The 121,896-nt window shown below is 37.6% G+C and overlaps 1 protein-coding gene and 1 long non-coding RNA gene across 5 annotated transcripts; one reads left to right on the forward strand and one right to left on the reverse strand.

Moving 5' to 3' along the window:
• Nucleotides 1-31,377: 31,377 nt before the first annotated feature.
• On the reverse strand, nucleotides 31,378-98,676 carry TMEM65 (transmembrane protein 65). Of its 3 annotated transcripts, none has more exons than XM_057497764.1 (8): nucleotides 97,866-98,676; nucleotides 60,577-60,672; nucleotides 59,110-59,154; nucleotides 50,094-50,161; nucleotides 46,133-46,187; nucleotides 45,225-45,267; nucleotides 43,296-43,401; nucleotides 31,378-38,167 (listed from the first exon to the last, which is right to left on the reverse strand). In XM_057497764.1, exons 1-8 carry the CDS (start codon nucleotides 98,158-98,160, stop codon nucleotides 38,057-38,059), a joined length of 819 nt encoding a protein of 272 aa, XP_057353747.1. In that variant the 5' UTR covers nucleotides 98,161-98,676; the 3' UTR covers nucleotides 31,378-38,056. The 3 variants fall into 3 exon arrangements, with proteins under 3 accessions (XP_057353747.1, XP_036738800.2, XP_057353748.1); XM_036882905.2 differs by lacking the exon at nucleotides 60,577-60,672 and adding an exon at nucleotides 76,980-77,060; XM_057497765.1 differs by lacking the exon at nucleotides 60,577-60,672.
• Nucleotides 98,677-98,766: 90 nt separating this feature from the next.
• On the forward strand, nucleotides 98,767-121,532 carry LOC118911182 (uncharacterized). Of its 2 annotated transcripts, XR_005024361.2 has the most exons (4): nucleotides 98,767-99,367; nucleotides 102,781-102,837; nucleotides 107,143-107,362; nucleotides 119,223-121,532. It is a non-coding gene; the product is annotated as an uncharacterized LOC118911182 (long non-coding RNA). The 2 variants fall into 2 exon arrangements; XR_005024360.2 differs by lacking the exon at nucleotides 119,223-121,532 and having other exon boundaries at nucleotides 107,143-107,398.
• The last annotated feature ends 364 nt before the right edge of the window (nucleotides 121,533-121,896 follow it).

Consider the following 121,896-nt stretch of genomic DNA (forward strand, 5'->3'; position numbering starts at 1 on the left):
GATCCCATCAGTGCCTGGATCACATTCATCTGCACGACCACACTGCTGGCAAAACATTAGCTGATGATAGATTTGAATATCAGAAATTACTAGACATTTTCCAGAACCAAAATTCAGAAAATAAAGACATCAAAGACATGGAGCAAATCCACGTCTTTGGATTTGATCAAAGAGTGAAGCAATGATTAAATAATCTTAGGAGTTTGTGAGAGTTGTTTTTTAATCAATATAGTTCTGAGTCAATTCTGAAAGGATTCCCACTGAGTCTTAAACAATGACAACATCACTAAAACAGGGGCTTCATTCTCAAATAGACTTATTTGAAGAGGGAAATAGTCACTTGGATTGATAAATTCTGGCATGTTTATTTAAAAAAATTAAAACATGCTATTTTATTACTGAATCAGGATTAATTTTTAACTGCAATACATAAGAAGCTGTACAAAACCGGCTAGATGTGTTTGGAATGTATTATTTTTGGAAAAGAAAAGAGATTGTTAATACCCAATAAGACAGAGATGCACACAGACACTGGTCAAATTGTGCTCCTCAAAGTCAGGGAACTTTTTCTGGGTGTGGCAAAGATTTCCTCTCCCTTCTGGCTTGTAGGAACTCCAGCTTCCATGTTGGTAGACAGCTTCGGGGACTGGATAAGGTTTATTTGTGTGTGTGTGTGTTTGTTTAAAAAAGAGTGCATTCTGCAGGCCTAAAGCTCAGGGGCAAATGTGTGCCTGCCCACGTGTCTAACTGCCTCCGAACCCTCATTCATGACACAGTTCCTTGACATAGGCTGCGCTTGAAATCATCTTAAGAACTTTCAAAACTCCCAGTGCCCAGCCCACACTCACTGCAACTACATCAGACTCTCTCGGGAGGGACCCAGGCATAAGCATTTCTTAAAGTTCCCCAGGCAGTCCCAGGGGCAACCCAGTTTGAGGCCACTGCAATGACAACTGTCTCTCTGGTGCCCAGATCATACTAGGATGTTGGGCTATCAAAACTCAGCAGCAGCCAGCATCCACCACAGCCTGGGGGAGGTATCCAGGCTCTGCCGCCAGCCCCCGTGATCTGCCTCCATTACAATTCTAGACAACTACTGAAGGAACCAGAGGCAAGGGCAGAATGATGAATATTTCTGTGCCCCCATTCCCTCACCTGTAAAATGGGGATTAAACCATATTGGGGGTCATTGTGAGAGCTAAACAAGGCAATGTGTATAAGGCACATCGGGTACTGTCTGGCACATAGCAAGTGCTCCCAAGTCATTCTGAAACCTCAGTATTCCACCCTGAGTTAAGAGAAGAGATCATGGGATGAACTGCGCTTGGTGATAAGAAAGGAATTAGCTATAAGTTCCCTTTCTTCTTTCTTCTCTCCAATACGCTTCACCCCAGGGTTTGGGGTGGGGCACAAAAAAACCTATATACCCTGTTCTTGCTGCAAATCAGCTTCTAAAGATTGCCCTTGAGCACAGAGGGCAGCATCTCTAGGTGGTGAAGAGGCAGCTGCCTCTGGGAGATGTGCCCTGAGCTCTGGACGTCTCAGGAGCTTTTTCAGTCTCTAGGGGAGGGCCTGCAGGGCTGTGAGGACAGGGAGGACCTCTCTGCCTTCTCGTCCTTACATGTGCAAAAGTGACCGCGAGCAGAGTTCAGACAACAGGAAGAAAATGCTCATGACACCAGCTTCCCTTTTTCTGAGAACCATAGATTCTGAATCACAATAAAAGCGCTGTGATTCAGATTTTATACTGAGATAAGGTCACTTAAACATTAATCTTTAAGTATTAACAGAAGTCACTTCACTTCTTTCTGAACACATACTTTAACTCTAGCTATTGGCTAACAAACTGTAGTCCACCAAAAAGTGGTTCTATTGAAAAGCGGTTCTATTAACAAAAGATCAATTCTGCATCCCTGCTGTCTGCCAGGTGCTTAGTGTGCATTATCTCAGGTTAGACTGAGGCTCCTGGAAGCACAGTAACCTGCATGGGACCACTCGGCTGGCAAGGGCTGGATTCCAGAGCCCAGGGCTTCCCAGGGCTCTCAAACCTAAAGACACATCAGGATCATGCAGAGGGCTTATTATACAGATGATTGGGCCCTATTTGCAGACTTTCAGGAAATCTGGGACAGGGCCTAAGAATTTGCATTTCTAACAAGTTCTTGCTGCTTGTGGTTTGGGGACCACAGTTTGAGAACACCTGCTTTATGGCTACCATGTCAATTACATAAACCTCAGTTGTGATGAAAAGGTTAAAAGTAAAGGTTAAAGAGGTTGATTCCCCACTCACCCATACACACACACCTTTGCCAGCACCATTATTGGCCGAGCACATGCCTTCTTCAGAGAGCGCAGGTTTCTGCTTGGTCCAGATTCAATCATTCCTTCCATAGCGTCTGAGGACAGGGGACCGAGGCTTCACTAGCCTCCCAAAGTAGGTGACTTGGTTCCCTGAGGGTCTTGCCTTGGGCCTGGGAAGGAAAAGCGCAGGAAAAGGAAGATAAACTGGCCCCACAGTGCAACTAGATGTTCACGACCTCTGCAGCAGACCCTGGCAGCCACTGAAGCTTGATTGCAGTTTGTGGCCATTAACACATCCTGGGCCTCAAGTGCCTCAGAAAGCCCTTTCTCTCCTGGTTTCCTAGCAACCTAAACATTAAGGAACAGAGGCGAAAACAGAAGGTTCTAGGAGATCATCCCCTGCGGGCTTCCCCCACCAGGTACTGGAAGGGATTTCTGCAGAACTGGAAGAGTTTGGCTGCCAGCGCGAGTGAGGTCTGTGATCCCAATGCACAGGCTGAACATGAAACCACAAGCTGATGACTGCAGTGCCCCTTCACAATAAAAGCCAGACCGAGGCACAGCTGCAAACGTTGCAGCATAACTGTGAGCTGCTGGCAGGAAGACCAGCTCCAGGTGCAATAACCCCAAATAAAACCAGTGTTTTGAGCCTTAAGGCTTTGAGAAGTATACGCTGGGGCATTTTTTTAGAAGGGAGTGTTTTGAAGTGAATGCCACCTACTCAATAGCAAGAAATGCCATCCCAGTGAAATTTCTAGTCTGTTAGATGATGTTGGAAGATGCGATGTTTGGAGAGAAAGAGAGAGTGTGGGCTCTGGAGTCAGCGCTGAGTTCAAGCTCCAGATCTGCTATTTATCAGCAAAGTGACCTTGGGCATATCACCTAATTCTCACATGCAAATCACCAGCAAGCCTTTTAGACTGCTACCAAAAAAATGTCCTAAATCTGTCCACTTCTCTCATCCCCATTGCTACCCACCACATGCAAGCTACCATTACCTCTCGTCTGGATTCCTGCAGTGACCTGCCAACCAGTCCCCTTGCTCCCATAGCTGCCACCCAACAGTCCACTGCCTGCTCAACAGCTAGAATGAGCTCTCTTGTTCCTTCAATTATGGTAAAACAAGCATAACATTAAATTTTCCATCTTAAACATTTTTAAGTAGCATTGAGTACATTACATTATTGTGCAACTAATATCTAGAACTTTTTCATCTTACAAAACTAGAACTCTATGCCCACTAAACAACTCCCCATTTTCCACTCTCCCCAACCCCTGGCAACCACCATTCTATTTTCTGTTTCTGTGAGTTTGGCTACTTTAGATACCTCACATGAATGGTATCATAAAACATTTGTCTTTCTGTGACTGACTTATTTCACTTTGTAAAATGTCCTCAAGGTCCATCCATGTTGTAGCAGGTGTCAGAATGTCCTTCCTTTTTAAGGCTGAATAATATCCCATTGCATGTACGTACCGCATTTTGCTTATCCATTTATCTGTCAATGGACATTTGTGTTGTTCCCACCTCTTGGCTCTCATGAATAATGCTGCTGTGAACATGAGCATGCAAATATCTCTTCAAGACCCTGCTTTTAGTTCCTTTGGGTATGTATCCAGAAGTGGGATCACGAGGTAGTTCTGTTTTTAATTTTCTGAGGAACTAACATACTGTTTTCCATGGTGACTGTACCATCTTACATTCTCACCAAAAGTGCAGAGTGATATTTTAAGTCCTCATCAGTGTTGACATTTTGGTTTGGATATCTATTTGTTGTGCGTGTATGTGGAGAGGAGAGGGGGCAGTCTTTTATAATGGGATGTGTTTAGCAGTATCTCTGGCCTCTTCTCACTGGAAGCCAGTAGCACCTGTTCCCACAATTGTGACCATCAAAAATGTCCCAGACATTGCCAAATGCCCCTTGAAGGACAGGTCACCCCTGGTTGAGGACCACTAATTTGATCATGTCTCTTTGCAGCTAAAACCTGACTAAAGTCTTTCCACTGCACTTAGTGGATAAAATTCAAATTTTAAAATAAAAGTCAGTGGATTTTATTCAGATAAAATCCAAATCCTCCCATGGCCATCAAAGCCCTCAAGACCTACCCTGCCCACCTATTAGACCTTATCTCCTCCCACCTCTCAGGTGCTTACTGGGCCTGCTCACAGTGACTATCCTTGGTCCCTCAGACACAGCACGATTATTCCTGCCCCAGGACCTCTGCACTTACTGTCCCCATTGTCTGGTAACCCAGGTCTCTGCCTCTCACATGTCAACTCCTATGTCACCTCCACAGGGAGGCATCCTGGACCACCCAATCCAAGCAGCCACTTTCCCAAACAACCACAGTATTTAGAAGCTTAAGACTTTGAAAAAGCTGTATCTACAAGTTTTGGCATTTTTTTAAAAAGATAATGTCACGGTTGTTTTCTTCATTGCCTTTACCACCACCTGCAACGATTTTGTTCATTTTTTTTAATTTGGTTTATTATCTATGTAATAAAAACACAATTCATCTACCAAATCAGGACATTTTGAGAATGAAGGCCATGCTAAAAATAATGAACAGGTGTTAATGCTCCCAGACAAACCAGGGACTTCTTGTAGCCCTGGTTATCTGTGTCCTAGACGAGGACTGGAGCTCTGTGAGAGCAGGAACTTGGTCTGTTTGGTTCACTGTTGTGTTTCCAGCACCTACAACAATATCTGACACACAGTAGATGTTCAGTAAATATTGCTGAATGAATGTCAAAACTTTCTGACCTCGAATACTTCAACTATGATAATGGGTGTGAAAACTATGACTATGACAGCTCAGGGACTATTGTGAAGAATAAATGATAACAAATGTGCCATCAGATCCTCAATAAAATGCATATTTTCTTCTGTGTGATTTCACAGAAAAGTAAAGTTTTAGAGCTGAAGAGACCTTAATCCCTGGAAGTGGAATCCCAGGACTGAGGTGAGGATCCTGTTTCCCAATCCTGGCCGAGTAGGAGAATCCCCTGGGGCCTGGTCATAAAACAGCCAGTGCCCAAGCCCCCTCCAAGACAAGTGAGATGAAAGCTCTGGAGCTAAGGCTCAGGCGGATGAATGGTTTTTAAAGTTTCTTGAGAAATTCTGATGCACAGAGAGGGCTGAGGCCCTGTTTCAGGTTAAACCCACTTGTTTCAGAGGCGGAATCAGGCTCAGACAGGAAACCTGCTCACTTAGTTACACAGAACAATGAAAATTAAAACCAGCCCTGTTCTCCGTTCTCTATTTCTGCTGTTCTTGTTAATCACACCTTTCTTCTCTGGTGCAGGACCAACCTGTTTTACTTGTCCTACTCTGTTTACTTTATAAACAGCATCCAGAGCTTTTGACCATGTCCTGTGGGGCTTTCGAAAGGGTTCCTGTACTTAGGGAAATGCTCTTCCCACCACTCAGAATGTGATCTCCCAGGGGTAGTGAACTGGAGCCGGACTCCAAGAAAAAGCGATGTGTTCCCAGGTTCCCAAGCTGGCCAACAGCCTGGGGTAGCCCTGAGTATGGTGGTCCCTGCTCAGAAGTGCTTGGAGCCTCAGACAACCCACGTGGAATTCTTCTCTGACCTGCAGTCCACTCTGTAACTTTGATATCTACATGCTCCCAGTCTGACCTGAACAGGAGAATTTAAGGAGGCCACAGCCATTAGTGGAGTTAAGAAATGAACTGGCTGGGCTGCTCTGGGGTCAATTCACTCCTGTGTGTTGTTGGGTCACAAAATCTCTTCATGCCTCACTTTCCTCATGTATAATATTGGAATAATGGTCGTGTTGACTGTGAAGACCAGTGACAGAGAGTGAACCCTGACTTGGGCTTCCGACCCTGAGGGGACCGTGAAGAAGGAGGGAGACTTGTGAGGACCAGCAATAATGAATGTCAATTCCTGGTACATAATAGATGATCAACAAATAGTAGTTATTATTACTCCTTAAGCTTTTGTGCGTGTTCAGTGTTATAATCTGTAAAAATAACTAGTTCATGTTAGACACATAGCAGAGGCTCAATAAATAATACAATGTATTTGAAAGCAGGTTTCTGAGTATCTATGAAGCAATCTCAGAGGTAACACTCTGTGGGGAGCATGACGTGGATCACGCTGCGCCTCTGCTGCCTTTGGACCGCGTCCTCTGGGGTCACCTTCCGCTCATCAGAAAGAACAGCTGGGCCTCCAACAGACCGAGCTTAAGGGTGATGACAGTAAGACCTGCCATGAAAGCTAAGTTTTTTATTAGTTATAGAAAGTGTGAAACTTCAGACACTTTTCAAGCCTTGCCCTAAGTTCCAAATCAGTCGAAAATTGGAGCGCAAAGTTGGAAGCAGAGTTGTGTAGCCTTGACTTGTAGATGGTCTTTCTTTTGTGGGATGGTGCTTTCTAGAACACTGAGCTGGGAGGCAAGATGCTGGGGGCCCTCGTCCTGGTGCTATGTTAACTGGTTGTGTGACCTAGGGGCCCTGGTTTTTCACCCGCCAAGTGGGGGGATTGGGCTTGAGTGTAAGTTTATGACTTCCACTTTCACAGACTTCCACGTGGTTGGGCACAGGAGTGCTCTGACTGAAGATGAAGTCTGGAGTAAGTGAGGTGGGATGGAGGTTGACACTCCCCTCACCCCCCTCCTCATAGAGCCAGAGGAGGGAGCTGCTGCCTGCTGAAAGGTCTTCCCAAGTAAGGATCCTGGAAAACTGAGGGTGGGCTGGTAGTGTGTTGAGTGTTGAGGAGGTATGAGGTTGTTGTGGCAGCAATTGGCTTCAAGGGACCCCCTAGGGCAAATGCTGAAGACAGAGGTCAGTAAGAGGAGCACAGACGGGCAATAATCTACTGATGTAGGGTCTTGGGTGATCTAATAAGAAGCTGCTGGTGAAGGAGTGGGGATAAAAGCCTGACTGAAAGGGTCTCAAATGAGGCTGGAAGGAGAGGAATTATAGACAGTTAGACACACTTAGGAGGAGTTTTACTGTAGATCTAGAAAAACATTGGTAGGAGTAAAAGAAATAAGATGAGAACATTGACCGTCATACTGTAGTGCTAAAACACGTTAGCCAATATCACGATCCCCTATTTTCTCACCTGATCATCTTCACTTTCCTGAGAGGCCCAGAGATCATGCTTTATCCACGTGTAGCATGAGAAAATCAAAGCTGATAAATACGGTGCCTTATTCGAGGGTTGCGTCTAATTCATTGGTTTATCCATTCAACTTGCACCTGTCTGTTGAGCGCCTGCTGTATACTAGGATAAGCAGATCACCAAAGAGTGGAGCCAGAAGGCAGGTCTCTTGGTTGGCAGATCCATACTCTTTCCAGCACGGTAAGGGGCAGTCTTAAAATGTTTAAACTGACTTTTGCTGCCAAATGTGTGACTTACAATCATCAGGGCAGCTAGATTCCCTGCCTCTTCAAAGAGTTGTCAATCTAGTGGCTGGATACATTTATTTGATCTTCTCCATTTCTTTAAATGTATAAATGGGATCTTCCATAAGAGGTCAGAAATTACCCTTCATACTATATTCCCAAGCTTCTGTGAATTAGGAATCAGTCATAAAACAGACCAATCTCCTTTCTCATGGACAACCACCACCAGCATCTCCAAACTTTGCTTTTTACAAGCTCTAGAAACCCATAAAAATTGACCTCTTGGCAGAGACCCAGAGAAAGAGGTTAATTAGTGATCATTCTTGTGTTTGTTTAGACCACACACACTGGTGAATCCATCTCTTTGAACTTTATTACCAATGTTCCTTTTCTCAACATTTTAAGTAATCTATTTGACCAAGGAAAACTAAATGAAGAATCAGAGAAGAAGCACCAATGAACCCCCAAATCCTCCACTATCTCCATGATGCTGCCTGCAAGCATAGATACACTTAAACTGTTGCAAATGAAATCCTTGCTTACTGAGTCTAGGGAACATTCCAGCCTTTCCGGGGACTCATGTCCAGTGGCCATTTCTCTGACCTGAAGGGAACAGCTAGAGATAAGGATGGCCTGTTACTGGCAAAGCTGAGATACCAGCTTATAGGCCTTGCTTTCCAGAGCTTTCTGCACTAGACAGTAGTCCAGTGGTTATATGTGTGGGTTATGGAGTGGGGCAGGCTAGAGTTCAAATTCCAGAGCTGATGTCTTCTTTTGGTTTGACTTTGAATCCTGGGTCTCAATGAAAACCCACCTCAAAGGATTGTACAGATTCCAGTTAATGTGTGGTATATAATCCCTCACTGTATTTCCAGTTACTCAATAAATAGTGTAATAATTATTTATTATCGTTGCTTTTACACACATAAGAAGGACCATATAGAAGGAGAATTAATAGCACAAAGATGATTTAAAGATTTATCACTGGTTAAACATAAGTCACTTCAATTTAACTCTGCACACCACTAGAGATGATGCGTGCTTGTGTGGATACTGCCATGTGTGTGTGTCCTCTGTGGCTGGTGCTGCCTTACAAGGGCAGCTCTCTGGAGCCAGAGGCCCTGCAAATTCAATATGCAGTCCCTCATTCAGTGAAACAGTCTGTTCCCTTGCCCTTTTCCATCTGTTCATCTTGGTTTGATGGGCTTCAGGTGGATGCATCCTTCTGCCCTGCTATGGTATTGGCAAATTCCTCAGACTCCTCTCCCATCACATCCCCACAGACGTGTTTGGCTCAGCGACAAGGGTACAGACTGGGGGACTGGGTGTCGTATTTCCTGGAGAGCCTCTGATGCATCTCTGCGTAGATTTCTGTCTGGCATGTTATGATCCACCTTCTGGCAGCCATTCTCTCCTCCCTTAGTGTACAATCTCCCTTTACCCAACAATGCTTCAGGTGTTCTTTATAATGGGCAGAATTGTGTCCCTTCCAAATGTATATGTTGAAACCCTAAACCCCAGTACCTCAAAGTGTGGCTGTATTTGGAGAGAGAGCAATTAAAGAGGTAATTACGTTAAAATGAGGCCATTACGGTGTGCCCTAATCCAGTCTGACTGGTGTCCATCAGGAGGAGATCAGGATGCAGAGAGACACTGGGAATGCACGCAGAGAAGAGGCATGCGAAGACACAGGAGAGCACAGACATCTGTGAGCTGAGGACAGAGCTTTGGAACACATGAACCCCAGGGACACCTTGATCTCAGCTCCCGGCCTCTAGAACTGTGAGAAAAGTAATTTCTGCTGTTTAAGACACTCAGTGTTTAGGACTTTGTAATGGCAGCCCAAGCTGACTAATACAGTCTGTTTGTGTTTCCCAACATTCAGATGCTTGTATGACATCAACTGACGAGTTAAGATACACGCTGCTGACTCACTACTATGATGGCTTTGGGACATTCTGTTTCCAGCCAATTATATTTAAGGTGTTACTTGATGGCAGCAGGGAGGGACGCGGACCACGACACTTGAGAGCTCACTTTTCTTCAAGCTTTTCATTCCTCCTGAAGAGACTCTGTCGTTCCCAAATGTGAGGCTGGGGCAGAGAACTACTTCTTACTCACATCCAGCTTCTTCCTGTGGCTAGGGTTCTTCCATATATTCATTTCTAGTCACTTCATGGGGATGTTTCTCCCATGAATAAGGCGCCAAACCAAACCACTCACAGAAGGAATTCACGGTTTGCGGTCCCAGTTTCTACTTGTAGCCAGCGTGTCGCGTCTGAGGCACTCTGGGGAGCTCCATGGTGTATCTGTAACCTTCAAGCCCACACTATGTTACAGGCTCCCTAGGTGAGCCAGGGCCCCCCACATGCCCATATTGCACTGAATGACCTGGAGCGAGGGGGACAATTACACAATCTACAGGGCCAATAGCACACTCCCTCCCAGCCTCATGCTGTGTGACTAAAATGCCCTTTATAAGTATCACTCATTTGCTGCCATTTCTAAGATGAAGTATTTTCTTCCAAAAAGAAAATTCACCAAGGAAAGCAAAAGGCCCTGGTGGATATTAGATAAGTATTGCCAGTCCCTGGATCATAGTGTTTCTGCTCTGGCCATTGGGAATTACCCAGGAGGGATAAAATGACTGATACGCACAGTCATCCCTGGGAAAAGTAGAGATTCGGTACTATGTGAAGGTTCTGACGTCCCTCCTTCAGTCCACATGTTTGAGGATCACCTTGCAATCCCCTCAGCCCTTTCATTTTTTACAGTTAACAATCACTTGGTTCTCCTCAGATTGCTATTTTCATTAGGAACCAGTAAGTCCATCCACATTTACTAATTGATTCACAAAGGATGACTGTCTGGTTCCTTGGAGCTTGTGTGGATGAGCCAGTACAAGAATGTGCGGCAGAGGGCTCAGATCAGGTGGCGTCTCGGAAGCAGCACCTACCTAGGGGTTTACAAGGCGTGCACCACTTCTTGGAGATGAGACATTAATCAGAATGCTTGTCTGTTAGATTAAGAGGAGCAGCACATCTGTCAGTCAAGCCCAGGTGCTCAATGTAGCACTTCTCAACCGCCTTTCCCTGTATACCAAATACCTGGACATCAACACTGCAATCAGAAGTTTGCTTGATGAGTGGGGGTGCCAAGTTGGGGTGTGTGGGGATCGATACATATAGGGTACATCTACTCCCAAATAGGCATAGCTATGCCATGAGGCAGCAGACCCTCTCTACTGCACAGTGCTGGGAAGGCTCAGCCCACGCCTGACTCTTTGAGGTTTTCTTTAGTCTGTGCTTTGTCCTCATTCTCACTTTTGATTCCCACAGTCTTTCACCAAACCAACTACAAGGAAACAGGTTTCTGCTAAGCAGATTCCAAACTCTTGCTTGGCCTCCTTAAGATCCAGTCACCTTGATTACAGTTTCCTACAATCCCAGACTCCTCAGTGTCTCGTCAACAGATACTTGCTTGGTTTACTCCCAGCCTCCATGTGAGGGTTGTCCTGACTTAACTCCCAAACAGAAACGTCATGAGTCCCCAGCCCTCTTTCAAGCTCACTGGCCCCTTTCAGCCTCTTTTCTGCTTTTAAAGAGCTGCTGAGAGATTGAATGAGGCCATGCATATGACATTCTGACCCTGGTGCTGGCACGGTGGAGCGCTCAGTAAGCCTGGTTTCCTTTCACGGGGGCAGTGCAGCATGCTCTGGAGCTCTGCACGCCCAGGCAGACTGTCTCAGGGGGACGTCCGCATGAGACCTAACTCAATCCCAAGACCCAGACAGATTCAAAGTGTGGGAACACCTTGAGGGAGACAGGAGGAGGGGCAGGCCTGCTGTGGACGTGGATCCTCAGAGGAGGGTAGCACTGGCACCTTGTGGCCAGACCGGTGCCCACCTGCTGATGGGGACAGTGACGGACTCTCCCAGCTGATGACGAAGTGCTGACGAGATTGATCTCTAAGCAAAACTCAAACTCAGAGTTGCAGAGATAGTCAAGGACCCAACAGAAGCTCAGCTTTGATGTGAAGCTTGCTCCAAGATTGTGAACACGGTTGCCTGTCTCTGCCTCCTGACTTCCTCAGCAATGATAAGGCCCAGTGTCCACTGCCCTGAGATGGAGGAGAGAATGTAAGAAGGAAATAGAATGGTTGGCTTTTACTTTCCAGTGAGAAAAGTAAGGCACACCTCTCAGGGGACATGTTCCCCATAGTGTCCAGGGCCTGATGAGAAGGGTGCCAGCCCCATTCTGTGTCCTCACAACTACCAATCACTCACCACAAGCAAGAGGAGCAGCTGGAGAGCCAGGTTGATGCCCACAGTGCTACATATTCCATGTGCAGCCTGAAAACTTGAGAAGCGGTCTCAATGGAGACAGGGAGAGCCCTCATCTTTAGGACTGAAGACAGAGAGTCCAAGGGCCTCCAGCGCTTTGTGGAGCGCCTGCTGCCTCCTGGGCTGTGTATATGTAATCTCATCTATCTCTAGGTTTACTGTGCCCATTTTCCAGAGGGAATACTGAAGCTCAACCAGGGAAAGTAGTTATCTCAAGGTCAACAAGTGGCTAGACCAGGATTTGAACCCAGATCCAATGACCACTTTCCACTTGACTACACTGTGAGCACCTTGCAGGGAAAGTCCGTGATGGCATGAACTGTGTAAGGTTTCCTAAACTTTGTAACTTTCCTATGCTTGGTATTTTGGTCTCTCTGCTGTCTGTGTCCCCAGTGTGATAAGTTGAGAATAAAAGTCCCTCAAACAAGAGAAGCCCATCTGCTTGTCTTTAGAGGCAATGAGAAGAGAACTCTCTCGTGATCAGTTGGGCCATAGTGGGGGAGGGTAACATCTAAGGCATGAAATTCTAGAGCCTTTGGAAAGACAGAAAGGGAGAGTCTAGGAATCAGGATGGAGGAAGCTGCACCCCAGGGGCTCAATGGTAGAAAGACTCAGGCCAGCTCACAATGTGTTCCCAAGCCCATAAATAAATAAAAACATCTTCATGTAGAGGAAAGAGGGCCAAGGGTACAGTGATAACTGAGGATGTTGCCATTTCACGGATATTAGCATGACACACACGCAAAGAGTTTCTGTCCTTTTTCAGAAAAAATGATACTCTGAGTTTTGACAATAGCATTTTTTTAAGTCCATGTGATTATTTTTATCCTGAAAACACCTGATCTGAGGCTGGGCCAAGGGGAAGCACACTTGGGTGAGCCTGATCCTCAGGGCACTGAGCTAGCCTCCTCACTCAGGATCACTTGATCTCATATGACCCCAGAAGATTTGCACAGGCAGGTTTGGCTCCTAATAGTGTATCTATTCCACAGAATATTTCGCTGTAGCCACCTCAGCCCCTAGGTTAATCTCTGGTGTTACTGGTGTATGGAGGACCCGGCCCTATTAACAGGTCTGTTTCAATGGAATGTGTTCACACCAGGGAAGAGCTCCTCTCCATGCTGTCTCCAGGCTGGGCCCGTTATTCAGGGGCAGCCAGCATCTGGTCTCCAGGAACACACAGCTTTCAAGATGCAGGGCCTTTCCTACAAGTTTAAGGAGCCTTCCCTGCCTGTCACCATCCAAAATGGGCTGCCTTTCTCCCACTGCCAGCCTCCCTCTCTTTCAGTCCGTGTCTAAAGGTTAAGCATGCAATTGTTCCTGATTGTCTCAGAGGTATATGCTTGACTTCAACTGTAAATTCCTCGAGCTTTAAGAGGTGGAGGGGATTGGGGACTGTCTTGTGGACGGTTATATTCCCCACAGGCCTCGCCCAGGGTCCAGATCACATTCACCAAATCTTAGCAGACTCACTGGAATTTCTCTTTGTCCTCAACACTTCTTTCTGAATAGTCCTAGCTGCAGTATGGCCTGCTCCTGGAATTCTTTTTTGTGACTTCAGTTTTCATCTAGAGGATATGGCCTCAGAAAAACAAAGAGAGAGCAGCGCAAAGACAAAGGAAAAGGAACAAACCAGGGGAACTAATCTTGGAATTAAAAGTGGTTCCTTAGGAACACTCCTCTCTGGAATGTAATAATCCCATTTTGATGAACACAGCCGTGTTAGGGGCACAGGTACAGTGGGAATGCAGTAATGGGGAGATCAAATTTGAAACAGTCACTAAGCTGTCAAGACTCTTTAAAATATGGCTCCAACTTTCACTTCTGTCTGCACTTCCACTCCTCCACTTGCCTCTGGGTTCTGAGCCAAGACTGAACGGCACAGGAGAGGCAACTTGTGGGATGGGAAGAGAACGGGCTTTGGGGACAGGAATGGGTCTGAATCCCACCTCCACGTCTTAGGAATTATGAGGTTCCTTGCAGGGCTTCTGCCATGATTCAAAGAGCTAGTATATGTACATGTGCCAGTACATATAATAGGAGATCAATACATGCATATGTTTTGTTTCATATCACATGAATCCTGAATATACCTTGCTATCACAGCTGCTTCTCCCCTGGGTAAAGAGTCATCTCTGCTGGTTGATATCCTATGTCATCCTTTCAGTTCTAGGTTAACTGACACCTCTTACAGGAAGCAATCCCTGATTTCCAAGTCAAATAAGATACCACACATGGAAATATGATCCTGTTGTTCCTGTACTCAAAACCATTTGGTGATTCTTCATTGCCTAGAGAACAAAATATAATCTCTTTAGGGAGAACATCAAGGCCCTTCATGATTTAACCTTCGTCCCCAATCCTTCCCCAAACTCCACCCTCTTTTTACATTCCAACCATATGCATCTACTCTGGTTCCCTGAGTACAGCAAGCTCCCTCACACTGCCCCACGGCCGGGGGTTACACCATCAAAAACAGGTAGCTGAATCAGCTTGCACTTGCATTTCTGGGACACAAAGCATACAGAAGGAGGGCCTGGTTGAGAAAGGACTCTATGAGAGGCTCTGTCTTTGGAGCACACCAAGAATCATGCCCAAGGTCCTTGCAGATCTTTGCACCTACATCTTGCAAACAGAGCACCCCTCAAGTTCATCTGAAGACACCATCACGATGACCGTGGAAGATGTGCTCTTGTCCCCATTCCCAAAATCAGCCTGTCCTGTCTGCCCGCCCATCAGCAACCTGAGTTCAGGGGAAAAGGCATCCCTCCCAGGGGTGGATGGAATTCAGGGCTCTGCCATTGTTCTGTGCAGGATACTGGGTGAGAGAGTGTGGCCCCCGGGTAGAACCTGCCCTGGCCCAACCCTGCCTTATTACTTATAAGCTACGGGGACCTTGGCCATGTCTCTAAACCCCCATTTCTTCATTTGGAGGAGCAGAGTGGTATGTTATGAGGAGAAGCTCCTGGGCATATAGCAGGTGTTCAATCAATGTTTACTATTATTAGAATTTCTGGAAATAGGCATTGGACCATAGCAAGCATTTCTGGCCTCGGTTTATGCACTGCCGGAAGAAATTGATCTAACTACGTTGGATATACCTGTAACTCAACAGTAAAAGGTCAAGGTTATGTCTCCTTCTCTCATTCTTCCCCTCCAGACATCTCCCCGTGTAAATTACAGAGTCTGGCAAGACACTGCCCTGGAGGGAAGCACCTGTGTGTGCCACAGCGACCAAGTGCAAGAATTCAACCTCTGTGATTCTGACTCTGCAGGATGTGTTCTACAATGTGGGTCATGATATGGAGAGATCCAAGAACTCAGAGGCTGAGAACATGGGTTCCAGTCCTGCCCCAGCTGCTTACAAACTGAGCCCTGTGATCTTGCTGTAGTCTCCCTGAGTGTCAGATTACTCAGCTGTAAAACAGGGGTGTCTGCCTCACAAATAAGATAACGAGAGAGAAAGTGTTTTGTAAACAACAAAGCATGGTTCAGGCCTAAGGTTCTTGGATTCGCCTCTTTTTCCTCCTGGCTTATATTCCTAGAAGTTAAAAACCTCTCGTCTATAATTCACAAATGAAAGAATATCTGAAAAAAATACTGTTTTGCAACTCTTTTAGCTGCAATATGTGACCTGTATTGATGTGAGTCAATTTTCAGACTTTATGTACCCCAGTTAAGGTGTATATTCATGTTTTGCTGCAGAAAGAATGTGTTTGACCCAAGAATGCCATTTCAGTTATCTCTAAGGGTGTCAAGAAATAAATTGTGATATATTCTGAATTGCAAAACATATCTGGCCCCAAGAGTTTGACTTAAGGAGTTATGAACTTTTTATTCTAGGACTAGATCCTAAGCAGTAGTCATTGATGTGCCACTTTCATTTTTGTCATATCCTTATATCACCTGTATTAGTATTTGCTTCAAAGATTTTAATTGACTCAATTTTAACTTATTTTTTAAACGAATCTCTTTAAAAACTATGTTGTCAAATAAATACCTAATAATACATTAAACATATTGTCTGTATGATACCCCCAATCATCCTGCATATCACAGTGAACACACCCCACGCTCCAGGCAACAATGATCTCAAACTGGGACAACACATTAGCTCTTAAATCAACAGAATACAAGGGATAAGGGTGACATCTGTGTAGTTCAGACTTATCTTTGAGGCTCTCAATTATACATATTCGACAGTCAGTTCCAAGTGCTGGCTGCTCTCCCGCTCGTGAAGTGACCTCCATTACATCAGCTGTGAAGTTCAGTTGACACGCCAGGACTCTGGTCAGCAGAGCTGGAAGCTGGCAGGTGAATCTCAACTTCCTCACAGCATGGTCAAGTCTTTCACTGACATTCTTACTAGAATCTCACCTTCACCAAAAGCACAGGTAATGTCAATATAATTCAAAAGAAAAACCAGGCCCACACAGGTTGAGAGCTTTGCCTAAGATCTCACAAGTCACAGGCAGAGCTGAGAGTAAGTTCAGGTGCCTGCCGCCACCTCGGGGTTCTCCGTCATGTCGTGGGGTCCTGGTCACATCAGGAGACAGTCCTATCTGCTCGTGGTAGCGCTCAGGCCGCTTTCTGCCTCTGGTTTATATGTTCCTTTTCACAAAAGCTGCTGGGCTTTCATAACCAGCCTGCTCTTTAAATAGCCCTTCATGGCTTAGCTATTGTCCGTTGCCAGACCTCCTTCAAAAGGCTCCACGACGGCTGAACGAGTCTAACAGGGCTTTTCGAGGTTTTGAGAATCTTCAGGATGGACCAAGAATTACGGGACTGTCTTAGCATTTCCCAAACATCTAGGGGAATAGCAGTTTTTGGACACAGGACAGATAATTTGTTTCAAGGCCAAATACAACAGCATAATTTAGCCTTTTGGTAACTATTTTTTTAAAACTACAATTTCTGGAGGAATCAAGAACTTCCTCAAAGTATCTGAACAAGTAAAGGAAAATCAGAGGTCTCTCTCTCTCTTTTCTTTCTTTTTACCAGAATTAATCACAAATGGTCCCTGCTTTCCTCCTGTTTCCAATGTGTAAGGTCATGGAAAGGAGGTTATGCTGAGGTCAGGGGCCTGGGTCCTGAGTTCTGCCTCATACTAACTAGCCCGGCGGCCTGGGCTTCAGCCTGCCATCTGCAGACTGCGGAGGTGTTCTCTAAGGGGCTGGCTGTCGTGTGACATGGTAATCTAGGTGCTGGGGTCAAAAAGACATATGTTCTCCTCCTAGCTCTGCTTCTTAGACAAGTTACTTAAATTTCTCTGAGCTCCTCTTTCCTCATCTGTAAGACTTATCTCAAGGATTAACTAATAAAATGGATGTAAAACACTGAGCACAACCTTGGAATAAAATAAAAGGTAACTAAATAGTAGCTGTTATTGTTACTGTTAATTTGGATAATCTTGACCTTCTAACTGAACTATAAGAACATATAGTGAACAGCTCTTGCTTTCAATGATTATGGATTTATTGCCCAGAAGAGAATGATTGAGGAAACATCATGCAGCTGACAGACAAGCTAAACACAATTCAATCTTCAAACACATAAATATTTTTTCATATAGCTTTGAGGAGCTATTGACAGTGCCTTGAAACCAATCAACCAGCACAGCTTTAAATATGTCACTGTCAGTAGAAAAAGAAGTCAGGGCAAATTGGAATAAATAACATCAACAGATAATTGCTATTTTTGTCTGTGCCTTTGACTTTCAGGACAGAACATCTCATGCAGGTGTGTCCTCCTGATACGAGTTTCAGAGGAATATGAGGAACCCAGCCTAGTATTTTGTAAGACTGAGTTACCTGACCAACTGCAGGTGTTAAAATGCAGATCCCCTAGCTCCAAATGAATGAGACTATCTGGAGTTGGGGGTTGAAAATATGCATCCTTAAGGATCTGATGCAACCAAAATTCTGAAACCATTGATCTTAGGTCATGTTATAATCATGCAAAAAATTCCATGTATTATTCATGAGTAATTCTCCCTTTCTCCATTGGAAATTCAGTCTAGAAGGAGCAAAAGACAAGCAAACAAGTCGTCCTGGGAATTGTACAGCCAAATAAGAAAGATGAAAACACAGAATAATGGTGTCCCAAGGCAGGGGGTCAGCCAGCCTGGGGACACAGAAGGTCTTCCCCATGGGAAGCCACAGTGGCACATTGTCCAGGTGGGCAAAGCAGGTGGAGTATGGAGATTAATAGTGGATGGGGACACCACACACACAGCAGAAGGAAGCACATGAACAGAGGAGAGCTGAGACAGCCTGGCATGTCTGAGGAGCCTCAATGATTCTTTGTGGGACTGGAAGGCAGGGAGTGAGATTTGGAGGGACAGTGGATGAGATTTGGAGGGATAGTGGAAACATGTCTTCTCAACTGGGAAAAACTACAAATTATACTTTCCTTCCTCAGAGAAGGAAAGCCACCTCAACTTTCTGGCATTAAAAAACATATACAAATTTCTTGGCTGTACCGTGACTTCCTCCTGATTTTAAAATGTACTGGTGTCCTACACCAAATCCCAAGTAGACGCTAAATATAGCAGGCTCTACTGATAGTCGGTTTCGCGTCTTACGCTCTCAGCTGAAGCGCTCTGACCCAGTGTGAGCACAGGCTCCTTAGGCGATGCTATCAAGTCTTACCCCTTAGGAGCCCGCAGTGCAACACTGCGCCCTCTTCACTTCCCCTGAAGCTCTAAGCTCCTCTCCTATTTACCCCCAACACACTGAGTCGCTCTCATTTGACCTCACTTCCATTTTAGGTCTAAATTCTTTCATTTCCTTAGACTGCAGAAAAAGGGGCTCCTTTCTTTTCTGGCTCCCAAATCCTCCCACACCCCACTTTATTTCAGGTCCAAACATGTGTTTCGGTTTGCATGCTGGCCATCTCTGCACACCAGGCGTCTGGCATCAGGCATCGGATCCTTTGCTCAGCCTGTCCTCACATCGTGGTTGTCATCTCCATTACTGGTTCTCCCCACTTCAGGGAATCGGTGAATTTTAGAGCTGAAAGGGATCTCCGAGCCATTCAGGATAACTTTCCTTGATTCACTTGTATTTTTTATTTAAGTTATTTCTTGAACACATACATTGCTACGTCTTTCATAATTCTGCCACCAGACAGATGAGGAAGGGATTATTATGCTTTCCTTACAGATTAGAAAGCCAAAGCTCAGAGAAGATAAGTAACTTACTTGCCCAATGGTACCTAAGGGATAGAGCCAAGATTCTAATTCAGCTCTGTTGGCCCCAAATCTAATGTTCTTTCCATTCTTCTATACTACCAGCTTTAGAACCTTCTCTGCCTGTCTAGTTTCTGCAGTGCCTTCCACTGGATCTATTTATCTATCCCCTCTTTCAACTAGTGTTCCGTAACACCCTTTATTTTTACTCTTTACAGCTTGACTCTCTACCATCATAAACCATCCCATTTGATTGAATCTGAACGTTTCCTCCCCTTACAAAGGTAGACTCAAAAATATTAATATGAAAAATAAGCCATGATCTTACTGGAAGGTCCTGTGTGCTAGTTTTATTAAAATATTAAAAATTTCCAAGACTACACTATATTCTGGACCTATGCCTACATTCCTAACAAAACTATTTAAAATCACCCATGACTTACTTTTGGAAGAGGAGAATATTTTTACTGCTTGTGACCTAGATGTCATTATTTTCTATGCTAATCTGTACAATGGGAGGGACAGCTTCTGCTCAACTACCTCCAGTGGGAGGGTTGTGAAACTAAATTTAGTTCCTTTGAGTGAAAGTACTTTGTGAACTGCATTGGACTTGATAAACTGAGATTATCACAGACATAATAATCCTGGTCCCTGGAAGCCCTGGAGTGCTGGAAGTGGCCTGACTGCCCTGCACACCCAGAACTTTCCCTGGGACTGAGCAATGGAAGCTGCAATCCAGATTTTGTTTCTAGCTTGCAACAATGTAACTTACCAGGGCAGAGCTACAATTTAAAAAGTAGTGTGTGTATACTCTTCCTTCTAATACCTGTTTCTTTTTGATGTTTCCACCTTTCCTTTGCTATCACTTCATCTTCCCTTTGGGATGTGAAAACAAAATTCCCATTTTTCCAGATCCATCCCAACCTAGTACTCTCTCATCTTTCACTTGCAGTACCACTTCTATAGCATCCAGATATTACCAATTTCAGTATCTATTCTTTTTCCTTCAGCTTCACTGCAAATTTTTTTAATCTACTGAAAAATTAACTGTAGAAGAGAGAGAGAGAGATGGGCTGTTTGCATTTAAAGCAAAATCCATCAATGGATCTGCTGTTTGGGGTAAAGACAAAGACTGTTGGAAAACAAGGTGTTCAAGTATTCCCATAGCAACAAGGGAATCGGGCATTTCCCTGTGACCCAACAGATGTTTGTGGAACTACCAACCCCTAGGAAAGGGTTGTAAAGCAAATAGCATAGGCTTTAGAGACCACGGGTCAGGTATCAGAGACTACCTCTGTCATTCATTGTATGCAACCTTAACATTTTCAGAATTCAAGTTTCTTGCCTATGAAATAGGGTAAGGGATACCTTGTCCTTCAAGGTGGTTGTATTTGTCAAATGAGATAACATGAAATTAACTTGTCAATTAGAGAGCTCTACACAACTTATGATCAATTTTTTGAGCAGAAAATACTAAGGATTAGTGGTGACAGCAACCAAAGATGAAAGACCAAGCAAGGTACACACACACACACACACACACACCAGGCTTTCTGAAAGACGCAAAGACTTAGGGGTCACTTCACAGACACAAAAACCATAGTAGGTGTGTGAGTCTCTGTTTCTCACTGCACCCCAGTTTCCCACAGCATGCAAGGATCTAGCAGGGCCAGACTTCAGGCTGTGGAAGAGAAACTTCAGTCTTCATGTTGGGGGGTTTGAAGTTACATGACTGAAAGAATCCGAGCACCTTGCATGGTGCGATCAGGGGCTGGAGCCCAAACCTTGTGGTCCCGGCAATGAGGTGGCAGAACCTCATCTCCACCCTTATGTCATCCCCTCAGCACTCTTCGGTTGGCAAAATTAAGAGGCTGGAGTCAAACCTGGGACTGCTGCGGAGTGTTATGACAGAACCTTGGCATGCAGGTCTGCTGCCTCAGCACTCCTGGCTGAGGGAGCAGCGGTCCAACTAAACTGCCACCTCAGATTTCTACCATGCGCTGGTTTGCTCGTCTGAAGCTCTCAGCCATGTCTGGTTTCTACGAAGTCTTTCAGAGGCCAGCCTGCGAGGAATCAGTCTTTGTAAGTTAACCCTTACTTTTCAGTGGCATAATAAAGAATACTTCTCATCCGAGTTCTGAACTTTTTAAGAATCGAATAAGCCAGGCAGTGGAAGATAAAAATTAAAAATAGCAGTCTCATTGCTGATAAGGGCTAGGGTGGAAACATGGGTTAGGTGTGCAGCAACAATGGGCTTCCTAATTCTGCATTCCAGAGTAAGCAGACCAGCTATCAAGTCACAGGTGTCTTTTATAAACCATGGGCCTCTCCAGGCAAGAGTCAAATAAATGTTTTCTAATTATCAAGTCACCAGTTTCTTTGCAGAAAAGCAGATCCCAAAGGGAGTTCCTCCCAACTCTATCATCATAGGCAAAATACGGTAGATACCTACAACCCTGGGGAGGGTAGGAGTCAGGCTAGTGGTTGAGAGAGACTAAAACTTAAAATGGACAGCCCAAGAAGAAGTAAGTGCTGGGAGACTGTATCTCCTCTTCACCGAGTCAGAAGAACCCAGGGAACTGCAGTCAGTCTGTCGCACATGAAAAAGGAGGGGTGTCTGACATTTTCCATTAAACTGAAGTTCCCGTTTCATTCCCACGGATGGTTAGTATAATTTAACAGCCATCCCAGGGACAAAACCATTTCCCACACAATGCCTCATTCAATCTTAAAACAAACCTGTGAGATAATATTAAGTGCCTAGTGCAGATGAGCTAAAAGACTTGCCTAGTATCAAATAGCTAGTAAACAGAAGACCTGGGATTTAGATTTAAATATTATTTCAGTGAAACTATAGAAGTTTCATAGGACTTAATCAGCTTTTTACAATACTCAAGAAAAATAGTGGGAAGCTCCAAATCATTGCATTTCAGGGCAGTTGTTTTAGGGGCAGCAGTAGAATAAATCACTTCAAACCATGTGTTTGTTTTGATCTGGATTATCTTTTGGTTACTTAACTTTCATCAAAGATACATCTGACAGACTGAGATGTCAATACTTAAAGTCACACTTTAAATGCCCAACGAGAGAGGAAGTGGAATGTTTTCACTTTCCTATTATTCCCCAGCTCAAAAACATTCAACAGCTTCCATTTTTTTCTCCCCAAATATTTAACTACCAAATTGAAGACAAGAGAGAGTCCTAAAAACTATGTTCACTACAACAATTTACTGAGCACCTTATATGCTGAGCATTTCACCATGTAGTCCTAATTCCCCAGGAATTAGATATATATAATCTCAATTCTCATAACCCCAAAGAGAAATACTGTCTCATTTTATAAATGGAGACACTCTGAAAGTTCAGAGAGGTTGGACCTTGTGTGTAAATTCCCACAGCTAGGAACTGATTGGCTTAGAACTCTTGGGTTGCAAATAAGAAATACTATTAACATGGCTTCAGAAAAGCAAAGCACTTCAGCTGTGACAGATCTTCCTATACAATCAACTGCCAGGTCTATCAGCAGCAGTAATTCTCAGAGGCTCAGAGACTGAAGGCTTAAAAGGAGCATTGCAAACAGGAGAGCAGTTGTAAATCGAGAGCAGTTTACAACTCTCTCATCAGGCCTTCAGAAGTTCAAAATTGATAGTGATGCTAATTTTAAAAAAGCCAGATATAAAGAGGGCTAACCTATGACGTGGTATTGTGATAAATTTCAAGGAAGCAACAGTGAGTTAGATACAGCCTTTGCCTCTGATGAGGCACCACACAACACATGTGAATAATGTGCTAATGGTATCCATGGGATACCAATGGCAGCCATGGGAACACGGAGAACTTAACTCACTCATGTAGACTGAAGTGATGTCCTGCCCTCTAAGATTGCCATACTTCACTTACACTTTTCCTGAATTGGGATAATGCAATGTTTTTATTTAGAGGTTACTTACTTATATTAAATCTAACTGCAGAGTAAAAATTAACCAATAAAATAGTGCAAAACAACTTACTTTATTGCCCAATATGTTGAATTTAATAAAAACAAAAAACTATAATATGATGCATTACAGAACTAAACAGCAACATTGTGAACCATGTGGGTGATTCTCACTGAGAATCAGAATTCTAGAGCTTGCAGAGTACCCAAAGATTGTCTGTCTGATACCGTAAGATCCTCAAGGGAAGGGATTGATCTTATGATTCTGTTGACTGACATCCCTCATAATATGCTTCACTACTGGGCACCAAACACATAATAGTAGGAGTGAGTGCAGAAAATATTTTTACCTAAATTGCATTTTGAACTTCTATAGTTTTCAGAGACAAAGAGAAAGGCTGAATCTTAAATTAGTTAGTTAAACTATTTATTAGCCATCTGAGTGGGAAGAATATTGCAGGAAGATATAATTATAAAACCTGATTGCACCCAGGATCTAGACTAGCGTTTTCAGCCTGTTTATAAAACATGCCAAATATCAGATGGCATACAAAGGGTAATGTGTTAATCGCAGACAGGCAAAACACTGGCTGCAATTTCTAGGAACGACTAAAGAATTTGGACTAAGCTTTTGGCAGAGCTAATGTACAATGCACTTTTTCTCTCAAAATCTAACAGCTCAGAAATAGAAATGACTTGAAATAAATGAGGAAAGTTTATTTTAAGCACTTTAAGCATTGTTCTTCTAAAATCTTTCCTTTTCCACACAGGGAAATACAAATATGAAAAGCATGGTACCAGCCACCAGAATGTACATTTAAAACCCCTAAGTTATCCAACCTTCTCTCCAATTGGCTGCCCTAATATAATCCTATAATATTTGAAGAAAAAAAAAGAGCCTAGAATTTGGAATCAGAAGAGTTGTATTTAATTAAAGATCTAACAACTTAAACAGCTTTGCAACTCATCTATACAACTGGGGATTGCATTGTCCTTACTTGTTATCTATAAAAATGCTATGATTATTGAGATACTCTGACGGCTTGTCAATAGTTGTTATTTGCCTTCACCTGCTCTGGAAATTATGATTTTAAATGGTTTGCAATGAATCTTTTATACTCTAGCACTACAATGCATTTTCAACATTAGTTTTTTCCTAACTTACCTTTTTACCTGTCTTATCATCAGAAAAAAACCCAACACTTATTATACAGTGTGCAAGGTCTGTGACAGTTGCAAAGGGAAATACAAAGATGAAGATCTGATTCCTCCCTTCAAGGAAATTATAACAGAAGGATCCAAGTACCCCCAAATGCCCATAAGGCATAACCTGAAAGAAGAGATCATTATAATAATGTCTCTGATGGCCTCCCCGTGTCCATGCCCCTTTGCAATATGACATGGCTGTTCTCCACTTCAGAAGGGTGGAGTCAAGTTTTCTAGCCCCTTGATTTTGGGCTGCTTTTGTAACTTGTCTTGACCAAGGGGAGGTGGCGGGAGTCACACGGCATAAGGTCTGGAGTGTAGGCATTATGAGACCTCGTGTTTTTCTTCTTTTACTTTCTTGGGACCCAGTTGTCATGTAAAGATTTAGCTAGACTACAAAATGAGAAATCATGTGGTGAGAGAGATCCCTATGCCAAAACTATCTTAAACTCTCCAGCTTCCGCCAACTCATGAGCTGGCTGCAGCCACATGACTGAATTCAGACAAGACTGGCAGAGAAATTGCCCAGTCAACCCACAGAAATGTAAGAAATAATAAATGTTTTCAGCCACTAAGTTTTGGAATAATAGAGAACTAAGACATCTGGTAAGTACTATAATGGAAATGGAAATTGATTTGGGAATAAAGAAGAGTAATATACCATCTACTGCTCAAAAGATGTGGGGTGCTGGTGGTAAGGAGAACTGATGCAGTAGCTTATAATAAATCAGTGTACCTATGGAGAGCAACTAGAAGAGCCAATTTTAGAAAATCTGTTTAAAGGCATTGGGAAGCCTCTAAGCAACTAGGATATGATGGGACAAAAACTAGCAAACTGAGAACTTCAGAGATATGAGACAACATTTTGTCTCATTTATTTCCTTAGAGCATTGCCTGTTCTGAGCGTAGGATAAAAGGCCAAGGATCTGCATGAAGGGCCAAGGCATATTACTGCTACTAAGAGGTTCAGGAATCAGGAAAAGCATTGAGAAGTTTCAGGGAGCTAGAGAGAAACAACAAAACAAGGGACCTGGAACATGGTGAGAAAGGAGAGGGGGAAACTGAGCCCACCACTCTTGGCTAGTTTTCCCCTCAGGAAATTTGCCCAATTCTGAAGCTGATTGGGAGAGGAGACTAAGAAGTCAGCACGAAAAAAGCCTGTGAAAAGCAGAGCAGAGTTCTGGGCATCTTATGGTACAAGACACAAAGATTGCTGTTCAGAATCAGCTGGGGAAGGGAGTCCAGCAAACAAACCCAGGCCCTCAGTTGGACCACCTGGAGAACTACCCAGACCAATATGAAGAATAAAAATAATACAAATAAACAACTATATACCAATAAACTTGAAAATTTTGATGAAATGGACAAATTTCTGGAAATGGAAAAACATGGATAATCACATATATATATATAATTAAAAATCTAAGATCTTCCCAAAAGGTAATTTCCAGGCCCAGAAGGCCACACTGGTAAATTCCTCCAAACATGTAAGGAAGAAATACCATCAATCTTATGAAAAAACTCTTCCAGAGAAAAGAAAAAAAGGGAACATTTTATTAGACCACCATACCTTGAAACCAAAACTTGGCAAGTATATTACAAGAAAGGAACAAGTACAGGCCAATCAGTCTCAGGAACACAGATGAAAAATCCTGGCAAAAATTTAGCAAATTGAATTCAGCAATAGATAAAAAGAATGATATATCACTACCAAGTAGGTATATAATTCACCACATAAACAAATAAAAGGAGAACTATTATTTGATTATCTGAGTAGATAAAAAGCACTTTATAAAATTCAATACCTATTCATGATTAAAAATAAACCCTTACCAACTAGGATAAGAAGGGAACTTCCTTAATCTTAATTAACATCCTTAATAGTAAGAGGCATTTATTAAAAAGACCTACAGCAAATATCAGTTAGTGGTGAAATATTGAAAACTTTCAGTTTTAGATTAACAAAAAAATGTCCATTACTAACATTGCACTAGTGATCCTAGCCAAAGTATAAAGTCAGGGAAAAGTAAATACAAGAGCTAAGGATCAGAAAAGATGAAATAAAACTATCACAATTAGAAGACTACACGATTATGTATCTGGAAAATATAAAAGAACGTACAGAGAAACTATGGTTCTTTGGGGTCAAGGAGAGGGCGAGGAGGGTGGACTGGGTTCAACAAGCTGATTTCAAATTTTATATAGAAATAGAAAAGGGCCAAGGCATTTTAGAAAACAGAAAATGAAGGACTTATACTACCAGATGTCAAACTACATTAAGACATTAAGTGATTATATTAATTGGTGCAAAATATATAGACAACTGACCAACAGAATAGAACAAAGAATCCAGAAGAAAAAAAATCCACCCATATATTGTATTTTCTATTGTTGCTATAACACAATTTTTACAAATTTGTCAGATTAAACACGGATTTGTTAACTCAAAGGCCTGTAGGTCAGAACTCTGGTGAGGTTGGCTTAGAGTCTTGGTTTCTCTGCTTAGAATCTCACAAAGCCAAAATCAAGGTGTCACCAGGGCTGTTACTTTCTGGAGGCTTTAGGGGAGAATCTATTTCTTTCCTCATTCAGGTTGTTAGAAGAATTCATTTCCTTGAGATTGAGTCCTTCAATTAAGGTTCCTATTTCCTTGTGGGCTATCAGCTGAAGCCTGTTCTCAGCTTCTAAAGGCTGCCATATACCTTGGCTCATGGTTCCCTACTTCCACCTTCAAAGCCAGTAACAGCAAATTGAGCCTTTCTCATGATTCAAATCTTTATCTGCTACATCTCTGTTGCTGAATGTTCTGCCTTCCTCCTTCACTTTAATCCAGGATAATATCTCTAAAGTCCACAACCTTAATTCCATCTACTAAGCCCCTTTGCCATGTTACATAAGCAGGGAATTAAGGCATGGATATCTTTTGGGGGGGGGTGCATTATTCTGCCTACCACACACAGATACTTGACTTACTACAAAATTGACACTGTACATTTATTGGGAAAGGATTATCTTCTCAATGAATAGTACTAAATCAGTATGAATAGCTTTACAGAAAAAATGTATTTTAACTTTTGCCCCAAGCCATCTATGAGAATCAATTCCAGATGAATTGTAGATCTAAATGAGAAAAGTAAAACAACAAAGCTTTTAGAAGACATTAGAGTACATCTTCATGTCCTTAGAGTTGGAAATGATCTCTTACATTAGGACATAAACACTACTTATCATAGAAAAATTGATAAATTGGACTTCCTTAAAATTAAGAATTTATGTTCATAAAAAGACAGCATTAAGAAAGTGAGAAGGCAAGCCAAAAATCCTGCTTTATCTGATACTGGTATAACATGTCCAGCTTTTATTTTGGTTAGTGTTTGAAGGCTGATGGCAATAAATTCCTTGCTGTTTGTCTGAAAACAGCTTCATTTCACCTAGATTTTTGAAGGTCATTTTTGCTGGGTATAGATTTGTAGACTGGCAATTATTTTCTGTAAGCACTTTAAAGGTATAATTCTATTGTCTTTGTTGGCTTTCATTGTTTCTGTGGGAGAAGGTAGCTTTTAGTCCTATTGCTGCTTCTTAGAAGATATCTTTCCCCACTGTGGTTGTCTTTAAGATGTTTGTTTACTTTACAGTTGGCATATTGTGATGTGTCAAGTATGATTTTATTTTTCTTTGTCCTGCTTTGGTTTCCTGAACTTGTTCAAATTCCCCATTCTCTCTTCTGAGACTCCAACTACATATTCTTGAAAGAATTTTCATGTGCTCACATACCTCCAAAGCTCTTATCTGTTCCATACTTTCTTCTCCCTATGATTCAATATGTAGTGTTTTCTATTGACCTATCTTGCAGTTCACTAATTCTATCTTTTGCTGTGCCAACCCACTATTATATCTACCTAATGTGTTCTTAGTTTCAGATATTATATATAGTTCTAGAATGTCCATTTTTTACAGAATAATTTTTTAATGAAAATCTTTACTTTTTGATTTTCTCCATAATTTGTCTCAAACAAAAATAATGGTCATTTTAGAGTTGTCAATTAACTCCATTATCTGGATTATACATGGTCTTTCCTGTGTCTTTCTCTTAGTTTTGGTCCTGTGGTCCTCTTTTGGCATATCTAGTAATCTTCAGTTAATTCCCATGTGTTATATATAAAAGGTTTCTAGTGGTATTTTCCTTCAGAGAGGAAGGACATCCTTCCCTGTGCTGGGACAATAGAGTGGTGACTTAATCCAACCAGGAATCATGACAAATCAAGGCAGACTAACTAATCTTCGTAAAAGGTTCATTCTATCTTGACTATCCCCTACATTCAGTTTCCTACTGATAACCTAGGATATTCCCTTGATCCCCTTTTTCTGGCAGTCCTGAATTTTAATCTCTATTTCATGTGGCTTTTGTTTAATTTTGTCTTCTGTCCTAAGGAGCTCCACAATTTTGCTAGTTTTTTCAAGGGAAATTGTACATGCTTGAGGCCCCTCCATATCTCTACCAAAAGTCTTCTGGGTTTCTGTCTCCTAGAAGCAAGCCTCAAAAAATTAAAACCCCAAATTATCAGCCCCTTGCCTACAACCAGAATTGACAAACGTTCCCAATCTGAAAGCAGTCTTAGAAGTCAGCTTACTTCTAAAATGTTCACTCCTCTTTGGAGTTATGCCTCGGCAGGTTTCCACTGCTTCAAATAGGTGAGCTAGGGAATGATGGTGGTAGAATAAATGATTCTTAGCAACAAGTGACAGGTGTGTTGCTTATTCATTTCTGAATAGAAATCATTACTGCATACTGGCTGTGTGTAGGGGCTTTTTTCATTTATAGGTTATCAGATACCAAAGAGCCAGTTCAAGACTTCAGAGTGAATGGTACATTCCAGAGTTGAGTGCCATCTCTGCCTGGAAACTTGAGCAAAATCCCTTCTGGATGGGTGTCTTCCATACTGGGAGAAAGGTAAGGCATGAATACTTGGTAGCCAAAGTAGTGGACTCTGATAGCTAATTTCCCCCAAAATATTCTCTTCTTCCAATTTTTGGCCATAGAGAATAGATTCACAAGTGTCTCTTTCAGCTCAGTGCATACATGTGATGGAGATCATATAGATATGTAGATGAATCACGTGGCAACTTGAAAGTTGGTTTAAGCCCTTTACTTTTTAGTTTCTTCCTCCTGGGTAGAGTGCAGATATGAGAGGTGGGGCTGAGGCAGCCATTTTAATCATGAAGTAACTTTGAGAACACAAGCTAAACATGATTAAGTAGGAAAATGGGAATGGGTCTCTAACTTTGTGGAGCATAACCCTAATACTAGCCCTGGATAACATGCCACAATAATTTTATATGAAAGAGAAATGAATTTCCATCTGGCTTCAGCTATGTTATTTGCGGGGGTGGGGGGGGTTGTTACTTACAGCTAAACCTAATCTAAACTAATTAGGAAAATTAAGGCAGAAGTTCCCAAAGTATGTAAGTGTGGCCTGCTGACTTCTGATTTTTTTTGAGTCTGTGAGGTCAAAAACATTTTCATAATATACTAAGACTTTATTTACCCTTTTCACTGCTTTCGTTTCCTGAACTTGTCCAAATTTCCCATTCTCTCTTATGAGACTCCAACTACATATTCTTAAAATAATTTTCATTGTGCTCACATACCTCCAAGTTAAACATGATGGTTCAAAAGCAACTATGGGTAAAAGTGCGAACATTTCAGAATGAACAAAAGCACTAGGAGTCACTGTATTCTTCACTGCCATGCACTTGCAGTTGGAAGAAGTTTCACTCAATGTCCTTGATAAAGCAGAGAATTACTTAAATCGTGACTTTTTAATATTCTATATTAAGATGTATGTATATATATGATGGTTGTCTTGAAGAAAAGCAACTGCAAGATTGTCCTGAATTGCGAGGTAAATTAGGTTATTCATAGTTGGGTATTTGGCAGCTATTCTCTCAAACAAAAACTGTTACTCTAAGGAGAACTAATGGTATGAATTCTCAATGATAAAATTTAAGATTTCCAGTGAAAATAAAAATTTTGGAAAATATGGGTCTGCCATAGGAACTTCATAGCTTAATACTTAATGACTTTTTTTTGAGACTGCTGTTCATACTAAACATGATTTTTAATTTTATATGGTGAAACATTAACATTTGGAAGACCTGCATAATTCAGTGAGCCACTAGTTTCCAAATATCAAAAGCATGATGTTATAAAAATCAGGCATGGGAAAAATATTCAGTCAAAATGCAAGGTAGACCAATGGGTTTTAATGTAACTCAGTGCAAAGTTTCATCATATGATGTTAGAGTCTACATTGCAACCAACTATTTAGAAATTACCCCTTGTTCAGTGTTGGTACAGTGTCCAAGAATAAATCTACAGTCACAAAAAAAAGGTTATTAAAACATTCCTCCCTTTTCCAATAATGTATCTGTGTGAGGCTAAATTTTCTTCATATACTTTAAACAACATAGCAAACAGAATGAATGCAGAAACAGATGTGAGAATTCGGCTGTATTCTATTAAGCCAGACATTAAAGAGTGTAAAACAATGTTATTCTTCTCATTAATTACTGTTTTGGAAAATAATTTTCATAAAATATGTACTATTTATGTTACCATGAAATTGGTTTATTGTTATTTTAAAACAAATTAGTAAATAAATATTTTGTAGTTTGTCAATTTCTAACATGGTAAATGTTTATATAACCCTCATAAACAAAAGCTCTTTGAGGAACTTCAATATTTTTTTTTCAAAGTTTAAAAATCTTTGGTTTATGATATTGAAAGAATTTAAGATACAATTACAAAGCTGTTTGTGAAAGCATGAGATCAGTAAAAGTACCACCCATTAAGCCCAGAGTTGGGTAAATAACGCCATGTTCAGAAAAGAGAGGGGGAGCAGAGAAGTTCTAAAAATTGTAGACTAGTATACTTGGTATTAATCCTCAGGGGGAAAAGTTAGAAGAGATTAAGTAGAAAAAAACGTGTAACCACTGGCTTCCAACACAAGTTCATAGGAATAAATCATGTCAAACCAAAGAATATTTATTTCTTTGATAATCAGTAGAACAGGGAATGTATATATGCTCTGTATTTACCATTAAGCATTCAACTGTGTATTATAAAACAATGACCTAGAGAACTGCCAATAGAAGATGAACCATGAACCAATCTACTTGAAACAAAAACATGATAAATTCAGAAGTGATATGGAATGTGATACAGGAAGTAATATAGTTTTTTTAGTACTGATACAGAATGGGCTGGGAGTCAAGCCAGAATTCAAGTACCTAGAGAGATCATAGTGATGTGGGTAGAAATGAGTCACTCATTAACAAATATCTACTATACATCTACTGTGTGTCAGGCACTGTATGGAGCATTAAGGATAGAGAAGTAAGACAGATGAGATCCTGTCCTTTGTGGTGCTGACATTTAAAGCACAGTAAGTTACATCTTTTTCTTCTTATGAAATGTGGGCTCTTTTCCTGAGTCAGTATGGCAAAAAGGACTGTCAAAGCTGCTAACAACAAGAGAATGAATGAAGAGGCACAAACTTCCAATTACAAAATAGTCACAGGAATAAAAGCATAGCACAGGAAACATAGTTGATAACATTGTAATATGTTTGTATGTTGACAGACAGCAGCTACACTTATTGTGGGAAGCATTTAGAAATGGATATAATTGTTGAATCACTATGTTATATACCTGAATATTGTAAATCAACTATATTTAATTTTTAAAAATTTGAAAATGGCTAAAAATACCCTCAATTTGGTGAAAGGCATACATTTTCAGATTCAATAATTTCAGACCACAAGCTGGATGAAATACAAATAAAACTATACCTAGGCATGCTAGTAAAACTTTTGAAAGTCAGATAAAAATCTTGAAAGCATGCAGAGAAAAACAAAATACAGAAGAGCAATAATTGAAATAAACAGACTTATCACCAGAAAGTATGAAGACCAAAAGACCATGGAACAGGATCTGTCTTGTTCCAACAAAACAAGAACAAAAATAACACTTAATAAAGTAAGTGCCCAGAAGAGGGAGAAAGTATCAAAACAGAATTTTATTATCAACCAAAAATATTCTTCCAAGAATGAAGGTAAAATCGAAACATTTTTTTAGGTCAATGAAAACTAAGGAACTTTTTTCACCAGCAGGTCTGCACTACAAAAAAGAGCCAAAGGAATTTCTTCAGTGTGATAGGAAATGAAACGGATTGAAACCTGGATATTTAGGAAATAATGAAGAACACGGATATTTACGAAATAATGAAGAACAATGGAAATGGTAAATATCTGGGTTATGGAAAGGAGTACTTTTCCCTCTTAATTTTATAGAAATAAGCAGGCTGTTTAATGCAAAAAAAAAAAAAAAAGACTAAATTAACCTAGATGTGTTCTCCTCTTCCCACGTGGGGGTGAGGAAAAAAAGAGAAAATGTTTGATTTACATGCTTTTAAAGTAACAGTATGGGACATAAAATACGTTGTAAAAACTGCACTTCCATCCCTCTGAGGTTGGGGGAAAGCAGAGAAAATAAAATAAAGAAGGGAACAAATGCACTTGAGACATAAGGGAAAGAGGTACAGAGGAATCACCAGGCCACAGAGTGGGAATGGTGATGGTGGGGCTGACACACAAGGAAAAAATCTTAATGTTAATTAAGGTACCTCAGTTTTCTTAGACTCAACTACCTCTCAAACCCCATTTACATCTAACATCTGCATAGCTATTTTAAACAATAAAGTGCTACACAAACGGGTAGTTTTCATAGTATTATCAAATGCCAAGTCTTTACTGAATTTCACAATTCTCACAGAAAATTCCTTTATTCTTCAATTTTTGAGGGGTCTCCCCATATCCCCCAAAGCAGTTCCTTTGAGTTTAATTCATCAGTCATCATTCTCACATTTCATTCTTAAATAAAAAGTGACTTGTAGTTGTAGAGGAATTAGATAATCTCTCAGATGCCTAACCTTTTTAATCTTTGTGCCAATAAAAAAATTGCTCAAATTTATTTCATTCATAATTTATCAAAGGCATTAACATATGTTTGATGTATAAAGTTTCATATAAAAACCAATACAAAAACCATGTGCTTCATAAGGCTGTCAGCATAAGATCAGTAGGCCCTGAAAGTCCTGGAAACTTCAGAATTAAAATATTATGTCTCTGCTTTAATGACTACTCCATTTCTAAAAGAAAAGAAAAAACTAATTTCAGTGTTACAACTCATATACCATACCATTAGCATTTATTGCTTTAGTAAAAACAAGTGATCTGTTAAAGTTTCATTATGAGCAAACAATAAACCCTAAATTAGTTGCTGATATATTATTCATTGACTTTCTGAGTTCTGGGGCAGCTTCCTCAGATTTCTGGGCCATTTCCCTCTGCTGATGCTGGTAAATACTCAGGGAGTATTAATTAATATTTAAATGTTAAAACTTAGACTTAATCCAAAAAATATTAATAATGCAAAACCAAAAAATCTTATAATGCATTCCAACGTGAAGTATATTTCATATGTCTGAGATTTCCTTAATACCAACTTTCTAGAACCTAGTGTGCTAACTTCTCCTTGTAGGTATCTGTATCATGTTCTTACTTCTCAGGTCTTCCCTGACCACCCTCTATAAAAATAACCCATGTGACTACTGGTACTTTCTATCCCTCTTATCTTGTTTCATTCATCTCTGTAGAACTTGTCACCCTCTGACATAAAAAGATATTTAAGTGTTTATTTGCTTTTCTGTGTTATCTTGCCCTACCGAGGCCCTCCAGAGAATAAGCTCCAAGAGTCTGGGATATTCTGGCTGTTTGCTCAGCACCTTAAACAGTTCCAAGCACACAGTATTAGTAATGTCCAAGTCCCAAAAATAGAACTTCTTAAATGAAATGTGAGAATATAAGTACAATTCCCTTAGGTTATAGATGAGAAAATAACTCCACAAATCTGGAGGTAAAAAGGAACCTAAGCAGAGAACAGATGTTACAAAGTCCATGCAACTGGTGTCCCTATTGAATAGTAGGTAAGAGCACAGACTTTACACTTGGACAGAGTCCAGCCCACTTATTAGTAGTGACATCAAGGGCAAATTAACCTCTCCATGTCCCCATATTATACCCAATATAAAACAGGGATAATAACAGCACCAACTTAATGTTGTTATTAAAGTTATTAATAATGTTATTGAATGTGATATGTGTAAAGTATTTACATAGCACCAAATAAGTGCTTGATAAAAGGGAGTTAACATTATATTTATTATCATCATCATCATCATTAGCACCATCATCATCTCACTCAGGTTCCATAACCTATATTCTAATATCTCCTAAATAATTTATGGTAACACTGGCCATATAGTTTCTGAGTCCATACAGCTGAGAAGCAGCAGGTTACAGAGATAAAGCAGTTGCCAGAGAGAGAGCAGTAAAAAAATGGGAGGAATATGAAAAACTATAAAAACCAGATTCCTAAGGTACTTCATTAAAGCACACTATTAATGTCCATGAGGATGATGCTTAGCCACTATTAAAAAGATTACATTTAATACATTCTTTTAATGTGGTAAGAAAATATAATTGTAAAATAAGGAAGACATGTTGACAGATAAAATAAGGAAGACATGTTGACTACACTAGTTGGGGTGAGCATTTAACAATGTAGATTAACTACTGAATCATTATGCTGTATACATGAAACCAATACAATATTGTAGATCAACTGTACTTCAATAAAAAAAATAAAATGAGGAAAATTTACTTCAAAATGGTTTACACAGACTTTTGATGAAAAGATAAATTTCCATTACCTTCAAAATTCACCTTCTTGAGAAAACGATAAAGTAAATGTAGTGTTAATATATGGAAGGCTTGGATGTCTCTGCTGTAAATACCCACCAGTGTGATTTGCGCTAATCCTTCCACCTAAAGCTTTTTTTGGACATCCTATTAGATGTCAATATGGGATCATTCTTCTCTCATAACCTGTAATGTATCTCAAGTGTGGATTTCAGGGAGGTGGTAAATAGTTCCATTTTACTCTTTCAACATTTGTTAATCTTATTTCCCTTAATGACAGAATAACTAGGGCCAGACTGAGATTAGACAGAAAATCAAAGTTCAAAGTCAAAACCACATTCCAAATTTCTTAGAAGACTTTTTTGCTCAATTCTTTTGTAAAAACATTGGTCACCATTTAACATACAGTGACAACAAAATGCACCCAATTTACATGCACCAACAAGTAAACAAATCATAACACACGGACAACATGAATTTCAAATGAACAATATAAAGTAGTGTATGTTGCATTTAACCATAATTATAATGCTCCCAATAGACATAACTAATATGAGAAATAAGAATTCCAGTTTCAACCTGAAATAAGGTTCTTTGTGACAATATGAAATAATGTTTATAGGAAGTCATTACCTTAAAGGGAACCATTTTTTAGAAATTGCTTTGTGCAATGCATACTAATGTATAATCAGATCCTGAAAAAATAAGTGCCTTAGGTTTTCTGACAAAAGGGCTCCATTTTTTGAAAATTAATTATCTCAATCATTCAAATTTTTATTTTGTCCATAAATTATATTTCAATATGAAGGTTATATATTTCATGTTTTAACATCTTCAATAATCCTGCAGACATTCAGCAAACTGAAAGCTTCTGTAGGACTGGATTATTTTTAAGGACCAAAAAAAGGAAACCAATAATCAAAAGCCCTTTCTAAACTCACAGGCAAGGTTTCTGATTATGGGATTTAATTAATAAAATGAAAATTTAACCACAATAAAATACTTTTTTAGAAAACAGAAAGAACTGGCAATATACAAGTTAGGGACAAAAGCACTTAAACATTTACAAAAAATTAAAAAAAAAAAAAGCACTGTAATCCTACCATCCAGAAAAAAATTACGTGTTTGTGTGTGTGTGTGAAGTATTATGTGGAAGACACAAACCACAATTCTACTTAAGAAGTCAAGTTCTATAATTCTAATTTGATCAAATGAGACTGTTATATTGTACACAATAAGAATGTTATATATTTATTTTTGTATTGTTTGATTTATTTTCTTCTTTACCCTAAAAAATCTATGATTAAAGGATAGCACTAAATTATTTTGAAGTACACAGAAGATAATTTATGACAAACACTTTTTGGGGGAAAAAACCCAGCTTCTTTGAAAATAAGACTTTAAAGTAAATATGTGCAAATAAAACCTTAAAGGTAGCTATACACATAGCCATCTTTTAAGTTTCCTTTCTTTTGCATCTTTTTAGCAACATAAATAATTTCAGTGGCCCAAATTATAATTTTAGTCCCACTTTTCTTTCATGATATGTTTAATTATTCTTAAGGAGAACATTTTAGCATGTGCAATAGACCACATGCTAACAAACTTAAGTGTTCATAAAATTAAAATTTATGCTTCATACATGGTTATACTTAAGTCAGATACAAAGGCCAGAAATAAGTAACTTCAATCTAGAATATGATTTAAATACCAGAAAAGAAGACAAAAAGACCAAAAAAGGGGGAAAGAAAGTAACTTTTGATTACTATTCTATATATAGCAAATAGGAAAACACAGAATAGTTTTCACCTCAAAATAAGTTACTCAGAAATAAAATTCACTGAACAGGATACAATGACATTAGGATTAAGAGTATGGAGTACTGAGACTCACTGAATTCAGACGGTAAGAAGACACTTTGTTGCGGGGGTGGGAATTCCTTCCTGAACAATATAACTGTACCTCATTAACCTTACAAACATCACTTCACCTTCACCACTTATGCCATAAACCTTATTCACAGTTCCCATTTTCTACTTCTCTAAAAAAACCATTTTTTTTAGCCTTTTCATTTCCAAGTGTCATGTCAAACTCCTTGGTACATCCACAATACCCATTAAAAAGACCCTAAAGTAATCATTTTCTTCCCTTTAAGCATCAAAAACCACTTTATTATTAAAAATTAAGAAATTGAGAGCAAAATCTACTCAAAATAATACACTTGTTAACATATATGGTTTTATGTAGTAGGGGGGCCATTCTGATTAACCTCTGGCTCTTGAGACAGGTCAGAAAATTTAAATGAGTAATGGACACTTAACCTACTTAGTCTGTGTCCATTTTGAATACATGTGAGAGTCTTTAAAAATGACTGGATTATATGATTGTAAATGTCTACTGTGAAACAGTACAGATTTGATGTTGCCAAAAAGAGTAAAAAAAATCTGTAACTGATATTAAACATCTTAGGTAATTCAGAAAAAAATCTTAAGGTTGAATTGTAAATACAGGGAACAACAAAAACAGAAAACGTTTTTGTGCATGTACACATTAAGGAACAATATGCAAACCCCAAGTCAGTACAGTATGTCAATGACTGATACTTAAATGATATTTTGATATATAAAGAAAGAGAACAAAGGTAAAATGTTGACTGCCATTGATGAAAAAGCATTTCAACAATTTACACATAATGATACTAAACAGTTTTTTTAAAAAGAAGTTCTAAGAAAATCAAGCCACAATAAGTTAGTGTTTTCCATAATACATGCTGAATTATTTGATCCCATTATCTATACACTGTTACTGTCTTAATTTCTAAGTGTTGTGACAGCATATTTAATAATTGAGGTAACATTAGTTTACATCTTTTTACAGGTACTCTAAGAGGGTTGATTTTTCGTTTCCAGTTTTTCATCTTCTTCACCTCCTCCAAGGAAAAGCAAAGGAAACATTCCTAGAATGCAGCCAATAGTCACCCCAACGGCTTTGCCCTAAGGAAATAAAACATTTTTTGCAAGTTAATTTAACCCTAAAAAGAGGAACCCTTGCTTAAGTATCTATAATAAACAATTACTATGTACCATAAAATTCAGCTGTGACTGTCTTTTCATCATAGTAACTTAAATATAAAAATAAGCTAAAAAAAAATGCTAGAACAAATAATATTTAAAGGTCAAATCAACCAGGAAATATTTTTTTAATTGCCATAAAAATAACATCCAAGAGATATAAAGTATAAAAACACTTTTTAAAATTGTACATATATTTTAAGGTCAGAAGATAGGATGACATGAAAAAAAACTAATTGTATGTCGGTCTAATCAATATGTAAACAGTTTGTTTTCTGCCTCACTCCTCCCCCAAAAGCCACATGTTATAATCTCTTTTCCAAACTGTTTCATAAACTATATAAAGATTTCTAAATTCCACTGCATATAATCACTTGAAGCTCTTTATACTATTAACAATCATTTCTTCTTTTTCAGCATTGTGATAGAACAATAAGCATTTCTATGTATAGTTCTTCCCCAATGATTTATTTTAAAATCAAATAATATGAATATTTGTACATATTCATAGGATATTCCCATGCTGTCTATTCTAGACAAAATTGCAAATACACACCTACTGAAATAAATGCATATGCATATAAGTACATACCAATATTTCTGCAACTTCACCTACATCGTGACCATTTAAAAATTGTTATTTTGTAAAATAGTTTTTACAATTTGCATTCCTATGATAACTATCAAGTTCAACACTTTTCAATTAAGTTCCACTTCTTCATATAAAAATTACTGAGAATGTACTATGTGCCAAACTCTGTGCTAGGTACCAGTGAGACAGAGACTAATCAGGTGCAGTCTGTCTCTCTTCTCCTGGAACTTCCACTTAGTTATACAGAGAAAGACAAATAAACAAAACACTATAGGTGCTATGATAACTACAAAATCTTGAATAAAATGTCTTTTCCATATACAATTCATTTATCTAACAGACCCTACAGTTCTCTAGCACATTTCAGCAGTAGACATTAATGTTTTGATGATAATTTGTGTAAGAAATTCTCAACTCTTGTTATTTGTAGTGCCAGAAAATGAGGAAGGAGATGCATTAGAAGCAGAGAAAACAAAGAAATTGTTGTTGGTGGTAGTATGCCCATGCTTTATACTCACAGTCAGCACTGTCATAATCATCATGGCACATCTTAAAAGGTATCATTACTATAGTTTTAATAAGCAGAAATTTTCTTCATTCCAGATGTGACAGAGTTAATCCTAGATTATTTTGACCTTAGATAACATTTGTATTCATACATATGCATAGAAAGACTATGTTCTATTTTAGATTCCTGACTTCCCATATATATGAAACGACCATAGCTAATAGGCTGTACTTACACTTCTCACCCACTCTGTTAGCGTACTTTTTACTATCATCCATGGTAACAAGGCTTTCCTTCCCCCTCACTTTATGAATGCCAGTCAATGATTTCTAATCCTGTTTTCTCAATGGGGCATAATGTCACTAGAGCAGAGAGGGAGGAAAGAAGTGGGATATACTTTTCTGGCTCCTTGATCCAGTACCTTAAATATATTTTATCTTTAAACAAAGTTACACTTGATCCTTGAACAACATAGGTTTGAATTTCATGGGTCCACTTATAAATGGACTTTTTTCAATCAATACATTGGAAATTTTTTTGGAGATTTGCAATACTTTGAAAAAACTCACAAATGAACCACATAGCATAGAAATACAAAAAAACTAAGAAAAAGACAGATACATCACAAATGCATAAAATATATGTAGATACTAGTCTATTTTGTCATTTACTACCATAAAATATCTTGGAAAAATTCAAGAGCTAATAAAAGACACCACACCAGAGGAATTAACAGAAGATGACTTAATGAAGATGAGTGTTTCTGAACTAGTGCCAGAAAATAAGGAAGGAGATGCATTAGAAGCAGAGACAACAAAGAAATTGACATTAGACAATCTGGCAGAGTTTCAAATACTCAAGACTGCTGATGTCCTTTATGACTTGGACCCTTTTATGATATGGGCACTGAAGCTAAAGCAAATGGAAGGAGGAGGATTGGTACCATATAGAAACATTTTCAGATAAATGAAAAATCAAAAAAATTAGAAATTACAATGTATTTCTGTAATGTTACACCTACTATGCCTGCCTTTCTGAAAAGAAGACGTGGAACCTATACTTAATGAATATTATTCAGCCATAAGAAGAAAACAAATCCTACCATTTGCAACAACATGGATGGAGCTAGAGGTATTATGCTCAGTGAAATAAGCCAGGTGGAGAAAGACAAGTACCAAATGATTTCACTCATTTGTGGAGTATAATAACAAAGCAAAACTGCAGGAACAAAACAGCAGCAGACTCACAGACTCCAAGAAGGGACTAGTAGTTACCAAAGGAAAGGGGTGGAGGAGGGTGGGCAGAGAGGGAGGGAGAGGACTATAATCAGCAATCACAATATAGGTAGGACACAGGGAAGGCAGTACAGCACAGAGAAGACAAGTAACGACTCTACAGCATCTTACTATGCTGATAGACAGTGACTACAGTGGGGGGTGGTGAGAACTTGATAATAGGGGTGAATGTTGAAACCACAAAGTTATTCATGTGAAACCTTTATAAGATAGTATATCAACAATACTTTAATAAAAAGTGCATATTAACAATGCTTCAATTAAAAAAAATTAGAATAAAATAAAACCAAAATAAAATACATATTTTTAAGAGAAAAAAAATAGTGTTGTCCTGCAAATGTATTTTCTCTTCCTTATGATTTTCTTAGTAACATTTTCTTTTTTCTAGCTTACTTTATTGTAAGAATACAGTATATCATTCATATAACATATAAAATAGTTATTGATCAACGATGTTATCGGTAAGGATAACTGGTCAACAGTAGGCTATTAGTAGTTAGGCTTTTGGGGAGCCAAAAGCTATATGCAGATTTTTATTGTACAGGCAATAGGTGCTCCTAACCCCTAAATTGTTCAAGGATCAACTGTACTTATACATTATTATCAGGCCTTATGATGCTTCAGACCTTATAGTTAACTACACTGCAGCTAAGAACTTGAATACATCTCTAATACTGTTCTGCAAGTAAGTATTTTCCAAGTTTCAAACAACCAACTTACAAATGAGGTTTTAAAATACAACCTTGTTAATTGAAACCTGCATGGGTATTTGCATTTTTTCTATTGTGGGTAAATTTCAGAGTTAGCATATATCATGGATAGATAGTTGACTACTACAACTACTTCAGGCTGTTTGTAACCAACTGTAATGTTACAGAGTAGATGACTTGACTAACCTAAAATAAGCAGAATCAACAGCTAAGGAATAGAATCACTCCATATGCTGGTGGGGGATTTACTGAAACACACACACACACACACACATACCCCAAAAATATACATATATAAAAATACAAGTATAGTTTAATAATTGAGGAACCTTTGTCATTGAAGAGAGGAATGGAGCTGCTTATACAAAGAAAACAGAATTATCAATTATGTGAGAAGAGAAAACTCCAAGAAAATAATTTCTTGATTCAACTGTAGTGCTAAAATGTTAAGCCAAATTGTTAGAATGTTAGAATATCCTGATACCTCAACAACTTTGGTTAGTATTACCTAGCTAGTCTCACTTCAATTTAATCTACAAATTGCAGATTATGAACACACACATATAATTGGCTACATAGAAACAGGTCTAAGGTAGAGACTGAGAATTTGCATTTCTAACAAGTTCTCAGGCAATATTGACCCTGCTGGCTCTGGGATCATACTTTTGAGAAACACTGCCCTACTTAATCTCACCTTCTCCCATGGTTTTAACTATCACCAACTTTTTGCTGATGCCTATAGTGACCATCCTATTTAATACTGCAATCTGTCTCTATCCTAGCACTCCCAGCCTCTTTTACCCTACTGTTTTTTTTTCTTTAATTCCCATACATTTGCAAACTTTGAATACGTTATTTTATTTGTCAGACATTTTTATTTTCTCCCATCTGATACAAAGTAAGATCCTCCAGAAAAGTGACCTTGTGTTGTTAATCAATATACTCAATATTCCTGGTTATGTACCCTGCATAAGTAGGTAAACAATAAGTAATTTTTGAGTGAATGAATAATACCCATCATCTCTAATTCAAACCTAATTCTTGACCTTTAATCCAAATGCCTACTAGGTATCACCACTTGAATGTCCTACCAGCATCTTAAATTCAACATATTGAAAACATAATTCACTCTCTTCCCTTACTAACTTGTTTTTCCTCCTTTTCTTCTTGATTTAACTGGTGGTGTCCAGTTTCCTTTCTATTTAAAATTCTTCACTAGCACTCCAGCACCTAGATATGAAGTTTAGAGTCCTTTTCATAGCTTCTATAATGTCTTTCCTGTCTGATCCATTCTTATTTCTCCAATGGTATTTTCTTCTGCTACTTCTAACCACAACTGCTACATATTATATTTGAACAAAACCTAATTTCTTGTATTGCTCTGAATACACCCTGCTTTTATCATGCCTTTCTACTTGCTAGTCAATATACTTGGAATTCTCTTGTTCACCTAGTAGATGTCTCATTAATAATTCAAAATGAGCTTAGATCCAACAAATCACTGAGAAATCTCCCCACCAAAAGAAATTTTTCCCCACAAAATATTAGGTACCTTACTTGTGCTACTGCTGTACCTAGTGTATAGTTCTCTTACTGCATGCATCACATTAAATAATAATTTTTTACAAGTCTGGTTCTTCACCTAACATTCCACAAAAATAACTACAATTTATTATTAATTTTTCCATCTTTCAGTGTTAAGCATATAACACGTTCCTTAACATTAACTGAATCATATAGACAATTTTTTCAAAATAAGTACACTTATAAAAAATAAAGTCAATAAAAAATTAGTTATCTTCTGAAAACTGCCAAAGTTTGAACAATTTTTGGCAAAAACTCCACTGAAATCAATTTTAGTCTCAAATTTCACAAGGGACTGAACTATATAGTGTCTTGCTCTGGCTACTTGAATTCATCATCATAAACCATATAAAGTACTTACCAAATGTGTACTAACACGTGTTTGCCACATGTCAACTTGCTTTGGTGTGAGATCAGGAATTGACAAGCCTAACCTGGAAGCCAAAGCTTCAACATAGCCTGCAAGTCTTTAAAAAAGCAAGAGGACAGAACATAAGTTTTTAAAGAGATACACAAATATCCTCAGATAGTAAAAAACTGCTTACTAGAAAAGAAACACAGTAATATATTACACCTGCAACTGGCTCTCTAGAAAAGTAAACATTTTCATAACTCTCATTTTATTGTGCATAAATTAAAAAGTATTTTAATATTAATATATTTAATACATAGGTAAATTAACTGACTTAGAGCAATCATTTTCCAAAGACCGACTCAAGGAATATAAAAAATTTTTATAAGAATTACAATTTACACACTCCAAATTTAAAGCAAAGCAATTTAACATACGACATAAATTAATAACTATTATTAGAAAGCAAAAGTTTCCAAAATTTATCAGATTGATGTATAAGAAAAGTAGCCTAAATTATCAAGGCAATTTCAAGTATTTATCAATTCTAAATCACTTATCTAAGTCACCACTACTTATTAGATAGATATAATCTTACATCATACTGTTAGAAAGAAAAAAATTGCCAATTAAACTATGCATACCATCAATTATAAGATCCCCATATCAGATGGTAAGTTCTAAAAAAAAAAAACTGAGCATCTAAGAATTGACAAAAATGGTGTTTGTTATTTAATAATTTTTTTTAAGGCAGAAGAGAAATAGTTCTTAAAGGCTCCCTACACAATCTTTATCTCTAAACAAAAACAACTGTTTTATGATGCAATCTAAAAATAAGTGGCTTTAAAATTAGATTATTTGGTTTTACCAAATACAGAAAGCTATCATAGTGGGTATAATATCATTATTAACCTTAATGCTGGAAACTAGGAAATGGAATGTTTAAGGGGTGATATCACTATAGATTTATGCCAGGAATTCCAGAAAAATAAAATTTTTGCTTTGGCAAAGAAACTTTGTGTTTAACAGTAGCTTTGGTCCCAAACTCCAGCACAGAAGTCTACTATACATGATTAGATCACTTATAAAGCTGCCTTTTCCTAGATTACATGGTTAGGTAGACTTCTGCTAGACCCAAATCCAAATTACAAAACTTACCACTCTAATGAACCAAGGAAATGAGAAACAGAGCCAAAGACTGAGCAAAAGAGAGTATGTTTATCACAATAATTAGTGCCAACTTAGTGTAATTTATCCTTCCCAGCCTTCCCCAAGCTCAGGGAGTAGCTCAGGCCATTCGCCACTTGGAGAGAGATTATAAAGAGAGAAAAAGAGAAAGCTGGCCTTTTCTAAGTATATCTTCAGTTTGTTTCATCATTCCTGCTAAATGGAACAGACAGCAAAGAGTGGCCAAACCCATGTGTGCTTTGGCCATTATTCCTCTGAAAGTTTTTCTCTCTAGAAAATATGCCCAGTTAGTATCCTCACATCTGAGTCATATCTCTTACCTTTGGGCTTAGCAGAGAAAGATGGGGTGGAAAAATGATTGTGGTCTTGCTTTTAAACCTGTCTCACACTTGGAAATATCTATGTAATACATAGAAATACTTCGGTAGATGAAAATTCAGCTTTGCTTATATTATGGTTGTTTTAGAAAAAAAATTTTTGCATATATCAGAATCTCTTGAGAAGGTTGTTAAACACAAATGCTAAGGTCCCATTCCCAGAGACACTAATTCTATGGTGTAACCCAGGCATTTATATTTGATGCACACCAAAGATTTAGTAATTATTTAGTAATATTAAATTTAAAAATTCAGTTCTAAAACACACACACAAAAATCCCTTTTTAAAAAAACCTCAGTTAAAGAGAATGGAGAAGAGAAAGGGTGCAAATCAAGTACACACATGAATAAATTAATAAATGAATGAACTTACCCAAGTCCAGCCAAATCTGACACAAGATTTCCTAAAGCTGCAGCTTAAAAATTGAAAAATGAACAAGTGAATTGTGCAAGTAAGAAAAGTCATTACATCTCTGTATAATCAATAAAGAACTGATCTAGAAGTGTTATCACATTTCTCAGACTATAACACATATCTAAACTAATTCACTGGATAACTCTGAATCTATAGAGATTTCAAAATAGAACACAATTCTTCTGAGATTATAGTATTCTACTTTCATCAAGTAGTAGGTTTTTTTTCTGTTGTGGTAGCCAGTTTTCATGTTAGTTTCAAAATTAGACACCTACACAATATTTTGCAGTTGTATCTTTCACATAATACTAGTTTAAGAGAATTTGGATATTTGGAAGTTATAGAGTAAAGCCAAATGTATAGCTCTGAAATTCAAGAAGATTATGGAGAAGAACCGTCTCATTCATTAACTCATCTACTTTGTGTTTTCTATACAATAAAGACAACACAGAACCATCCCCAAATTTCACCATCATGAAGAAGAGAGTGGTAATTGGGAGGGGGGAGAAAGAAACAGAACCAAATTAGATTTTCACTCATGTATTTTCTTCTTTGATTTTTCTAATTGAACTTGAAAACAAATCATTTAATAGAGACAAAAGATAGAAAGGTTTTGGGGAATTAAGAGGATAATTTGCTTGAACATTGTCAATGGAGTATTATAACCCATTAACTAACATAATACACCTAAAATTTCTCAGAAAAAAGTGCTACATACACAAAATTAGGAACTAGAATAATAGGATTAAGGAGACAGACATCTCAATGAGTAAACTTGAACTCAAATAAATTATCCTCTTTAAACCTAACCTACTGACATGCTTAATAAATATACAGACAATAATAACATTATTATTATTAAATACCTGCCATAGTTGAGATTCCCAAAATAATTCCAATAGACATCTCAATATGGGTTCCCTGAAAAATGATCACAAAGAAATTAATCTTAAAAATTAAAGTTTAAGTGACTATAAAAGAATAGCAAAGTATTAATAAAAACAGACAAAATAGTTAAACCAACATGTTATTGCAGCAAAATTACATACATTAAATATGCAGAAATATTCACATATAATGCAGTAATTCACTTAACTATTAAATATATGCATTCATGCAGAAATAACATCAGTAACATTTTATTCATCAAAATTAAGCTTTCATAAAAAAATACCTACAAACTTCGCAATACAATTCATCATTAAAATCTAGAATTCATATTTTCCTATCACAAAGACAGACACTATAAAGCTCTTTGAACACAAAGAAGACCAACTCACTTAAATTCTGAATGATACACATATACTATTATTGTTTTTTACTCTATCAAAAGATTAAAAAGACAAACTAAATCAGTATTTGGGGACCCAAGAGACTATAGAGTTAAAAAGTTATCCTTGTAACACTTAATACAGTAGGAGGTACAGTAAAAATGAGGCTCCAATACATTTCCACTTGATTTATTTATTGAGAGAGTTTAAGACTTTCTACATCTATCCCATTCATCTGAAGAAAAGAGGGGCTTGTATTTTTACTTCCACTTGAAAGAGAAGGAACTGAAGTAAGGATTCAACTATTGTAGTGGTTATTGTATAGAATAAGGAAGAAATCCTAGGATCTCAATCAATTCTAATCTTTAGGCAATTCAGATATAAGTAGACTTAATTTTCAAAAGTTCTCTTGAATACTAATGCTTAAATATTTCTAAAGAATTTTTAAAAATCTCAATGATATTTGAGAAGAAAAAAAAAGATGCCCTATTATGTAGAAATGCTGCATTACTCAATTATTTACAAAACCGAAGAGAAGCTGAGTTAAGTTTTCCTCAGTTTTCTTTCCTCTAGGTCTTTTGGTTCTGCTCTGAAGATGTGTATCTCTATACATGGGTGCAAAAAAATAAACCCAAAAAACCTGGAACACTAATATAGAAGAGAGGCATCTGACAGCTACAGTATATAAAAATAAAACAGTATCTTAAGCAGCAATGAATCATTAGGAATGACCCAAGAAGAATCTGTTTGCAATACAAGCATTTAAAAAGCATTTAAGCATTTAATCATTTGGTTGAATTTAGTAAATCTAAAGGTCCTTTTAATGGCATGAAAATCATTATATAAAGTCAAAGACAGTTCAAGGACAAGGGACTACCACTCTTTACTTTTTCCCATCATTGCATCAAATTTTATGATAATAAGTTGAGGTAGAAATTACATATAAATCTATTAATAGTTGTCAAAGTTAATCTGGTGTACCACCTGAATTAATCTACTCTACTACAATTAATCTACTCTAGAATTCTAATAAATTCTATCCTACACAACCCAGTAAAATATAAGTTATAAAAAGCAATCAAAATATTATAAAAATATAGTAAAAAAACTATGAAACCAAAGACTGAGGATGAAGAGCTGCCAATAATGAAGGTCAAATCTATTACAAGAAGTTATACAGGAATTTACGACTACAACTGTGGTAGCAGCCAATAGAGTACAACAGGGAAAGAGGAAAACATCAAATGTCTCTGGCGTGATAGAAAAGGATCAAGTATCTTCTTAACTATCTTAAAACAGTCATAGCTGTCCCACAATGTTAGGAGGTAATCAGTGTTTAAAAGAAATAAATAGGTGAAAACATTCTTAAGATAATAATGCTCACTTATTATCTTATTCATAGATTCTACAGTTACAATATTTATGTATTTTAGCCTCAGCAGTCTATTACAAAGCCTCTTTGTAATAGACTCTAGTGTAATCTCACTGCCTCTGAATTAGTTTGCAATTATCATAGAATGTTTTTGCCACAATTACTACTCTTAATCAGATATTGAAGCCACTAGCTTAAACATTTATTTCAGTATTATATATACAAAACTGTTGATAAGTCCCTGAAAATGGATTTCAATGTAAACTAAAAAAACAAATATTATTAATTTAGAATCAACTACCTTCAGGCCTGGAAAAACAGTCTACTCTCTTATACTAATAATGAGACACAGGCCTGAGTAACACAAAATAGTGAAAAGTATTACGATAACTTGACTCTAGAAAGTGGGTGTTTTGTTTTGTTGGTAGCTGTACTGATACAGAGACTATCTGTTACTTTAGATATTTATTTCAAAGAAATGATAATCCTGTGAAGGTCTTATTCATGATCTAAGAAGCTACCCAGTTTTCCCATTCAGAACCCTATGCAAAATCTCCCAGCACCCTTCTTTACGTAAAATACAGCATCTCAACACTTCCCTGTAGCAAGGGTAGTCTTTCATCATTTGAAAGGTCTGCCTACCTAAGGTCTGCCCTATTGAGATGGAGAGAACAAATAATTACTAAGACAGTAGTATAGATATTTGCTGTCTATAGAATCTAAAATACTGAATGTGTCCTATAAAATCAAAAGAAGTATTTGTCACAGAAGAGCTTTAATTCAGACAATCTCTTCAATAACATATCAAGTCTTAACTATAGCTTATATATTCATCATAATGAGGTTTTCATTACGTTAGATTTGAGTTACATTAAATATTTAAATAATCCAACTAATATTTTAGTAATTTCAGAAAAGGCAGTGTGGTTCAAAGGGGTTAACAAGTTTCTCACATTCAAAAATATATAAATGGGCAATTTGATTCTTACATATACTAGTAAAATGTCATAATCAGTCAAAAAATAAACATTTGAAATTATATGTTGGAGGCTTTGCTAAAGAATATCCAGTGGATGTTCATCACTTTCAAGCTGTGTGCATACTACACTATCTTCTGTGACTGTTACAGAGCAGGAGATCTTCCTGCTGTGTGAACCCAGGTGAATGCTAGACTTTCTGGATACCTAATCCCCATCAATCTGGACATAAAGTGAGACTGTATAGCAAAGAAAAACATTATTGAATGAACCAATTTTTTTTAGATATTCTTTAAGCAGAGTTTATAATCTGTACGATATAAATTATACTTTTATCCCTATTTTAAAACCAAATACTCTATTTATGTCCATCTGTAGAACACGAGCTCCAAAACACTGAAAAAAACCTTGCAAATCTCAAATGTATTTTCCTCTCATTCAATAATCCTAAAATTATTCCTTTTTTTGAAAAGTCTCGTACACAACAGATACAATTAATAGATTTTTTAAAAAGTTAGAGCCAATGATGAGAGTGGACAGCTTCAGAAGACTTGCATTTTAATCATGGACTTATTTCTGACTTCAGAATATAGACCCAATATTGGTATTCATTTAAAAAAGTGAAAACACTAAGAAAGGTGTATCAGCCAACCCTGAGACTAAACAACCTCTCAAGGAACACTCTTACATTAAAATGGCTGCAGCAAAGGGGAACTTTTAAAAATATTAGTATGGAACAAGACAGAAGGGGGATATATTCACAGTGTTCTGAAATGAAACTTAATATATCTTTGGGCTAAATGGAGAGATTTATAACGAAACACCCTTTAAAACATTTCTGCAGAGGAAAATTGAACAAGGAACTAATCAAATAACATATGTGATGAGAACTGCTGAACAATTAAAGAATATCAGAAATTTTTACATACTTTTTTCTGTAATAAGAATATTGAAACTAGAACAGGATAATATAGACCCAATGATACATGTTTATTATTGTCAATGCCTTACCAAGTTTTAATGACTAATACATATGAGGCCTTAAAATTAAACTGTGTAATAATTAACATGAAATATAGTACAAAATAGCTTCAGTCATTATGTTATTTGAAACTTTATATCTATGATACGTAAATGATTAGGAAAATTTAGACCACCTTAGTTTGTTTATTAACTCAAAATAGAAGGGGTGAGAGAAAGAACTTACTGCGACAACCATAATTGCATTATCCAAAAAGCCAAACCCTATGAAAGGTATCGCATTGTGGATGAATACTGAAAAATATCAAAAACAGAAAAATATATTTTAAGATTCCCATTACTTTAAAATGACAAAAACAGACCACATGCTTAAAGTTTACTAAGTAGACTTGATAATCTTTGCAATTTGCTTTCCATTCCCCATAGCCAAAAGACTTTGCTCCTGCTGTAAGTTTAACTACTTGGTAGAAGCTATACTGGGGAAATAAGCAAAAGAAGAAAGCATTTAACATGTAAAAATGATTGTGTTCAGGTTTTGTGTTGTTTTCTTGCTGGCAACATACACAGACACACATAATCACATACAGTTAATGGCAGAACAAATAAATAAATACATATTATAAATAACATGTGTTGCCTGTTTAATTGCTATAGACATCAACTTCTGTCTTATACCAAAAGACTGATACCATAAAATTAATCCCCACATTAGAAATAATCTAAAAAATGCCCTGAATCAAATTTCAGGGAAGCTGTTTGGTCATTTTTACTCACTAAACAATTTTTTAAACAAATGTTAGAAAATGTGATTATCTCATCTATAGTTGACAGCTATGTGCAAAGTCCTTTTTCTCCTTTGCCATGCATTGCTATCTCTGAACACTTGCACAAACTATAAGCAAACAATATTTGATTTAAATCAAAATGTAATTTAGCTTCTTCCTACCCAAGGTACACCTTACTTCATCTATCTAGTACATAATCTGAATGACCTGAGATAACAGAGATGTAACTAGGAAGCTAGGAAGAACTAATACCTATTTTTAATATATTTTCATATCTGTATCTTTAGCACGTGGCAGAATGCCTAATGCATAGCAGATGCTCAATAAACAGTTAATTAAGCTGAGAACCACTAACCTAGAAAGAAAAGATAATTTCAGATTGAAAGAATCGAATGCAGACTGTGAAAGATTTTTAAAAGCTGAGGATAGATAAGTGACTGTATTCAATTTATGAAAGAGCTGAAGTATAGTCAATATCATTTCAACTGAGGGCTTCTTTTAGATAAACATCAAAGCTCTCTGTCTTATACCACATACAAAAAAAAGTCCCTTAAATCAAATTGTTGTATGTGTTCAGTAACATTACAGCCTTTTTCCTTTCCAAGGCAGTTAAATCCTGAGAAAGTATAATTAAAATATAATCCAGAAGTTATGAAAGTTTGATAGTACTACAGTGAGTTCTCATAAATGAGAGAAGTTAACTAGCAGGCAAAAAAAACATTTCTACCCACAACCACTACTGAAGACTAAAATCACAGGAAAACAGCAAATATCCTAGGTCATTTCAGATTTCTTCTTGTTATCATAAGAAGGTCCAGATAAAAAGCAGCATCTTTTTAATTATAAAGAATATTATTTTAAAAGCTTTTAAAGATGATAAAAATCAAATAACACATTAATGAAATGGGATTTTTCAATTAAAAAGTCTAGGTTTAGTTCTTTGACATTTTGCCTAAATCTAGTTGCATAACTACCAGACATTCAAAATTTTATGATAAGCAGCTTCAAAAACATACACAATTCCAATTTCCAAAAACGTAATGTAAATTGGATAGGTCAAAAGAGTATAATAAAAATTTTTTAATTCACTAAATGAAACATTTATAGCAAAGAGAGAGGTAGTTAAATATACCTCTGCAGTTAAGTCTCCCAAATTATCTTCTTAACTGTCCTTGAAATGTAAATATGGCAGAGTAACTGTGAAACCTTTAGGATTATCTAACATTTTGGGGTTAATTAGATGGCATCTCTAAAACTGGCCAGTTACAAATATCTTAAAATTATGTGCTAAAGCTTTAAAATTAAGATCAGACTAATTGATAACCTTGTGAAAACCTGGTCAGTAAAACCAAGGCATGTTGTTATAATAATAATTTTGAATTATAAAATACATCATGTTTTTACAGTTTCACCTAAATAAACATATCTTATAAATAAAAATTTATTATTAACCCAAAGGAAAAAAATATCATTTTACAAAAGGCTAAATAAACATGTAGTGGACACTCCACTTGAGATACAAGATAAATAAGACAACCCTATATACAGTTTTAGTTATGACCAAAAGAAATAATAGTATTATACAGTGTGTATGAATCTAGGATAATCAGAAAAGATTACCTGGGAAAGAAAGGCCTTAAAAAGTTCTTAAACTAGGAGGAGCCAAGATGGCGGTGTGAGTAGAGCAGTGGAAATCTCCTCCCAAAACCACATACACTGTCGAAAATACAACAAATACAACTCTTCCTAAAAGAGAGACCAGAAGACACAGGACAACAGCCAGACGACATCCACACCTGTGAGAACTCAGCACCTCGCAAAAGGGGTAAGATATAAGCCGCAGCCCAGCGGACCCGAGCACCCCTCACCCCAGCTCCTGGCAGGAGGAGAGGAGTCAGAGCGGGGAGGGAGAGGGAGCCCAGGACTGCTAAATAGCCAGCCCTAGCCATCCGCACCGGACCGCAGACACAGTGCGTGCATGGGGTGCTGGAAACTAGGGAAACAGGACAGTAAGACCGGTGAGCGGGTCCCCACAGCCGGCGCCCCTGGGACAAAGAAAAGTGAGTGCTTTTTGAAAGTCTAAAAGGGACAGGGCCCACACAGCTAGACGGAAGCATACCGGGACACTTAGCCCAGCAGCTAAGAATCCCAGGGAACTCTGGGCACCCTAACCCCCTGGACAGCAGGGCAGCTCAGAGGTCCCTCACAGAGATAAACAGCCTCCCGGCCGTTTCCCCTCCACATGGCTCAGCCATATCAGAGCAGCAGCCCGAGGCAGGCCACACCCACAGCAACCACGGAGCTAAACTCCACAGCGGCTGGGCAAGAATCAGAAGCCCTGTCTGCGCACAGCTGCCCAGCACAAGCCGCTAGAGGTCGCTGTCCTCCCAGGAGAGGAAGGCCACAAACCAACAAGAAGGGACATTCTCCCAGCCATCACTTGTGCCAGCTCCGCAAACTATCTCTATCGCCATGAAAAGGCAAAAGAATTTGATACCGACCAAAATCACAGCCCCTGAGAAGGAGCTAGACCTAACCAGTCTTCCTGAAAAAGAATTCAAAACAAAAATCATAAACATGCTGACGGAGCTGCAGAGAAATATACAAGAGCTAAGGGATGACCAGAGGGAGATTACAGAAGTGAAACAATCTCTGGAAGGATATATAAGCAGAATGGATAAGATGCAAGAGGCCATTGATGGAATAGAAACCAGAGAACACGAACGCATAGAAGTTGACACAGAGAGAGATAAAAGGATCTCCAGGAATGAAACAATATTAAGAGAACTATCTGACCAATCCAAAAGGAACAATATCTGCATTATAGGGGTACCAGAAGAAGAGAGAGAAAAAGGAATAGAAAGTGTCTTTGAAGAAATAATTGCTGAGAACTTCCCCAAACTGGGGGAGGAAATAGTTGCTCAGACTACTGAAGCACACAGAAATCCCAACGGAAGGGACCTAAAGAGGACAACACCAAGACACATAATAATTAAAATGGCAAAGATCAAGAACAAGGACAGAGTATTAAAGGCAGCCAGAGAGAGAAAAAAGGTCACCTACAAAGGAAAACCCATCAGGCTATGGTCAGACTTCTCAACAGAAACCTTACAGGACAGAAGAGAATGGCATGATATAGTTAATGCAATGAAACAGAAGGGCCTTGAACCAAGGATACTGTATCCAGCACTATTATCATTTAAATATGAAGGAGGGATTAAACAATTCCCAGACAAGCAAAAGTTGAGGGAATTTGCCTCCCACAAACCACCTCTACAGGGTATTTTAGAGGGACTGCTCTAGATGGGAGCACTCCTAAAAAGAGCACAGAACAAAACACCCAACATATGAAGAATGGAGGAGGAGGAATAAGAAGGGAGAGAAATAATCATCAGACTGTGTTTATAATAGCTCAATAAGCGAGTTAAGTCAGACAGTAAGGTAGTAAAGAAGCTAACCTTGAACCTTTGGTAACCATGAATCTAAAGCTTGCAATGGCAATAAGTACATATCTTTCAACAATCACCCTAAATGTAAATGGACTGAATGCACCAATTAAAAGACACAGGGTAATAGAATGGATAAAAAAGCAAGACCCATCTATATGGTGCTTACAAGAGACTCACCTCAAACCCAAAGACATGCACAGATTAAAAGTCAAGGGATGGAAAAAGATATTTCATGTAAACAACAGGGAGAAAAAAGCAGGCGTGGCAACACTAGTATCAGACAAAATAGACTTCAAAACAAAGAAAGTAACATGAGATAAAGAAGGACATTACATAATGATAAAAGGCTCAGTCCAACAAGAGGATATAACCATTATAAACATATATGCACCTAATAGAGGAGCACCAACATATGTGAAACAAATACTAACAGAATTAAAGGAGGAAATAGAATGCAATGCATTCGTTTTGGGAGACTTTAACACACCACTCACTCCAAAGGACAGATCCACCAGACAGAAAATAAGTAAGGACACAGAGGCACTGAAAAACACACTAGAACAGATGGACCTAATAGACATCTATAGAATCTACATCCAAAAGCAACAGGATACACATTCTTCTCAAGTGCACATAGAACATTCTCCAGAATAGACCACATACCAGGCCACAAAAAGAGCCTCAGTAAATTCCAAAAGATTGAAATCCTACCAACCAACTTTTCAGACCACAAAGGTATAAAACTAGAAATAAATTGTACAAGGAAAGCAAAAAGGCTCACAAACACATGGAGGCTTAACAACAGGCTCCTAAATAATCAATGGACCAATGACCAAATTAAAATGGAGATCCAGCAATATATGGAAACAAATGACAACAACAACACTAAGCCCCAACTTCTGTGGGACGCAGCAAAAGCAGTCTTAAGAGGAAAGTATATAGCAATCCAGGCATATTTAAAGAAGGAAGAACAATAACAAATGAATAGTCTAACGTCACAATTATCAAAATTGGAAAAAGAAGAACAAATGAGGCCTAAGGTCAGCAGACGGAGGGCCATAATAAAGATCAAAGAAGAAATGAATAAAATTGAGAAGAGTAAAACAATAGAAAAAAATCAATGAAACCAAGAGCTGGTTCTTCAAGAAAATAAACAAAATAGATAAGCCTCTAGCCAGACTTATTAAGAGGAAAAGAGAGTCAACACCCATCAACAGAATCAGAAATGAGAAAGGAAAAATCACGACGAACCCCACAGAAATACAAAGAATTATTAGAGAATACTATGAAAGCCTATATGCTAACAAGCTGGAAAACCTAGGAGAAATGGACAACTTCCTAGAAAAATACAACCTTCCAAGACTGACCCAGAAAGAAACAGAAAATATAAACAGACCAATTCCTAGCAATGAAATTGAAGCGGTAATCAAAAAACTACCCAAGAACAAAACCCCCGGGCCAGATGGATTGACCTCAGAATTTTATCAGACATACAGAGAAGACATAATACCCATTCTCCTTAAAGTTTTCCAAAAATAGAAGAGGAGGGAATACTCCCAAACTCATTCTATGAAGCCAACATCACCCTAATACCAAAACCAGGCAAAGACCCCACCAAAAAAGAAAACTACAGACCAATATCCCTGATGATCGTAGATGCAAAAATACTCAACAAAATATTAGCAAACCGAATTCAAAAATGTATCAAAAGGATCATACACCATGACCAAGTGGGATTCATCCCAGGGATATAAGGATGGTACAATATTCGAAAATACATCAACATCATCCACCACATCAACAAAAAGGACAAAAACCACATGATCATCTCCATAGACACTGAAAAAGCATTCGACAAAATTCAACATCCATTCATGATAAAAACTCTCAACAAAATGGGCATAGAGGGCAAGTACCTCAACATAATAAAGGCCATATATGATAAATCCACAGCTAACATCATACTGAACAGTGAGAGGCTGAAAGCTTTTCCTCTGAGATTGGAAACAAAACAGGGATGCCCACTCTCCCCACTGTTATTCAACATAGTACTGGAGGTCCTAGCCACGGCAATCAGACAAAACAAAGAAATACAAGGAATCCAGTTTGGTAAAGAAGAAGTCAAACTGTCACTATTTGCAGATGACATGATATTGTACACAAAAAACCCTAAAGACTCCACTCCAAAACTACTAGAACTGATATCGGAATTCAGCAAAGTTGCAGGATACAAAATTAACACACAGAAATTTGTGGCTTTCCTATACACTAACAATGAACTAATAGAAAGAGAAATCAGGAAAACAATTCCAATCACAATTGCATCAAAAAGAATAAAATACCTAGGAACAAACCTAACCAAGGAAGTGAAAGACCTATACCCTGAAAACTATAAGACACTCTTAAGAGAAAGAAATTAAAGAGGACACTAACAAATGGAAACTCATCCCATGCTCCTGGCTAGGAAGAATTAATATCGTCAAAATGGCCATCCTGCCCAAAGCAATATACAGATTCGATGCAATCCCTATCAAATTACCAACAGCATTCTTCAATGAACTGGAACAAATAGTTCAAAAATTCATATGGAAACACCAAAGACCCCGAATAGCCAAAGCAATCCTGAGAAGGAAGAATAAAGTGGGGAGAATCTCGCTTCCCAACTTCAAGCTCTACTACAAAGCCACAGTAATCAACAAATTTGGTACTGGCACAAGAACAGAGCCACAGACCAGTGGAACAGAATAGAGACTCCAAACATTAACCCAAACATATATGGCCAATTAATATACGATAAAGGAGCCATGGACGTAAAATGGGGAAATGACAGTCTCTTCAACAGATGGTGCTGGCAAAACTGAACAGCTACATGTAAGAGAATGAAACTGGATCACTGTCTAACCCCATACACAAAAGTAAATTCAAAATGGATCAAAGACCTGAATGTAAGTCATGAAACCATAAAACTCTTAGAAAAAAACAGCAAAAATCTCATGGACATAAACATGAGTGACTTCTTCATGAACATATCTCCCCAGGCAAGGGAAACAAAAGCAAAAATGAACAAGTGGGACTATATCAAGCTGAAAAGCTTCTGTACAGCAAAGGACACCATCAATAGAACAAAAAGGTATCCTACAGTATGGGAGAATATATTCATAAATGACAGATCCAATAAAGGGTTGACATCCAAAATATATAAAGAGCTCACACACCTCAACAAACAAAAAGCAAATAATCCAATTAAAAAATGGGCAGAGGAGCTGAATAGACAGTTCTCTAAAGAAGAAATTCAGGTGGCCAACAGACGCATGAAAAGATGCTCCTCGTTGCTTGTCATGAGAGAAATGCAAATTAAAACCACAATGAGATATCACCTCACACCAGTAAGGATTGCCATCATTGAAAAGACAAACAACAACAAATGTTGGCGAGGTCATGGAGAAAGGGGAACCCTCCTACACTGCTGGTGGGAATGTAAATTAGTTCAACCATTGTGGAAAGCAGTATAGAGGTTCCTCAAAATGCTCAAAATAGAAATACCATTTGACCCAGGAATTCCACTTCTAGGAATTTACCCTAAGAATGCAGCAGCCCAGTTTGAAAAAGACAGATGCACCCATATGTTTATCGCTGCACTATTTACAATAGCCAAGATATGGAAGCAACCTAAATGTCCATCAGTAGATGAATGGATTGGTACATATACACAATGGAATATTACTCAGCCATAAGAAGAAAACAAATCCTACCATTTGCAACAACTTGGATGGAGCTAGAGGGTATTATGCTCAGTGAAATAAGCCAGGCGGAGAAAGACAAGTACCAAATGATTTCACTCATCTGTGGAGTATAAGAACAAAGAAAAACTGAAGGAACAAAACAGCAACAGAATCACAGAACCCAAGAATGGACTAACGGTTACCAAAGGGAAAGGGACTGGGGAGGATGGGTGGGAAGGGAGGGACAAGGGCAGGGAAAAAGAAAGGGGGCATTACGATTAGCATGTATAGTGTGGGGGAAGCACGGGGAGGGCTGTGCAACAGAAAGAAGACAAGTAGTGATTTTACAGCATCTTACTACGCTGATGGACAGTGACTGTGAAGGGGTATGTGGGGGGGATTTGGTGAATGGGGGAGCCCAGTAAACATAATGCTTCTCATGTAATTGTAGATTAATGATACCAAAAAAAAATTTTTTTTAATTCTTAAACTATTTTGATATTTGGGAAAAATTTCTTATTTCTAATGTGCATTATAGTCTACCACTGAGTGAAAAAGGAACTGGCTATTAGTTTTTTTTTTTTTAATTATGTAAGTTTGCTCTCCAGTATGTAATGATCCCCTATCAATTTGGGATTTCTTCAACTTGCTTTGGAAAATACTATTCTACAACTCAACAGTTGTTAGAAAATAACACTAATATTTAGCTTTAACTTAACAACCTATTCAAATTCACTGTGATGTTAAACAATCCTCTTCTTACATTGTTGTTAAAAGAAGATCCCAAACTGCTTTTTATTATTGCATGTTGGCCTTCGATATTTGCTCCTATCACAATAAAGCAAGAACACCAGCAGCACCGTAGGTTCTTTTTCTTGGCAGTTTTAAAGTTTTCAATGAACTTCATCTTCATTATTACAAATAGTTATCTTCTCCACCAGAGAAGAGCTCTACCTCGCCTGACCTTAGCAATTATAGTTCTGCAATTCCCCAACAAAATCCAAACTAAAGTAATATAATCTCTTTTTTGGGAATTAAGAAAACCTCTACCACAAGTACAATTCTATTTATAATGAGTAAAAATATTTAACAATATTAGAAATTCCATAATATTGTGATATGTCTTAAACCAAGTTTATAAACTTTGCCTCAGCATAATAAATGGGATAATCCACTCTGTCTGGAAAGTTTAATTTACTGCCTCTTCTGTACTCTCCATGAATGATACAGTTATTGCAAGTCCAAAAGACAGATGCATAAATATTTAACAATTATAGAGCAATTACCATATCTTAGCTGTCCTGGGGTGGGTGGTAGAGCTTCCAATTTTTCTAAAGGGGAAAAAAAGGGTGTGGGGAAAGAATTAGTTACCATAGCATGACTTCTTAATTACAATGAAGAAAATAACAGCAGATTGACCAAGTGAGAGAATATCCGAGTTTATTCATCAATATTTTTACGTTAATGGACCATAATTATCCATACAGAAAATATTACTTGGTATGGATTAAATTTCAAGGCTAGAAAACAAAATGAAACTTTAGTTACAAGTCTATCATACACCCTACAGCCCTAGGTAAATCACTTGCTTTTTTTTAAAGTGCTTGTATCTACATAATAAGCCTGTTTACATTAATTACAGTAAAAAAACCTTCAGAAATACAGCTTCCTTCTTTAAGATGGCAACCTAGGTGACTTAAGAAATATATATACAAACAAACCTTGAAAGCAGAGAAAAAAAAAAATTCAAGTAGACCTAGATGTCCTTTAGAAAATATGAAAATAATGTGTTTAAGGCATTAACAACAATGACTTTGCTGGATGGTGTTTTGTTTCTTATTTAATCTCCCTTGGTAAATACTATTTTGAATTTTGAGAACCATACTACTGGATAATATAGAATATTCTACACAATAAAATGACCCAAAAAAAGTAGGGTCTTATTTAAAGCCACAAATAACAATAAACTATTTATAATATTTGTCAAAATAAACAAAGTTTTCCCAAATATAAGTAAAGGTAAGCATCTTTTAAGTGCCATCATTAAATCTAAAAATTAACTATTATTGCAAAGAAGCAAACTACTTGATCTCATAACAATAACCACCATTTGTATAGTAGAAGAGTAAGCTATGGTAAAATGGCAGAGCATTCTACCTTTATCTTCATCAAATCCAGTAGAATTAATTGATAACCTATAGAGAAGAACCCAAACCATGCATCGCTCTAAAGATTTAGTACAATCAGATTGTCCAAGGAAACACATTACAAATTGGATATACATTTTCTAAAATATTTACTTATAGTCTATGATAACATAAGAACTGAAGAATTTAGTTTAAAAAAGTAAAAAGCACATAAATCTCCAATGATAAGCTATATAAATAAGGAGTATGACCCATATTTCTGAATAATATTTTACTAAAAAAGCATATAGTACCAGAATGGTTTTACAGTAAGCAATACAATAAACACTGACAGTTTAATCAATTACTGTGTTATTAAGGAAGTTCTAAGAATGCAAATATGTTTTGTTTTTCCATTTTTAAAAGAGTTAAGGAATAAACATATACAAATCTCTGCAGAATTTCACAGATTAAAATATATTCTCCACTCTTTGACTAGTGTTATTACCTCAAAATCTACTTTGGAAGCATGCAAATGATTTTCCAAGTTTTAAACAAGGAATATAGCATACCACTGCACTCCACAGAGTTTTCTCGTGAAGTAAACATGCAAAAGTTGTTACATACCAGAACTATTTGCTAGGTGCATTACTCTCATCATCACTACAGTTCTGACACTGTGAGGAGAAGTCCTTGTCAGTTGACTGGAACATCTTGAAATACCTAAAAATTCAACAAGCAGGACCTTCCCAATAGAATGAGAGTATACAGAGTCCTTGCTTTTACTTCTTCAAATCCCTACATGTTGAGCAAAATATTTAATATATTTCACAACTCCTAAGAAGAAAGGTAAGGCTAGGCAAATGTAGATTGTGTAACAGTAAAGAGAAATAACAAATAATGTAATCAATATTCCTAATCTTTCCTTCGAACTACACATAAGGATGAAAAATTAAAGGTAATGAAAAAATAATTTTTTAAATGAGAAAAAGAAATACAAAATAAAGGAGAGAGAGCAGGGAGGAAAATTACTGGCACAGAGATTAAAGTAAAATCAAAGCATAGATTCTGCCTCCTCCTTAATAAAGAACCTAAGGAGTAACATGAAAGGAACATTTCCTAGAAAGTGGAAATTATATTGGAAAGTATCCATCAAATTTTTAAAAATCATAAATTGATCATTTTGAGGACTTTGCCATTATAATCTTTACTACATTAACTGAATCAAACAAAATATATCAGAAGTTAAAAACATTAGACATGTAATATACAACAGAACTCAATCTTGGAAAAAGCCCAAAGTTTCAGCAATCTATACAGGTTTAAAATGTAATGGCTGCTAATATAACTTGACTGAAAATAATCACAATAAACCCCAGAAGCTTTATCTCCTTACATCTACATCTTAACCTTAAGAATTTTCTTCTGACAAATGGTAAATTGTCTACACTTACATTGGAAATGCATTCATTTTAATCTAATGTTTTATTAAGCAGATTTTGGAGTTAGAAAACCAGTTCTTTCACACCCCTATGTTTATCGCAGCACTATTTACAACAGCCAAGAATTGGAAGCAACCTAAGTGTCCATCAGTAGATGAAGAGATAAAGAAGATGTGGTACATATTCACAATGGAATATTATTCAGCCATAAGAAGAAAACAAATCCTACCATTTGCCACAACATGGACGGAGCTAGAGGGTATTATGCTCAGTGAAATAAGCCAGGCAGAGAAGGACAAGTACCAAATGATTTCACTCATATGTGGAGTATAAGAACAAAGAAAAAACTGAAGGAACAAAACAGCAGCAGAATCACAGAACCCAAGAATGGACTAACTGTTACCAAAGGGAAAGGGACTGGGAAGGATGGGTGGGAAGGGAGGGATAAGGGGGGCGGAAAAAGAAAAGGGGCATTGCGATTAGCATGTATAATGTGGGGGGAGGCACGGGGAGGGCTGTGCAACACAGAGAAGACAAGTAGTGATTCTACAGCATCTTACTATGCTGATGGACAGTGACTGTAATGGGGGTTGTGGGGGGGACTTGGTGAAGGGGGAACCTAGTAAACATAATGTTCCTCATGTAATTGTAGATTAATGATACCAAAAAAAAAAACAGTTCTTTCAGTTACTGTGTGTGTCTGTGTGTTATATACATCATGCATTCTGTCTTTTAAAATAATGAGATCACATTAAGATTGTATTTCACCACACCATATTTAGCTTTAAAATTCTGGTTCCTCTTCCAATACTGGCTGAGTAACCCCCAACAGACCATCTCTCCTGTATAAAACAATTATAAACTATAGACAAAAATGCAAAAATTAAATAACCACCTGAAATCACTAGAAAATGACCCAAAACAGGTTGATTCTGGAGAGGAATCAACAGTTAGAAGTAATGGAACAAAGTGAGTTGCCTGATTGGAACTTCTGGCCAGAGGGCAGACCTCAAACCACAACATGTAGGGCCACTAAAACTATAATAAAAAAAAAAGTTTGGCCTTTCTGGCCTAAAGAAGCAGTGGACAGCATGCAAGGTAACCAAAGCAACAGGAAAGGAGAACCCTAGAAAGGATGGAGTCAGAAAAGAGGAACCCTAGTGTGGGCAAAATTGAAACATTTCCAGAATATCTCGCCTGGCTTTAGTATATCTGCATATCAATAGGCCTTCAGAGGTGGAAAGAAGTATGGCTTTAGTGCATTTGCATCTTTCCTCAGGGGTGGAGAAGTTCATCTCCATATCAATGGATGATTACCTGGGCAACAGAGGGCTTATCTGTACCTGAGAGGTGAGGGGGAGGGCCGGTGTTGCTGATGCTTGAGCAGGAAAAGAAAGACGGCCAGGGACTGCAGTTTGTGAGCAATAAACGGGTTTTAAACTTTATTTCTGCATTTGACTGCTTTTGGTTTTTAGGGGTATTTTGCCCCGGGATTTCCTTTCCCCAGACTTACACCTAGATTCTGTATATACATTTTGTCCAAATAAATGGCAGATCTGTGAACCACACATTTGCAGGGAAAAATCCCCAAATCCCACCTAAGGGTAAAATAACTACAGAAAATTTGAGCTGCAGCTCAAGAGAATGAGTTTGCAGTTTGAGCCTAACCATTAATTACTAAAACAAATAAACAAAAATAAACATTTTTCCAAAGAATAAAACAGAGCCTCTGCAACATAATCAGAACAATGACTAGGATACAACCCAAGATTATATCACAAACAGGTAAACATGATCCATTTTCAGGAGAAAAAAAATAGATGGAAAATTAGTTCTGAAGTAATAAATGCTCTAAGTAGCAAACAAGGACTTTAAAATAACAATTAAAATTATACTCAAAAACACACATGAAAATATGCTCATAAAGGAATATAAAAAAGAACCAAACTGAAGTTCTATAACTGAAAAATACATTACCTGAATTTTTGAAATTAACTGGATAGGATTAGTGAACATGTTAGATCAATAAAACATACCCAACCTGAAGACCAGACAGTGAAAGGTTTGAAAAAAATGAACCAGAGTTTCAGGAACCTGTAGCTAAATATCAAAAAGTTAATATATGTAGAATCAGAGTTCCAGAAGACAAGAAAGGAAAAAAAGGACTAAATTTCGCTCAAATTTGGTTAAAGGCAAAAATCTCAAAAGAATCAAGAAGCTTATTGAATCCCTAGTAGGATATGAAAAAAAAAAGTGATAAAAAAATCTTGCAAGCAGTTGGAAAAAAATGACATATTAAAGGAAAGCAATGATCTGTATATGCTAAAGGAAGAAAAAAAAAGGTCTGATAGTCTATATACAGAAAAATTATTCTTCAAGAATGAAGGTGAACTGCATCTCAGATAAACTAAAGCTATGAGAATATGTTGCCAGCCAACCCACGATACAGGAAATGTGAAAGAAAATTCTTCAGACTGAAGGGAAAAACCAGCTACGAAGTAGGACCTTCAAGAAAAAATAAAAAGCATCAGATAGTAAATATGGTAAATACTGGGTAAATATAAAAACTATTCTTTTCCTAGTAATTTAAGTAGACCTGACTGTGTAAAGCAAAAATTATAATGCTGACTTAAGGGGTTTATAACAAATGTACATATAATACATATGACAAAGTGTTGGGCAGGAAAACAGATATGAGTGAGGTGGAAAGAGAAAAAAGCCAGGGAAGTCCACCAGCAAGACCCAGAGTTGATTAATTAAAACTCAAAAAACCAGGAGTAAGTTAGCTGGAATGTTTGAAAGTTCCCCAGATAAAGGAAGGTACCCTCAGCATAGACCATGTCTTTATTGTGTTAATCATGGAGGCCCAGCTGTAAACAACATAGTAGAAAACAGGAAGTTAAGAAGTAAGATTCTTAACCTACTCTTTAGCAAACAGACAATAACTCAGCCCACCGTGGGGGCTGGGCAGGCAGTTTTGTTTGATATGCTCCCAGACCAAGACACGGGTACCCCAGGGAGAAATCAGAGCTGGAAGTTCCTTGTGTTAAGTTAATTCTAAGTATTCAAAGACCACTTAACAAATCTACACCCCAGCCCTTAGTCAAATTCTTAAAGAGACCTTAAAAGGGGGAACCCCCAACCTTTTTGGGGCACTCCTCTCTCTGAGGTCACCCACACTTTCTAAGTGTGTAACCTTTTAATCTTAAACTCTCTCTCTCCAACCTTTCAGGGTGCCTCTCCTTGCTGAGGTTGCCTGCTGCATTTTTTCTCTCTTTAAGTAACTTTAAATAAAACTGTACTCTGCTTCACTACTGTGTCTCTGCCTTTCAATTCTCTGTCGCACTGGAGACAAGGACCGAGGAAAATACACAATGCTCCCCCAACAAAAGTGTAAAGAATGAAGGGGGTTACAAATAGACTAATTTGGTAATTTGATTGCAATACTTCTACAATGGATATGAAGAGGTACAATACTAAGTAATCTTTAAATAATTAGGAATGCATATTTGTAATCCCTTGAGCAACCACACATATAAAATGCAATGAGAACGTAATTAAAAACTAATAAACAACTTGAAAGGAATGCTAAAAAATATTAAGTTAAAGGATTGAAAGAAATAAGAACAGAGGAACAAAAAACAAAGGGAAAAACAAATGAAATAGTAAAACAGTAAACCTATATCCAACCATATCAATAACTTTGATGTTAATGAACTAAACATTCCAATTAAAAGGCTCAGATTATCAAAATGGATAAAAAAAGCAAGACCCTACTTTATGATAATCTGTGAAAGTTACACTTTAACAGGTTGAAAGTAAATAAATGGTAAAAGATATACTATTCAAACAGTAAGGCAGATGAAGGCTGGGGTGGCTATATTAATATTAGATAAAGACAGAGTATTACCAGACCAGGGATATTTCAAAATGATAGAGAGTCAGTTCATCAAAAGGTATAAAACAACTAAGTTTATGACTAACAAGAGAGCTTCAACAAGCATGATGAAAAATCTGACAGAATTAAAGGTCAAAATAAACACCTCTACAATCATACTTGGAGATATAAAAGCCTCTCTCTCAACTGACAGAAAACTAGGCAAAAATATCAGTAAGATATATATTATTTGAACACTACCATTGATCTTGATCCAATTGATATTTAAACAACTACACCTACAACTATAGAATACACATGCTTTCCAAGTACAGAAGGTACATTCATCAAGAGAGATCACAGCTGATCCATAAAACATGTGTTAATAAATTTATTAAAATCATAAAGTATATGTTTCCTGACAAAAATGGAATCAATAATAAAATATCTAGAAAAAAAACCTGAAATTAAATAATATCTTCTAAATACATGGGCCAAAGAAAAAATCAAAAGGGAAATCAGAAACTGAATAACAATGAAAATACAACGTATCAAAACTTGTGGGATGCAGCTAAATGAATGCTTGGAAGGAAACCTACAGTTTGAAATACTTATATTAAGAAGAGAGGTCCAAAATAAATGACCTACAGTTTTATCTTAACAAGCTAGGAAGAAAAGAGCAAGATAAACCAAAAGTAAGTGGTAGAAAGAAGGAAATTATGATAAAGAAAAGAGCTAAAATCAATGAAATAGAAAACAAACAATAAGAGAAATATTTACAAAGTCAAAAAGTTGGTTCTTTGAAAAGATCAACAAAATTAATAAACTCCTAGATACACTGATCAAGAAAGAGAAAGAGAACACAAATTACTAATATCAGGAATGGAAAATGAGACATCACTATGGATCATTCAGACATTATATAAGGAATAGCTTTATGCCAACAAATTCAACAACTTTGTAAAATGCACAAATTCCTTCAAAAATACAACTTACCAAAATGGAATGAAAAAATCTAAATAGCTCTATGTATTAATCAAACTGGATTTATTACCAAACACTTTTAATAACATACATTTAAAAAATCTCTAATATAGAGAGAAGACAAGTAATGACTCTATAGCATCTCACTACACTGATGGACAGTGACTGTAATGGGGCATGTGGGGGGGGACTTGATAATAGGGGGAGTCTAGTAACCATAATGTTGTCCAAGTAATTGTACATTAATGATATAAAAAAAAAATTTCTAGTCCCAGATGGTTTCACTGGTGAATTTTATCAAACATTTAACAAACACCAATCTTATACTAACTCACAACCTCTTTCAGAAAATAGATGAGGAAATACTTCCCAACTTATTTTAGGAGCTAGAATAATCCTAAAAACAAAACCTAACTGAAAAGGTACAAAAAAGAGAAAACTGCAGACCAATATCCCTCATGCAGACAGACACAAAACGTCTTAACTGCTCTGCTTTCCTAAAGTATTAAGTGTTTATTCACAATAGTGGCAAGAAATAACTAACATTCAGACTTCCTTACATTTTTCCCTTTCCTAAATATTTTTTGAGATTTGAAGGAGAAGTTGCTCTTAATAGGGTTCCATATATAGAAATATATAGATTAGAAAAATTATCTGGCAGTATCTATGAAATAATATTTACGTATAGGATTGATTTCCTTCTCATTTCACATTTAAAAGTCTTTGCTGGAGGGAGGGTAAATAAGACAAGACAGTTTATAATTTATAATATATATATAGTTTATAATTTATATTTATATTTATATATATATAAATTATACATATATAATACCATATACTGTATCAAATCAAATGAAAATTATTTGAAATGGAGCTCTCTCCCTCCCATCTGTCCTTAAGAATTTAAATATATTCAATTATTTTAATGTAAAGACAATATTTTTCCTAAATAAAAATACTCCAGATGTTCATTAGGAATCCTAAAAACATAAGAAAAACACTTCCCATGTTTAAAGATAAGATTTTTCAATACTTTCAACATTTTGTTTTAATTCAGTAATCTAGGAAGATTAGAGAAAACAATTTACAACATTAAAAGCAATTTTACTTATTTTTATTAAAAGAAATTTTAATTTTGTAGAATGTACAAAGAATGAGGTATTTTAGTTTTCTAATTAACAGAAGCAACCAGAAAACTGCTGCAGCTTGTAAAATGATGATACTATCTAATATTGAATTTTTTAAAAAAGAAGTATTTCTTTGATAAATTGGAATATTACATTGCATCAGAATCATCATTTTAATGCTCAATTATTATCTATTTAAGCAGTGTAAAACTGAGGGCCACTGTTAAATAAAGATATCAGAAGAGAGTCAGAGGAAAACACAAATTAAGACTTTCTTCCCCTATTTCAGGAATAAAATGTACTTAATCCAGCTGCCTCTTACATTTTGTTATGTAAGTATAAATATTTGAGTTTTATACTGTATTCATTTACTGTAAAGGGAATTCAGATTAGGAAGAGAAAGAAGAAAGGAAAAATGAGAAACAGAATAAGGTAAGAAAAACAGATGAGGAACAAATGCAGGGATTTTTTTTTAAAGAGTGAGAGAAGGAGAAAGAGACAGGCAGATAGGGAGACAATTTTTTAAAGGGAGCCTCAGAGAAGGCTACACAAGAAAAAGACTCCCTAGGTCTGAGCAAATGAGTTGCTGGGAAATGGGTATTTTTCAGTCTCTTGACTGTGTTTCTTTGTTGATCAGCCATGTAGTGAGTGGTCTTGACACCTTTGAATCAGATTCCATTGTGCACACAGACACCTCCTAACACACACACAGCAAACCGCTAAGTACCAAGGGAAAAACAGATGAATACAAATCATCTCTAGCTGTGTCAGAGGTTCCAGGTTCCGCTCTAGGACATAGGTCTAAACGTTTCTCTATCCCAGGTCATGTTCTAAAAGTTTATTTTAAAATAAATTCCTGACCAATTATTTATCATTGTCTTTTTTTTTCTTCTTAAACCTAACATCACATCTGCTAGGAAAGGAAATTGGCTAACTGTATGCTCTAGAAGGCTGAATCCCAGTTAGTCAGGTTTTTTTTTTTTCTTTTACATATAATGGTAGGTAATCAATGGTAGTTTCTTTTTTTTTTTTTACCTTCTGATATTTTAAAAATTTATTGGCCCATTCTCATTCAGTTACCTTCCAGATGAATTTTTTAAAAATATGTGAACCTTTATTTATTTATTTATTTATTATTTATTTATTTTTGACAGGGCATCTCTCATATTTATTGATCAAATGGTTGTTAACAACAATAAAATTCTGTATAGGGGAGTCAATGCTCAATGCACAATCATTAATCCACCCCAAGCCTAATTCTCGTCAGTCTCCAATCTTCTGAAGCATACGAACAAGTTTTTACATGGTGAACAAGTTCTTACATAGTGAATAAGTTCTTACATGGTGAACAGTGCAAGGGCAGTCATCACAGAAACTTTCGGTTTTGATCACGCATCATGAGCTATAAACAATCAGGTCAATTATGATTATTCGTTTGATTTTTATACTTGATTTATATATGAATCCCACATTTCTCCCTTATTATTATTATTATTTTTATTTTTAATAAAATGAAGTGGTAGGTAGATGCAAGATAAAGGTAGAAAACATAGTTTAGTGCTGTAAGAGGGCAAATGTAGATGATCAGGTGTGTGCCTATAGACTAAGTATTAATCCAAGCTAGACAAGGGCAATAAACATCCATGGATGCAGAAGATTTCTCTCAAAACAGGGGGGGGTGAGGTTCTAAGCCTCACCTCTGTTGATCCCGATTTCTCACCTGATGGCCCCCCTGCGACTGTGCCTGTCTTAGGTTGTTCCTCCCTTGAGGAATCTTACCCATCTCTAGCTAACCAGTCATCTTCCGGGGCCATACAGGGAAATGTAAAGTTGGTAAGTGAGAGAGAAGCAATATTGTTTGAAAAGGTTAGCTTTTTACTTTTTTGCATATTTATGCCCTGTGGCTTCTATGCCCAGCATTTGTCTTGAGGTATCTTTACCACTTGGAAGAATTATGATACTCGGTAATTTCGATATGAGGCATGAATTCTACTTAGGGGTTGTAATTATGAAGGAAGAAGAGAAGCTATAGAAGTAGCTGATGGAAGAAAACATGGGAAGATTGATTATTTCTTTGACATATCTTCTTGTAGTGTAACATAAGCATGTATAGGTTTTAAATTACTAATTAAATTGCGTGCACACATTAACATAATGGGAATACAGCTACATAACCAAAGCAGACCTACAATTACCAGCCATATCCAGTGAAACCAAGAAAACCAGTTAGGCACCCTAGCCATTTGTGAAAACTTATCAATGATATGATGGATATTGTCTAACTGAATTTGAATATTTTGAGAAAAATCAGACAAATTAAAACAACACATTTCTGGGAACTGTTCACATCCCACATGTTCTTTTAACAGTAGATAGTCTGTAGTCGCAAGATTTTGGAGCACTGCAACTTGCATTTCTCCTAATTCTTGGTTGAGTTCCAACAGTATAGATCCAGTCAAATTTGTTGTTTTACTGTATGCACAGGCCAGCTTAGATATCTCCTTCTTCATTCCAATGGCAAGTCCAGGAACTGGTGGGATGAATGCAGCTACAACTGCAACAGCACCAGGATCTTTGTTGAAGTTTTTTGATGATCATCTTCTGGAATGACTCTTCCAGAGAATGTTGATGTTGGAAGTTCTTCTTCATATCATATCTTAATTCGTTTTCTGGGTAGCCAAATTAAGCTTTGATCCTCTGTCTAAACACAAACAAACCCTTTGCCCACACTTTGATATGCCCTTTATACCATTGTGAAGAACTTACTGGAGATCACCACACAGGAACTGCTTTTTTTTTTTTTAAGAGAAAGGAATATTATCAGAAAAATGTACTTCCATAGCTGATCATCTGACACTCTTTAAATGATCAAAATTAAGGATATTTAAAGCATGCATTAATCGGCGATTTGCAGTTAGTTTTATCCTATCAGGAAGTAATCCCCCTTTTCTTTCTTTTTTTTTTTTTTGTTATCATTAATCTACAATTACATGAAGAACATTATGTTTACTAGGCTCTCCCCTATACCAGGTCCCCCCCACAAACCCCCTTACAGTCACTGTCCATCAGCATCGCAAAATGTTGTATAATCACTACTTGTCTTCTCTGTGTTGTACAGCTCTCCCCTTTCTCCCATCCCCCCCATTATGCATGCTAATCATAATACCCCCTTTCTTCTTCCCCACCCTTATCCCTCCCTCCCCACCCATCCTCCCCAGTCCCTTTCCCTTTGGTACCTGTTAGTCCATTCTTGGGTTCTGTGATTCTGCTGCTGTTTTGTTCCTTCAGTTTTTCCTTTGTTCTTATACTCCACAGATGAGTGAAATCATTTGGTATTTCTCTTTCTCCGCTTGGCTTATTTCACTGAGCATAATACCCTCTAGCTCCATCCATGTTGTTGCAAATGGTAGGATTTGTTTTCTTCTTATGGCTGAATAACATTCCATTGTGTATATGTACCACATCTTCTTTATCCATTCATCTACTGATGAACACTTAGGTTGCTTCCTATTCTTGGCTATTGTAAATAGTGCTGCGATAAACATAGGGGTGCATCTGTCTTTTTCAAACTTGAGTGCTGCATTCTTAGGGTAGATTCCTAGGAGTGGAATTCCTGGGTCAAATGGTGAGTCTATTTTGAGCATTTTGAGGAACCTCCATACTGCTTTCCACAATGGTTGAACTAATTTACATTCCCACCAGCAGTGTAGGAGGGTTCCCCTTTCTCCACAACCTCGCCAACGTTTGTTGTTGTTTGTCTTTTGGATGGTAGCCATCCTTACTGGTGTGAGGTGATACCTCATTGTGGTTTTAATTTGCATTTCTCTGATAATTAGCGATGTGGAGCATCTTTTCATGTGTCTGTTGGCCATCTGTATTTCTTTTTTGGAGAACTGTCTGTTCAGTTCCTCTGCCCATTTTTTAATTGGATTATTTGTTTTTTGTTTGTTGAGGTGGGTGAGCTCTTCATATATATTGGACGTCAAGCCTTTATTGGATCTGTCATTTACAAATATATTCTCCCATACTGTAGGGTACCTTTTTGTTCTACTGATGGTATCTTTTGCTGTATAGAAGCTTTTCAGCTTAATATAGTCCCCAATGGTAGTTTCTTGATTGATAAAATTAAGGAACTTTCCCAAGGTCACATATTTGGGACAGTAATCCTACAACCAAGCCCATACTACTGCAATGACAGTGTGACCTCTAACCACAGAAAAATAATATTACCTTTATAAAGCTCACATTTGCTTTACTCATGGGAAATTCCAACTAGGTTTTTATCAACATATTTTAGAATACTTCATAACTAAAATGTAACTTACATATTCAAATATTTTTATCAGTGCTGTAAGCATACTAAAATCTACCCTTTATGTTAATGTTTAAAAAAAGAAAAAAAATTTTTAATTGTTCTTTTCAGAAATACACGACATGCAAGTTTTAGAACAGAACCTCTGGGGAACTGCCTGCAATCTAGCCACACAAGGCCTTGTGCCTTTGATTGTGCTTTTTAGCCAAAATTGATTGCTATAATAGGAACTTGCTATATAGTAAACAAGCCATATTTATATATACATACAAGCCTTATGTACACACATACATAATTTTTATACATTTATCTATTTATATTTACATATACTAAAAGGAGGATATTGAGTTTACTTAATTTAGGAATTCTTAAATAAAAATTAGAAAATAACATTTAAAATACTAAATTCCATTGGTTTATTTAAAGGAATAAGTTACACTTTTGAACTATGAGGGTTATATACGTTTTTGTAAGAAGTTAATGAGATTAAGAAAAACAAAAGAGGAAAGTTAAAACCACCTAGAATTTACCAGAAATAAACATTCTGATGTATTACCTTTCAATGCTTCTTTCTATGGAGATGTATATAGAAATTGTATTCTGCCATTTTCACAAAGCAGTATATGGTGAATATTTCCTTTTATTTTAAGCTTTTAAGATAATAATGTTATTGGTAGCATTTTTCAAATAAAGTATGCCAGATTACTCCCATCTTATTGCATTTTTATTTTTTTAATGTTACAGTCTACCAAAAATATTGCCATATTTTCAGGTTCCAGGGAAAATGGCATTAAAACAAAATCCTTCCAAGCCCTAATCAATTGCTAAGTTATTTTTAATGGTAAAATATTCTAATACAACAAACAGGTAGGACAGGTCTGTGATTTTAAGATTTAACCTGTGTATTTCTCTTTAACTACATTTCCCTTCAAAAAATAACTTTTTCATAAAAAACCTTCAGTCCAATATTAACAAGTGTTTCTAGAATATTTCTTAGGATAAGTTTTATCTGGTGTTTTTTTTTTAAAATAAGTTACTCTACTAAGAGGTACATTTTAAATTGAAAATCAAAATACTTTGCTAGAAGAAATGTAAGTGCAACACCTACAGTATCTATGTGTTAGTCTCTATTATAAAATGACAAAACATGTTTACAAGAGTAGTACTGGAAAATAGAACTAGGCCCCTTGGCATACAGAATGAGTTCTATTATATTATTTAATAGGAACTATAATTTATCATTTTCATTGTTAAACATTCCACTAAATTTAACCATACTTTACAAGGTAAAATTCCAAACTTGAAACAAAAGAAAATAGGAAGAGCAAAAAGAAGAGTCTTATTTTCCATTATGTTTCCATAATTCTAAATGTGATAATTTATTTCAACCTGTTACCATGAGCATAAATAGCAATATAAGATCACAAATCAAGGGGAAAAGTCAAATACTTAGTAAGTACCAAAGCAATTTCACCCTGAGATGACATAAAAGGAACAGTTTAATGCACACAATTCCTTTAATTACAAATAACTTGATATTCTTTAAGTGTCCAATTATCCAATTTGTGGCCTTTTGACCACATAATATTTGCTCCAAGCCCCAACCCAAATCTTCCCCAAGGAAGTACAAGTAGACTTGATAACACAAATCACGATTTGGCCTAAGAGATTTATAAAAAGAATAGAGGTGAAACTACTGTGTTTCAGCAACGATTTGGGGACTATAGGTCTGTTACCCATATTTCTGAATATTATGAAAAACTGCTTAGACTTTTAATAAAACCAGGAGTTCAAAATAAGGTAAAATTTACAATCAATATATAACACATTAATGAATACAAATTTAAAAGGCAAACCATGCTATACACAAATCATTCAATGTCAAAAAAGTCAAACATACACCAAAAGAGGTTTATAAAGCTACACAGTGATATTTTTAAAAGGAACAACTTAAAATGGGTAAATATTACACTTATAAAAACTGATATTCAAAATTGAAAAATGAAAACACTCAAAATTGAAAAATGAATCCACTCTTTAGAAATAGCAAGGAACTTAATTTTTAGGTTAATTTTGGTTAACACATTTTTAAAAATAAGGACTATAATTGTAAAAGAACTTTAAAATTATTTTTAAAAATAAATGCCTTAGCTAAGACCAAAAAGAAGCACTTGAGGGAGATTTTGTAATTTTATTTAGCATGTAAAAGTTTGCTGCAACATGCACAGTATGTAGAAAAGAAATTTCTATTCAGATTATATAACCTGTAGAGAACTTAACATGTGACAACCTGGGGCTTCACTGCAACCTAGACTGGTATCCAGTTTATTTCAGGGCAACTAACTGAGTCCTGGACTAATGCAGGCCAATGGCATAACAGCTCAGGACAGGAGCCTGCTGGTAGTGAGTGTTGTGGTAATGAGGAAGGTGAGTGTCGAATTAATCATCACCTTTATGAACCTCACTAATGTACTAACCTGTTAATTGTTTAACTCTAGTTTAAGAAATAGTTAAGTACTAGAGGGACAATAATTTATTTCTGTTGTATCTGTCACTTCATGGAGATGTTTCTTAAGATAATCAAACATACTATTGGTTGCAGGTGCTTTTTACATGTCTAACGTGTGTACCTGGAACAATTATATGTACTACTTAACAGAGACTATATCCCTTCCTTTCCTTCATGCCCAGGGAAGACGAAGAAAATAGTTACTATATACTATAAAAAGATATTCCTTTTTTTACTTTTACTTACTATGTATCGAGATAGTACTATACAAGTTTAAGATTCGAAAATCATATAACTATGTATATTACAAATGGATATTTTATATTATAGATGGAAAGCTTACAGTGAGCTAAAAAAAATAATTCTTTACTTTGGAACACCATAAGTGGTAGATATATCTGCGGGTATGGTTACATAGATCCCAGAAGGCATTCATTTAAAAATAAAATTGCTTAATACTTAGGAAGGCACAGAGATTTTTTCAGTCAGTGCACCACTTTTTTCCCTTTCAATCATGCCCCAAATAAGAATTCTTTCTTAGAATATCAGAGCTGAAAGAATCCTTAGAAACCATCTGCCTGTGACTCTCAATGTGAGGTGATACTTCACCCTAGGAGATGCTCAGAAATACAGGGTTGTTTCGGATATGACAGCAACCGGAAAATGTTACTGGCATTAGGACTCCTTCATATCCTACAGTGCACAAGACAGTCCCTTATAATGCAGAATTACGCAGCCCAAATGCCAGTACGTCTACCCATTGAGAACATACCCACTGAATTCTCCATTGTGAAGATGTAACCATTTAGGCCCAGAGATGTTAATGACTTACTCAAGAACACATTGTTAGGTTTAGAACCCAGATTCTCATTCTCTTGTTCTACTTCTTGCTCAATGAAAAATTCTCAATACAAAAACATAGAATAACCAAGAATCAATCATATATGAATATATAAAAAATAACCAAAAATTGGTAATGTATTAATAGTTGAAATTGAAGTAAAACTGCATTTGCTAAAATACTAATAACACTTTCAAAATGTTTTGCTCTCCTAAGAAATAATTCCCTTTCAGATAAATCATTTTCAAAAATTCATAAAAGTTAAAAGAAAGTGGACAAAATCAATTGACTTATTATAGTTACCAAATAAAAAATTTTTTGAAAGGAAAAATTAAATGGTTTCTGCTGGTTTCAGAACTGGATGCCCTATAATCTAGTACTAAATCTTCCCTGTTAACCCTGAAGAGATGTATTATAGTGAAAATAACACTGAATTAAAAATCCAAAGAATTTGACACTAATCCTTGCTCTGTTATATATAACTAGTCACCAAATCTTGAACATGTCAATAACCCTCTAGATTTCAGTTTCATGTAACATAAAGTGAGGAGTTCAGGTCTCTGAAATTCCTTCTTGCTCTAAGATTCTGCTTCTATAGTTCTTCTTCATTGCACAACTGGTAGGATAAAAAAACTTCATGGATAAGCACCCTAGAGTAAGTAGGGATATAACTAAATACTGAGTCTCAAAGGTGATCACCAACAGGTGTCACTGACAGTAAGTCCTATCATTAATTTAGTTATTATTCAGCAGTACCTTACTTCCCAGTGATATCATTTGACATCATCTATAAGAGTAAGCACCAGTCCTTTTTTCCTACATTGTCCTAATTTGTTTAATTAAACAATCTTAAGAATAATTCAAAAGTAAAACTTTATTCTTCAAAAGACATTTGCATTAAATGTCTAACCTCTACATACATGCTGAGATTAAAATGTTTTAAATTTAGAATTACAGTAGAACTGGCAGAGTATACTGGGAAATTTTTGTAGACAGTGTACTAATATGTATTAATAAATATGCATACATACATGCATATGCCTACATACTCACTATGTCTCTACATTTCTCCTAAGTTCTTAAATTTGGTTTTTGCTATGGATACTATATATACAGCCTAAGAAAACTGAGTTGTATTTATAACCTTTGTTCTTATAAATTTCAATTGGTCCATAAAATATTTCTGATTCCTTTTCATATACTGTGTTATACTTAGGCAATGTATATTTATTAAATAGTAATATAAAATAAATAAAATAGGGACAGAGAGATACTTATTTCTATTTTTCTTTCCCTCCCTCCCCCTTTTTTCTCTCTCTCATATACACCCACACTCAACACTATTCCTCCACTACCACCACCCCAGTATGCAACATAAGTTAGCTATCAAGCTCTGAAGACTGAATCTAAAAACACTTTGACAAATATTCTTAAAATGAGATTATATAAGGCTTTAAACTATTCAAGAATAATCTTTAAAATATATTAACCTGAGGATCATTTACTTAAATACAGTTTTTTTTAAAAAATATTCTGAGGGTGTTCCTGTGTGTGGTCCTTTCATCCTACTCTTTCATCCTAAAGAAATTCATAATCTTTGTTGCTTCTTATGCCTCACTTGCTGTGGTTATGTCAACAATTTTTTAAGTGCACGATTTAAATACAATTAAATATGTGATTTTGTCTTTGGTTAAGGTCACAAATTTAATCCTTCAGTTAGTTAAACATGCAATTATTATTCCATCACATCCACAAAGTCTAGGATTAGCTAGTAAAGACAAATATTCTGTGGGCACTCTAAAACACTGGTGCATAAAAAAAAGATTATTATAAACACAACATTCCATTTTAGACAAGCACAAAGTTTTGTCAAATAGATGCTTTGTTACTTGCAATAAACATCTGACAAACATTCAATATATTAAAATTGTACTGTACCAAAACTATCAGGGGTCTCTGCTGATGACACCTTTTTTGCTCGTTTTACAATGGCAATCTCAGTTTTGGGATATCTGCATGCTAAAAATATTTTAAAATCAAAATGTATTCAAGCAGTAAGGTAATAAAACATGTACAAATAAATGCTTATGAAATTTTGAAGTGAAGCAAATTAGAATATAGGTAGTTTTCAATTTGTATGGTAGTATGGGGCTGTAAAAATGACGATGCAGCGTGAAAACATGCAAAGTTAATAACCAATGAGGAAAATATCCAATTGTTCTGTGACCTTTAAAAATTTTTTTTGAAATATTAAAAACTCTTGCTGACAGTTGTAAATAAATATAAAGGGAAACTTAAAATAGCAAAACTAATGTTTATTTAGTATGCTGTAATGTAAAATATTAGAAACACTGAGATAGTGTTTTATTTCCTTATAAAAAATTTATCAAAAGTAGCTTCAAGAATGCTAGTACGCTTCTCATCACATATTTACAATATGGAACATTATCCTTTTCATCACAACCTTCTTACTTTCCTCATTGATAACCATAATTTCCTTCTCTAAATTTCTCTAGCAGCATATTTGGAGTCTGTCAAATGGCAGCAGTTCAACAGGAATGTGGACACTCTCAGTGTCAGCTATTTCTTCTATAATTTCATTTACATTTGATTAAAATTTCACATCATCATTATTACTTTTTGTTTGCTGCATTTTCATCTCTTTTGGTCAATTCCCTTTTGATTATTCATTTTTATAAAATGCATTATGGATTTATCACTGGGAGACAAGGAGGTAACACAACTACACATTTTGCTATGTGTGATACAAATAACAGATAAGCAATGACCAATTACTGAGACTCTGAAAGAATACATGAGTGGACATGATCATGACACACATCTGTTTTTACACGGTGATTCATGGACTGAGAAGCTAGCAGCAAAGTTTGTACTTTATGCAGTTATTCATAGTTAATATACTACAGTAAATGAAATCTGAACTGTGTTGTTGGGAATGGTGTATCATAACTAAAACATAGTTATGGAAATATGTGCATGAGGGAACTGCAAAACAGGGACTGCCTGTAATAACAATAAATAAATAAATAAATAAATAATAAATGGGCACAAATCCAGAAAAAAGGGCATTAGAATTTGATATATTTTTCTACACAAATAAAGGAAAATAAGAAAACAAGATTCTTTCCTTAGAAGTTACATGTTTTCCACTTAAATCATTTAAATTTACTATCACTCAACTACCAGTGGAAGAATAGTTAACCTATAATGAGGCAAGGTTCAGTGATTAAATCTTGTGTTTAAAAATAAAAGAATCTTATCACAGACAAATCCCTAGAAAAGTACAACCTTCCATGACTGACCCAGGAAGAAAAAATTGGAACAGACCAATTACCAGTAACAAATTGAACTGTTAAACAAAAAACTCCTGACAAACAAAAGTCCAGGATGGCTTCACAGCTGGATTCTACCAAACACTTACAGAAGAGGTAATACCCAAACTTCTTAAAGTATTCCAAAAAACAGAAGAGGAGGTAATACTTCCAAACACATTCTATAAGGCCAGCATCACTCTAATACAAAACCAGACAAAGACACTACCAAAAAAAAAGGAAATTATAGACTAATATCACTGATGAACATAGATGCAAAAATCCTTGACAAAATATCAGTACCAAATTAAAAAATGTGTCAAAAGGATCATCCATTACAACAAAGTAAGATTTATTCCAGGAATGCAAGAATGGTATATTTGTAAATCAATCAATGTCATAAACCATATTAACAAAAACAAGGATAAAAACCACAGAATCATTTCAAAATATGCTTAAAAACATTGACAAAATTCAATATCCATTCATGATAAACTCTCAACAAAATGGGTATAGAGGGTATGCAACCCAACATAATAAAGGCCATATACAACAAACCACAGCTAACATACTTGAGCAAAAAGCTGAAAAGTTTTTCCTCTAAGATCAGGAACAAGACAAGTATGTCCACTCTCACCACTTTTCTTCAACATAGTACTGGAGGTTCTAGCCACAGCAATCAGACAAGACAAAGAGATAAAAAGCATCCAAGTTGGTGAGAAGAAGCTAAACTGTCACTATTTGCAGATGACATTATATTATACATAGAAAACCCTAAAGACTCCACCAAAAAACTACTAGAACTAGTAAGTGGATTCAGCAAAGTTGCAGCATACAAAATATTCAGAAATCTGTTGCATTCCTATATACTAACAATGAACTAGCAGAAAAAGAAATCAGGAAAACAATTCCATTGCAATTGCATCAAAAAGAATAAAATACCTAGGAATAAATCTAACCAAGGAGATGAAAGACCTGTACTCTGAAAACTATAGCACACTCATGAGAGAAACTGAAGAAGATACAAATATATGGAAATCTGTGCTCATGGATAGGCAGAACCAATAATATCAAAATGGCTTCCCTGCCCAAAGCAATTTACAGATTCAATGCAATCCCTATCAAAATACCAACAGCATTTTTCAATTTAGAACAGTTCTAAAATTCATATGGAACCACGTAAGACTCCAAATAGCCAAAGCAATCCTGAGAAAGAAGAACCAACCTGGGGGGATTATGCTCCCTGACTTCAAGCTATACTATAAAGCTATAGTAATCAAAACAGCATGGTACTGGCACAAGAACAGACCCATAGATGCAAATGAAACAGAATAGAGAACTCAGATATAAACCCACAATTTATGGTCAATAAACATATGATAATGGAGCCATGAATATGCAATGGGGAAAAGACAGCTTCTGCAATAACTGGTGTTGGAAAACTGGGCAGCTACATGCAAGAGAATGAAACTGGATCATAGCCTAACTCCATACACAAAAGTAAACTTGAAATTGATCAAAGACCTGAATATAAGACATGAAACCATACAACTCTTAGAAGAAAACACAGGCAAAAATCTCTTAAACATAAGCACGAGCAATTTTCTCCTACATACATGTCTTTGGGCAAAGAAGCAAAATAAAAAATGAACAAGTGGGACTACATCAAACTAAAAATCTTCTGAACAGCAAAGGACACCATCACAGAAGAAAAAGGCAGCCTACAGTATGGGAGAATATATTCATAAATGATTTATCCAGTAAGGGGTTAACATCCAAAATATATAGAGAACTCATATGCCTCAATAGCAAAAAAGCAAATAACTTGATTAAAATATGGCTAGAGGACCTGAACAGATATTTCTTCAAAGAAGAACTACAGATGGCCAACAGGCACATGAAAAGATACTCCACATCACTAATCATCAGGGAAATACAAATCAAAACTGCAATGGGATATCACCTTATACCAATTAGAATGGGCACTATCCAAAAGACAAGAAATAAAAAGTGTTGGTGAGGATGTGGAGAAATGGGAACCCTCCTATGCTGCTGGTGGGAATGTAAATTTGTGCAGACACTGTGGAAAGCTGTATGGAGGTTCCTCAAAAAGACAAAAATAGAAATACCATTCAAACCTTCTAGGAATTTACCTAAAGAAAACAAAACACCTGATTCAAAAAGATACATGCACCCCTATTTTTATCACCACATTATTTACAATAGCCAAGATATGGAAGCAAGCTAAGTATCCATCAATAGATGAATGGGAGAATCTGTGTATATATACAAATGGAATATTATTCAGCCATAAAGAAAAAAGAAACCAGGCCATTTGCAACATGGATGGGCCTAAAGGATATTATGCTCAGTGAAAAAAGCCAGGCAGAGAAAGACAAGTACCAAATGATTTCACTCATCTGTGGAGTATAACAACAAAGAAAAAACTGAAGGAACAAAACAGCAGCAGACTCACAGAACCAAGAATGGCCTAACAGTTACCAAAGGGAAAGGGACTGGGGAGGGTGGATGGGAAGGGAGGGATAAGGGGATTTAAGGGGCATTACCATTAGCACATGTAACATGGTGGGGGGCACGGGGAAGGCAGTGTAGCACAGAGAAGACAGGTAGTGACTCTATAGCATTTTACTACACTGATGGACAGTGACTGTAATGGGGTATGCGGTGGGGACTTGATAATGGGGGTAATCTAGTAACCACAATGTTGCTCATGTGATTGTATATTAATGATACCATAACAAAAGTAAATAAATAAATAAATGTGATACACATACAAAAGACACACATACAAAAATAAGTCAGGTGGAGAATGACAAATAATATATGATTTCACTTATTTGTGGAATATAAAAACAAAACAAAACAGAAGGAGCAAAACAGCAGAAGACTCATAGACACTGAGAAATGACTAGTGGTTACCATGGGCTAGAGATGGGTTGGGTTGGTGGAGAGGGCAAAGGGGATAAAGGGGCATGAAAATTCTCAATCATAATATAAGCTGGTCACAGGGATAGTAGTACAGCATAGAGAATACAGTCAGTGATTCTGTAACATCTTTCTATGTCGACAGATAGTAACCGCACTAGTGGAGATGAGGATCTAATAATATGGATAACTGTTGAACCACTGTGTTGTAAATTAGAAAGCAATGTAAGATTGTACATCAATGATACTTCAATTAAAAAAATGAATTTTATCATAAATCAACTAAAAAGCAAGGCTTTTTAAAACCACCTTTGTATTCATTACTGAAAACAATTCTTAAAGATTACTAAAAAAAAAAACACAAAAATTTGCAGAAAATAGTCCCTGATCTCAAGGATATACAAACACACATGAGATGATTGAGAAGAAAAAAAATACACTGTAGGAAGGGAGAAATTATAGCCTTAAGAAGTGGGAAACAGCCTCCAGAAAGAGGTAGGATTTGGGTTTGGTCTTAAAGCATTGCAAGGATTTAAATAAGTTACTTAAATTATTTTGGTTTCCTTTTTTCTTTCTCATACAATTCAGTACAAAAGCCCTAAAGTGGGGTTGAGTGAAGAAGGCATCTGTGTGAAAGGCAGGGGAAGCCACAGTGGCCCAGAACAAGGTTTCAGAGCTTCAGACTGGGTGAGGGAGTATGTACACAAGGGAGTCAGGATGGTCAAGATCCAAGATTGGGTGACAAAGGCCTCCCCATGGTAGAGGTGAGGGAATGTGTCTCAGGGTGTTGGTGTCAGAGGTGGGGTGAGAAGAGCATCTATGTAGGCAAATATGGGTAGTGGTGGTGATGGGATATTAGTGACGTAGGAGGAGTGATCACAGAATATCTTAAGGATACTTTAAGGATAATGGGAGCCAGGTATTTTTCCATTAGAGAATGAATTAGAAATACAAAAAGAGAAAACTAGAACGCACCCTATAATGGAAGCCTATAACATAAACAGTCTGTACAATGTTGGATTAGAATCGGAGAAACCGTTACGAGTGCTTATTTTATAACATATATAGACAGAGAAATACAAGTGATATTTATTATGTATATAAATAACATATTTATATATTCAGTAGCTCTGTCCATGGTGGGGACCTGGGAACAACAACACCCTCTTAGCTTTTAGTACAACTAATGCCAAGATCTTAGTTTCTAAATGCCATTCTACACTGCAGAACCAGAGCTACTTGTGGCAATGGCTGATTCTAGGGCTAGGACAGGATAGGTGCGAGAAGAGCCTAAAACACCTTGTGGTGCCAGAAAGTAAGGAAATATTCAAAGAGTGATGGGGATGTGTAAAAAAATACAGACGGCAGCTTGAAGGATTTCCCAATGGTTAAAGAAGGAACAGTTGGAGGATCAAAAATAATAGTAATGAATTATAACTTATAAAATAGAATAATAATCCATGAATATATATTGACATAAATACATACATACATACACTGAATGATATATGAGAACATGATATTTCATAGACTCAAAGTACCTCTTCACAAAATATTTGTTAATTACAAAAAGAAAAATAATAAATTTATAGTGGATAAATCAGACAGCACTTTAGTCAAATGTTCAAAGAAAATGGTTAACCTGGAAATGGTTAACATCATCAGGGACAAAATGAAATCATGAGCTACCTGATAGGATAAAAAAGAATATTACTTCTGTGATATTCCTGCAAGGATGCATAACTGGAATCTATTCGTGAGGAAAGAGATGAAAACAAATTGCAGTACATGTTACAAAATAACTGGTCTGTAATCTTCAAAAATGTCAAGGTTGAGGTAGTGAAAGCCGAGGGGAAGACTTAGGAACTGTTCTAGATGGAAGGAAATTAAAGATAGGTAACGGCTAAATGTGATGTGATTTTGGACTGGATCTTTTCACTGTAAAAGAATATTATTGAGACAACTGGTAATACTTGACTGGCATCAGCGTATTAGAAGGTAGTAATCTATCCATGTTACATTATAGCTATATTGGACAATGTACTTGTTTGTTAAGATATACATGCTGAAGTGCTCCAGTTGTAGTGGACATTGTGATGCACAGTTGATCCTTTGTTGCTGGAAGTCCTGCCAAGAGACAGCTCTTCATAGTCAGTCATCTCAGGGAACTACCTCAGCTTCAGCTGAAAAATGCTGCCTCTCTCAAGGCTCTGTGCTCTGCCCAAGGCAGTCCACATCCAAATGCTCATTTTTACAGAGGCAGAAGCCCAGATCTCTCACCTAACTTGGGACAATGCTGAAGGGTCACCTAACTTGGGACAATGCTGAAGGGTCACCTCATCTCTAGAATTCTCCATTGGATCAGTTGAGGCTTCCATTGAGACTGCATCACTTTACTTGTACCTCTACCCAAACCTGCTTTCTCCCCTTTCCTTCCTATGAGGATTCCAACAGCACTCATCAATAAATTTCTTGCATGCTAATCTTTGTCTCAGAGACTGCGTTTCAAGGAACTTAACCTATGACAGGGATGACAGAGCATCATGTCAGCAAGTTTTTCTCAAATGATTTAGGAGGAAAACAAAAAGCTTATTGTACTATATTTGAAACTTTTCTATAAATTTGAGATTGTTTCAAAATTTAAAAAGTAGCACAAAATTAAGTTGGGAAAGCACAGGAAGAACAGGATGAAGAAAAGCATAAGAGGTATGAATGAGGGCATGGTTCACAGAAGAAATAAGACTAACCAATGGAAAGTACATTCAAGGTAATAATGGGAAATAAAATAGATAAAAATTAATACAGTTGACCCTAGAACAAGGGGGTTAGGGGCACAGACCTCCGTGGAGTCCAAAATCCACATATAACTTTTAACTCTCCAAAAAGCCAATAGCCTACTAATAGCCTACTGTTGACTGGAAACCTATAACATAAACAGTTGGTACACATTTTGTATGTTGTATGTATTATGTGATGTATTCTTATAGTAAGCTAGAGAAAAGAACATGTTTTTATAATTTTTCACTAATCTTCAAAAAACTTTTCAGTGTAATTACTGAAAAAAGATCCAGTGTATAAGTGGACCTGTGCAGCACAATTCAAACCCAAGTTGTTGAAGGGTCAACTATACATCTATTTATTACAGCATTTATTACTCAAAAATGATTACTGTGTAGCTACAAACTCAGTCTTAATTTGCATTTTTTCTAATGTCTTTAATAAGCCCCTTTGAGCAGAAAAAAAAGGTAGGATAATACTTTTTTTAAATAATAAGATCTTTCTCACACACATACAAAATTCTTCTAGCTCACAAAATGAGCCACATCTTACATTATCACTTTCACATCTGTTTCCTTTCACAATTCAAGCATGTCTGAGTTTATCTATGGGACCTCAACTCTTTCCTACCTTAAAAAAAATACCTTCTATAACCTTGCTACTCAAATATAGTCTCTGGATCTATAGCACTGAAATCACTGGGAACTTGTTAGAACTGCAGCATTTCAAGCTCCACCTCAAACCTACTGAAACATAATCTGCATTTCAATAGGATTCCCAGATGATTTTACTTGAACATGAAACTTTGTAAAGCAGAGTTCTAATTTTCACTGTGGGATGCAGAAAGCTAACAAAGAACATTGTTCCCATCCTTACAGTGAAACAAAGTCAAACTGAATTCAAATTCAGGACTTACTTTGAACCCTTAAGAGAACTTAAGCCACAGAGCAACAACTGGCCCCAAATCAAAAAGCAGGCACCTGCAAGGACAGAGGGGACATTAGCACTTACTTGAGACAGATGCAACTGGATACCATAAGAAGAGTGCAGCTAGAACAGGAAGGTTATAGGTGAAGGCAGCGTGGGGACTGGTGGGACACTGAAGGCACTACTATCAGCATAAACTGAGGTACCCTGAACCTTCTTGCAGGTTCTTTTACCAGAAATCCCACCAGATGAAAAAAAAAAAAGGTTAAGAGAGAGAACCAAAAGAAAGTACCCACTGTGGTGCAGAACTGGAAGAAGGGAAAAGCAGTTGTGTAGGAGGGACATGGAAGTCTACTTGGATCCTTTCTCAATCTCTCCCACGAGTCAGAACCCTTAATCCATAAGAAAGGCAAAATACTGTCACCCTGAGGGGAGGCAGAGTAACCAACCATCCAGTTTGCCCTGTCTCAGTTTTAGCACTGAAAAGTCCTGCAACCCAGGGGAAAATGTTCTCCTAGCTCCTATGTATTTTAATTTGAAAAACAGAGTTTCAAATAATCTTTATTTCTATGAAAATTTTCATGAAACTGCATAAAAAAATAAAACAAAAGACTGTGTATGACTTGTAAGAATTTGTAACTTGTCAGAATTTGGATTTCTGAAAAGATGAAATACCTAAAAGTTTATGTACATAACAAAACACAAAATTTCAGTTGAGATATATTGCAGTTGAAATGTGTTAAAACAGTAAATGCTAGTATCTTTTAGGAACTGGTTCTAAGAAAATCCAGATTATAAAAAAAAAAATCAAATGAATCTGTAAAGAAGTTTCCACTAAAACACTGGCAAAGTTTATAACGGTGTGATATATGACACAGTTTTCCATTAACTGCTTATTAATTTAATTTAACTTAATTTATCTTGGTGTATGTGGGCTAATTTTTTTGGTACTGTCTGAAATTGACTTTTGGAAATTGGAATCCACACAAAGGACTATCTGTAAAAAAATGGGTATGCCAGTAATAAATATTTAAAGTAAGTTTAGACTTCTCATGCATGAGTAGAGATAATCTCAGATAAACTCAACCTACTGCCCAACATCTGCCCTCTATATCCAAAATTCCTTACATAGTTTAATCCTTTCTTATTGATACTCCCCTTCAGCCAACTAAAATCTGGCTTCTTCCTGCATTAGTTCTCATAAAACTGCTTTTTCCTTTACTTGACTTTTCTAAAACAACAGCTCATTCCTTCATTCTTAAAATGCTCTCTTTGCTTTGCTTCAGGGGTCACAATACTCTTGATATTTTTCCCATCTTTATGGACATTCCTCCTCAGTCTCAGAGTTCTGGTTCTTCTTCCTCTTGCCTTCCAATAAACACTGCTGTTTTTCAGAGTTCTCTCCTGGATCTTCTTTCACTCTACTTACTCTTCCTGGCCTTAGTTTCTAATTATATGGGTAGGATTCCCAAACTTGTATCTTCCTCTGGAGCTCCATTATAGCAAATTAACTACTGGATAGCCTTATATGGTTATCTCAAAACATCCAATACATAAGAAGCTAAAAATGAACTCATCTTCTCCATTCCAAAATCTGCTTCTCTTCTACATGTTCCCTTCCATTGTGAAGAATATATCACCATCTTGGCAATGGCCCAAACAAGAAATCTGAGCATCTCCTTGTTTCTTTCTATCTCTGTTCCTTGTCATCAACTAATATTCTATTGTTTAATTAAATGGTTTATTATTTAACTCTTAAATAAATTCTCTTGAGTATGTCTACCTCTTTCCATCCTTCTACTAGCCTACTTCACAGCTTCTATTATCTCTTTCTTTGATTCCTGTAAAGTTCTCCTAATTTCCAGGCCTCTCTACCTCCAGTCTAACCCTCCACTATCCATTCTTTGTACTGTACATAGAGTGACCTTTCTAAATTGCAAATATGATGCCATTATTCATGATATTTTACCTCCACACTACCCCTCACACACCACTGATCCATCTACCTCCTAATGAACTCTAGATTTCCACCTAAATGTTACTTCTGTAGATAACACCCTATACTTTTTCCCTCCCAGTAAACCTGTATGCACTTCATTACATTCTAAACCTTACCACAGTACTCATTACACAGCACTGTAATTTCAGGCTAAATTGTCTCTATCTTCCCTAAAATATAAACTTCATATTTATAAGAATCCTATCTAGTGCCTCAGTAGGGTCCGGCAAGTGGACTTCAAATTGTTAAGTAATGTTTTAAATAAAATGCCAAGCACTAGAATGGTGAAAATTAGCTTGAATTTCTCTAAAATTTTACCTGGAGGTTTTTTAACTCGTATTAGTTACCCAACCAAAACCAACATAAGTAATTACAAAGCTGTATAATTACGTTCCACAGAGAGTCACAAAGGAAGTGGAAGATAGGACCTTAACATTTAAGGGGTTTAAGATATGCTGATTCCATAAGGTTTTAAAAACAAAAGACATTGTATATTTTTTAATGTGCTACAGAGCTAGTAGAGATCTTAGAGATAATAGAATGAAACCCATAATGGTATAGTTATGAGGGAAAAAACCCTAAAGAATATGCAACTTAGTAGCCCAAGGTCACCTGGTTTATTTAATGGCAACACCTTTACTAAAACTCAGTTCCACCAGTCCAGTGTTCTTTCCATTATGTATAATAAACTGAGATATGTATAACATGTACACACATATACACACACGAACATTTCATATCACTGAGACAATTACTTTCCTTTTACAACATACTATAATTAATGTCCAAATTTTAAATAAATAAGCTACAAATAAGTGTAGGCCTAGGGCCAAATTTAGCCTTTTTTTTTTGGTCATAGCCAGTGAGCTAAAAAAGGCTTTACATTTTTAAGTTGTTGAATGAACCACCCCTAACCATCTTAGTAAACACTGAACGGCTATGGAAATAAGCTGCAGTCTTGATATTTCTTAATGAATTCATCCCCAAACAGGATTTAAATGTGAAATATACCACAGTAGCTATTGGAGGACAACTAATACTATTGGACTCACAAGTAATGTTAAGTGCCTTTATATATTTCCCTCACTATTAAAAAGAGGCAAGATCCTCATTCCCACATAAATATGCAATAGACATATTTTCCTAGCTGTAACTACTATTCTGGCATCATTCTTCAAACCTCAATGCAAGTTTCATATTTCAAAATCCATTTAACTGTGCAACTGAGGTGCTTAATTGGAAGGGAACAATCTGCAATGTAATATGCTAAGAGGCAAATATCAGAAGAATCTAATAGAATTCTATTCTATTATGTTCATTTAAAGTCACAGACTCACAGACTGATACCAGTATACGGTAGTACCTATCTGTGTGAAAAAGGTGTTTTCAAAGATAAACATTTGCAATAAATTTTGACAATAAGGAGTACTAATATTGAACCCCAATTAAGCCAAATGTTATCTCCACTGAAAAATATTCCACCTTTCTCATTAGAAAACTTGTATTTAAAAAATTGTACACTTGATCATATTTTTAATTTTGTTAAAAAAATCTGTAGAAATTTGTTTTCTCACTTATATAAATACTATATAATATCTTCTCAATTTTGCCTCTTTGCGTATAATTCCTAAAATACTTACTATCTGGCCCTTTACCAAAAAGGTTTGTCAATGCCTGCTTTATAAAGAAGCTAAATATTTTTTTAATTTCTAAAAGACTGATGCTGAAATTAACACAAACTAGTGTTTTTATTCAAATATGTCCCGCCACAAATATATATTATCAATGTCACCATTTGGTCCTTATCAACAAATTCTATCTTACCTAGCCCTCACGGCAAAATACATCATACAGATTATTTCCTCATTCCTGAAACATTTTCCCTCTTGGTTTCAAAATGCTTTCATTTTTCTATTTCACTAGATCCCCACTCTTCAAGTGTTCTTTGCTGATTCCTACTCTTTATCTGACTTTGAAGAGAGTCAGCAAAGTCAGGTAGACTCTCCAAAGTCTACCTGAGGCTTGACAGTCTCAGTGTGGGCTTTTTTCTCCTCTTACCAGACCAAAGACCAGCTGTTTCTGCAAGGTACAGATTCTAAATATTTTAGGCTTTGGGGGCCATATGGTCTCAATCACAATGGCTCAACTCTGTCATTCTAGCACAAAAGCAGCCATAGACAATACACAAATGACAGAATGTGGCTCTATTCCAATAAAACTTTATTTACAAACACAGGCAACAAGCTAGATTTGCCTGTGGCCCATCGCTTTCCCACTCCTGATCTATACTCTCACCTTGGGTGCCCTCCACTTGTGCAAGACAATATCATCTATACACAACTGTTGACATCCACACTTAGATCTTCAGTGTAAACTTCTCCTACAAGTTCCATATTTATGGGTATAAATACACACACACACACCTAACCTATACTTTCCCCAGTCTTCTCCAGTAGCACTACCTTTCACACAATCAGGACAGTCAAAAATCTAAGTCATCACTTACTATTTTCTTTCCCTTAATTACCTGCCCTACTAACCTATCAGCAAGTCCCATCAGTTCACTCTCAAAAATACACCTTGAATTTATATCTCCTTCTCTTTATCTCCATGGCCACCTAGTCTAAGCCACCATCACCCTAGCCTAAACTACTCCAACAGCTTCCTAAGTGGTCTCCCAACTTAAGCATTTGCATCCTCTAATTGTTCCACAACAGCAGCCAAAGTGCTCTTTAAATCCCATTATTTTATCCTCATGGTTAAACCCACAAATGGCCTTCATATGGATGATTTACCTATAAAAGCCCCGACTAATCTAGCTTCTGTCTACCCACCCATCTCACCTCATTCCACTCTCCCCTTTGTTCATTAAGTTCCATTCATATTTGCCTCCAGTAAGTTCCTACGCTATGTCAAGTCCTTCCTATCTCAGGGTCCTGGTACATGCTGCTCCTTCTCAGAATGCTCTTCCTCCAACTGTCTGAATGACTGGCTTCTTCTCAATCCTTTATTTGCAGCTTAAATATCACCTACAAAAAAGCCTTCACCTTAAGTGTCATTCTGTTTATTCTTCTAATAGTACACACTATCTACAATTGTTTTATTTACTTACTTTGTTGCTCATATTTTTCCTTTCTTAATATCACAAGCTTGAGTATTTTGCTGAATTAATTCTCTGACATACTCCCAACATCTATCTCAGTGTCTATTATATGGTAGGTACAATAATAAGTATTTGCTAAATAAATAAATTTTCAAAGTTTGGAAAGCTTTCTATAAACAGTATGTTAGATTAAAAAAAACAACAACCAAAGACTCATTCAAAAATCTAAAGGAAAATTAAAGTAAAAATTAGAGATTTATAATATAAGTCTCAAATACCAGTTTTCTGAGTTTTCCAAAATTGTCACATAACTTATAAACTTTTTTGCACATTTATTGTGCTTTTATTTCTCTTATTTTCAAGATAACAAAGCCAAATTCGCTTTTGTACTGAATATTGTATGTTGTGCAAATATGGAAGAGAGACTAAGATGTGCTACCAGCAGATGTGACTTTTACTGAGCATTGAGGTGCTATTTTTTTTTTTCTCCAACATGTGTTGAAAATCTCAGGTGAGTATGGAGAAAGGTGCAATAATAAGAAACAAACAAAGCTAAATTAAAAACTACTCTGCCACATGTGCTGTAGGATCTTGGACAAGCTATTCTTAGCCTTAGTTTCTTAATCTACAGAAGAGATAATTCCTTCTCTGTGCAAGAGAAGTAAACAAAATAATTACATGAAAACTTACTAACCTCAGTATGTGTGGCAAATATTCAATAATTGTTAAGTAACGTTAGTGAAGATGGTGTTAACAGCAGCAACAGTAATAACAATGGAATGTCTTCTAAATATAAGAATAGAAATTCAGAAGTTGTATTACAAAATGCCAGGCTGTTTTTAAAATTACAAATGTTTCTAATAACACAACATATTAAATAATCCACACTAAAGAAGACAGAAAATCTAAACTACACAAAGTAAGAACATCATTCTAATTTAAATTTTCCTTAAACTTTAACATCTAAAAATAGTATGCCTCAATGAACTACCTTTTAGGTGCTTAAAACAACAATCCTTTGAACAGCCATAATCCAGGTAATAGCAAAAATATATGATTTTCATGTGAGATCTAAAAAGTTAAAGATTAATAACAAAGTGATAGATGGAATTGGCTATATGGAAAGAAAAAAGAGTACACAGTAAGGGTTTATGACCTTGAAATGTCTATTAGGAGTAAACCTTGAGAAGCACAGGAGGATCAAAAAGGAGAGAGGGAGAATAAAATAAAAAAAAAAGAACAGAAAGAAACACACTATGACAAAGAGCAGACAGAAACAGTAACAGAGATGCCAAGAAGCTGACCTCCTTACATAGCAGAAAAGAGTTTATCATAACCACAAAGGATGAATGAGAAAAGAAAAGAACAATCTGAGGACACTAGTGGGTAGTGTCCTCACATTTCCATAAACCCAACACATTTCACTACCACTATGACAGAGTCTGAAAGGCATGCCAACTGAAATGGCACAGTGTTCTGGAGGCATTTGGTATGATGACTAGTATGTCTACAAATAGAAGAAGCCCCAAAGAAAATTATTGTATTAAAATACAGTATATAAGGACTCTGGCATCTGGTAGAAGTTAAATTATGCTCATTACACTTTTACTAAGCAGAGAAAAATGCAGTATGTTCAAATACACTGCCATCAAAAGCCATCAAAGTAAATTTGGCTTTATTATCTGTAAAGTTCTCTGTCTAGAAGAGTCTCTTATTTACCAGATGATTTGAGATAACTAAGTTACTATATTTTAACGTATAATTACTTGTTTTTATGTAATTATTTTCATTAACTTAAAGCAGAAAATAAACCTATGAGTCAAAGACAAGGTTAGAGTCCTATGAATCTATATACTAATTAATTCAGCAGACTTGAACAAGATGCTCTAAAATTTGCACTCAGGGATTTAGTCCCTATTTGTTCCAGTTAGCTTTACACTCTTGCATGCCAAAGAGAACCAGACAAGAGAACTGTTATGCAAACTGATCACTATTTTTAGAAAAAAATGAAACAATCTCCACTAATATTGGTTCAGTATCAGGTCATTGCCAACATTCAATATCATCCATTATTTTTAGTTCCACCTGACCTTCTGGATGACCCTTTAAGTTGCAGACTTTGTATTATTTCAATTTTCTTATCTAAAAATTCGGCCATAAATATTTGCTTGTCACAACTGCTATAAAAAGTAAGTAATAAGTGAGTATTGACATGGACAATACTAAATTAATTACTGTAAAAAAGACTGGCAGTGTTTAACTTACTTGAAACTCTGTTTTCTAAGTTTCTAATACTTAGAATTCAGTCAAAACTCAAAAGTGAAGAGAAATCATAATCATAATCAGTTAGGATAAGGAAGTCAGATAAGGAAAACAGTACAAGGCTCACTTATTTGATACAGCGGTGAGGAGTCTGATACAGAGGTAAGGAGTTACTTTCTGTCTTTATCTGGAGACAAATAAATGACTAAATGTAAATAAAGCAATGAGCTAGAAGCAAGGAGAATACACTAATAACAGCAAATGTCAATGGATGATAAAAAAGAAGAGAAACAAGGCAGACTACTGAAGAAGAAACAGCCTTACAGCAGTTCATATAAAGCAATGGCTCTCAAACAGGGAAATTTGCTACACTCTTCCCCTTTCCCCTACCAACGTCTCCTCCAAGAAACATTTAGCAATGTCACTTTTGGAGACACGTTTGGTCGACACACTGGGGATGAGGAAGGTGGGAGGGTACCCTGGCATCTAGTGGGTAGAGGACAGGGATGTTGCCAAATATCCTGTGTGGAAGTCAGCCCCCACAACAAAGAATTATCCAGCCTGAAATGTCAATATGCCAAGGTTGAAAAAAATCCTGATATAGAGCAAGGAGTCCCCTATACATCTCAATATATATGAAGACTCACTGTACTAGCACTCAGTATAAGAATGAATGTTCAGAAGTCTTAAACAAAAACCTAGTATGTTAATAGCATATATTAATAGAGGATGATAAACTATAACATTTCCAACAAAAATGATTTATTTTTTAAAAATTATTGATATAATGGAACAAACTGTAATAATTAGGCATGGCCACCTACATGGAATACCTCCTCCTAATTTCCCTTCCCTGAACCTAGTCTGGCCTTAGTGATTTTACTTGACTAATAGCATGCAGCAGAAATGACATTAGGACTTTCAGGGCTAGGTCATAACAGGTCTGTGTTAGGCTGAACACTGGCCATCAGTATATGTCCACATCCTAGTCCTCCAACCTGTGAATATGTTACATTATATGGCAAAGGAGAGTTTGTAGGTCTGATTAAATTAAGGATTTCAACAAAGATTATCCTGGATTTTCCCACAGACCTTAAATGTACTCATGAGGAGGATCCTTTTAAGGGGACGGCAAAGTCAATGAAGAAGATGTGACAACCAAAGTAGGGATTAGAGTGATGTGGCTAGGAACCAAGGAATGCCAAAAGCTGGAAGACACAAGGAACAGATTTTCCCATGGACCTTCCAGAAGGACAGAGCCTTGCTGATACTTTTATTTTAGACTTAAGACTTCTATTTTGGACTTAAGACTTCCAGAACACTAAATGAATAAAATTGTGTTGTTTTAAGCCACTAATTTGTTACAGAAAATATTAATATATTTGTTAATATAAATGTTAATATAAAACTATTAATTATCATCCTGAGATTATTACCTTAAGTACATATTTAACAAAAGTATTTCAAAAGAAGCTCCTTTTTTCAAATCACATCTTTCATTGTGCCTTCCTGAAAGCCAGCTCTCCTCTTTCTGAGTAATTCTCCAATGAACATTAATTACAACACCTTAAATAAGTGTAGAAGGCAGGCTCCACGATGGTCCCCAATGATTTCAACCTCCTGTTATTCACACTTTGTATATAGTATCCTCCCATAATATACCAGGGCAAAAGAGATGGACTATTTCTTCTATGATTGAGTTATAAAAGACTCTGGCTTCTAGCCTAGGCTTTTTCTCTCATCCCTTATTCTGGAGTAAGTCAGCTGCCATGTCTTGGGAACACTTAGGCAGCCCTGAGGAAAGGCCCACATGGCAAGGAACTGACTCTTCCAGCCAACAGCCATGTGAGTAAGCCTTCTTGGAAATGGATCCTCCAGCCCCAGTCAAGACTTCAGATGATGCAGTCCCAACTGAAAGCTTAACTACAACTTCATAAGATACCCTGAGCTAGAAATACACCAAGTGGCTCTAGGATTCCTGATCCTCAGAAACTGTGAGATAATATGTTTGTTTAAGTAACTGTGTTTTGGGGGTAACTTGTTATACAGCAAAGTATAACTAACACAGTGAGCATTGCCCATCCTTCAAAAACCAGACTGATGTATTTTTAAAGTCTTTTTTAATTTAAATAGAAATAGAAATTACAAATATTGGGAGAAAATATTGTCTTAAAAATCTTGGCTAAAATTGGAAGGGAACTGTAATAATATCAGATTGACAGCTCTATACTTGTAAAAACAATGACCCAACAATGTACTATCAGGAGAATATGGACTGTTTCTAGAAGAAGAGACATCCAGTTGAGTAGGTAAGCTGAGAACGCATCAACTTTTTTTAAATTGGGGAAGAAATCAGCTTGTAGTTTTAAAAAATCACAATATCCTACATAACTATGATAAGACATACCACAAAGTCTGCCTTATCTATCACAATTGATTCTAAAGCTTTATCTTGTCACAGAATGTATCACATGCCTACCAGTAAAGATAAAGGCAAATAATATCAAATTTCAGCAGATTTCACTGCCATATCAAAGCATGGGTGATTTTTTTTTCTTGTAATGTTCCATACCAAATCCAAAACACTCCCTTAGATCATACAAGCATTCTTTCCAAGAACACGTAAGATTTCCTATAAGAAACAGCCTTTTTAACAGAATTTATTTTATTAGAAAGTGCACTTAGTGCACATACATTTAGCACATGAATTGGTTATTTTAAAATATTTAAAAAGCAACAATCAAAGGAAAACAGGAATTTTTCATTCATCTGATTTGGGAAAACGTTGATTTCAGCAATGGAATGAGCTGTATATATTCTCAACATAGTAAAATACTCTTTATCTTAAATACCAATGAATAAGGTCATTCACTAGTGATGATTCCAATTACAGGTCTCCCCCACTATTTGAAGGCACAGCATTGCTATGAAACCTTTCCTAAGCTGGAAAGGTGTGAAGTGAAGAAGCAAGTATCATTAATTAATATAGAAAAAATTTTGAGCGTTCTTAGACCCCCAAAATAACCTCTCAGGCTTTTCTGGTATCTTTGGACACATCTTGTTAACAGATATACAAAATAAATGGAAATAAAGCACAGATGCTCACAGACGGAGTCCAAAGCTATGGTAGCCTAATGCTGACATACTGAGTGTAGTTCCTGGGGAAGGAATTTTGCGGTGCCACTCTGCCTGCTGCTCACAGTGTGTGCTGCCTCTACAAGGGCTTACAGCAAAACAAAGGCTGAATACTATTTTTACTTTCTGCCTTCTTTTGTAAAAAGTAAAAGTGAAAATCCTGAAAGATAATTATTTCAGCTAGTGAAAAGAGGTACTGGTGTAACAGGTACATCTTTCATAAAAGCAAAGAAGCATAGTGTGAAATACAGAGAAGTGGGGACATAGCTGTATTTTCATAGGAACTGCATGTACTGATTTGTAACACATTAAGAAACACTAAGACTATACTAAAAATTAAAGCAGCAGCATCAATAAGTATCATTGTGTCAATGATCAGTAACTTAGTCATCAATACTGACAAATATGGCTGATTTAAACTTTTAGGTTATTTCATTTATCAATAGAAGATAAGCATTTGACTACCACATTGTTTCCTATATTATTGCCTCTTTACATTGAACAAAGAAGACAACTTGAAATGCCTCTTTCCTATGACTTACATACTTACTAAATTTAGTTAATGCTAACTAATCTCCACTGATTGAAGTTTATAGTCCTTTCCAGAATATTTAAAACCACATTAAATTTTAAAATATTACCTTCATTGGAAAATACAGCATCCCTACTGCAATACTACTGGCACATGCTAAGGTATGAGTTGAAATTCATCCAGTTGTATCGCAGGACATGGTTTTCAAGAACTATCATAAAATTACATTAATAGAGCCTTCCAAACATGTAACAATGTTAATGCAGAATTTCCGAGAAACTACTTAGAAAAGGCCAAATGTGTGTTCAAATAGTCTTGCCCATAAAGATTTCTCAAATTAATGCAATGTGACTGTGTATATTGTTTTCCAAGGGGCACATTTTCAGAAACGAATGTTTTAAAACCACATACTGAGCACACCATAGCTTACAAATACGCATGTATTCGATTATGGCTTAATAAAACATCATGATTACACATTTCACTAACTGAATTGATTTTTTTTTTTCTGTAAAAGCACTGTGGGTAGACAATGTCTGGAATCACCACTACTATAAACTGGTCCACAATTCCCTGAACTGAGGGAAAAAAAAAGCAGTTACAAGGCACAACTATTAAAAAGTTTCTGAAGAAGTAGTACAGATAAGTCGTTATTATGTGGCTTTCCAACATTCCTACACATAGGCCAAAGAAACACTTGCAAGTGCCTCTGGCAAATCAAATGCCGTGTTCCAAATCAATGTGCTCTAACTTTAGGAACCTATGGATTGTTTATGTACCTACCAACATGGGGGTGGGGGAAAGTAAACTTTAAAAAATTTCCAAACACATCAGAATGTAATATAAAATAGCAGCAAAGTATTTTCTCTGTAATTACTTGATTTAAATGGCAAAAATGTTTTAAGACTGAATGATTTAATAATTTGTTCCTTTCATCCTTTTGATTTTCTGGATTTTTAGCTTTTTCACCTGGACTCAAATCCTGACCTACCAGCATTCTGCACTGATTTTAAAAATATCCTATTTTAACATTTTAGCTTAAAAATAGCTTTGCTTTCACCATTCCAAATTGCTTTTGAGCAGAAGTCTGTTTTTTATTGCAGAGCCACAGATTCTTAGAAAAATGCCTTATTTTCTTCATTCTTTCAACCCCTGGGGAAACAACAAAAACTGGAATTTAACTTGTGCGGCACCAAACCTATATGGGCTTACAAGTAAGTATCTGCAATTGCTGGTTTGGCCTAATCTTTCCATTTCCCAGGAAAATGTTTCTTTCTGTAGCTTTAATTACTACTACTTGATGCGTGTGCAAACAATCAGTTGAAAGCATCTCTGCCTTAGGAAGCAACACCCCTTCTTTTGGGCACCCACACATCTTAGTTCGATAACCATTCAAAAAAGTTTCTTCCTGTCTCTCGGGTTTGTAGCACTTTGGGAGGAGGCACGGGATGCCACCTGCATGGCTGCGCGTTCACGAGAAAGCAGCAAGGGCGTAGGGAAAGGAGAGCTGGGGAGCGAAGGCACACAACAAATCAAAACAATATCGGGCGCTAATTTGGACTGAAGCTCCGGCTTCTGAGGCTGGGGAGGAACCAGCCAAGCGTTGGCCAGGCTGCACGGCACTATCCGCGCGTGTCCTACCTGCCCAAGGGACGCTCTGGAGGCGCAAAGTTCCACCCTCCGACGTCCCAAGCAAGGGCCCGGCGGGCGCGGGGAGCCCAAGGCGGGGGTCCCAGGCCGAGGGGCGGAAAGGCTCCCGGGGGACAGGCGTGGGGGCAGGGCGCCGGGCCCCCGAGCTCGACCCCCTTACCTTGGGCGATGGCAATGGACTCGAAGCGGTGCAGCTCCTTGAGCAGGCAGCTCCTCTCGGTGGAGTGCAGGCTGTAGATGAAGTCGCGCGCGCCCTGCGCCGTGTTCAGCGCCTCCATTGGCTCCTTCTTAGGGTGGGTGCCCAGGCCCCGGGGGCCGCCCGGGGCCGCGAGCGCCAGCAGCCCCCGCCCGCAGCAGCACCAGGAAGGCGGGCGGGGCGCGGCGGCGGCGGCGGCCGGGCCCTGCCTCAGGCTGCCCGCGGTCCAGCTCCTCAGCAGAGGGAACAGCCGGGACATGGCGGGCGGAGGAGCGGGGACCCTCCGGCAGTCCGGCGGGCGGTGTCTGGCGACACTGAGCGAAGAAGGAGCTAGGCTCAGCCCGACCCCGCCCCGATGTCCTCCTGACAGGCGACCGAGGCGCCGGGCACCATGCACTCCTCGCGCCCGCGCGGCTGCCACCTCCTCTTCCGTTCCCCTTTCCTTCCAAAACGCCCGCGGCGGCTTCGGTCCCCCTGACAAGCAAAACTTTCTCGGAGACTGTCGGGCAAGGAGAGCTTCTGGAGAGGGCGGGCGGGCGGGCGGCGCGGGCGGGCGACTCCCGGCTGAGGAGAGCGGCGCGGGCGGGCGGGTTCGGCAAGGGTTTGTGTCCGTCAGTCTGATTTCCAGAGGAATGAGTCAGCCACGCGCCACCTCCTCCGGCGCCGCCCTCCTCACCCGCCGGCTTTCCCACCCTCTTGCTAGCTCTCGTCCCCACTCCACACTGCTCCGGAGCCCTCAAAGAGGCCGCTCTCTTCGGCCGCCGCCGCCGCCGCCGCCGCCGCCCCTGGCGGTGGTATAAGGGATACCAGGGCGGGGCGAGGGAATGGGGCGGGGCCGCGCAGGCGCGTTGCGCAGGCTCGCGGACCGCGCTCCTACACGCACGGGGAGCTGGCCTTACACATCCCCACCCAGTACCTGAAGGTGAAGGGAGATGGTGGGCTTGCGTTCTGTTGGCGTGCGCCGCCTTTACGTTCCGCGATGGGAACAGGGAGGAAGAGCTTTGGACCCCGCCGGGCCGGGTAGTGCAGCTGCCACCCAGCCCTCCCTAGCGCCATGCCTAAATCCGGGCTGGCTCGCTCTGAACGCTGCCCGGCCCTGCGGCCCCCTCGCCGGGCACTGGCCAGCCGGAGACCAGCCAGGTCACTCCGGAGAGCCTCGCTACCGCTCGGAACCTCGCGGGATCACAGCGCCCTACTCAGGCTTTTGGGGACTGAGACGTCCAGGCGGTACCCTTTGCCAAGTCAGCACCCACCTTCGCCTCAGCTAGGCACTCTGGTCTCGGAGGCACCGGCTCTGGGAGCTCCAGAGAGGGCGAGGCCAGTTCTACTCCTTCCCAAAAAGGGTTTGAGACCAAGACACTGATGCTGAGAACACTGTTCCTCGTTCTGATGCCAGCAGCTTGCACATGGTTAATGCTGGAACAGGAGGCAGGAATGTCACATCCCTTTTCCGGGTGCTCCTCAAGGTTTGTTTGTTTGTTTTTCTCTATGTCAAGGGGGAAAGAATTTGCGGTTTTCCACCATTTCCAAGTGTCCAGGTCCTGGGCATCTTTCAAGGCATAGCTCAAAGTGTCTCCTACTCCAAGCTTTCTTTTATCTCTTCCTAAGGGAGATCTCCACTTTATCTGAAGCTAATAACACTTAGGCTTCTTGTCTTAGAGATAGATGCATTTAGAGAATAATCTGCTCAAGTGTAATCAAGATCTAAATCCTATCCTTATCATATATGCTGCTATACCCAGCCCAAGACTTTGTATGCAGAAGATGTGCTGTAAACATGTAAGAGTAGTATATAAATGTGAGTCAGGGAGGAATGCTTCATTAAACCCTCTTACTGCTCTCAGTAGTTCTCAAAGTGTGGCCCCTGGACAGCACCCCAGACCTTCTGAATCAGAAACTGGGAGTTGGGCCCAGTCAACTGTTTTAACAAGCCTTCCAGTTAATACTGAAGCATGCAGCTTGAGAACCACTGCTCTAACTTAAATATAGAAAGCAGTTGTCTCTAATTTCAAGGCATTGCCTCTGGTGTAATAATGACAATTAAGAATGCACTTTGTGGAAAATGCGAATTCTTTGTGTATTAAAGACTGTGTCTTTCTTGTCTTGAAACCCTCTACACCCCAGTATGTGTTGGAATCCTTTGCAGTTATTTCAGCCTTAAATTATTGGGATTACCACCACCCTCCCCTTTCCCCAATATCCTTACCCCAAAGAAATTCTGATTCATTGGTCTTGGAGGGGGTGGGGTGCTGGGAAGTGAGTTTTAGAAAAACTTCTTGCCAATAACCCATTTCCAGCAGTTTGTAGAACACATTTTTGTGTCTGGTCTCCAGAAAACAGGCTGCTGCAAGTTGGATAACTGGATCAGCCATTTCCTAGCTATGTGTTAGTAGTAGATGATTACAGTGGTGGTTCCAATGCATCATGCCTTGCGGTATCCACTCCCTTGTGTAGATCTGTTCCTCACTAACTGTGGGCTTGGCCATGAGACTTACTTTGGCCAATAAGTGGGAAATCACAGACCTGATCTGGTTAAGTGCTTGCTAATGGGGCTTGCTGTAATGGGTTTACTGTATGATCTATGAATATTTAATCGTGTTATAGAAAATAAGAGAAACTAAAATGTAGGCATAATTTTCTTATGAGACATGCTATACATAGAATAGATATATGTTGAACATAGATAAGAAGGATGGAACAAATGAAAGTAGTACTTTAGATAGAAAGAGACCAGTCAACTTTAAATATTAATTAATAAGGCATACTACCTCTAGACATACTAACAACTATGTCATCCCTAAAGTGACCACCTACTAGTGACACCCATTATAGCCCCATTATTGCCTCATGTAGTCTCTGCACAAAAAAAACAGGTAAACTCCTAGCTACTCAGCCAGCTAATGGCCAGCTACAATTATGACCAGACACTGTTGCCCCTGTATCTCTCCAACAAAGCAAATGTATGTCAGTCAGTTTCAGTCCCCTTCGATCTGTCAACCCCCTCACTTTTTACTCTGGTTCTTAAAACCACACCATTTGCAGGGTAGACTGGCATGGCAGAGAGGGTTAGGACATGTGAACATGGCATAAAACAAAACTTAGGCACTACATTCCTTCCACCCTACTATCCTAAGCTTGTTTATCTACCCCCATGTCTTTCTCCTTGCTTCTCACTCTGGTCTAAATGGGTTGATAAACTGGGTTACTATTGCTGCTCTTTGAGTAAACCCATTATGACAAACTCAGTGAGTTAAATAGCCAATTTATTTGGCTCATAATTTTGTGGCTCAGAAATTCAGGAAGGGCTTGCTTGGGCAGTTCTTTGTTGCAGTCTCTTATCAGATGTCAGCTAACTGCAGCTGTTGTCTTTTGAAAGCTCTTCTGGGCTACACATCCAACGTGGCATATTCAAGTGGTTAACAGTTGATGCTGGCTGTGGGCTGGCTGGAAGCTCAAATGGGGCTGGAACCAGCCCCTCCAGCATGGCAGATTTCTCACATGGTAGCTGGCTTCCCTCAGAACCAGTGTCTGAAAAGAACCAGGCTCATGGCCTTTGATTTATCCAAAAAAGTCATGCAGCATCACTTCCACTGTATTCTAATTAGCTATCAGCAAGCCACTAAGTCTAGCCCAGATTCAAGAAAAGGGGATATAGACCCCCCACCTGTCAATGGGAGCAATGCCAAAGAATCTGGGGTCATGTTTTAAAGCTACCACTAGATTCAAGCACAATTGTTCTGTAAGCCTATCTGTTCCATGACCTATGGTACAGCCTGGCTGGTGGTGTACTTGGAGGTTATTTTCATCAAGGTTACTTTTTACATATTTGCCCTCTTAGAATTCTGAATAAAGAAGTCTGGAGTATCCTGCTAGAAAGGCCACATAGAGGAAAAAGCAAAAGCCAATAGCCCCAGCTAACTAACAAGCACATGAGTGAGGCCATCTTGGACCATCCAGTCTCAATCAAGCCTCAGATGACAGCATGACAGCATTATAAAGCATCTGAGATCATTAGCTCTGGAGCCAGACTGCCAGGGTTTGGGTCTTTCCTCTACCATTTACTAGCTGTATAACCTTGAGCTTGTAACTCAACCTATCCATGGCTGCTTATCTGTTTGAAGGGGAATAAGGGCATGTTGCTGAGTTGGTTCATCTGTTAAATGGAGATAAGGGCATCTGCTCTATAGGGTTATAGTGATATAACTTATGTAGGATTATAGTTATATATATAACTAAATAAGTTAATACATGTAAAATATTTCAAACAGCACCTGGAACATGGTAATTGCTCAATGAATATTATCTATTGTTATCCAAATTCCCACAGACCTCTCAAACTTCTAGAATTATGTCTTCGGACCCTAACTTGAAAAATATCTACCATCTGTCATTTAATACCACCTCATGTGTGCTATCTGGATTGTCTGTCCATTCCCTTCTCTAAACACTTGAATACCCTAAATACAAATAAGTGGGGAGTGTTTGGAGTCTGTGTATGGAGCTATGGAGAAGTATAAGATAGGGCAGGTCTACATGTGGGTGGCAAGAGGCAGGTTCTCAGTAAATATGAGGGTTCTGAAGAGATAGTGCCAGCGAGTTGGAGAAGGTTACAGAAATGAAAGAGGGAGAGGAGGGCCCAGAAGGGAAACTTGGCCTGGGTTTGGTCTGGCCTGCTCTTCACTTTTAAAGATGACAAACATTCATGCCTCATTAATAATCACGGTCTCCTCCTCATGAAAAGTTCCTGCTGAATCAGCAGTCCACAGTAGGTTACATAATGCAGATGCTCTCAGCTAGAATAGATAGTCAAGGAACAATCCAGAAGAATAAATATTTTGACCTCACTGTCTGTTATCTTTCTCTCTGATCTCCTCTCCAGGTTCTCCCAGCTGGAGAACAAACCCAACTGGAAGTGGAAGGGCCCATTCATAAACAGGTGAGTTTCTCTGACCAGAGAAAAGTAGAGAATAGATCCAAGGGACAAATGGAAGATATCCAACACAATAAGAAAACCAAAAAAATGAAGAAGTAATAGATATAATCCTTTTATGTACCCAGAAGAAACTTCTGGAAAGAGTTGCCTTTCTGAAAAATTGGCAATAGGGAGATGCAGGGTTGGGAAGTGCTTTCTTAAATATATGTATCGTGTACTTTGTAGAAGTATTTGAATTTTATAACTGAATAGAAGTTTGATAAAAATAATTTGTAAGTGCTTTTTGTGTTTGCAATGAGAAAATCATTGATGACTTTTTGCCATGCAATTTCAGTTAAGTGATGGGAGCTCAGGTCCGATTATAATGGATAGTTTACTGCATCATACACAAATCTGCTATGATTCTCACCACAAAAAAAATGTTAGCTTTTAACCTTTTCAAACAATAAGGCTTCTCTCTCACTTACCAACTTTACATTTCCCTGTATGGCCCCGGAAGATGACTGGTTAGCCAGAGACGGGTAAGATTCCTCAAGGGAGGAACAACCTAAGACAGGCACAGTCGCAGGGGGGCCATCAGGTGAGAAATTGGGGATCAACAGAGGTGAGGCTTAGAACCTCACCCCCCTGTTCTGAGAGAAATCTTCTGCATTCGTGGATGTTTTATTGCCCTTGTCTAGCTTGGATTAACACATAGTCTACAGGCACACACCTGATCATCTACATGTGCTCTCTTACAACACTAAACTATGTTTTCTACCTTTATCTTGCATCTACCTACCACTTCAGCATTTTATTAAAAATAATAATAATAAAGAGAGAAATGTGGTATCCACATATAAACCAAGTATAAAAATCAAACGAATATTTATATTTGAACTGATTGTTTATAGTTCATAATGCATGAGCAAAACCAAAAGTTTGTGTGATGACTGCCCTTGTACTGTTCACCATGTAACTTACTCACTAAGTAAGAATTTGTTCTCCATGTAAGAACTTGTTCGCTATGCTTTAAAAGATTGGAGACTGACGAAAATTAGGATTGGGGTGGATTAATGATTGTGCATTGAGCATTGACTCCCCTATACAGAATTTTTTTGTTGTTAACAACCATTTGATCAATAAATATGAGAGATGCCCTCTCAAAAAAAAAAAAAGTACAGACTTCCAATTGTAAAATAAATAAGTAACCGGGATGTAATGTATAGCATAAGGAATATAGTCAAAATATTGTAACAACTTTGTATGGTGATAGCTGTTAGCTAGAATTATCATGTATATAAATGTTGAATCACTGTGTTGTACACCTGAAACTAATGTAATACTGTGTGTCAACTACCCTTCAATAAAAAATAAAAATAAATAAATAAATAAAATGTTAGCTTTGTGAGGTGATAGAGATGTGCTGATTAACTTGACTGTGGTAATCATTTCACATGCATACTTACATTAGTCATCACATTGTACACCTTTAAAAAAATCATGTTGTACAACCAAAATATCTACAATTTTAATATGTTAACTATACATTAATAAAACTTGGGGAAAAAATGATGTTATTTGGTGTAAGGCTCCTGATTCCTTGATCTGCAGGTGGGGAGCAGCTGTAAGCTTTTAAACAGAATGTGTCTAAATGAAGTTGTGCTTGCTTCAGTATTCATCATCCCTACAGACCCAGTCAGGACTTCTATTTCTTGAAACTATTTCCATGACAATCTCTGCTCCACTATTTGAAGGAAAGACCTTCAAAGGACTAATATTAGTAGTATGGGGTTTAAGAGAAGGATAGTTTGACTTTCTCCCTCCATCACTGTCTAGTTGCTTTAAAGTTAAATGATTAGTTCTGCTGATCATCTTCATAGTACTAGCTAATCATTATTTGGTGTTCACCATAGGGAAGTTATCCTAACTACTTTGCATACTTCATTTCATTTTATCCTCTTGGCTTTGCAAAGTAGCTTTTGTTATCTCCAGTTTATAGATAATAATAACAATGAAGAATATAGCTCACTATTATTGAGTGCTTATCATGGTCCAGGTACTGTGCTACTAAACCCTTAATATAGATTACCTTTCTTCATCTTTATAAATAACCTTATCAGGTAGGAGCTATATTTAGTCCTCATTTTTTAAGATGATAAACTAGAGGTACAGACAGGTTAAGTAGCTTGTCCAAGATCACACAGCCAATAAATGATAGATAGGATTCAAACCTCTGGACTCTGTGAATCCAGAATTCAAGCTTTTTCCCTGCAAAGGCCCAGCCAAGTTCAGGCACAGATATATTTTCCTTAGAGCTAAGAGACACTAAGTCACCACATCCTTGCCTTTGCATGAGTTTCAAGGTTTCTCAAAATTGAGTCTATTTTGTTTCTTGATAGCTCCAGTGGCAACTTCCCTCAATAAATTATTTGTTGCCTGACCAGCTTCATATTTAATGACTTTATTAATTTCCAGTTTGAATTTCCCATTATTATTACCCTTTTTAACTAACATGGACTGTTTCATGGAATCCCCTGAGGCATTGGTAAATACACTGTCTGAGAAAAATTTACATACTAAATACAGGGTCCATTAAGACTGGCCAAAGCATGATAAATGTTGGAAAGCATTCATGTGTTTTAGTCTTTTTCACTTGCAACTATTAATTGGCAGGCTTCTCTCTGCCTAGCTTTGTACAAGGCTTCCTCTCAGTTCCATGACCTTCTCTCACTCCAATGCTCCTTTGCTCCTCCTACCTTCAGCCACTTATCCCCACCACTGGCCTGGTCATCACAAATCATGTCAACACCTTCAAATTCAATGACCGCACCCTCCTTTCTGATCACCACTTTCTGCCGTTCTATTTCACGTATTCTTACTTCTCCTCACTACAATTGTTTAACCCTCTCAGGACCTCTACTGTAGCTCTACCGCTGTTCATTATCAATCAGTCATCTTGTGCCCTCCCTTTTCTTTGAACCCAGCTTAAATTCCATGGCCTTTGAAGGACCCTGTCAGCTTTTGCCTGACAATGAATAAGGTCTGTGTTGCTAAACCTATAATGTTTACTGATCAGATTTTCCTCCAGATCTCAAGGATTTATGAAATAGTGAGCTACTCCCTCATTCCAGAAATGCTCTCTTTTTTGACATAATTGCACCCTTTGAAGCACCATTAACTTGTTTGCTCCGTGTCTCCATCCTGCTCATTTGGCAAAGTAACCACTCTGGCTAAACTCAAATATTGGCTAGATACCCACATCAGCTCTTGAGCAGCAGCATGTGGCTGGAGAACATCACAACCTTCTTTACCTGTACTCACCTCTAGGCCTTCTTTCCCTTTACAATAGATGGAAGGTTCTTACTCTTACCAGGTGAGTATTCTTTGGATCTTGCCTGCTAAAATCAACTCTTAGAATTAACCCCTTCTCTTGCATCTTTAAGTTCTCCCTCTGCATGCTTCCCCCAAACATAAAAGCATCTTCCATCTTTAAAACAAAGCAAATCTTCTCTTGAACTTGAATTCATCTATAGCTGCAGCCCCATTTTTCTGTTTCATTTAAGAGCAAAACATCTGGAAGAGGTGTTAATGGTCAGCATCTCCATGCCCTCTTTTCCCATTTACTCTTGCAACCACTCAATGAGAGCTTCACCTCATTAACCACTCTATCAAAATTGCTTTTACCTGACAATGAATAAGCTCTGTGTTGCTAAACCTAATGTTTATTGATCAGATTTTCCTCCAGATCTCAAGGATTTATGAAATAGTGAGCTACTCCCTCATTCCAGAAATGCTCTCATTTTTGACATCTGGGAGACAGTCTCCTGGTTTTCCTCCCCTTATTGGCTGTTCCTTCTTCTGAGTCTTCTTTAAAGGTCCCTGTGCATTACCTTGCTCCTCAGCCTACTTCTCTTTCTATCTACACTTTCACCACAGGTGACCTCATTCAGGTCCCTGGCATCCAAATCTTCCCATCTCCAGATTCATATATCTAGCTACTTACTTGATATCCCCACTGGATGTCCAGTACACAACTCAGTGTGATGCAGACAAAGGACTCATGATTCAATGCCATTTATCCCAGATAAACAGCACCACCATCCACCCAAATTATTGGGTCAAAATCCTAGAAGTAAAATGTGTGTAACAGGCAAATCTGTAGAGACAGTGATTTTCTAGGTGTACTGGTTTGAATGGTGGCCCCTAAAAAGATAAGGCCATGTCCTAACCTCAGGAATCTATGAATGGGGTATTGTTTGGGAAAAGGGACTTGGCTGGTGTAATTACTTTAAGGATCTTCAGATGAGAGCATCCTGGATTCCACAGGTGGGCCCTCAATCCAGTGATGAGTGTCCTTACGAGAGATAAGAAGAGAAAACATGAAAGAGAGGCTACGTGAAGATGGAGGCAGACAATCGAGTGAGGCACTGGACATGCCGGAGCCTCCAGATGCAGGAAAAGGCAAGGAGTTCTCTTCTCCACTAGAGCCTCCAGAGGGAGCACAGTCCCACTGACAACTTCATTTTGGATTTCTGGCTCCAGAACTGTAAGAGAATAAATTTCTATTGTTTTCAACTACCAAGCTCTTGGTAATTTTTTACAGCAGCCCTAGGAAAAGAATTCACTAGGACTTGGGGGAGGAGGGAGATAAGGAGTGACTGCTAATGGCTCTGAGGTTTCTTTTTGGAGTGATGGAAATACTCTAAAATTACATTATGTGATGGTCGCATAACTCTATAAATATACTAAACACCACTAAATTGGAGACATTAAACAATTTTATGATATGTAGATTATATCTCTAAAGCTGTAAAAATAAAACCCCTAGGAGTTACTTTTTAGTCCTCTCTTTATTCTCACATCTAAATCTATAAGTAAATCTTTGGGCTCTCTTCCAAAATATGTCTCAAACGTGACCTCTTCTCTTCATCTCCGTGGCCACCATTTCTGCTCTGCACAACCACAATAGCCTAAAGGGTGTTGCTGCTTCCACTCCAGCCTCATTCACATTCATACTCCTTAAAACAAGCAAAATTGTTATCCTAGAACATAAATCAGGTCATGTCATTTTGAACTTAGAATAGAATCCGAATGCCCCACTGAGTCCTATTGGACCTTACACAACCTGCATGGCCTCCATCCACATCTGAGACCTCATCTCTTAATACGCTGCCCTTTGCTCTGTACTTCAGCCAGCCACAAAACCTCCCTTTTGATCCTGGGACAGACCAATCTTGCCCCTGCCTCAGGCCATTTGCTTCAGGTGTTCCTTCTGCAAGTATCACTTTGCTTCTCAAATTCCCCTTGTCTGTCTTCTTCCTGTCAAAACCTTTTCTGACTCTGCTCCATAGTTGCCTCACTCCTACTTACTCCCAAACATGTCACTTTATTTTATTGTTTAGCAGAAATAACGTTGTTCATTTAGTTATGCATTTAGTTACAGTGTATTTCCTCCAGTAAAGATAAGCTCTGTGAGGGTAGGGACCTTACCTTTCTTGCTCACTACCAAGTCCCCATTCCTATGCTCACTACCAAGTCCCCATTCCTACCACAGTGCCTGAAAAAAGAGATGCTCAATAAATACTGCATATGTGAATAAAGAAAGGACATAAATCATAAGGCACACAGCCTTTTGCCCTTCAGAAGCTTACAGTCTGTTGGAGGTCTAGACATACTTGCCCTGTCATAAAAGATACAACAACAATGTAAGACAGAATTAAAACTGCCAACACTTAAATAGAATGGTCTTCACCCAGAACAAAGCTGATGACCATCCCAAAGTGAGAAATTCCTGGGGAACATGTTCTTTCCCAAGCCTACACTGGTTGGGCAGCTGGAATGGCTGAAGGGGTAGTGAGGCCCAAGAGTGGTACAGGTGCTCATGACTTTTGATGACCTCTGCTAGGATGCAAAAGCAAGTGCAGATAGCTGTGGTTTCTCCAGGCAGCACCCCTGAACCAGTTCCCATCTCCTTACAACACTTGTTCCTCATTCCCATCCTTCTTGGCTTCCACATTCCGGGCTCTGCACTGCAAGTTCAGTGCATGCCTCTGGCCCAATAGTCTTGGCTTTTGTGGCATATTTAATTGTTCCTCTGACTTGACTCAGTCCTCTGCACAACCCTAACTATCCTATGAATAAGGGAGTAAGAAATTCCTTCCCCCCAGTCTGGTCTCCCACATTACCCCCTTTTCCTTGGAAATCTCCCCTCTCCTTAAGAGTAATTCAGACAATTGACATCAAGTTTATGTGGCAGAGTAGGAAAAAACATGGGACTTGGTGTCAAACAAGAGGTGCAAATCACAGCCCCACCCCTTTCTCTTTGTGTGACTTCACAAGTTATTTAATGTTTGAGTTTTGCTTGCCTCCCTTTTTAATCTCCAAAGCTTTATCTACCTTAAGGGTAGTTGAGATGATAAATGAGGAAAAGGCATCTTTTTACACCTCTTTGTCACTTCCTCTTTCAGTGTTTTTCTGTCTCATTTATTGGTATTATTACCATTCACTCAGCTGATCAAGCCAGAAACCTGGAGGATCTTCTTTAAAATTTCTCCAGATCTACTTCCTGCTGCTCCAAAGCCAAAATAACTTTCACTCAGTTCCACCTCTTTCCATTTCTCTGCCATTTCTGTGGTCTGGACAATCATCTCCCTTTGAAACAGTCTTCTAACTGGTCTCCCAACAATGAATCCATTCTCCACAGCAGCCAGTTATTCATAAAATGCCAATTTAAGCAACACATTTACTTCCTTAAAACTTGTCAAAGGCCTCCCATTGCTATCAGGATAAGGTACACAATATTTGCCATGACCCACATGGCCCTGCATTGCCTGAACCCAGCTCCTCTCCAGCTTCACTGAGACCCTGGTGCTAAGCTCCAGGCACACTGGTCTTTTGTCCCTTTGGGAACCCTCCAACCTCCATCCTGCCTTAGACATCCTCATTACTCTTCATTCTGCCTAGAACCCTCTCCATCTCTCTCCACCTCTCTGTTCCTTCTACCCAATTCATTTCTGCCCATGCTCCAGGTCCCAACAGAAACATCACTTCCTCAAAGACTTCCCTCATTCTCCCTTCCCTCAAACCAGAGTGTACCCCTGTCCATTGCCTCCATCATGTACACACACTGCCCCCGCAAACTTCACTCTTTTAATTACTTGATTAGCATCTTATTTCCAGCTATACCTATATTTCATGAAGGCAAGAACTGTGTCACCTTTGTGTCCCTAGTGCTTAGCAGTACAAAATAGATGCATAATACAAAATGCAGTACAAAATAGATGTCGAATTAATGAAAAGTAAGAGTAAATCTAAGTGTATTAATAACTATAAATAGACTATAAAAATAGCAATTTTTTTTCCTGTTGCAACCACATAGTTAGAACATTAGGAATTTATTTTGAGCTTACAGCAGCCATCATGGTAGCTACAACATGGAATGTTTGGGCTCCTAGCTATTTGATGCTAATTCAAATGAGTGTGAAAACTGCTGACACTCATATTTCCTTATCTTTTTCCAAATAAGTTTCTTTCACTGAGAAACTCAATGGAAAAGAGCACAAGGCTCTGTGATGACAGGGACATTCTCTGTCTCTTCACCACTGTATCTCTAAGGCTTAGATTGCAGACACAAACTACATGCTTATTAAATATTTTCCTAATGAATGAATTAGCCAGGTTTAATATTAGTACAAAGCACTCATACAACCATCAACAAATATCATGAGCATCCCAAACTCAGATTTGCAATGTTAATAATACTTAAAGAAGCAGATGGTCTTTTATAAAAAAGCAAACTACGTGAGAGTCCTCAGAGAAGAACACAGGTAAATCAATCTCCTTATTAAGAACAGACTAAATGAACCCAAAGTTCCCTTTCTTATAAAATTTTTGATTCTGGATTATATGTTAGACATTTGAAATGACAGCTTACTGAGAAGTAATTGGGTTTGTGGAACACTGGTGCAATTAACACCCCAATCTAGCATTGACTTTTCCCAGGGCTTTAGCAAAGATACTGCACTAATTGTTTTTACAAGCTTGATAACCACAGCATTCCTGTTAATCAGTTGTCTTGTGGTTTAGGAACATTTTTCAAAGAGTTTCCAAAAAGGCTGTAAATTCTCCCTCATCAATACCAGCTTAAGATGGCAAGGCCAAGTCGAGAAGACTTGTTCTGGAGCTAGAATTGGGACAAGCCCGAGCTCTACCTGCACTATATGTGTGGCCTTATGTAAATCACCTACTTCCTCTTAGATTTAATTTTTCTTCATATGTAAGTATAACTTTACCAGGTAATCTCTGAAATCCCTTTGAGTCTGAAAACTCATGATTCTAAAAAACTAAAAGCTTATAACATGCACATATTATTCCTCTGCTTTAAAATTCCCAGTGCTTCCCATTGCACTTAAAATAAAACCCAGACTCCTTATACTGGTCTAAATTTCTTGCATGATCTGGCTCCTGCCTATTTCACCTGATCTCAACCCCTACCACTCACTGTGTTTTGGCTGTGCCAGACATGTTGCTGCATAAGGAACAGAGTACATACTATTCCCCCTAATTGGGATATTCTGTCTTTACATTGCTGGTTTCTTCTGATATTTAAATTCAGCACAAATATCAACTCATGAAAGAGGCCTTTACTGAACACTCAACACCCCTCCCCCATGGCTTTCTCTGTCACTTCATCCTTGCCTTTTTCCTCCTTTGCCCTTGTCACCATCTGAAATTACCTTGTATAGTTATTTGTTTCTCTGCTAACTGACAGACTCACCCTACTAGAAGGTATTGCTACCTGAAAGTAGGAACCTCTGTCTAATGCCCCACTGCATCCCAGGTACCAAGCCCAGTGCCTGCCACCAGAGGAGATTCTCAATAAATATTTGCTGACCTCAGGCTCAGGATTAAGTTCAGTTGTTCTCTCTGCATCAACATTATTTGCTTGACCCATTGATTTTTTTTTTTTGCATAATCAAAAGAGCAGGTCCCCAAATATGAAAATATTTTTGGAAAGAAAAAAATAAAAGAGGACATCACTTTAGCTTTAAGAACAAATCACCAAAGTGAATGGATTGGGGCTTATAATTACATCACTTAGAAGTGATGGTATTCACTGGGAATCCAAAATATTGACCTTTATCAGTAAGTAATAAAAGTTTGAGATGAGTGCAATCTGTTCATACTGAACTGCTGAGATTACTCCCCAGTAAATATTCACCTTTTTCTTGAAGTCTGTGACTTGTTAAATATTCACTTTTTCGTTATCTGTAACTTCTAAAAATTAGCTTGGTATATTGTTTGCAACCTGGGGTGTGATTGTCCAGAGAAATTATTGTTCTTAATGGTGCCATGCCAGGCAAAGCAAAGAAGTCCAAGAAAACCATCTCATACCTGAATCTAGTACTGTAGTAACGTATGAGGTCCCTGTGACTCACGCTGCTTCTGTAGCAAGAGCAACTGCAGACTCCAAAACATTACCTCTGGGCGGCATCCTTCTCTCTCCCTACCTTATCCTCTCCGTTCCGGTGCTTTAGGACTTAGTTTTTGAAAAATCTTAGGTTCTTGCCTTTTCTTCCTTGCCACATTGAATAGGCCAATATATACCAGAGAAAGTTACTGTAAATTCAGCAGAAGGTGAGAGGACGACATAGTTGGGTACCTGAGAACACAGTTTCTCATCTGTATCCAACTTAGGTGAAAGAGTTGATAAAACTTCTGCTGAAAATTCTGATGAATCCCATCAGCATTACAATAGTTTAAATCTCAGACCGAAAAGGAGGCTTGACTTTACAAATTGTAGTGAGAACTTTGAGGAAACATTAAAATAAACATTTTCCAATAAATATTATATATGTGAATAGGCTGTTGAAACTGGATGTGAAGATGAAGATTATATAATCCAGTCCTTTCATTTCTCACAAAAAAGATTGATAAGAGGAGATTAAATAGTTTATCCAAGGTCACACAGTGATTGAGCCAAGCAAGGCTCAAAGTGACTACTCTTTCCCATAGAGGACAGAAGCCATTTGACATTCTTCTCACATTGGAGCCAAAGGGCTGCTTTGTGGTTCTTGATAAACATTTGTTGAATAAATGAAACCCCCTTACCTTAAAATTCTAACCTTGTTTTGATTTATAAAATAAATTATTTGTGTCCTTGAACATAATAGATACAGCTAGACATACTATAAGGACTTACAAGTGACCCCTGATGAATTTTGCTGATTGGTTCAGTTCAGAGACTGGAGTTCACACACTGGTTCCCACCCCGCCACCCGGAAGTCCGTGGACAAAATTCAGCAAGTCCATAAAGTTGAATGGGAAAAAAAATTATATCTTTATTGTCACTAGCCTCTAACTGAAATTTAACAGTTTTGTCCATTATGAACAGGCAACAAACCAGAGCAACGTTACCACTGACTACACAGTAGTAATCACAGATATTTTACACCACATGATGATTTTTGTAGATATCTTGAAATATTATTTATTTATAACTCAACATTACTTCAATATTATAGTAGTTATTGGACCCAACATGGACCATGTTATTTAGTACATTAGTAAAGAATTGCGTATATTACTCTATCACAGATGTTTTTCTAAGTTTTGTGGTAGACATAATAATGGTTCCGCAGAGATCTCCAGATCCTAATGTCCAAAGTATGAATATATTACCTTACATGGCAAAAGGAACTTGCTGGTATGATTAAATTAAGGATCCTGACATTAAATTATGGGCCCAATCTAATTACAAAGGTCTTTAAAAGGGAAAAAAAGGGAGACAGAAGAGCGAAGATTTGTCTACAGAGTGAGAGTGATGCCATTGCCAGCCGTGCCTCACAGCCAAAGGGTGTAGGCAGCATCTGGGGGGTGAAAAGGACAAGCAAACAGATTCTCTCTCCCCTGGAGTCCCCAGGAGGAGCCCAGCTTCACTGACACCCTGATTTTAGTACTCTGAGATCCTTTTTGGCTTTCTGACTTCCAGACCTGTAAGTAATCTGTGTTGTTTCAAGCCACTGTTTGTGGTAATTTGTTGCACCAGCAATAGGAAACCAATGCAACATTTTACTATCATTCATTATAACTGGTTTGCTTGAATTTTCTCTGCAGTTTATTTTATGCATTTAAAATAATTTCAGTTCTGCCTCCTTCTAGCTGTTCTAACCTAGAGTTTCCTTATCTATAACCCCTCTGTTTCCTTATCTATAAAATAGGAATAAAAAAATCCACATCCCAAGGTGGTTGTGAGAATTAAGTGAAATTATGTAAAAATCATGGGGCACCAGGTTCAAGGGAACCCACCAAAATGTTCTTTCCATTGCCTGTCTCCCAAAACCGTTATGATTATGGATTTCTTAATGAATTTCAAAAGAATCATCAGCATTTGACATGACATTTTCCAGACCTGACCAATGTTAAATCTTAATTGTAGCTGCTGCTAAAAATATCCAAGAGCAGTTGCTTAATCTGACTCTGACCTTGAAATATTTAAATACTGGCAGTGTGTTTGGAAGGCTAGTTCCAGTTTTGACTAGTATTTTCCAAATAGCTTTGGGTAGTAATTTATTATTTCTGTTTGTAAAATTGCTCCCTTCCTTTTGAGTAGCCTTCGGTACTTAAATTCAAATAGAATTTGTAATTGATTAAGTCTTCGTGGTGATTAAGAATAAAGTGCATTTTTCCAGAAAGCTTGCACAGTAAATATTTCTTAATGATTAAATTATAGTTAATGAACCCCATATCGTGTTAGCATCTGAAGTAGTCCCTTGTTAATTAGGCACCCTTGAAATCATTACTGTTTGAGTGTCTTTGATATCAGGAATGTATGACATATTTAGTAGTCAGGTTATCTAGGCCTCAAAGGTCAGTGTGATATAAATCAGTAAGTACTTATCAAATTCCTGCTTTTCTATCAATTCCTTGTGGGCAGGGATCCTGTATTTTTCATTTCTCCCATTTGTAGACCACAAATTACCTGGAAGTTTAAAAGTTCAGTGACACATCTTTAAAAATTTTAAAGTAGGATAAGAAAATCCCAAATTACAAACAGATCATTTTATAAATGTTTCCCTTTTCTTTGAACATAGTTTTCTATAGAAATATGTTTCTTTATAAATAACTATGAATAGAAATGTAATAGAAATATGTTATAATCATATTATAATGCATTTGTATAAGTTGTCATATAAAATACATAATATAGTACATTAAGTTTCCAAGCTAGCCCATAAACTCCAGATGAGCCCAAAATAAATAAAGCAGCCAGAATGCTACTTTACTTTGAACATCATTATATATATTTGAATACATGACAAGACTCTTTAGGATTATCACTAGGCCAGGTTTTCCTCCAAAGCAAAACCTTGATTCATAGCCACAAGTCCTCAAGTAGGATGCTGAGACTAGATTGGGGGATAAGAGAAAAGACACAGAAGTTGTAGGGGGTTCCTACGAGTGGCACTCTGGTGGCAAGACGGGATGAAGAGATTTTAGTTTGCACGTATCTGGCTTCCAGAAAATAGTATTAGTAAAAGCCTCTGACAAAGTTAGTATTTATGATTGACAATGTGTTTTCATGTACATTGGGCATTTATAACCTGGAGTCTCTGGGATGTCAAGTGAATCTGCAGAAGGAGTTCTGGAATTCAGGCATGGCTTCTCCGAAATTGTAAGCAAAGTCTAGACTATATGTACATTTTTCTAGAGAGGGTCATTTTCGCAGGGCTCTGTGAGTCAAACAAGTTCATAGCCCAAGAGAATTGGTTTCCTTTGCCCCCATAACCACTTGGTGAGGAGGATAGGGTAAGCACTATTATCTCAGGGTCCACTCCCAATCAGAAGCCATGGGTACCAGGTTGTGGCTCCACAAAGTCCACCAACCTGCTGCCCAGGTAAGCAGGATTCAAAGTACAAAGGAGCAGTGAGCAGGACAGCTGGCTGGTGAGGGGAGGACTAGAGGGCATGAGGAGTAAGGTAGGAAGAATTCCCACAGGGTAAGATTGAGCGAGAGAGTGGAAAGAGATAGGGAAGATCAAGTGGGATCGAAAAATGAGAGAATCCCGAAAAATGGTAAGGCTACAGTTTTTGTTTAATTTTGACACAAATGCCTGTAAAAGGCATAGTCACTCCCTCAAGGAGCTCATACCCTGTATGGGGCATGGGGATGTAGAAGTTGGGGTAAGCACATAAAACTGTAAGTTAACTGGAGTAAGTGCTACTTTATGCATCTGGCCATATCCCACAGTAATTCTCTCAGTGTACACAGGGGCTCAAAAAACATTTTATTTGTATATTACGTTGACAGCAGACATCATGAGGATAAAAATAGAATTAATGATCAATGTGTGGTACTGTTCAAGCCCATCAGTTGTTAGAAAAAGGATAGAATGATAGAGGAAAGCCAGAAAGGTGAGACACTTTTGGCTGCACCAGAAGAGTCGGGCAATATTTTTATGAAGCAGAGATGCAGTTGAGTAAATATTTAGACAAATATTGAGACAATGGTGATATTTGTCTGTTTAAAACTGAGGGAGTGAAACCAGGAAGGGAGCCCTTTGAGCCAAACTCATGTGACCAGGGAGATGATATGCCCATCATATAGGAAGTTGAGGGCTACACTCAGCAATCTTGACTCCTCAATTTAGGATTTTTCCACTACTCCATCGTGCTGTGTTGGAAAGTAGTGAGAAGAAGGCTGGATAGGTAAAGTGGGGCCTGCTAGTCAGGGCATTATATTGGGGAATGGGGGTTTTGGGCACTGAAAACCCAAGGTATGTTTCCTGAATAGAGGAGCATCATAGAAGAGGCATTAGCCAATGGAGGAAAGCTAGTCCTGGGTTTACACAATGAAGAAAGAATTAGTTCCATTCTACTATCAGCAAAAGACTGTTGGTTTGGCAAGCACCCAGAATCAGAATGAAAAATTTGGCATCTGGGGATTTAAAGTAAACACTAAAGATAATCAAGGCCTGTGGCAATGTGGCCTAGACCTTTGAAACCAACCAGCTGTGCCAAATGGGTGATGGGGGTCAGCCAAACAATGTTTGTGAGTATCAAAGGCACATCCCTGCCACAGCACATAAAGTGCTGATAGATGATGTCCTTGGGCACACAGCAGTTTCACATGCTAGGTGCAGGAGTGGAGAAAAGATGACCCATTAAAGAAGGTCTTATTAATCATTATATTTTAACTATGTGACTCATAATTTTTCACCAGGCCCTATGCAGTGCCTTCTGCTGGAGACAGTAGCTTCATGATATAGCCTTCAACAGTTGTAGACAACATGTTTCCCACATCTAAGAGTCATTTGATGGCACATCTGTCACTTCAATAGTGATGTTTAGAATGGCTACAAGGTTTTCCTTGATACTGGTCACACTGACTGAATCATAGACTTCTATAACACACTTCAATTGACAGAAAAGGCATTAGGCCATTGATAGTAGTTTTCTGTCTTAAAAGGTAGAGTTATCAAGGTTCAGGGTATTTTTCAGGAATGATTTACATACAGTGAAATGCACTGTATCTCAGTATAAGTTCAATGAAGGCATCCCGCCCAAGTTCCCCATCCCACTAGGAAATAACAGAACATTTCTATCACCACAGGGAAGTTCCCTTATACCCCACTTCTATCAATCTCTGCCCAACTCCAGGCAATCGGTGTTCTGAGTACTATGAACATAAATTAGGTTTGCCTGTTCCGGAACTTCATATAAGTGGAATTGTGAGTTTATACTGTTTTCTTGTCTGGCCTTTTCACTCAGCATACCATTCTTTGGTATTTGTCTGTGTTGTTGTGTGTGTGTCAGTGGTTGTTTGTTCTTTATATTGCTGAGCAGGATGCCATTGTATGAATATAGCAGTTTGTTTATTCATTCTCCTGTTATATTTGGATTGTTTCTAGATTTTGGAAATTATAAATAAAGCAGTTATTAACATTCTTTACTTGTCTTTTTCTGGGCACATTTTCATTTCCCTTGAGTAAACACATAGAAGTGTCTTTGTGGGGCATAAGGTAGATATGTGCTTAACTTTACAAGAAACTGCTAAACAGTTTTCTAGAGAGGTTGTACCATGTTACATTTGCACCAGCAATGCATGGGTTTTGATTGCTCCATATCTTTGCCAACATTTGTTATTGTTAGTATTTTTCATTTTAGTCAGTTTACTAGGTATTAGTTTCTCATTGTGATTTCAACTTGCATTTGCATGATAAAAATTATATTTAACACTTTTATATGTGTTTATTGCCCATTTATATCTTTTTGTGTGCATAGTATGTATGTTCAGGGCATTTGCAAATTTTGTTGGTGATAAAGTGTTTTGTCCTTTTGTTACTGATTTGCTAGAGAACTTTATATAGTATTATGATTATTTTCTTTCTATCTGTGACTTGTCTATTCATTTTTTTTGGATAAGTGGAAATTTGAAATTTCATGAAGTCCAATTTATCCGATTTTTTCTTTTATAGTTAGTGCTTTTTGTGTTCTAAGAAATCTTTGGACCAAGTTACAGAAATAATCTAAGTTTTCTTCTATAAACTTTGTAACTTTCACTTTTATGTTTAGGTTGATAATCCATCTTGAGTTATTTTTTCTGTATCATGTGAGGTAGGGATCAAGATTCTTTTTTTCCATATGAATATTCAGTTGTTGAAGCATTATTTTTTGAAAAGTCTTTCCTTTGCCCACTGAAGAGCCTTGATGCCATAAGGAAAATCAGTTAGCTACATATATGCTTGTCTATTCTGGTGTCTTAATTCAGCTTCATAGTTCTTTTTCCTATCCTTATACCAATTTCAAACTATCTTTATTACTGCAGCTTTATAGTAAGTCCTCTATGTTCAATATTGCTTTTGCTATTCTAAGTACTTGCATTTATATAGGTGTTAGGACCAATATATCAATTTCTACCGAACAGCCCACTGGGATTTTGACTGGGATTGCACAGAATCTAAAGAAAGATTTGGGGAGCACTGACATCTTAACAGTATTGTACCTTCTAATTCATGAACATCTCCCCATTCATCTAGGTCTTTAATTTCTTTCAGCAATGTTTTGTTGTTTTCAGTGTACAGATCTTATACATTTTCCACCAGATTTATCCCTATCTTGTTTCTAATACAATTATAAATTATTTTTTATTTATATTCCATGTAGGTCCCTTTATCTTTCCCTCTTTTTAATGTAATTGTCTTCAGTATTTCTTCTACATACTTGGAGCACTGTATCAGATGGTATATAAGTCATGTTTCAACCATCAAACATAACTGAAGAAACTCATGAAGAGGAAGAGTTTGTGAGAAATAAGTGGACTTTGGAGTGGCATATTAAAGGTGGCAGACTTGGTGCCATGGCCTTTTGACTCTTTCCCTTCTCCCTTCCTTTCTCCCTTCCTGCAGTGCGGCTTAATGCTCACAGATGAAGCACCGATTCTGAGAGCATGAGGATGAAGTAAATGAGAAAGCCAGAAGGATATCTAGTCTCTGAAGGCATCATGAAGACTTGTTGCTATGAGGGGAAAAAAAAGACCATTTGACAAACCAGTAGAAGGAAGAGGTGCCCTCATTAAGATTTCTAATTCAGTGGGTTTGGAGAAGGGCCCTGCATCTTTCACATGAACTGCAAGTGATCCTCTAGCCAGTAATCCAAAGATCATCCTGAAGAAACTCTGCTTTGGCAGGTGTGTAAATGGGAAATTTCATGGTAAATGCAGAAGAGAGAGAAGAGCATCATAAATTTGAGGACGATGGCAAGTCAAGTAACAAATTGCCAGTGGCATCTAAGAGCTTACAAATAAATGACTGCTTAGACTTTACATTATGACCCACCAACACGATCCCTGAATTTTCAAATTTATGAGATATCACAGTGAAAGAGAACTAATGGTAAATCTAGAAATTGCTTTTAGCAGATTCAGTCACTTCCATTATCATTTAGTGTTATGAAATCCTACCGAGTAGATGAGAATATTGTCTACCTGAGAACTGTTGCTCTATAATATATTGACTTGGGTGACCTATACTAAGAAATGTAAGACCTATTCAACTCTCACAAGTGCAGTTAAAGCAGTTCCCTTTCTAAGAAGCAAATCTAAATATAATAAATGGATGCTGCCTCTATTTAAATAAAGGACTTTAATTGTCAATATCAGTACAAAATATTCCATTTTTTTCTTCCTGAGAGTATCTTATTTACAGATAATAACCCCAGTTCTGATTTTTAATCATGATAGCTCCCTTGCTAAAACAAATCCAGCATATAAGAATCTATGCTTCCACAGAAGATGCATTTAGGCTATTGATCCTTTCTTTATAAAATAGCAAGCTCCCCTAATGCATTTAAAATTGGACTTTATTGAAACATGGCATTAGAATTCTTATACTGAAATTTTTGTGAAGTGTATATAGCAAACATAAAATAATTACAGTGGAGTTCTGTCTTATTCAGGAGTCAGGCACTTAAGTGTGTTCATAACACTCAAGTGTAGACATAAATTAACATTGGAAATCTCTCAAATCGTCCATGTAGTGTAAAACAATAGCAGGTTTCCTGGCCTTCAGTGACATGAATGTTTAAATACCGACTCCCTTCTTTCATGCTTTCAGCGCTAAAGATGAGGAGTTGAGAAGAACTGACAAGTGCAGGTTGAGATTACCCATATTCTGCCCAGGGCAAGGGATTCAGAAGAAAAATACAAAGTCGTGGCCCTCAGGGTCCAGTCTGGTGGGAGGACAGACCAGGAAGCAATCCATTATAGTGGGGTAAGGGCTCTAGGGGAGTTATGGTCAAGCTGTATCATGGACCTATAAAAGCGCAAATGTCCCTTGAGCTAGGACTGAGACAGGGAGAGATGAGGCAGCCAGGCAGACATCTAAGAGGAGGTGCTGGCACTGGTGCCGCATTTTAGAGGCTGGAGTAAACAGCTGTGTGTGCTGCCTGGGGAAGTAGGAAAGGGAATGAAGCTGCTTCCCAGGGCTGGAGCACAGTGTGCCTCAGGAGAGCGGCCAGGAACCGAGGAAAAATAGGGAAGGCCCAGAGCAAAAGCCTCCACACAATGCTAAGGAATTTTAACTTTATTCTAAAAATAATGGGCAGTCATTAAAGGATACTAAGCAGAAAAATGAATTAAGTAAACTTGCATTTAGGAAGTTTATTCTGATTGATAAAATTTAGGGTTTATGGTGATTTCCATGAAGCATTCAAAATTAGAACGTTGGTCAGGAACTTCATCCCCTAATATGCCTGCTCTAAGTTCTTTATATTTTACCTGCAATTGGCACCCAGAAATAAAGATGACTTCCAATACAACTCTGTATTTTACTGACTTCACTCCTGTGGGCCATCATGACTCTGGGAGACTTCTCTCTGAATTCAAGAAATCAATGTAAAATAATTTAATAGGAATTATCTATCCTTTTCATTCATTTATTTCCCAAGGCCAGCTTCTAAGTGAATCTAGAGAAAATGTTACCATGGATCCCCACTCTGTGCTTGAAATGCAAATGATAAGTAATGATGACACTAATGAAAAATTAGCCCTAATTGCTAGTCATTGGAGCAATATTTCTTTTTTATGACACTGATTTGAGTAGTCCATGAAGAGGAAATTCAGAATCAAAACCAGTTATAAATGAACCATTTTGAAGGACTGGAGTCCAGAGCAAGTGTTATTTAATCTGCCCAGAGGCCATGCAGAAGGACAGCCTGTTTATATATTTGTTCGACTTATAAATATGTGTTTACTGAATATAAATATGTGTATGTTAAAGCCAGAAATAGATCACCTCTAAAGAGCAAAAGCTGCAGAACCAGGGTGCAAATTCCAGTTCTGTCTCATCACAGCTATGTGACCTTGGGTAAGTCCTTTAACTCTCGTAAATGAGGTGGATCTCTGTACCCCATGGTGTCTGCCATGAGTGAGAAATGAACAGAGATTTTCATGGCACATTAACAGAGGCATGAATTCCTCCAGATATGAGGGTACAATAGAGGGAGGGAGGAAGGGAGAGAGAATGGCTGGGGAATGTAGGAGAGGGTGATGCCTTAGCTAAGTTTAAAAGTAAGGAGGATTTA

Source organism: Manis pentadactyla, chromosome 3 (genome assembly GCF_030020395.1).
Source record: "Manis pentadactyla isolate mManPen7 chromosome 3, mManPen7.hap1, whole genome shotgun sequence".
Classification (NCBI taxonomy): domain Eukaryota; kingdom Metazoa; phylum Chordata; class Mammalia; order Pholidota; family Manidae; genus Manis; species Manis pentadactyla.

Excerpts from the sequence above, each read along its gene's own strand:
- TMEM65 (XM_057497764.1), bottom strand. The coding sequence starts at position 98,160 with ATGTCCCGGCTGTTCCCTCTGCTGAGGAGCTGGACCGCGGGCAGCCTG. Across the intron at positions 59,155-60,576 it reads GCACCTAGCAAATAGTTCTG|AAAAATTGGAAGCTCTACCA; the intron begins GTATGTAACAAC and ends TTTCCCCTTTAG. Across the intron at positions 38,168-43,295 it reads CACGTGTTAGTACACATTTG|GGCAAAGCCGTTGGGGTGAC; the intron begins GTAAGTACTTTA and ends TTATTTCCTTAG.